The following is a 144,179-nucleotide window of genomic DNA, read 5'->3' on the forward strand; positions in this document are numbered from 1 at the left end:
ATATGAACCACATCTTTATCCATTCATCTGTTGAAGGACATCTCAGCTCCTTCCACAGTTTGGCTATTATGGACATTGCTGCTATGAACATTGGGGTACAGGTGCCCCTTCTTTTCATTACATCTGTGTATTTGGGGTAAATACCTAGTAGTGCAATTGCCAGGTCATAGGGTAGCTCTATTTTTAATATCGTGAGGAATCTCCATACTGTTTTCCAGAGTGGCTGTACCAACTTGAATTCCCACCAAGTGTAAGAGGGTTCCCCTTTTCTCCACATCCTCACCAACACTTGTTTCCTGACTTGTTAATTTTTGCCATTCTAACTGCTGTAAGGTGGTAGATCATTTTGGTTTGATTTATATTTCCCTGATGGCTAGTGACGTTGAACACTTTTTCATGTGTTTGTTAGCCATTTGTATGTCTTTGGAGAAGTGTCTATTCAATGTCTTCTGCCCATTTCTTGACTAGATTATTTGTTTTTGAGTTTGAGAAGTTCTTTATAGATTTTGGATACTAGCTCTTTATCTGTAAAGTCATTTGCAAATATTCTCCCATTAAGTGGGTTGTCTCTTAGTTTTGTTGACTATTTCCTTTGTTATGCAGAAGCTTTTTACCTTGATGAGGTCCCAGTAGTTCATTTTTGCTTTGGTTGCCCTTGCCTTTGAAGACATGTCTTGAAAGAAGGCTCTATGGCTGATGTCAGAGGTACTGCCTATATTCTCCTCTAGGATTCTGGTGGATTCCTATCTCAGATTGAGGTCTTTTATCTTTGTGTATGGTATAAGAATCATCCAGTTTCATTCTTCTGCATGTGGCTGTCCAATTTTCCCAGCACTATTTATTGAAGAGACTGTCTTTTTTCCAATGGATACTCTTTCCTGATTTGACAAAGATTAGTTGACCATAGAGCTCAGAGTCCATGTCTGAGTTCTCTATTCTGTTTCATTGATCTATGTGTCTGTTTATGTGCCAATACCATGCTGTCTTGATGATCACAGCTTTGTTATAGAGCTTGAAGTCAGTCATTGTGATGACCCTTGCTTTGGTTTTCATTTTCAACATTCTCCTGGTAATTTTGTGTCTTTTCTGGTTCCATACAGATTTTACAATCCTTGCACCCAAGGATGTATTCCACTTGAACATGGTATACGATCCCACTAAGGTGCTGCTAAATTCAATTTGCTAGTGTTTTATGGAGAATTTCTGCAACTATATTCAGGAGGTTTTCTTCTCCTTTTCCCTTTTTTTTTTTTTTTTTTTGTTTCTGGTAGTGTCCTTATCTACTTTTGCTCTCAGGATAATGCTGGTCATGTAAAAGGAGTTTAAGAATATTACTTTTTCTTGAATTTTCTGAAAGTGTGAGAAAGATTGGCACTAACACTTTTTAAAATTTTTCATAGAGTTAACCAGCAAAACTATCTGTTCCTGGGCTTTCCTGTGTTGGGAGGTTTATGATAATGGCTCAATCTTATTGGTAATTGTCCTATTCAGATTTTCATTTTCTTCCTGATTCAGTATTAGGGTGTATGTTTCTGAGAATTTATTCATTTTGTTCAGGTTGTTTAGTTAGTTACCAGATAGTTTTCATAGTAGCCTCCTGTGAGAATTCATATTTTCTGTGGCATCAGTGTCATTTTCACCTATGATTTTCTTGATTTGTCTCCTTTATCTTCTTGGTTAGAATAGCTAAAAGTTTGTCCATTTGGGCTATCTTTTTACAGGACCAACTCTTAGTTTTGGTAATATTTGCTACTGTTTTTGTGTTCTCTATTTCCTCTTTTTCTGCTCTGACCTTTATTATTTCCTTCCATTTCCTTAATTAGTTCTTCTCTACATCGATGAGGCAGAAATTTGGGTTTGTTTGAGATCTGTTATCTTGAGGTAGTCATTTATAGCTGTAAACATCTTTCTTATAACTGCATTTGCTGCATCCCATACATTTTGGTGTGTTGTGTTTTCATGTTCATTTGTGCCAACATACTTCACTAATTCAATTTAATCTCTTCTCTGATTCATTGGTTGGTCAGGAGAATGTTGTTTCCTAGTCTTCCTCCTGTTACTGATTTCCAGTTTCAAGCCATTGTGGTCAGAGATGGTATTTGGGATTTTAACCTTTATGCATTTGTGAAGACCTGTTTTGTATCTTAACCTAATATCTATCCTAGAAAGTGTTCTGTGTGTGCTTAAAGAATATGTATTCTGCTATTTTTGGATAGAATGTTCTGTATATATTTGCTAGGTCCATTAGATTCATGGTGTGGTTTAAATCTATTGCTTTTTATTCATTCTATGAATGATGTGTCCATTGTTGAGAGTGGGGTATTAAATTCCCCAACTGTTAGCATATTGCTACTTGTTGCTTCATATATTTAATTGCTCCAATGTTGAGTGCATAGATATTTGCAACTCCTATTTCTTTGTTATGGGTTGAACCTTTTATCATTATAGAATGACATTTTTAGTTTTAGTATATCATTATAGAATATTTTTAGTTTCAAATATCTTTTGTTTGATACAAATATAGCTACCCCTGCTCTTTTTGATTATCATTTGCTTGAAATATCTCTCTCCATCTCTTCACCTTCAGTTTGTGCCTCTAAAGCTGAGGTGAGTTTTGTATAGGTAGAATGTTTTTAATCCAATCAGCCACTTAAAGACTTTTGATTGGAAAATTTAATCCATTAACTTTTAAATTGTTAATAACAAAGAATGTACTATAGACATTTTACTGTTTTTCTGTTTTGTAAATCCATTGTTCCTTCTCATCCTGTCTTCTTTTGTAATGGGGATTACTGGTATCAGTATGGTTTGGCTTCTTTATCATGTTCCTTGTATAACTCCTACACACTTTTTCCTTTGTCATTACCTTAAGGTTTATATAAAATCTTAAAATTTTAACACTCTATTTTAAACTAATAACTTTAACAGCATTCCTAAGCTTTACACTTTTTTGTATGTCAAATATGTATCCTTTATTATGTTCAATTAGTCAACATATTAGTTTTTGATGTAGTATTCAACGATTCATTAGTTGTGTATAACACCTAGTGCTCATCACATTTGCCCTCCTTAATACCCATCATCGAGTTACTCCATCCCCTCATCCTCTCCCTTCTCCAACCCCTAGTTTGTTGCCCCCTTCCTTCTATTTTATATTATTGTTACAGTTATAAGTGAAATAATCGCCAATATTGTCATATTAGAGAATTTGATTTAGGCTATATATTTACCATTGTGAATTTTACTCTACCTTCAAGTTTTATGATGTTAATTAGTATTCTTCTTCCTTCAAATTTTTATTTACATTCCAGTTAACATGTGGTATAATGTTGGTTTCTGGTAGAATTTAGTGATTCGTGACATACAAAACCTACTGCTCATCACAAGTGCTTTCCTTAATACCCATCACCTATTTAACCTATCCCCCCAGCACTATCCAGTAAACATCAGTTATTTCAGTAACCATCAGCTTACTTTCTAGTGATAAGAGTCTATTCCTTGGTTTGCCTCTCTTTCTCCCCTCTATGTTCATTAGTTTTTTTCCTTAAATTCCACATATGAGGAATTCATATGATATTTCTCTTTCTCTGACTGACTTATGTTGTTTACCATTAATTATTGTCTTTTTATTTCTGCTTGAAGAACTTCTTTAGTACTTCTTGTAGAGATCTAGTGGTAATGAGCTTTCTCACTTTTTGTCAGATAAAGTCTTATCTCTTCTTCATTTCTGAAGGACAGCATTTCTGGGTGTAGTATTCTTGACTGACATTTTGTTCTTTCAATATTTTGAATATATCATCCCATTCTATTCTGCCCTGGTTCTTTGCTAAAGCAAGGCTATGATGGGCTATGTAGTTTCTTGATTGCTTTTTTCACCTTTCCTATTAAGAGTAGTGAGGCTATGAATTAGCTTCCATTGGCATTGGCAGGACAGCAGAATGGGCCATGTAGCCAGAATAGTTCATTGTTTGGGGACCTAAATCAAGCAGGATTGTGTGCTAAATTCCCTGGCCTGAAGAGGCAACTGGTTTTTCTGTGCTCTCTACTCAAGTGTCACTGTAAGTGGCACTATAAGATGAGCTGAACAGCTGCTTGTGTGCCCTAATTAGGTTCTCAGTCAAGGATGCTGAATGCTGCATTCAGCAGTGAGTGGGTCTATGCATTAGTTTCACAGATAGGGTCACCATACAAGTCCCAAGGCTGGCAAGCCTCTTATTTGTGGATCAAATTAGTCAGAGAGCTATGCACTAAGTTCCTTGAACTGATGGGCTACTGTCCTAGGTCTCCAATGGGTAGGGTCACTCACCAGGCTCCTGCTAAGTGCTACTATATCCCGAGTATGTAGATTCCTGTGATATCCAGTTAGGTTCTCTGGGAACACCAGCGGGAGGCTGTGTTTAACTTTGGGCAGGGTTATAAATTGGCCACTCTGATTAGTTGGGGCTATAGTATTTCTATTTTTAATTTTCTGAGGAACCTCCATACTATTTTCCACAGGGGCTACATCATTCCACATTACCTTCAACAGCACATACTGGTTCTTTTTCCCCACATCCTTAACAATGTAGTTATTTCTGGTCTTTTTGATTCTAGCTGTTTTGGCAGGTGTAAAGTGATATCTCACTGGGGTTTGGGTTTGCATTTCCCTGATTATTAGTGATGTTGAGCATTTTTCCATGTGTCTTTGGCCATTTGTATGTCTTCTTGGTAAAAAATGTCTATTCAGATCCTCTGCCTTTTGAAAAATTGAGTTTTCTTGGTGTTAAGTTGTATGAGTTTGTTATATATTCTAGATATTAATCATCCATGTATATATAGTTTGCAAATATCTTCTCTTATTCAGTATATTGCCTTTTCATTTTATTGATGATTCCTTTTGCTGTGCAAGAGTTTTTATTTTGGTATAATCCCAATAGCTTATTTTTCCGTTTGTTTCCTTTACCTGAGGAGATATATCCACAAATATGTTGCTAAAGCCAGTGTCAAAGAGATTTCTTATGGTTTCATGTCTCACATTTAGGCCTTTATCCATTTTATTTTTTTGTATGGTGCAAGGAAGGGGTCCAGTTTCATTCTTTTACATGTAGCTCTCTAATTTTCCCCATGCCAATTATTAAAGAGATTGTCTTTTACTTATTATATATTTTTGTCTCCTTTGTCATGGATTCAGTGACCCTGTGTATTGGGCTCTGTTTCCTTAATTTGTTTTTTGTGCCAATACCATAGAGTTTTGATTATTATATCTTTGTAGTATAGGTTGAAATCTGGAATTGTTCTTAAGACTGGTTCGGAAATCTGGCATTTTTTGTGTCCATATACATTTCAGTATCATTTGTTCTTGTTCTGTGAAAAATACTATTAGTATTTTGATAAGGATTACACTGAATCTGTGGATTTTTTTTGAGTAATACAGACATTTAACCCTATCAATTATTCTAATCCATAAGGATGCTATATTTACTACTTGTGTTGTCTTCAGTTTTTTTCATCAGTGCTGGATAGTTTTCAGACTATAGGTCTTTCTCCTCCTTGGTTAAGGTTATTCGTAGGTATTTTATTATTTTTGATGCAACTGTAAATAGGATTATTTTCTTGTTATTACTGTATAGAAATACAACTTATTTATATTTTTTTGTATCCTGCATTTTCACTGAATTCACTTAGTTATAATATTTTTTTGGCCAGGTTTTTTTAAGGTTTTCTATGTATAGTATCATGCCATCTCCAAATAGTGACAGTTTTGCCTTTTCCATACCAATTTGGATACAATTTATTTCTTTTTGTTGGCTGATTGCTGTGGTAGGACTTCTTGTACTATGTTGAATAAAAGGGGTGGAGTGGACATCCTTGTCTGGTTCCTGATCTTAGAAGAAAAAAACCATCCACTTTTCACCAAGTATGATGTTAGCTGTAGTTTGTCATATATGGCATTTATTGTATTGAGGTGTATGTTCCCTCTAACCCATTCTGTTGAGTTTTTATCATGAATGGATCTTGAATTTCACTATATGCTTTTTCTGAATCTGCTGGGGTGATGATATGGTTTTTGTTCTTCATTTTATTAATGTGGTGTTATGTTAATTGATCTGTGAATATTAAACCATCTTTGCTTACCTGAAATAAATCCTACTTATTGGTTGTGAATAATCCATTTTATGGATTACTGCATGTGATCTGCTAATATTTTGTGAAGGATACTTGGCATTTATGTTCATCAGGGATATTGATCTGTCCTATTTTTTTTAGAATCACTTTGTCTGGTTTTGCTATAAGGTTCATGCTAGCATAATAAGTGTATTTTCATGCTTTTCTCTTTTTTGGAATAATTTGAGTAGAATAGGCATAAACTCTAACAAATGGTTAGAAGGAGAGGAGAAGGGAGTTGAGGGAAATTGGAAGGGGAGGTGAACCATGATAGACTATGGCCTCTGAAAAACAACCTGAGGGTTTTGAAGGGGCGGGGAGGGGAGGTTGGGGGAGCCAGGTGGTGGGTATTAAGGAGGGCACCTATTGCATGGAGCACTGGGTGTGGTGCAAAAACAATGAATACTGTTACACTGAAAAGAAAAAAATATAAATATTTACAATAAACATTTATCCAGCAGGAAATTAAATTTCAAAAAAAAAAAAAAAAAGAAAAGTCATCTGTCACTGCACCTGCTTTTGGACATTTGTTTATTGGGGGTCTTTTTAAAAATTTTTTATAAACATATAATATATTTTTATCCCCAGGGGTACAGGTCTGTGAATCACCAGGTTTACAAACCTCACAGCACTCACCATAACACATACCCTCCCCAATGTCCATAACCCCACCCCCCTCTCCCAACCCCCTTCCCCCCAGCAACCCTCAGTTTGTTTTGTGAGATTAAGAGTCACTTATGGTTTGTCTCCCTCCCAATCCCATCTTGTTTCATTTACTCTTCTCCTACCCCCTTAACCCCCCATGTTGCATCTCCTCTCCCTCATATCAGGGAGATCATATGATAGTTGTCTTTCTCCGATTGACTTATTTCGCTAAGCATGATACCCTCTAGTTCCAGCCACATCGTCGCAAATGGCAAGATTTCATTTCTTTTGATGGCTGCATAGTATTCCATTGTGTATATACACCACATCTTCTTTATCCATTCGTCTGTTGATGGACATCTAGGTTCTTTCCATAGTTTGGCTATTGTAGACATTGCTGCTATAAACATTCAGGTGCACGTGCCCCTTCGGATCACTACGTTTGTATCTTTAGGGTAAATAACCAGCAGTGCAATTGCTGGGTCATAGGGTAGTTCTATTTTCAACATTTTGAGGAACCTCCATGCTGTTTTCCAGAGTGGGTTGCACCAGCTTGCATTCCCACCAACAGTGTAGGAGGGTTCCCCTTTCTCCGCATCCTCGCCAGCATCTGTCATTTCCTGACTTGTTAATTTTAGCCATTCTGACTGGTGTGAGGTGATATCTCATTGTGGTTTTGATTTGTATTTCCCTGATGCCGAGTGATACGGAGCACTTTTTCATGTGTCTGTTGGCCATCTGGATGTCTTCTTTGCAGAAATGTCTGTTCATGTCTTCTGCCCATTTCTTGATTAGATTATTTGTTCTTTGGGTGTTGAGTTTGCTAAGTTCTTTATAGATTTTTGGACACTAGCCCTTTATCCGATATGTCATTTGCAAATATCTTCTCCCATTCTGTCAGTTGTCTTTTGGTTTTGTTAACTGTTTCCTTTGCTGTGCAAAAGCTTTTGATCTTGATAAATCCCAATACTTCATTTTTGCCCTTGCTTCCCTTGCCTTTGGCGATGTTCCTAGGAAGACGTTGCTGCGGCTGAGGTCGAAGAGGTTGCTGCCTGTGTTCTCCTCAAGGATTTTGATGGATTCCTTTCTCACATTGAGGTCCTTCATCCATTTTGAGTGATTTTCGTGTGTGGTGTAAGGAAATGGTACAATTTCACTTTTCTGCATGTGGCTGTCCAATTTTCCCAACACCATTTATTGAAGAGGCTGTCTTTTTTCCATTGGACATTCTTTCCTGCTTTGTTGAAGATTAGTTGACCATAGAGTTGAGAGTCTATTTCTGGGCTCTCTATTCTGTTCCATTGATCTATTTGTCTGTTTTTGTGCCAGTACCATGCTGTCTTGATGATGACAGCTTTGTAATAGAGCTTGAAGTCTGGAATTGTGATGCCACCAACTTTGGCTTTCTTTTTCAATATTCCTTTGGCTATTCGAGGTCTTTTCTGGTTCCATATAAATTTTAGGATTATTTGTTCCATTTCTTTGAAAAAAATGGATGGTACTTTGATAGGAATTGCATTAAATGTGTAAATTGCTTTAGGTAGCATAGACATTTTCACAATATTTATTCTTCCAATCCAGGAGCATGGAACATTTTTCCATTTCTTTGTGTCTTCCTCAATTTCTTTCATGAGTACTTTATAGTTTTCTGAGTATAGATTCTTAGCCTCTTTGGTTAGGTTTATTCCTAGGTATCTTATAGTTTTGGGTGCAATTGTAAATGGGATGGACTCCTTAATTTCTCTTTCTTCCGTCTTGTTGTTGGTGTAGAGAAATGCAACTGATTTCTGTGCATTGATTTTATATCCTGACACTTTACTGAATTCCTGTACAAGTTCTAGCAGTTTTGGAATGAAGTCTTTTGGGTTTTCCACATAAAATATCATATCATCTGTGAAGAGTGATAGTTTGACTTCTTCTTTGCTGATTTGGATGCCTTTAATTTCCTTTTGTTGTCTGATTGCTGAGGCTAGGACTTCTAGTACTATGTTGTATATGTGCTGCCGAAGCGAGCACGGACTTCTAGTACTATGTTGAATAGCAGGGGTGATAACGGACATCCCTGCCGTGTTCCTGACCTTAGCGGAAAAGCTTTCAGTTTTTCTCCATTGAGAATGATATTTGCGGTGGGTTTTTCATAGATGGCTTTGATAATATTGAGGTATGTGCCCTCTATCTCTACACTTTGAAGAGTTTTGATCAGGAAGGGATGCTGTACTTTATCAAATGCTTTTTCAGCATCTATTGAGAGTATCATATGGTTCTTGTTCTTTCTTTTATTAAAGGGTTGTATCACATTGATTGATTTGCGGATGTTGAACCAACCTTGCAGCCCTGGAATAAATCCCACTTGGTCGTGGTGAATAATCCTTTTAATGTACTATTGAATCCTATTGGCTAGTATTTTGGTGAGAATTTTCGCATCTGTGTTCATCAAGGATATTGGTCTGTAGTTCTCTTTTTTGATGGGATTCTTGTCTGGTTGTGGGATCAAGGTGATGCTGGCCTCATAAAATGAGTTTGGAAGTTTTCCTTCCATTTCTATGTTTTGGAACAGTTTCAGGAGAATAGGAATTAGTTCTTCTTTAAATGTTTGGTAAAATTCCCCAGGGAAGCCGTCTGGCCTGGGCTGTTTTTTTTTTTTTTTTTTTTTTTGGAGATTTTTGATGACCATTTCAATCTCCTTACTGTTTATGGGTTTGTTCAGGTTTTCTATTTCTTCCTGTTTCAGTTCTGGTAGTTTATTTGTCTCTAGGAATGCATCCATTTCTTCCAGATTGTCAAATTTGTGGTGTAGAGTTGCTCATAGTATGTTCTTATAATTGTCTGTATTTCTTTGGTGTTAGTTGTGATCTCTCCTCTTTCATTCATGATTTATTTGGGTCCTTTCTCTTTTCTTTTTATAAGTCTGGCCAGGGGTTTATCACTCTTATTAATTCTTTCAAAGAACCAGCTCCTACCTTCGTTGATTTGTTCTGTTGTTTTTTTGGTTTCTATTTCATTGATTTCTGCTCTGGTTTTTATGATTTCTCCTCTCCTGCTGGGTTTAAGGTTTCTTTCTTGTTCTTTCTCCAGCTCCTTTAGGTGTAGGGTTAGGTTGTGTACCTGAGACCTTTCTTGTTTCTTGAGAAAGGCTTGTACTGCTATATAATTTCCTCTCACGACTGCCTTTGTTGTGTCCCACAGATTTTGAACCATTGTGTTTTCATTATCATTTGTTTCCATGAATTTTTTCAATTCTTCTTTAATTTCCTGGTTGACCCATTCATTCTTTAGAAGGATGCTGTTTAGTCTCCATGTATTTGGGTTCTTTCCAAATTTCCTCTTGTGATTGAGTTCTAGTTTCAGAGCATTGTGGCCTGAAAATATGCAGGGAATGATCCCAATCTTTTGGTATTGGTTGAGACCTGATTTAGGACCCAGGATGTGATGTATTCTGGAGAATGTTCCATGTGCACTAGAGAAGAATGTGTATTCTGTTGCTTTGGGATGAAATGTTCTGAATATATCTGTGATGTCCATCTGGTCCAGTGTGTCATTTAAGGCCTTTATTTCCTTGTTGATCTTTTGCTTGGATGATCTGTCCATTTCAGTGAGGGGAGGGTTCAAGTCCCCTACTATTATTGTATTGTTGATGTGTTTCTTTGATTTTGTTATTAATTGGTTTATATAGTTGGCTGCTCCCACGTTAGGGGCATAGATATTTAAAATTGTTAGATCTTCTTGTTGGACAGATCCTTTGAGTATGATATAGTGTCCTTCCTCATCTCTTAGTATAGTCTTTGGCTTAAAATCTAATTGATCTGATATAAGGATTGCCACTCCTGCTTTCTACTGATGTCCATTAGCATGGTAAATTCTTTTCCACCCCCTCACCTTAAATCTGGAGGTGTCTTCGGGTTTAAAATGAGTTTCTTGTAGGCAACATATAGATGGGTTTTGTTTTTTTATCCATTCTGATACCCTGTGTCTTTTGATTGGGGCATTTAGCCCATTAACATTCAGGGTAAGTATTGAGAGATATGAATTTAGTGCCATTGTATTGCCTGTAAGCTGACTGTTATTGTATATTGTCTCTGTTCCTTTCTGATCTACTATTTTTAGGGTCTCTCTTTGCTTAGAGGACCCCTTTCAATATTTCCTGTAGAGCTGGTTTGGTGTTTGCAAATTCTTTCAGTTTTTGTTTGTCCTGGAAGCTTTTAATGTCTCCTTCTATTTTCAATGATAGCCTGGCTGGATATAGTATTCTTGGCTGCATGTTTTTCTCATTTAGTGCTCTGAGTATATCATGCCAGCTCTTTCTGGCCTGCCAGGTCTCTGTGGATAAGTCTGCTGCCAATCTAATATTTTTACCATTGTATGTCACAGACTTCTTTTCCCGGGCTGCTTTCAGGATTTTCTCTTTGTCACTAATCTTGTAAATTTTACTATTAGGTGATGGGTGTGGACCTATTTTTATTGATTTTGAGGGGGGTTTTCTGAACCTCCTGGATTTTGATGCTTGTTCCCTTTGCCATATTGGGGAAATTCTCTCCAAGAATTCTCTCCAATATACCTTCTGCTCCCCTCTCTCTTTCTTCTTCTTCTGGAATCCCAATTATACTAATGTTGTTTTGTCTTATGGTGTCACTTATCTCTTGAATTCTGCCCTCGTGGTCCAGTAGCTGTTTGTCCCTCTTTTGCTCAGCTTCTTTATTCTCTGTCATTTGGTCTTCTATATCGCTAACTCTTTCTTCTGCCTCATTTATCCTAGCAGTGAGAGCCTCCATTTTTGATTGCACCTCATTAATAGCTTTTTTTATTTCAACTTGGTTAGATTTTAGTTTTTATTTCTCCAGAAAGGGCTTTTATATCTCCCAAGAGGGTTTTTCTAATATCTTCCATGCATTTTTCGAGCCTGGCTAGAACCTTGAGAATCATCATTATGAACTCTAGATCTGACATATTACCAATGACTGTATTGATTATGTCCCTAGCCTTTGGTACTGCCTCTTGTTCATTTTTTTGTGGTGAATTTTTCCACCTTGTCATTTTGTCCAGATAAGAGTATATGAAGGAGCAAGTAAAATACTAAAAGGGTGGCAAAGACCCTAGGAAAATATGCTTTAACCAAATCAGAAGAGATCCCAAATCGTGAGGGGGGAGGGAGGGGATTAAAAGAGGTTCAGAAAGAAAGAAAAAAAAAAAAGAAACAATTAAAAAAAGAAAACAAATAAAGAAAAATAAAAAAAGAATATATATATATATATGTATCTATCTATCTATATATATATATATTAGATAAACTAGTTAACGTTAAAGGGTAAAAGTTAAAAAAAATTAGAAGAAGAGAGAAAAAAATATTGAAAAAGAAAAAAAAATTAAATTAACTGCAAGACTAAAGAATCATGGGGAGAAAGCCATGAGTTCCGTGCTTTGCTTTCTCCTCCTTTGGAATTCCACTGCTCTCCTTGGTATTGAAACTGCACTCCTTGGTAGGTGAACTTGGTCCTGGCTTGATTTCTTGTTGATCTTCTGGGCGAGGGGCCTGTTGGAGTGATTCTCAAGTGTCTTTGCCCCAGGCGGAGTTGCACCGCCCTTACCAGGGGCCGGGCTGAGTAATCCGCTCGGGTTTGCTTTCGGGAGCTTTTGTTCCCTGAGCGGTTTCCGTAGAGTTCCGGAGGACGGGAATGAAAATGGTGGCCTCCGGTCTCCGGTCCAGAGGAGCCAAGAGCTCAGGGCCCCACTCCTCAGTGCGCCCTCAGAGAACAGCGCCCATTTACTCCTGTCTCCCTGGCCTCCAGCCGCGCTCCGAGCTGACCGAGCCTGCGACCGGTTCAAGGCAACCCCGAGCTGTGAGCTCACTCCTCAGTTCTGTCTCTGTAGCCGGCTTCCCTGTTCTAATACCTGGAAGCTCTGTGACACTCAGACACCCCTGATCCTTCTGTGACCCTGCGGGACCTGAGGCCACACTGACACCGCGTGGGCTTCACCCCGGTTAAGCCTCTGGAGCGATGTCCCTCAGTGGAACAGACTTTTAAAAGTCCTGATTTTGTGCTCCATTGCTCTGCCGCTTGCCAGGAGCCAGCCCCTCTTATTGTGGGTCTTTTGATTACCAATTCCACTTCATTACTAGTATCTGGTCAGTTCAGAACCTTTCTTCCTGATTCAGTTTGGGATAATTGTATGTTTCTAGGAATTTTTGCATTTATTCTAGGGTGTTCCATTTATAGGCATATCATTTTTCATAGTAGTCTGTTATATTCTTTTGCATTTCTGTGGTGTCTATTATTTCATTTCTGATTTTATTTATGTGGTTTTTTTGTTTTTTGTTTTTTTGTGTGATGAGTCTGGCTGAATTTTTATCAGAGATCCAGGTCTTTATTTCACTGGTTCCCTTTTCTCTAGTTCCTTTCAGAACTGGTTTTAATTATCACTAACAACTACCTTGCAATCTGTTATGACAGGTTCTTTGGAGTTCATCCTACACATGGAATCAGCTAATTCTGTATTAGCCTTGGATTCTTGTAAAGGGAAAAGAAAATGGATATTCACTGCTACTAAGTTAGAGGTAAGTTGAAGAATAATACACATATATATATTTAGATTATATCTATAATATCAGATATTTAGATTGTATCTGTAATAATAGAAAATATATGTATATTTCATAGGTGGAGGAGAGAAATAGAGAAACACAATATAAAAAGATATTTTAGGTAAAAGGAACAAACCATTATGAATTTATATTATCAATCCCAATATATAGCTAATTGTGAACTTTTCACTAACTTTTTTCTCTATGCCATTCATATTTATCTAATCTCTTCCACACAGGTATTTGGTTCTAAAAAATAAAGGATGTGGCAGTGTTAAAATATTTTGTTGACTCATTTTGCTTTATAGCATATTACATTTGAATGGGTTCAGAATAGCACAGGAATACTATCAATACCACTAGGATTACTGAAAATAGTTTATAATTTTAGCAAAATTTTTCCACAGAATTTACTCTGTGTCCAGACTAGCAGCTCATACAGCCATTACATACTACACATTCTTCAAGACTTCTTCCTAGTTCTACAATTAAGTAAGTGTATAATTATTACCAGTTCCTATAATATTATCTGTCTCACCTCTTTCCCTTAGGAGTATTAAGGCCAGATATCTTACTAATATAAGGAAATGAAAAATAGACTAAGGAACAAGACAATACATTTAAAAAAAAAAAGTGTGCAAGCCAGAAAATCATGCCCAGAAAAAAAGAATTTAATGTCCAACCTAAATGTTAAATTTATTCAAGGCATGACATACCATAAATAAAAATTCAGAAGTGAGCACATAAGACTGAAAAATTGGAAATAAAAACAATCCTAAGAATATTATAGGAGGAACATAATACCTTAATAGCAACTGACCACAAGCAGTGAGGAAATTTTATATCTTAAAAAGTTAAATGAATCTGAAGGCAATTAGCAGGGGTTTTTATTAAAGATTTTATTTATTGGGGTGCCTGGGTGGCTCAGTGGGTTGGGCCTCTGCCTTCGGCTCAGGTCATGATCTCAGGGTCTTGGGATCGAGCCCCGCATCAGGCTCTCTGCTCAGCGCAGAGCCTGCTTCCTCCTCTCTCTCTGCCTGCCTCTCTGCCTACTTGTGATCTCTGTCTGTCAAATGAATAAAATCTTTAAAAAAAAAAAAAGATTTTATTTATTTATTGGACAGAGATCACAAGTAGGCAGAGAGGCAGGCAGGGAGAGAGAGGAGGAAGCAGGCTTCCTGTTGAGCAGAGAGCCTGATGTGGGGCTCTCTGGGATCATGACCTGAGCCGAAGGCAGAGGCTTTTAACCCACTGAGCCACCCACGTGCCCCAATTAGCAGTTTTTGAAAGCATGTAAATAAATTCCAGTATGTGAATAATACCTGAAAACTATCTCACCAAGAAAGTAGACTACATAGAAGATATATTAAAACTATACTTCAAAAAACTCTTGAAATTTAAAAGGGTTTCAAATGTCTTTTTTTTAAAGGAGAAAAATTACCTAGTTTTAGGCATTTTCCGGTATTTTACATATTTATTTGTTACTAATAAAGGCCTCAATACCTTTGTGTTGCTCATATTACATGCATTGAACTTTCTGAACTTTCACAAGGAGGTATATGCTTTAAGGTAGCTTTTATAACTTTACAGATTTCCCTTTAGTGTAGTTTTTGTGCTTTGTTTTAAAATGTGGCAGTTAGCTTTCTGAGATTGCTTATGCTTCTCTACACTTTTGTCTAGAATTTACCTTTTTTTGGGTCCCTGTCCTACTCTTAATTACATTTCCAGAAGTTTCTCCTCAGTATGGAGCCCTTCTCTGGAGACACATCATTGTGAGTCAGTTTTGAGATTTTGTAGGGATGTGGCTTTTCCAGCTCAATTCAATAATGCTGTTCCATGGTATCCATTTACTAGGGCTGGGGCTCTCCGAATCCAATGCTTTATGCATATGCATCTAGAGGTCTAATTTCCTTTCTGCAGAAGAACAGAGGATAACCCAGGAATTCATAAGATGACTGATGCTGCTGCTTATTCTACATATTTTGATAATACTATTCTTATTACACCATTTAATGAGCTAAATGTTACCTATAACAAGATGGTGAACTTCCCTGAATAACTACAACAGCTTATGGAAGTTTTTTTTTTTCTTCTAACCAACCAATTCCTGAGAACCAAAGGGGGCTCCAAGTACCCATATTAAATCCTAAAGTAGCTTATGAATTGCTGTTTAATATTTGAACACCTACAAAGTGCTCATATCAGTTCATCTTCTCTGAAGTAGATCTATTTCTAAGAGGGTGCACAACAGCAGCTTAGCTACAAAAAGTGAAAATGAAATTGTCATGTTTAATCACTTATCTTCCTGAGAAGAAAGATTTAAGCATGTGAAAATGGAATCACTCAAGTCAGAATTAGGCCAACTGCTGTGACTAATATCTCCATGATGAAACAAGCTTGTTCATTTTGTATTCCAAGCAACTAGTTATAAGAAGCAAAGTGTAAAACATAAGAGACACCCAAAAATTCTTTCTTGAAAGAATGAATGAATTGATGATTTAAAGGTTTTGTTTTTTGTTTTTGTTTTTTTGTTTAATAGTGGGTCAATGACAGAAGATACATTTAGGTATTTTCACTAAGAGGTAGAACACCATAAAAATGTTCAATAGAAGAGAGGCAGACTTAAGATCTGAAAGTGTATAAATTTTTAATCAGATAAACTTGTGTTTGAATCACTTAATTATTTATTGTGTGACCTTGATATCAACTTAATTTATCTACCTTGCTAAATAGTAACCAAAAATGTTTGTTCACAGGATGTAACTACTGTTAGGTATTATATAGGAATTTGTTCCTTTAAGAATATGATAATGAAATATCTTAAAATCATGAAAGTGTTCATTTTTTGGTACTTTTCCCAATTTTAATGAGATGTAATAGACATATTGTACAAGTTTTAAGGTATACAGCATAATGATTTGATAATGTATATTCTGCAAAATGTTTACAAGACAATCAGTTAAAATTCATTTCACATAATGCCAATTTTTTCCTTCCACGTAATGAGAACTTTTAAGATTTTCTCTTAGCAATTTTCATATTCACAATACAGTATTGTTAACTATAGTCATTATGCTATATTTTACATCTCTAGAACTTATTTCTCATTTCCACCTCTTGCCGCCAGCAACCAAAACCTGAATTCTATTTCAATGAGTTTGATTTATAAGACAGGATTTGGCTTTCCCTGACATATCATTCACTTAGTCTAATGCCCCAAAAGTCCATCCATGTTATCATAAATGGCAGGACTTTCCTTTTTTTTTTTTAATAGCTAAACAGTATTTTTATGTACGTATACATACATACATACATATACACACATATTTGTATATGTACATACATACAGTGGGTATGTATATTGGTATGTATATTACAATATATTTAGATACATACCCAGAAGTGGGATGGCCAGATCAAATGGTAGTTTTATTTTTTGAGCAAGCACTACACTTCTTCATTCCCACTAACAGTACTCAAAGGTTCCCTTTTCTTCATGTCCTCTATAATGAAGGACATGTTTATCTATTGTCTTTTGGATGATACCCTTCTAACAGTCACGATTTTATATCTCATTGTGGTTTTGTTTCCCTTGCCCTAATAATTAGTGATGTTTACCACTGTACCTGTTAGCCATTTGAATATGTTCTTTGGAAAATGGTTATTCAGGTCCTGTGTGCATTTCTAAATTGGATTATTTGTTTATACTACTGAGTTAGAGGAGTTCCTTAAATATTTTCTCTCATTCTATAGGTTTTGTTTTCATTTTGTTTCTTTGATGTTGTCCTATTTCTTTATTTTTAATCTTGTTATTTCTACTTTAAATGTCCTATCAAAAAACCATTGCCAAGATTCATGTCAAGAGGCTTTTTCCCAGATTTTGGAGGGAAAAAACAAAACAAAACAAAACAACTGTGATACAGGAGATCCCAGTTTTCTTATCCCCTCACAAAAACCAATGATTAGATAGTTATGCATGAATTAAAAGACCTCTGGAAGAGCAACATACTGGAGTTATGCACAGAAGGGAATGTATAGTTCCAGGTTAATACACTGATAGCCCCCCAATCTGGCTTGGTTCAGGCATATAACCAGCCCAATCCCCATTACTGGTTCTCCCTACAGCATGCCCAGGAGAAGAGTGTGTGGCCACAGAATAGCACGCCACCATCCAAGTCCCCCATAGCTGCTTGGAGGTGTGGAATAGACCCTGCGTCCACTAGCAGCTAGTCCTTCCAGCTGAGGACTTGCATGGACCTTCGGTGTAGTACAAAGCCATAGGTGAGCACAATGATACCCAAGTCCTTAACTGATGCAAGAGAACCATAGTTGATCCTGCCACTTGTGCCCATATGACTGCATTGCCAGATGTGTCTGCCACTAGACATTCATCTGCAGCTCATCTCTGCAGCGTCTGTGTGCACCACTAGCTCTGGATATCAGCACAGCCTGCCCTGATCCCTATCTACAGGTCCAGAAGGTACTGCTTAGTACATCAGCAGCCTTTGCAAGAACTGTCATCCCCCAGTAATGCTTGCCAAAAAGCACACAGTTGTTGATGCTCTGGCCCACAGTGCCATGGATGAGAAAACATCACCCCCACCTCAGACCTGGTCCCACTGCTAAACCTGGAGTCCTAGCATAAGTCAATTGTGCTAGCTTCCACCAGTAAAAGCCTTCCCTTACAAAAACTCATCCATAAAAGCTGGAAGAGATGACTGCTTCAAATGCACAGATAGGATACAGGGGATCATGAAGAGCCAGAAAAGCAGCTCCACCAGAAGAATAAAGTAAATCTCTGGTAACTGGTCCCAAAGAAATGGAGATCCAGAATTGCCTAATAAAGAATTGAAAATACTTAATCTATAACAATGCTTAGAGAGCTATAAGAGAATAGAGATAAACAATATAAGAACAAAAGGAGAAGCTCAATAAAGAGACATAATTTAAAAGAACTGACAGAAATTTTGGAGCTTAAGAATACAATGACTGAAGAATTTAAGAGCAATCTTAAGTAAAAGACTTGAACAAGCAAAAAGAAGAATCTGTGATCTAGAAAACAGGTCAATTGAAATAATACAATGGAATGAAAAAGAATGAAGAAATCCTACAGGGGTTATGGGAGACCATTAAAAGAAATAATGTATGTATTTGGTAGTCTCAGAGGAAGAAATGAGTAGAAACCTTATGTAAAGAAATAATGGCTGAGAACTTCCTAGAGAGAGAAATTTGGTTATACAAGTTCATGATCCTCATGAGTCAGCTCAGAATTTCATTCCAAAGTTCTTCCCCAAGACATGTAACAATAAAATCATCTAAGGCCAAAGCTAAATTGAATTTTAAAAGCAGCAAGGAAAACATAGGTTTTCCTACCAGACTGTCAACAAATTTTTCAGCAGACCTCTTTTAGGCCAGGAGAGAACAGATGATACATTAAAACTGATAATAGAAAGAAAGTAGCAAACAACTTATATGTACAACCAATTTATAGGTACGACTTTACCTAGCAAAGTTTTACCTATAAATCGAAGGTTTAATAAAACACTAAAACCCCTCCTTAATAAACTAAAGCTGAAGGAATTCATCACCACTAAACCTGGATTACAAGAAATGTTTAAAATTCCTCATACTGAAAAAGGACACTGATTAACAATGAGTAAACTTGAAAATATACAACACCATGGTATAGGCAAGCAAATTGCCAGATTCAGAATACACTCATACTGTAATATGTTAATGTGGTAACTAGAGTAAAGGTTGAAGGACAAAAGTATTAAAAACAGTTACAGGTTCAGTGTTAGATAATAGATATACAATTAAAATACTGATGACAAGAAAATAAAAGGCAGGAGTAAAAGGAAAGAATTTTGAGTGCAATCTAAGTTAAATTTTTATAGAAATAAGATCTTATCCTGATGAGATGTTTTATGTAAACCTCATGGGAACCATCAGGCAAATATCTCTAGTAGATACACAAAAGCTAAAGCAATGCCAACAATGCATACCACTAAGAAAAATCACTTATTTACATAAAAAAGGTCCAGGAATGGAATTTTAAAAAGGAATGACCAACCAGAAAACAGCAAGTTGGAATTAGTAAATCGTTACCTATTAAATAAGGTTTTGAACCCAACTCTGATGTGGGTGTGAGGGTTTCTCCCCATACCACCAACCAACACTTGGGACATCAGCTGGGTGTCCTACAATTTAACTCAATTTTGACACTATCTACCCAGAGGCTACCCAGGTTATCATTTGTGCTTCTGACTCACTGGCTATGGATTGTAGGGTCTAATAATCCAGTCCTTAGATTAAGTTATTCTATAAAATATAGAGAGAATGAGTTATCACACCTATCAATAATTACTCTCAACATTAATGGATTGAATCCCAATCAAAAAGCAAAGACTGACTGAATGGATAAAACAGGACTCATCTTGGCTTTAAGGACACACATAATTCAAAGTTTAGGAATGGCAAAAGATGTTTTATCCAAGTGGAAACCAACACGAACAGAGGTAACTGTATTCGTATCAAAGGAAATGGACTTTAAGTCAGAAATGGTAACAAAAGGCAAAAATAGTCATTATATGATAAAAATTTCAATTCTTCAGGGAGCTTTCACAGATACACACACACACACACACTCATGATGAGAGCCCCTAAATGTATTAAACCAATATTAACAAATCAGAAGGGAGAAATAGGTTACAGCACAATAATAGTAGGAAACTTTAAGAGCATACTTTCAAAAATGGATAGTTCATCCAAACAAAATCAATAAGTAAATGTTGGACTTATGCTATGCATTAGACTAGATGGACTTAACAGACATATTTAGACATTCCACTCAACAGCCACAGAATACACATTCTTCTCAAATGCTCATGAAATACTCTCCAGGATCAGTCACTGACAGGTCACAAAACAAGTCTTCACTAATTTAAGAAGACTGAAATCATACCAAACATCTTTTCCAATGATAACAGTATAAACCTAGAAAAGAATAACAAAAGGAAAGTGGGAATATTCACAAATACATGGAGTATAAACAACACCACTGAATAACCAGTGGGTCAAAGAAGAAATCAAAAGGGAAATCAAGAAGCATTTTGAAACAAATTAAGAAAGCAGCACAATATATCAAAACCTATGGCATCCTGAAAAAGCCATTCTAAGAGAGAACTTTACCATGATAAATGCCTGAAAAAAAAAAAACAAGAAATTTCTTAAAAATCTAACCCTATAGTTAAAGGAACTCAGAAGAAAAAAATAAGCCAAAAGTTAGCAGAAGAAAGGTAGTAAGAAAGATTAGAGCAGCAATGGAGACCAGAAAGAATAATAAAGATTAATGAATTTAGGAGCTATTTGTTTTTGGGGTTTTTTTTTTTTGTTGTTTGTTTGTTTTTTGCTGGCAAGATAAAACAGACATTTAGCTAGAATAAAAACTAAGAAGAGACATTGTAATTGATACCACAGAAATACAAAGGATCATGAGAATGCTGTGAACAATTATATACTAACTAGATGCTTAAGAAAAATGGGTAAATTCCTAGAAACATAAAACCTACTAAGACTGAAAAAGGAAGAACTTGAAAAGAACAATATTAAGTAATGATACTGAATTAGTAATCAAAAAACCTCCCAAAACAGAAAAGGCAGGACCAGATGGTTTTACCACTAAATTCTGCCAAAATTAACAATTGGCAAAATTAATTAATACCAGTTGTTCTCAAATTCATCCAAAAAATGGAAGGAGGGAACACTCCCAGACTCTCTTTACAAAGCTGGCATTATCCTGATACCAACGATGGTTAAGGATGCTATAAAAAAAGAAAATTACAATGTTCTGAGTATCTGGAAAGGTCTTGTTTAAAAAAAAAAATTACAAACCAATAGCCCTCATGAATATGGATATAAACATTCTCAACAAAATAGCAAACTGATTTCAACAGCAAGTTAGAAGAATCATTCATCAGAATCAAGTGGGGTTTATCACTGGGATGCAAGGTTGGTTAAACAACTGCAAATAAATGTGATACACATTAATGAAATATAAAAAGTATCTCAGATACAAAAAAGCATGTGACAAAATACATCGTTTCATGTTAAAAACATCAACACATTGTGTATAAAAGGAATGTATTTCAACAACATCAAAGCCATATGTGACAAACCCATATTCACATACACAATGGTGAAAAGTTGAAAGCTGTTCCTCTACAATCAGAACAAGACAAAGTGCCCACTCACTCCACTCTGATTCAACATTGTACTGAAAATCCTGGTCAGAGCAATCAGCAGGAAAAAAAATGTAAAATGTTTGCATATGATATGATCTTATATATAAAAATTCTAAAGACTACAAAAAAACTGCTTGGAATAATAAATCCAATGAAGTTACAGGATATAAAATCAGTAACAGAAAACAGTTGTGCTTCTATGTAATAACAAAATACCTAACAAAGAAATTCAGAAAATTATCCCATTCACAACAGCATTTAAACCATAAAATACTTATAAAAAAATCTAACCAAGGAGGAAAAAGACCTCTACACTAAAAACTCTAAGACACTAATAAAAGAAATTGAAGACAAAAATAAATGGAAAGGTATCCCATGTTCTTGAATCAGAACGGTATTTTTAAAAATGTCCATACTACCTAAAAACATCTACAGACTCAGGGCAAACCCTATCAAAATTTCAGTGGCAATTTTTTTACAAAAATAGAAAAAATAACCCTAAAATTCAACAAGGCAATATGACCCTGAAAAGTTGAAGTTATCATGAAAAAAAAAAAAAAAGAACAGCAACAAATCAGGAGGCATTATAGTTCCTAATTTCAAAATAGAGTGCAAAGCTATAATAATCAAAACAGTATGGTACTGACATAAAATCAGGTGTATGTATCAATACAACATAGTGAAGAGCTCAGAAATAAACCCATGCATATATTGTCAACTAATATTATCTAAGAATACTCAGTGGGTAAAGAATAGTCTATTCAATAATGGGGTTGGGAAAACTGGATAACCGCATGCAAAAAAATTAAACTAGACCCCTATCTTACACTAATCACAAAAATCAACTTCAAATGGATTAAAGAGTTATATTTAAGACCTGTCATTGTAAAATTCCGGTTACAGTATATTGGAAAAACTCCTTGACCTTGGTGTCAGCAGTGATTTCCTTGACATAACAGCAAAAACACAAATGACAATAGCAACAATATAATAGTGGGATTAAATCAAATAAATTGGGTCCACACAAAAAAACAAGAAAGTAAAAATATAGAGTGGGAGAAAATATTTGCAATTTATATATGTGATAAGGAGTTAATTCCAAAATCTATCAGGAACACACACAACACAATAGCAAAAGAACAACTCAATTTAAAAAGCAGACCTAAAGGCTGAACAGACGTTTTTCAAAAAAGACATACGAATGGCCAACAGGTATGTGAAAAGGTGCTCAACATCACAAATCATTAGAAAAATGCAAATCAAAGTCACCTTAAGCTATCCCCTCAGGCCTGTTAGAATGGCTATCATCAAAAAGGCAAGTGGTAACAAAGGGTGGTAAGGAAGTGCACTTGTGATGGGGATGGAAATTTCAAGTCCGAATGCCATTATGGAAAAGAGTACCATGGTTCTTCAGGAAATTACACAACCCCATTTCTGGGTACTATATCTAAATAAATTAAAATCAAGATCTCACAGAGGTAACTGCTCTTATATGTTCACTGCCTTACAATACCTGAGATATAAAAACAACAGAAGTGTCCATAAACAAATAGAGACTATGTGAAATACACACATACGCACAATGGATTATTATATATCTATTATAAAAAAAGAAATCCATTTATCTGTAATAATTTGGATGTACCTTGAGGGCATTATGCTAAGTGAAATAAGGCAGAAAGAGGAATACCAGTACTGTATGTTAACACTCACATGTGGAATCTAAAGACAAACTCAGTGGTAAAAGAGAGTTAAGTGGTGGTTACCAGGAATTGATTAGTATGGGAAATAGGTAAACGTTGGTCAAAGTGAACAAATTTCAAGGTTTAAGAATAGGGATCTGATGTAGAACATAGTGATTATAGCTAATAATACTGCTTCATATTCTTAAAATTTGCTGAAGGGTTAGATTTTAAATATTTGCAACACAACAAAGAAATGATACCTATCTGTCAGGATGCAGGTGGTGGCTAATACAACTGTGGTAGTCATTTTGCAATTTATAAATGTATGAACTTAACATGATGTATACCTTAAACTTACACAATTTTATGTATGAATTATATCTCAGTAAAGCTGGATAACAGCTTTTTCCTTATGTTTACTTATAGGAATTTCATGATTTCAGGTTTTACATTTAAATCTTTAATCCATTTGGAGTTAATTTTTATGAATGATTTGAGACAGGGGTCTAGTTTCATTCTTTTGCATATGATTACCTAATTTTCTTAGCATCATTTATTGAAGAGACTGTCCTTTCCTGTTGAGTATTCTTGGATGCCTTGTCAAATATTAGTTGGTGCACATACATGCGTTTATTTATGGGCTTTCAATTTTCTTTCTTTGGTCTATGTGCCCGTTTTCATGCCAGTACCATCCTGTTTTGAATATAGCTCTACAATATAGTAAAATATCAGGATCTGCAATGCCACCAGTTTTGTTCTTTCTCAGGTCTGTGTTCACTATTTCAGGTCCTTCATGGCTTCAGACACATTTTAGAATTTTTTTTTCTATTTCTTTTAAAAAATGCCACTAGATTAAAAAAAAAAAATGCCATTGGAATCTTAATAGAGATTGCACTGAATCTATAACTGGTTTGGTATTTAATGGATATTTAAAAACTAATTTTTCTGATCAATGGATACGGGGTATTTTTGCATTTATTCTTCAGTTTCTTTCATCAGTATCTTGTTTTCATCATAAAGATTAAATTTATTTAAAATGTTAAACTCATGGGTTATACTTACCTAAGTGTTTTATTTTTGATGTTATAAATGGGGTTGTTTTATTTCTTTTTTAAAAAGATATTTATTTACTTGAGAGAGAGAGGGAGAAAGCACTAGTTGGGGGAGAGGGAGAAGCTGGGGAGCCTGATGCAGGACTCCATCCCTAGGTCCTGGGATCGTGACCTGAGCTGAATGCAGATGCTTAATGGACTGAGCCACCCGGGTGCCTGGGATTGTTTTATTTCTTTATCAAATAATCCATTGCTAGTAAATGGAAATGTTACATAAATCACTTTGAAGTTGCTGTGAAAGAAAGAAATCTAATTGGTGACTCTTGTATTTTTCAAATCCAATCATTATTCACAAATTTTAACGTACAAATGACTCTGAAATTTGAACGCTTATTTCTAGTGGGCATTTATAATTATTTTGTGTATAAATTAAGTACAAGAAGGCAAATTAATAACTTCCATGCAGAAGAACAAGACACTGTACTAGAAGTATTTCCTGAATTGATTGTGAGGAATTAACATCAAAAGTGAGTATTAGTAGTCAAAAGGTAAAGCCAAATAGATACTCTTTCTTTTCTTTCTTCTTTCCCCCCTTTTAATTTTTCCTCATCTTTTTGCCATATTCCATTTTAGAGAACATTTGAAGTAGCAGGCTTACTGATTAAGGTTTCAAATTTTGTGCTTAACTTCTTTTTAACAACAAACTCAAGGAAGATGGGGTCAGTCATGTCAATATTAGAAAGAACGTAATTCATGACTTTAAGTGAAAAACCAATATAATTGTGGTATTAGTCTCCAAAATAATTTTCTTCTGTGGAACCTCATAAAGATGAAACTAAGGAATATCACCAATAGCTTCCAATACTAATACGCTAATGAGTTTTGTGTGGAGGCACCTTAAAGTGCACTTGGATAAAGACCACATTTTATTTTTTTTTTAAGATTTTATTTATTTATTTGACAGAGAGATCACAAGTAGGCAGAGAGGCAGGCAGAGAGAAAGGAAGGGAAGCAGGCTCCCCACTGTGCAGAGAGCCCGATGCGGGACTCGATCCCAGGACCCTGGGATCATGACCTGAGCCGAAGGCAGCGGCTTAACCCACTGAGCCACCCAGGCGCCCCAAGACCACATTTTAAATATTAAACTGCAATTTAGGAAACATGGCCTTTCAACAGACCAAGTAAATGTTATTCTAGAGACTAGAAAACGTATAGCTCACATGAGTAGCTAATCCAAAAGGGATGAACCATATATTTCAATGTTTCCGATAAATAGACTGTGTCTAAGATAAATGTATGGTAAGAGCAGACAGGTGCATTCTACTACAGGGTCCAGAGTGCTTATACTTTTGTACAAATTAAGGTATAGTCATTATGGAGTCTACTTTAAGTGACACAATGGATTGCAATGGTGGCAATTACAGTTGACCAGGAGTCTTAAAAATGAGTCAAGGAAGGTGTATCCCTTTCGTCACTCTACCCTAGCTATTGTGCTTTTAGAATAATGGAAGGTCTACTGTTACCACACATTCCAGAGATTGAACAGGAGCTGCCTCCTGTGTCCATGTTGTGCATTTGTCCTTATTTCTCTGAACCATTAAAGTGTGAACAGCTCTAGATTCTCAATCAAAATAAGGGAACTAAATTTTTGTTTCTACAAGAGTTCAATAACCAGTCTCAATCTATGTATTTGTTTCAGTCTGGTAATCATTCTGTAACCCGTGCTTATGCACACACACTGTGGAAATAAACAAAGACCAACGAAATTTCAGGCCCAGGGAAAGGGCAGTACTCCAAGATCAGTTGTAAATAAGAGCTTAGTTAAGATCCCGGCATAAATTTCTGGATCTAACAGCATAAAACAAAGGCACAAGGCAGAATCTCAGCACTGAAAGAATACAGCATAAGAGACAGAAAAGGCAATCATCCAGCTGGTCTTATGAAGAGGTATCAGAACATGATGTATGATTGCAAAGCTAAAATCTGAACTGAGGGGAATTGGTAATAGAAAAGAACCAAGTGGTAAACATGCCCGAGGCATTTTACTGAGACTACAGGGGGATCTCTTCCTTGGCTCTTGACATTAAATAAGAGATGAGTGGTGAACACATCATACGTATTAATGAAGAGGTTGCACTCTAAATCTATCAGATAAAGGAAATCTTCCTATGAGCAAGCTACACGAGAATTTTTAGGGGATAAGGTGCATAGATCTTACAGATATATATAGTCAATGAGGTGATTAACTTCAGACTCTCACTGTTTATAACCCCTCTTATACAACTAAATAATCATAGCACTGTTTTATTTGATGTACATATTGATATTATTATTCAATAATTATTTTTGTTGTTTTATTCTTTGGTAAGTGTTTGTTTTTCTCCAAAAGCTACATACTTTCTGTGGAAGAAAAAACTCAATAATCTCTCTAGCACTCTAAAAGGCAAAGAGATATAAAGCTCCGAAGAAGAATCCAAGTATTTTTCCTAGCCTTACTGTCATCTGAGTTTGGAGAATATTATAGAACTTGGATCATTTGGCTAAGAGCAGAGTTAACAATGACATCTGGAAGCTGGGAGGAAAGATGTAAGGGAGTGGACAAAGAGAACTATGTCTGTGTGCATTTTAAGCACAACAAAGATGTAAATATGTCTCACATAATCTATGATTTTAACTGCAATCAATCCCATTAAGACAGTCAAATTTTTCTATGTTAAACAGAGCTATCAGGAAAAAAAAATAGGATTTCTTTATTGGTGATAATCTCAGTCTTTTATCTCTGGGCAACTTTTTCATAAAGTCTGAAGGATGCTTCTGTTCTATTAGAAGATGTCTGCCCTATAAACAGATAAAATCAATTAATGCTTTCAGTGATATGTAGTCACAAAAACATCTTTGTATCTACTGCTTCTTTTCCCTAACTTGAAAGATGAGGTCAAAAAGTCAGAACCTTAATGACACTCAAATGTGATTTAAAGTGCTACAGAAGAAAAAAATGTTCTCTCTCAGTAAGTCTCTCTCACTGTGAAAATCATTTCTCTTTGGTGAAATATAATCAACAAAATGGTCAGCATGACTAGTACCTTGCTTGTGTTTGTTCTGACACAGTGCAGTAAGTGCTATCAACACATGTAAGAGGAGGTACAGATGTCCTACCCAATGTCCTACTATAGGCGGTGGTTACACTAATAAAAATGATGGTTTTTTTAGTGTGAAGGACAGGAATTTGCAATCTGCAGGGCTAGGTTTAAATTCTGTTTGTGACACTAAGTAGCAATGTTAGTCAAATTGCTTAAAGCCCTCTCCTCACCTGGTTTAAAAAAAAAAAAATTGGCAAGGATAACATAAACACAAGTAGTAATTTTTTCCCCAGCTCTTAACTTTAAAATTACATGGGTTTTACTAAAATTAGACCTTAAAATCCAGAATACTCCTAAAGAGGGTGATGATGGAATTGAACATTCAAATGAGGCAATCAAAAGGTAAAATCCGCTTAAGCTCAAACATGTCACAGATTTTTTTCATCACACAATTCTTACAAGAGCAAAAGGGAATAAATAATAAAGACCTAATCTGCACCAAGAACTTGGTGAGAATTTCTATTTTCCTTTTTGTTAACTATATAAAATTCAAATGAGGGCATTATCAATACCCACTTACCACATTGAAGGAAACCAAGAAACAGCATTTAGAAAATTTTCTCAAAGTCCCATAAGCATTTAAGAAGAGCATGGGAGTGATACAACTTAGTCTCTTATGGATATTGCTATAGTAGGAACAACTGTTGAGTTTCCATGATATACTGGAAGGCACTGGCCTAGCCTTCGTGAATTCTACCTCCACATTTTAAGTTTTACACTTCTATATTTCTACAGTTGCTCATTTTTTCTTTCCATACATATATTGTTTGACTTGAATGAACGAAGGGACTAAAGTTATTCCCATCAAGATAACCATAACCAAGTTTAGGATGAAGCATTTAATTTGTTTCAGCAGAATAAAGCATGTTGCTCAACCTCTTGCATATGATGGGCATTTAATAAACATTTATTGCAGGGGCGCCTGGGTGGCTCAGTGGGTTAAAGTCTCTGCCTTCGGCTCAGGTCATGGTCCCAGGGTCCTGGGATTGAGCCCTGCATTGGGCTCTCTGCTCAGCGGGGAGCCTACTTCCCTTCCTCTCTCTCTGGCTGCCTCTCTGTCTACTTGTGATCTCTGTCTGTCAAATAAATAAATGAAATCTTTAAAAAAATATATATATCAAGGTCAAAATCAACAAAGAATAGGAAAAAATAGTACACAACTTAAATATACAGGGAACGTTAATTCAATAGATATGCATTTATATGTACTACAGCAACACATGAAAAAATTGAACCAACTGTAGGAGGAAGTCTAAAAAAAAAATTATTGCATAATTGGAGTAACATTAGGATGTTACTACAAACCTCACTAGTACACTTCATTATTCTTTCCCTACAGTGAAAGCAGAATCCAACCTTAGAATTCATCATTTAAGTCTCTGTCTATAATAATAAGAAACTCTAGAAGACAGAACAATTCTGTAGTTCATGTAGGTTATGCAAGTTATCAATTGAAAATAAAGCAGCAAACCCACATTCCTATAAAAGGAAGATTAAAAAGTAAAATATCTAGATAATTGTCTCAAAATTATTCTTTACTTTCTTTGTAAAAATTCATACTAAATGTAGGCCTGACTCACTACTCCTATTTTGGGTTATCCTGCATGATATTTCTAGACATTATTCTTCCTAAATAATTTTTACCTCCAAAGATTACCTATTAGTTACTACTAATTAAGAAACTCTGTTGTGTAATTATAGCATTGCATCAGACAGAAAATTGACCTGAGTTCACATATTCTTTATAGTGAAATAAAATATTACAAGTTTTCTTTTTAAAGTTTTTCATTATTGTCTAAAGTTTTCAATAGTTTGGTGGGGTTTTTTTTTTTGGTTTTTTTTTTTTACTAAATTCTGACCTCAGAGACCAAATATTAGATTACATTATAAATAAATGATTATCACAAAAAGGCTCTGTTAATATTTGGTTTGGGTCAAGGCTGAGCTACCCAAAGGATATTTTATGATGTTGCAGATTTAAATGTTAATTTATTTATACTAATCCAAATAATGTATTCATATTCAAATTTTACAGAATTAAGATTTGAGGCTATGCTAAAAGGAAACTCCTCTGCAAATTAAAATTTTTAAGTATTAATATTGGTTTATTCAAAAATCAGTTTTTGATGATCAGTAGCATACCATCTCCATCAAAATGGTGAAGAAGGAAGAACCTAGCTTCTGTCCTCCCCCTAACAAAGATCAATAATATTTTACCCAGCAAAGGTATCCTTCTTTAATGAAGGCAAGATAATAAACTTCCTCAGCTTTTGTTTGCAACGAAGATATCAGCACTCAACCTGCCTTACAAGAAATGCTGGGGGGGAATTCTTTAAGCCAAAATAAATGGATGCTAATTAGTAATATGAAAACATATGAAAATATACAACACAATAGTAGAGGTGAGCATAAGTCAGATTGAAAATACTCTAATATTATAGTGGTGTGTTAACTTTTTTAGTATAAATTTTAAAGGACAAAAGTACTAAACATTGCTACTGCTATAATAATTTGTTAAGGGATATATAATGTAAAAAGATATTGTGACATCAAAAACATAAAAGGTGAAAGTAAAGGTAACTTTATGCAAAATTGTCATCAGTATAAAGTATACTATTACATTGATGTTTTATAGAAGTGTCATAGTAATCACAAAGCAAAAATGCACAGTAGATTCATAAAAGATAAAGAGAAGGGAATCAAACATACCACTAAGAAAAGTATCCATTCACAAGGGCAGCCATCAAGAGGGAAAGAAAGTAACAAGGGAACTGCAAAACAGCCAGAAAATAATTAGTATGATGGCAACACTAAGTCCTTACCAATCAATAATTATTTTAAATGGATTGAATTCCCCAATCAAAAGACATACAGTGGGTAGGCAGATACAAAAAGAGAGAGAGAAAAACCAACTATATGCTGCCTGTAACAGAAACTCACTTTAGCTTTTAAAGACATATGTTAGCTCAAAATGAAGAATTGGAAAAAAAGATACACAATGAAAGTGGAAACCAAAAGAAAGCAGAGGTAGCTATACTTGTATGAGACAAACAGACTTTAGGCCAAAATTAATAGGAGACAAGCAATGTCATATAATGATAAGCAGGTCAGTTTATTAGGAAAATACTGAATTATAAAGTATATATGCACCCAACACAGAAGCACATAAGTATATTAAGCAAATACTAACAAATCTGAAGGGAGAAATAGACAACTATACAATAATACTAAGGGACTTTAATACCCTACTTTTGTCAATGAATATAGCACACAGACAGAAAATCAACACCATAATTTTGGACTCAAACCATACTCTAGATCAAATAGACTTAACCAGTTAAGTATAGAACATTTCATCCAACAGCAGCATAATACACATTCTTTAACATAACCACAGACCAATTTGTTGGACAGGTCATATGACAGAGTCATAAAACTGGTCTTCACAAATATATTTAAATTATACCACTTCTCTTTTCCATCCACAGTGACATTAAACTAGAAACCAGTAGTAGGAGGGAACCAAGGAAAATTCACAAAGATGGAGAAATTAACGTACTCCTGACAACAAGTGATTTAGATAAGAAATCAAAAGGAAATTTTAAAAATATCTTAAAACAAAAATGGAAGCACAACATATCAAAACTGGGGCGCCTGGGTGGCTCAGTGGGTTAGGGCCTCTGCCTTCAACTCAGGTCATGGTCTCGGGGTCCTGGGATCGAGCCCCACATCGGGCTCTCTGCACAGAGGGTAGCCTGCTTCCTCCTTTCTCTCTGCCTGCCTCTCTGCCTACTTGTGATCTCTGTCTGTCAAATAAATAAATAAAATCTTAAAAAAAATATCAAAACCTATGAGATGAAGCAAAAGCACTTTTTTTTTTTAAGATTATTTATATATTTATTTGTCAGAGAGAGAGAGCAAGAGAGCGAGCACAAGCAGAGTGGCAGGCAGAGGCGGAGAGAAGCAGGCTCCCTACTGAGGAAGGAGCTGGATCTGGGACTCAATCCCAGGACCCTGGGATCATAACCTGAGCTGAAGGCAGCAGCTTAACCAACTGAGCCATGCACACGTCCTGCAAAAGCACTTGTGAGGGCTAAGAGGAATTTTACGACAATAAATACCTACATAAAGAAAAAACAAAAGAGCTCAAATGAATAGCCTAACTTTATACCTCAAGGAACTAGAAAAAAGTTAAATCTATTGTTGGTATAAGGAAGGAAATAACAAAGATCAGAACAGAAATAAAGGAAATAGCAGAAAAACAATAGAAAAGATCAAGAGAAAGAGCTGGTGTTTTGAAAAGATAAACAGAATTGGCAAGCCTTTCACTAACCTAAAAAAAGAGAAAAAAGCAAGACTTAAAATCAGAAATAAAAGAGACATTACAATTGTTATCACAGAAATACAAAGGACTATAACAGGTTACTATAATTAAATAATAACAATACAACCTACTAAGACTGAACCCTGAAGAAATACAGAATCTTAATACACCAATAATGAATAAAGAGAATGAATCAATTATCACAAACTTTCCCAGACAGAAAAAACGCAGGACCAAGTGGGTTTCTCATTGGTGATTTCTGCCAAACCTTTAAAGAAGAATTAATACCCACCTTTCTCAAACTCTTCTAAAAATTTGGAGATGACAGAACACCTCCAAACTCATTTTACAAGGCCAAAATTATCCTGACACAAAAGCCAAATAGGGACACCACAAGAAAACTAAAAACCAATATCCCTAACGAATATAGATTTGAAAATCTCAAAAAAATTGGTACTAATTCAACAGCATATTAACAAAATAATGCACTGTGCTCAAGTGGGATATAATCCTGAGATGCAAGGATGTTTCAACATATGCAAGTCAATTAATGGGATGCACCACATTGCTAGAATGGAAAGTTATATGATCATATTAAAAGGTGACCAAAAAAGGCATTTGACAAAATACAACATCCTGTTATGAAGAAAACACTCGACACACTGGATATAGAGAGAACATACTCCAACACAACAAAGGCCATACAGAACAAATCCACAGCCAATATTATATTCAAGAGTGAAAGGTTAAAAGCTTTTCCTCTAAGGTCTGGAAAAAAACAAGGGTACCCACTCTCACCCTGTATATTTAACACAGTACTAGAAGTCTAAACTCAAACAGGCAAGAAAAAGAAATAAGAAGAATCCAAATAGAAAGGGAAGAGTAAATTGTCTTTATTTGCAGATAATACGATCTTATATATAGAATACCCTCAAGACTCCACAAAAAAAAAAAAAAGTCAAAAGAAGCTAAATTCAATAAAGTTGCAGGATACAAAATCAACAGAATTTAGTTGCATTCCTATACACTAACAACAAAATATCTGACAAAGAAAGCTATCATTTACAACAGCATCAAAAACAATAAAGTACTTAGAAACAAATTTAACCACGGAGATGAAAGTTCTCTGCAATGAAGACAACAAAACTCGTGGAACAAATTGAAGAAGGCACTGTATGGAAAGATATCCTGTGTTCATGGATGAAAATAATATTGTTAAAATGTCCATACTACCCTAAATGTCTATAGATTCAATGCAATCCTTTCAAAAATTCTAATGGCATTTTTCACAGAAATATGAAAAAAAATCTAAAATTTCTGTGGAAACACAAAATACCCCAAATACCCACAGCAATCCTAAAAGAGGAACAGAGCCAGAGGCATCATATTTACTGTTTTCTATCTATACGACAAGCCTATAGTAATCAACACAGTATGGTTCTGGCATGAAATTATACACATAGACCAATGGACCAGAATTGAGAGCCCAAAAATAAACTCAACATGTATCATCAATTAATATTTGACAAGGGAGCCAAGAATTCTCAATGGGGAAAGGACAATCTGCACAGTAATGGTTGGGGAAAGTGGATAGCCACATGCAGAAATATGAAATTGGACCCTTATACAGAAAAATAAATTCAAAATAGACTAAAGTCCTTAACATGCAAACTGAAAAACGTAAAATTCCTAGGAGAAAATAACCTTGGCATTGGTCTTGACCATAATTTTTTTGATATAACACCTAAAGCACAAACAACAAAAACAAACAATAAACAATTAGGGCTACATCAAAATAAAAGTTCTACACTGCAAAAAAGCCACCAACAAAATGAAAAGGCAATCTATATAATAGGAGAAAATATTTGCAAATCATATCTGATAAGGAGTTAATATCCAAAATATATAAACAACTCATGTAACTCAAGAGCAAAAAAAAAAAGAAAGAAAGGAAAACAAACGATCCAATTAAAAATAGGCCAAGGACCTAAATAGACATTTTTTTCAAAGACATACAAATGGCAACAAGTATATGAAAATGTGTTCAATATAAATAATCATCAGGGAAAAGAAAATCAAAACCACAATTAGATATCACTTCCCACCTGTCAGAATAACTCTAATAGAAAAGAGAAAACGGTACCTGTTGATGAGAACATGGAGAAAAAGGAACTTTTGTGCACTGCTGGTGAGAAAGTAAATCAGTTTAGCTATTAAGGAAAACAGTATCGAGGTTCCTTAAGAAATTAAAAATAGAACTACCATACATATGAGCTAGCAACCATACCTCTATGTACCAATAGTTAATGGAATCATTGTCTCAAAGATGTAACTATACTTATATGTTCATTGCAGTAGTATTATTCAATAGGGAAGCTTTGGATACAGCATCAGTGTCCCCTGATGGGTGAAAGGAATTTATCCATTTATTTGGTTATAACCACACCTTCCCTATTTATATGTCTGTCCATCCATCCATATACTCACCAACACACACAGACACAGACACAGACACACACACACAGAATGGATGATTATTCAGCCTTATAAAAGAAGGAAATCCTGTCATTTGCAACAACATGGGTTAATCTGGAGGGAATTATGCTAAGGAAAGTAATCCAGAGAGAGAAATACTGTGCAGTATCACATATATGTAAAATCTAAAGAAGCCTAACTCATAGAAACTAAGAGTAGAGTGGTGATTACCAGAAGCAGGATGAAGGGGGGGAGAGGGTGGGGTGAGGAGGACAAGGGAGATGTTGGTCAGGGGTGCAAACTTCTAGTTATAAAATGAGTAAGTTCTGGGATTTAATGTAAATCATCATGACAGTAGTTCATAATGCTTGAAAATTGCTGAGAGATCTTAAATGTTATCATACACACACATAAAGGAATTATGTAACATGATGAACATGTTATCTAATACTATGATAATCATTTTGCAATATATGTGTATCAAATCAATACATACATCTTAAACTTATACTATATTGTATGTCAGTTATATCTCAATTACATTTTTTTTTAAAAGAGAAATCTTTGAACAAGAAAATAAATACATGGGATGCCTGGGTGGCTTAGTTGGTTAAGCATATGCCTTCAGCTCAGGTCATGATCCCAACCTTCCAGATCAGGCTTCCTGCTCACTGGGGAGCCAGCTTCTCCCTCTGCCTATAACTCCCCCTGCTCCTGTCTCTCTCCCTCTTTCTCTGACAAATAAATAAATAAATCATATTTTTAAAAAAACAAAAATAAATACACATAGCATGCCCTCTGTGATATGCCCTTGAGTTTCTAAAGATGGAAGACTTATTTCCTTTGAGAATCCCCTATTATATGTGGGCCAACAGAATAGAAATTAGAACTTTCATTTTCTTTTTTAGTAAATAGAACTTTTTAATATTTTTAAATTTCTCTTCTTGGCTCCAAATAGCTAATGCAGAAGAATGGAAACAAGGATTTTCTCCTTTTGCAAAGACAGCTTAATGTTATAATTTTCTTCAGTGTCTAGATTAATGCAGCAATGATAATTATGGATTTAGTTAGTGGGTGGTCATTGCTGTGAAATGAACAAGTCACAGGGGATACATAAAAACAGATAGTTTAGAAATCTTTACCATGTGAGGTATATTTTATCTATATTTAAAATTAACTTAAAATAGATTGTGGGTCCTTTTGCTATGGTACCTCTGTATAGACAAGAACCTATTCAAATCTTTAAATTCTGCATGTCTTACCCATTTTATCAGACAGGCTAGGAACAAAAGAGAAATAAGTTTGGAAAGATTTTCTAGGTAGCTTACATTTGAAAGTCATGTGCCTTATGCAAGTTTGGGAAAATTTCATTTAGCTTGAATGATCCAGGAAATAAATATTCAGTTTAATATGATTATCTTGGAAATAACATATAGTAGTTATCTACGTTATAAAAAAAATCTTTAAAAATAATGGCATGAAATCTTTCTAAAATATAATAGTTACCAGTATTTGAAATGTATTTTCATATTCTCTGAATAACTCTGTACGTTGAATTTCTTCAAAACCATCAGTCACACTATTAAGTCCATTGTAAAAGAAAGACAGCTTCAGATGTTTAACAGGCAAGAGTGAATTAGCAGCACCTTCAGATTACTCTCTACAGAATGCCAAACGTACCTTATATTGCCTCTAGTTCTATGATTTTTGCACGATTGTCTTTCTCTCCTGAAAGTGAAGGAATATTTTAAATATAAATAAATGTTATAATCAAATTTCATATATCTATAAATGTCTATATTTTAATTATTCTATATTAAAGAAAACCTTAAGGGACGCCTGGGTGGCTCAGTTGGTTGGATGACTGCCTTCGGTTCAGGTCGTGATACCGGAATCTCGGGATCGAGTCCCGCATCTGGCTCCCGGCTCCGCGGGGAGTCTGCTTCTCTCTCTGACCTTCTCCTCGCTCATGATCTCTCTCACTGTCTCTCTCTCAAATAAATAAATAGAATCTTTAAAAAAAAAAAAAAGAAAAAAGAAAACCTTAATATATGTTCTTAAACTTTCCATAATTTCTTTGGTCAAAATCTTACTCTTTTTGGTCAATTTTATTTTAACATTAGATCTGGAGTTAATCCTATTATTTTCTAAAGAACTTTAATTTTTAGATATGGGCTAGAAATCAGGCAATATGTCACCTGAGTACAATGTCAATATACTTTCCTTGAAGCTCTGTTGCAGATACTACTTTATACAGAATAACCTACTAACAATATTTGAGGCAAGAAATAAACAGCATCTTAAGGTAAATTTCATTGTTTATGTATACAGCATAAAATTAGAAAATAAAGTATAAAGACACACATAGACAACCAGGCAGATACATACAGACACCCTGTTGTTCCATTTTTATGAAAATCTTGAAATCCTGATAATAATATGAATATTACTAAGAAAATTTGAGGCATATTTTCCTTTTTCTTTTGGGAGAACACTAATGGTATCCTACTGTACTATTTAGTGGATAAATTCCTAGAAATATCTTTCAAAACTGAATCAGGAAGAAATGGGAAATCTAAACAGGCTAATTATTAGTAATGAAATTGAATTGGTAATCAGAAAACTACCAAAAAATAAAGTCCAGGACCAGTTGGACTTACAGATGAATTTTACCAAACAGTTAAACAAGAGTTAATATTTATTTTCTTCAAACTATTCCAAAAAATAGAAGAGTGAAGAAAGCTTCCAAATACTTCTATGAGGCAAGCATTACCCTGGTAGCAAAATCTCCATGAAGATGCTACAAAAAAAAGGGGAAAATATAAGCCAATACCCTGATAAACCCAGATGCAAAAATCCCCAATGAATTATTAGCAAACCACGTACAACAATACATTAAAACAATCACTCACATTGATCAAGTGGGATTTATTCTGGGAATGCAAAGATGGTTTTGCATTCATTAATCAATATGATACACCACATTAACAAAATAAGGAATAAAAATACAGTTTAAAAAGATAAACAATATTTAACACTTTGCTTAGAATGTTAGTTTTTAAAAATACAACTCTTTGTTGTTTGCTGTCAAAGATTTCTAAAGAATTTGATAACTAATTTTCTAAGGAGTTTGATAACAAATATCACAGCCTTCTGTGATATATTTACATGTCCAAATGTATAGAAAAGAGATCAAACTATAATTTAATAAACATCCAGGAAAGGTCTTTTAAAATTTTTGAGACTGGGGCTTAAAATAGCAATACATTATAAGTGATTTAAATAAAACATCCTTTATCCATTTAGGGGCAGGTTAAGGGGCACAATTAAAACAAAAGCAAACTTAAAACACTAACCTAAATATTAATGAACTAACAAAGGTAGATTAGGCTCTAATAAATTTGACTGTAATCTTTTTATCTCCTAAAAGTGGGAATGGACATGCAGCAAAAATGTATCTTAGATTTGTGTGAGTTGTTTATATTTTTAATTTGATTTACACATTTTGTACAAGTACTATGGGAAAATATAAAACTGAATTTCTAGTATAAAAGATATAGAATCCAGTCATAATCGACTTTGATATTATTAATGTTTTTTATATGGAAGTTCATTTTTTTATAAAGACTTTGGACTTTAACATTTTTATTCAAAAATTCTGACTCATCCAGAAAGGAACTACAAAAAGTAAGACATAGGGAAAGAAACAGCATTACTTAAAAGATATGTAATTATCAATTTAAAAATTCTTAAAGGACTAATTAAAAAATAGTACAATGTGGGGCGCCTGGGTGGCTCAGTGGGTTAAGCCTCTGCCTTTGGCTCAGGTCATGATCTCGGGGTCCTGGGATCGAGCCCCGCATTGGGCTCTCTGCTTAGCAGGGAGCCTGCTTCCTCCTCTCTGCCTGCCTCTCTGCCTACTTGTGATCTCTCTCTCTCTCTCTCTCTCTCTCTGTCAAATAAATAAATAAATAATCTTTAAAAAAAATAGTACAATGAATAAAACAGTGAATTAGGTTATCTGAAAAAAATGCAGTATGCAAAATATAACTTTAAAAATTATATTCTCCAAAATCCAAATAACTAGAAACAAATATCAATGAATGTATTGGAACTACATGAAGGAAAGTATAAAATCACTAAAAAAATAAGAAAACAACAAACAGAGTCTTGAAAATGTTACAGTGAGCAACTGTTGCCAGCCCATTCCATTTAAATGATGCCCAAAAATAGCCAAAAGTAATTGATAGTGATAAAATCAGAAAGGAGTTGCTTCTTGGCGGGGTTGGGGGTCACTTAAAATTGACTGGAATTAAATTAGAGGAATATTTCTGGGTAAGGAGTATGTTTGATACTTTGATGAATGGTGGTTGCAAGGGTTCAACTGTCAGAACACATCAAGCTGAATATGGAAGTGTTGTCTATTTTATCATATATAAATTATTTCTCAAAAAATAAAATTAATAAGTAAAAAGTTCTCCAAAGATGTCATTCATGGCAACATTTGGAAAAGAAGAATACTATCTATTTGGCATATCAAATAAGGAGGAGCAGTGGAAGCCATGTGTCCCAGTAGGGAGGAATATTTTATCACTGATACTGTTTAGAATGGTTGTGTACAGTAATTAAAAAAAAAAAAAAGACAAACTGATTACAAGTTAATTCTATTGTTTTATCTATACAGTGCATCCTCTTATTTCTTCTACCCGGGTTAAAGCATAATAGATTGGAACTTGCCAACTTTTTTATGCATAAAGCCCAAGCTTGAGCAAAATGACTGGAAAACATGTTAAAAAAAAATCAGAGAATTTGAAGAAATGCTACATGAGAAAAACAGAAAAATAATGATAGGAGGAAGAGCAGGAGCTGAATGACTAAGTCAAAAAGTAAAAAATCAGAAAAGAAATTAAAAAAAAAACATAGATTCTATAAAACCCAATTCTTGTTTATGAGGAAAGCAATGCGTTGTACTAGTGATTAATTGGCAAAAGCACTGTCAATATGAAGAAGTAATTAAAACAAGAAAACAAGGAGATAGAAATGCTTGGAACACCAACTACCATAAATACCAGCTGTACTCCAGGAAGATAATTTATCAAACATTTCTACAAAGTTTCCTTCATATCAAAACCTATTTTAAAGCCAATAGAAATGGGTAAAATTTTTTCCTCCCTATCAAAATGTACCAACATTAATTATAGCTCTCAATATTGGTCTTAATTTCTGGCTGTTTAAATAAAGATACAAATAGCATTTATTGAAATACAGAGCTGGTCCAGCGACTTAGAGAACTTTCTGGGATTCGTTTCTTCTCATGTGTACTTAACAAGTCCCCTCCATCTGTGGTTTCCAAACTGTATTCTCCTTTCTTTGCAACTTGAAAACACCTAACACAAATCTAATTGCTAGATTTCATGTCGTAAGGAATTGACATAGTAGTGAAATGCAGCTGGACAAAGTTCAGGAATATCCTTTCCTTCCATCCCAGGTTTATATCCATTTCCCTAAATCAAAGAAAATGTAGACCAGTCTAGAGAACGTTTCTACAAACCTCTTCTCTCTGGGGGACTCTTGCACTCTTATGCATTTTTAACCAGAACATAAGTAATTTGTTGAGATGAGTTCTCTTTCAGTGATCTTTTGCTTATCCTTACCTCAAGCTTTGTAACCAATCAAAAGGGGGAAAAAATCATAAAAGATTATGGAAAACAGAGATAGGGGAACAAAGCAAACAGCCCAGATCCACTCCTCCTCAAGTGAAATAAGCAATTGGGTTTTCAAAAGGGGAAATAAAAGGCCCTAGGAATTCTGAACCTCAGTGTCTATCATCATTATCCTTTTTCTAAGAACAGTAGAATACAGAGGAAGGACATTGGGGAGGGTATGTGTTATGGTGAGTGCTGTGAATTGTGTAGAACTGATGAATCACAGACCTGTACCCCTGAAAAAAATAAATTATATGCTAATTTAAAAGGAATACAGACGATGTTCTAGTACAGGAAAAAATATATATAAAGACTTACTCCAAATGTGTATGTACTTTTTATTTTCCTAACAAAAAAATGACAGAATATCTCCACCACCTGATTCTAACAGATCTCATTTTCTCCTGCTGTTAAATACTGAGTAATTATGAATAATATTGTATTAGTTTCCTGCAGCTGTTGTAATAAATTGTCACAAACTTAAATTTATTCTCCCATGGTTATAGAAGCCAGAAGTCTAAAATCAGTTCCCGTTAAAATATTGGCCAAGCCATGCTTCCTCTGGAAGCTCTAGGGAAGAATCTGTTCCTTATCTCTTCCACCATTCCTTGGCGTACAGCCATATAACTACAATCTCAGCTTCCCTGGTCATATTGACTTCTCCTGTCTTAGTCAAATCTCCCCCTGCCTCCCTCTTATAAAGACACTTATGATTGTAATTCAGGTCTCCTTGAATAAACTAAGAGAGTCTCCCCATCTCAGATCCTTAACTTTATCCCATCTTTTACCATATAAAGTAATATTCACAGGTTCCAGGGATTAGGACATGAGTATCTTTTGGGGAGGACATTATTCAGCCTACCCACAACCATATTTTGGAAAGTTAACAGTGATTTAAAAAAGCAACTCTGTGGTCAAATAATCTTAGACAAAGCAGTAAAAAAATATACAGTGGAAAAAAGAGTCTATTCAATAAATGGTGCTGGGAAAATTGGACAGCTATATGTAGAAGAATGAAACTTGACCATTCTCTTACACCATACACAAAGATAAACTCGAAATGGATAAAAGATCTCAACATGAGGCAGGAATCTATCAAAATCCTAGAGGAGAACATAGGCAGTAACCTCTTTGACATCAGCCACAGCAACTTCTTTCAAGACATGTTTCCAAAGGCAAAGGAAACAAAAGTGAAAATGAACTTTTGGGACTTCTTCAAGATCCAAAGCTTCTGCACAGCAAAGGAAACAGTCAACAAAACAAAGAGGCAACCCATGGAATGGGGGAAGATATTCGCAAATGACACTACAGACAAAGGGCTGATATCCAAGATCTATAAAGAACTCCTCAAACTCAACACACACAAAATAGATAATCACATCAAAAAATGGGCAGAAGACATGAACAGACACTTCTCCAAAGAAAATATACAAATGGCTAACAGACACATGAAAAAATGTTCAGCATCATTAGCCAGTAGGGAGATTCAAATCAAAACCACATTGAGAAACCACCTTACACTGGTTAGAATGGCCAAAATCAACAAGACAGTAGACAACAAGTTTTGGAAAGGATATGGAGTAAAGGGGAACCCTCTTACACTGTTGGTGGGAATGCAAGTTGGTGCAGCCACTTCAGGAAACAGTGTGGAGATTCCTTAAGAAATTAAAAATAGAGCTACCCTATGATCCTGCAATTGCACTATTTGGTATTTGCCCCAAAGATACAGATGTAGTGAAAAGAAGGGCCACCTGTACCCCGGTGTTCATAGCAGCAATGGTCACAGTCACCAAACTGTGGAAACAGCCAAGACGCCCTTCAACAAAAGAAGATATGGTCCATATATACAATGGAGTATAATGCCTCCATGTTTTGTATCAACATGGACAGGACTGGAAGAGATTATGCTGAGTGAAATAAGTCAAGCAGATAGGGTCAATTATATGGTTTCACTTACTTGTGGAGCATAAGGAATAACAGGGAGGACACTGGGAGATGGAGAGAAGTGAGTTGGGGGAAATCGGAGGGGGAAGACAAACCATGAGAGACTGTGGACTCTAAGAGACAATCTGAGGGTTTTTTGGGGGGGGTGGGGGGGTGAGTCTAGTGTTGGGTATTGTGGAGGGCACATATTGCATGGAGCACTGGGTGTGGTGCATAAACAATGAATTCTGGAACACTGAAAAGAAATTAAATTTTTAAAAAGCAAATAGTAGCAAGAGGGACAAATATATTCAAGTACAGTGAATAATATTTTAGCCAACAATATTGAACTACTCAAATACTTAAATAGTATGTCTTGTTTATACTTTAATAAATTACTGTAAGGGAGAAAAGTGATTAAAAGCTTCCCTTCCTTTGATGAATGATAAATGTAGGATTTCTGGTTAGTTAATTAAGCATTATATATGTAATCTTAAATCTGAAAATAAGCTTCATTAATTTCAAATTGAGAATTAGAAGTACATTAGGGAAGTATATTAAATATAATTTTGTTTTAATGATTCTACCTATTTATAAATAAAATTTGATCAATTCAGTCATTAAAGATATAGCAACACATTTCTTGAGGACCATAAGATAAAAAATACTCAATGTGGATTAGACTGAAAAGATAATGAAATGTCAAATCTGATTTGGAACTTCATAACTAAATATTGGCATTAGAATGAATCCATATGAAAAAGATTTTTAAGTAGCCAGTGGGTTATAATTTATACCTCAGGAAATGCTTTGCTACTATTTTTTAATCTTAGATTTCTATAAATTACACTAGTCAGAAATGTTACAGAGTTTTAGGATATAATGTGGTTTTTTATAAAGAAACCTTAGTGATTTTTAAGATACATCACATTTCATACACTTGTTACAATCGTCATTTTGCATTTCTAGTGAAAGTTAAGAGAAGCTAATAGATGAGGGTTATAACCTCCTATGTAACCACCATATTTTAGAGTTAAATGACAAAGGAAATGCTGCAACAAATTAACTAATTTGGTTATCTCTTGTTCAAAACTAAAAACTCAATTTGTCAGTAAAATTGTTCTTCTTTATCATATATTGAGAATTGGGTAAACCCTAAGTTTAGCGGTACCTGAGAGGCTCAGCTGTTGAAGCATCAACTCTTGGTTTTGGCTCAGGCCATGATACCATGGGTTCTGAGATTGGGAGCCCTGTGTCTGTCCTCCACTCCTCCCCCTCAAGCCTGCTCATCAGGGAGTCTGCTTGAGATTCTCTCCCTCTGCCCCTCCCTCTGCTCACATGGGCTCTCTCTCATTCTCAAATAAATCTTTTTAAAAAATTCATAAGCTTAGACCCTTATGAGGTTGAGATCCAGAACTAGTCTTCTGTTTTTAGCTTTAAAAACCATGTAGTAAGCAGTTTTATTTTAAAATTAGGTATAAAGACTCTGTCTAGTAGCAACTTTTCACTGTTTAAGGTGCACCTAATGGCAATTAAATTATTTTGAATATAGGTTAAGAATTTTTAAAGATAAAAACATGTCAACTAACTGTTACTACAAGTTAGAATACAGTCAATATGTATTCGTAGTATCAAAGTTTAAATAATCCAATTTACTTTAAAGATAAAACAGAAGATGAACAACTATATCCAAAAACTAAACATTTTATCTTTTTTAAAATTTGACAAATATTTATTGATCACTGCTGGAGATATAAAGCTGCACATGACCACCTGCCTTCAAAAAGTTTATAGATTACAAAGAAAATGAAAACAAAACATCAAAAAAGGGATTAGAAATGAAAGAAAGAATGAGATGAAATGGGGTAAGGGCAAGGGTTATAATATTAATTCAAGTAGTTAAGGAAAACCTATCTGAAAAGCTGAGAATCAGGAAAAGCCTGAAGATGGTTAGAGAGGGCACCAAGCACCTATGTGAGGAAAAGTAGCTGCAGGCAGAAGACTGGACCAATGTCACAAGGGCAAGCATGGGCCTGGAATGTTAGAGTAACGTCAAGAGTTAGATGGACAGGCGTAAAGTAAAGAGGAGGAGGTCTATAGATAAGGCAGGGTATGTAGTTACTATATGTTACCATGTAGTTACTGCCTTATCTATAGTCTATAGACTATAGATACAGGCTATGTAGTTACTTCTAGGCTATGAAAAGATTCTGGCTTTACTGTTTATAAAATGAAGAACCATTCAATGTGTTTTGATCAGATTTGAGTGACATATGCTAATTAGATTTTAAAGTAGTCATTCTGATTGTGCATTCTCTCTCTCTCTATATATATATCCATTCTACATATGGACAGTAGACAGCTGAATTCGAAGTAAATAGGGGGCCGAGGCTGAAAACAAGAAGCCATCTAGAAGGCTATGGCAAACATTTAGAAGATGGTAAATTCAAACTGCTGACAGGAGTACAGGTTGTAAAAATTCAGATTATGAATATATTTTAAAAGAGGGGCGCCTGGGTGGCTCAGTGGGTTGGGCCTCTGCTTTCGGCTTGGGTCATGGTCTCAGGGTCCTGGGATCGGGCCCCGCATTGGGATCTCTGCTCAGTGGGGATCTCTGCCTCTCTGCCTGCTTCTGATCTCTATCCATCAAATCAATAAATAAAATCTTAAAAAAAAAAAAGTAAGGTAACCATAATTTACTAAAGGTGTGGATGAGGAGTATAAGAGAAAGAGAAAAATCAACCTGACAACTAGAAGAATAGGATAGTCTTTGAGGTAGAGAACACTGTGGATGGAGCATATTAGGATTGGGAGGGAAAAGGAAATAGTAGCTCAGATTAGGAAATGTTAAGTTTAAGATGACTAATAGAATTTCAAGTGGGTGTTCAATATATGACAGTCCATAAGACTGATTTATCTACCGAAGCATTTAGCCACTAGATTACACAATGCTGTTGTTTAGGGACCAGGACGTGTTTATGTTCCATTTTCCAAGGTACCTAGCAAAGAGTAGAATGTATTAGCATATCCAATGATTCTCATCCTAATTATTCACTGTATTTCTAGAGTATTCTAGCAAATGGCTGTGTAGTTTTAAACAAGGTAAAATCATTTTTTTAAGTGCCTATAAGATGCAATGTTAAAAAAATAAAGAGAAGGGGAGCCTGGGTGGCTCAGTGGGTTAAGCATCTGTCTGCCTTTGGTTTAGGTCATGATCCCAGGGTCTGGGATGGAGCCCTGCATTGGGCTCTGCTCAGTGGGGAGCCTGCTTCTCCCTCTCCCTATGCCTGTTCCTTCCCCTGCTTGTGCTCTCTCTCCCTGTCAAATAAATAAATAAAATCTTTAAAGAAAATAAATACAAAACAGTCTTACATCACAAAATATAGATCAGGAGATTTCTATTAGTGAACTCGTCCTATTTGGCTGTGTGGGCTTTGTTTTACTGAGTCAGAACAAATCTATATAATAGTACTAAAACACACATCTTTGGGAGGTTTCCATTTTGTAAAGTATCTTGTCCATCCTTTTTTGTGTTAAATATAGCTCTGTAACCATGTCACATATATTTTCTTTTGGAATACACAGAAATCTAAAGAAAATATATCACTGAAGCACATTTCATGTGAAGACTAAGGAAGTAGATAAAACATAATTCTATGTAAATTGCTTTTGCACTTTTGTTTCTTTTCATGGCTCACAGTAAGGACATTGCAATCCTGAATGGTAAAGGAGCATTCACACCATTTATGAACAAGGAATTAGGATTGTAGTGTGAGGTGGATATAAACATTTTAAAATATGAGTCTTAACATGTGTATCAAAATCCTTTTTCTTACTAGGATTTTTGTCTCATTAACATAGAAATTCATTCACAATATATTATACTCTTCCAATTACACTGTCTCTTGGCCATTTTAAATGTCCTGAGGCAGAAATAAAACTCTTCTTTTTAAAATCCATTTAATCCATTAGAGTGTTTATTAAAAATATTATTTTGTCACAATCAGTAATAAAACTATAATTTTCCTTAATAATGTAGTTTTTAAATCAAATCAATTGCCTATTATGCTGTATTATCAGATAATTGCATATCTGTATTTGTAGGCAGACTATGTATATCAAAGTGACTATTAGAGGCTTTTGGAAGATGCTGGTGCAAGAGGAGGACCCTAGGCTCACCTCATTCCATGAATATTTCTAAATAACTATCAAATCATCCTAAACGCCTCAGCAATTAACCTGAACACTGGCAGAACATATTCCACAACTAAATGGAGGGAAAAGGGAAAAAGAAGGTAGAAAGTGTGGACATATGGTTTGGAAGATAAACAAATCATGCCTGCTGTGGTGGGGAGGGAGCTGTGGTCATGGAGAAGGGCAAGAGACAGACTAGCACACAGGGGAGCCCACACAGGAATGATGAACCCCATAGGAACTGGCTTGGAAAGTGACGGGGGTCAAATTTCCTGAGTTCTTGCAACCAGCTGGGCTTAACCTGCAGTTTTAAAGGTCAGTGGGCTTGGCTCGTTTATAGGAACTAATACATAGTGATACAATAATAGTAGGGGACTTTAACATTTAACACATTTAACACAAGCCTCAATATAGTTAAGAAGATCAAAGGCACACCGTACACCTTTTCTGACCAAAGAGCTGTGAAACAGAAGTCAACCACAAAAAAGATCTGGGAAAAACACAAATACATAGAGGATAAGTGACATGGTACTAAACAATGAATGGGCCAACCAGGAAATAAAGGAAAAAATTTAAAAATTCATGGAAACAAATGAAAATGAAAACTAAGTGGTTCAAAAATTTAGGATGCAGCAAAAGTGGTTCTAAAAGGGAAGTTTATAGCAATATAGGCTTACCTCAAGAAGCAAGAAAAATTTCAAATAAACAACCTATCCTTATACCTAAAAGAGCTAGAAAAAAACAACTAACAAGACCCAAAACCAGAAGAAGGAAGGAAATACTGAAGAACAGAGCAGAAATAAATGATATAGAAACTAAAAAAATAACAACAACAATAAATAAAACAGATCAATGAAACCAGGAGCTGGTTATTTGAAAAAAAAAATCAATAAAATTGATAAACCTCTAGCCAGAATTAAAGAAAGAAAAAGAGAAAGGACTCAAAATTACAAATCAGAGGGAACAAATAACAACTAATAGCATAGAAATAGAAATGATTTTAAGAGACTATTATGAGGGGCCCCTGGGTGGCTGAGTGGGTTAAAGCCTCTGCCTTCGGCTTGGGTCATGATCCCAGGATCCTGGGATCGAGCCCCACATCGGGCTTTCTGCTCAGCGGGGAGTCTGCTTCCTCCTCTCTCTCTCTCCCTGCCTCTCTGACTACTTGTAGATCTCTGTCTGTCAAATAAATAAATAAAATCTTAAAAAAAAAAAAAAGAGACTATTATGAAACCTATATGCCAACAAATTGGACAACCTGGTGAAATGAATAAATTCCACAAAAATATAAACTACCAGAATTGAAACAGGAAGAAAAAGAAAGCTTGAAGGATGGATAACCAGCAAATAAATTGACTCAGTAATCAAAAAATTCCCAACAAACAGAAGTCCAGGACCAGATGGCTTCACAGGTGAATTCTACCAAACATTTAAATGAGAGTTAATACCTTTTCTACCCAAACTGCTCCAGGAGATAGAAGAGGAAGGAAAATTTCCAAATTCATTCTATGAGACCAGCATTACCCTGGTAGGAAAACCAGATAAAAACAATACAAAGTAAAGAGAACTACAGGCCAATCTCTCTCTCTCTTTTTAAAGATTATTTATTTATTTATTTAATTTGAGAATGAGAGACACATAGAGAGGTGGGGTGGAGGAAGAGAGAGAGAGAAACTCAAGCAGACTCCACACCGAATGTGCAGAGACCAATGCAGAGCTCCATCCCACCACCATGAGATCATGACCTCAGCCAAAACCAAGAGTTGGCCACTCAACTGACTGTACCACACAGGCACCCCTACAAGCCAATATCTCTGGTGAACATAAATGCAAAACCCTTTACAAAATACTAGTTAGTATAGTAATAGTTAACCAATTCTAACAATACATTAAAATATCATTAACCATGATCAAGTGGGATTTATTCCCTGGTTTCAAGGACGGTTCAATATTGTCAAATCAATGTGATACAAGTCACATCAGTAAGAGAAAGGTTAAGAACCATATGATCATGTCAGTAAATGCAGAAAAAGCATTTGACACAGTACAACATGTATTTATGGTAACAACCATCAACAAAGTCATTTTAGAGGGAACATACCTCAATATAATAAACACTATCTATGAACAGCTAGCATCATCTTTAATAAGAAAAAACTAAGTTTTCCCCTAAGGTCAGGAACAAGACAAGGATGTCCACTCTCACCACTTCATTTTTTAAAATTTTATTTATTTATTTGTCAGAGAGAGAGAGAGCACAAGCAGGGGGAGTGGTAGGTAGAGGGAGAAGCAGGATCCCCACTGAGTAAGGAGCCCAATGCGGAACTCGATCCCAGGACTCTGGGATCATGACCCAAGCTGAAGGCAAACACTTAACTGACTGAGCCATCCAAGCCTCCCATCCACTCTCACTGCTTTTTATTCAGTGTAGGCTTGGAAGTCTTAGCTACCAGTCAGACAACAGAAAGAAAAAAATAAAAAAGCACCCAAATCCATAAAGAAGTAAAACTTTCATTATTTGCAGATGACATGATTCTATATACCGAAAATCCAGAAGACTCAACCAAAAAACTGCCAGAACTGATTAACAGAGTCAGTAAAGTCAGTACACAAAAATCAATGCACAGAAATCTGTTGCATTTTTATACACCAATAATGAAGCAGCAGACAAAGAAATTAAGAAAATCTCACTTAAAATTGTACCAAAAATAGTAAGATATTAAGGAATAAAACAAAGAGGTAAAAGATGTGTACTCTGAAAACTATAAAACATTGATGAAAGAAATTGAAGACAATATAAGGAAATGAAAAAGACATTTCATGCTCACAGGTTTGAGGAATAAATATCATTAAAATGCCTATACTCCCAAAGCAATGTACACATTCAATGCTATCCATTTAAAAATAATAGCAGAAGTTTTCACAGAACTAGTACAAACAATCCTAAAATTTATATGACACCAAAAAAGGCCTTGAAAACCTAAACATTCTAGAAAGAGAAACAAAGCTGGAGACATACCTGTTCTGGATTTCAAGTTATATTACAAAGCTGTAGAAATCAAAACAGTATGGTACTGGCAGAAAAAAAATAGATTCATACATCAACAGAACAGAATAGAAAACCCAGAAATAAACCCATAACTACATTGTCCATTAATCTTCAACAAAGTAGGAAAGAATATCCGATTAGAGGAAGACAGTCTCTTCAACACATGGTATTGGGAACAGTGGACAGCTACATGCAAAAAAATGAAACCGGACCACTTTCTTGCAGCATACATGAAAATAAATTCTAAATGGACCAGAGATCTTAATGTGAGACCTAAAACCATATATCCCTAGAACAGAGCATCAGCAGTAACTTTTCTAACATCAGTCTTAGCAACATTTTTTCTGGATAGGTCCTCTGAGGCCAGGGAAATAAAAGCAAAAATAAACTATTTGGACTATGTCAAAATAAAAACCTTCTGTAAAATAAAGGAAACAATCAGGAAAACCAAAAGGCAAACTATGGAATGGAAGAAGATATCTGCAAAAGACATATCTGATAACAGGTTAATATACAAAATTTATAAACAACTTAAAAATTCAACACCCCAAAAGTAAATAATCAAATTAAAAAATGGGCTGAAGATATGAACAGTCACTTCTCCAGAGAAGGTATATAGACAGCCAATAGACACGTGAAAAGATATTTATCTTCACTTAGCATCACAGAAATGTAAATCAATCAATGAGATATCACGTCACACCTGTCAGAATGACTAAAATCAACAGCACAAGAAAAAGTAAGTGTTGGTGAGGAATTGGAGAAAGAGTAACCCTCTTGCCCTGTTTGTGGAATGCAAATTGGAACAACCACTGTGGAAAACAGTATGGAGGTTCCTTAGAAAGTTAAAAATAGAACCATCTTATTTATGATCCTGCAATCATAATTACTGGGTATTTACCTACATGCACCTATGTTTATAGCAGCATTATTTATAGTAGCCAAGATATGTAGGCAGCCCAAATGTCCCTTGAGTAATGAATGGATAAAGTTAATGTAGGAGATATATAGATATATAGATACCCCACTAAAAATAATTATTTTTCAGTCAAACAATAAAATGTTGCTGTTTGCAGAGATATGGATGGAGCTAGAGAATATAATGCTAAGTGAAATAAGGACGTCAAAGAAGGATGAATACTTCATTGATATGTGGAATTTAGGAAACAAATGAGTATGGAGTAAAGTTTATTATGATAAGTGAAATAAGTCAGAGAAAGACAAATATTATATGATTTTACTCATATGTGGAACTTAAGAAACAAAACAGATAAGCATATAGGAAGGGGGAAAAAGAGAGAGAGAGGGAGCAAACTATATAAGATTCTTAATCATAGAGAACAAAATGAGGGTTGACTGAAGGAGGTGGCGGGGGTGGGCTAGATGGGTGATGGATATTATGGAAGGCACTTGTGGTAAGCCCTGGGTGTTATATGTAATAGATGAATCACTAAATTCTATTCCTGAAACCAGCATTACAATATATGTTAACTAACTGGAAGTTAAATAAAAATTTGGAAGGAAAAAAACCCAAATGAACAAAGGGGAAAAAAGAGTGAGAGAGACAAACCAAGAAACAGAACTTTTTTTTTTTTAAGAATTTATTTATTTATTTGACAGAGAGAGAGATCACAAGTAGGCAGAGAGGCAGGCAGAGAAAGAGGGGGAAGCAGGCTCCCTGCTGAGCAGAGAGCCTGACATGGGGCTCGATCCCAGAACCCTGACATCATGACCTGAGCTGAAGGCAGAGGCCCCAACCCACTGAGCCACCCAAACACCCCAAGAAACAGACTCTTAACTATAGGGAACAAATCGATGTTTACCAGAAGGGAGGTGGGTGGGAGATGGGTTAAATAGATGATGGGGATTAAGGAGTACACTTGTGATAAGTACTTGGTGTTGTTCTGTAAGTGTTGAATCACTATATTGTGCACCTGAAATTATGGTTACACTGTATTTTAACTAATTGGAACTGAAAAAAACTTTTTAAAAAAGTGATACTGGAATTACACACTTAAACCCTTCTATTTAATAGCTCTGTTCTATAAATCTTATATCACAGGAACCAACTGAGTGGTATCCTCTGTGGTTGTACATTAGAAAAATAGTCCTGTGGAGCATCTGGGTGGCTCAGGTGGTTGAGCCTCTGACTCTGGATTTTGGCTCAGGTCGTGATCTCTGGCCCTAGGTTTGAGCCCTGTGTTGGGATCCATGTTCAGCTAGTAGTCAGCTTGTCTGCTTGTTTCTCTCTCTCTGCTCATGCTCTCTCTCTAAATTAAGCAAACAAAATCTTTAAAAATAAAAGTGGGGGGGCGCCTGGGTGGCTCAGTGGGTTAAAGCCTCTGCCTTCGGCTCAGGACATGATCCCAGGGTCCTGGGATCGAGCCCTGCATCGGGCTCTCTGCTTGGCAGGGAGCCTGCTTCCTCCTCTCTGCCTGCCTCTCTGCCTACTTGTGATCTCTGTCAAATAAAATAAATAAAATCTTAAAAAAAAAAAAAGTATGTCCTGTAATTGCCTATTAAATGAGACTTTGTCATTTGTTATTTATTATTTGTTATTTATTAAATTTAGAATGATACTTTGCCTAACTTATGGGATCACTTTAAATATAAACTATTTTAATATTTTATTAAATAAGTATTAATCAAATAAAAAAATTTTTGGAATTTCAAAATAAATGAAAAGAAAAGCAGGGCAAAAAATCTGAAGTGAAGATTTCTCACTAAAGAAGATATACAGATAGCAAATAAGCTATGAAAAGTTGTATGAAATCATAGGTCATTAAAGAATTGCAAATTAAAACAAGTTACCACTACACATCTTTTAAAATGGATAAAATTCAACCTACTGACAACAGCATCAAATCTAGATGAGATGTTGAGCAAAAGTAACCCTCATTCATATTGATGGGGAAATAAAATGATACAGCCACTTCAGAAACTACCATGGAAGTTTCTTAATAAAGGTGAACATAGTTGAATATAAAGTTTCTTACAAGGTTGAATCCAGCAATCAGGCTTCTACTCATATGCCCAAATGTCCAACATAGTTAAAAACTATGTCCCCACAAAATCTGGGACATGGGTATCTAAAGGAGTTTTATTCATAAATGCCAAAACCTGGAAGCAATGAAGATGTCCTTCAGTAAGTTAATGGATCAACAACCTGTTATATCCAGATAATGTAGTAACAGCAATAAAAAATGAGCTACCAAGCCATAAAAGATATGGAGAAAACTTAGATGTATATTGATAAAAGAAGCATGAAAAGACTACATACCACATGATTTCAACTATATAACATTTGGAAAAGGTAAACCTATAGAGATAGTAAAAAGATCAGTAGTAAAAAGATTAGAGGTTAGAACACTGGAGGATTTTAGGGTGGTAAAACCATTCTATATGATAATGTAATTGTGGATACAGGATATTAAACGTTCAACACATCCATAGAAATGTAAAATGCCAGAAATAAACTCTAACAGAAATTTTGGACTTTAGTTAATAATAATGTATTAATATTGGTTCATCAATTTTAACAAATGTACCATGCCAATGAAAGATGTCAATAATAGGGAGACACCTGGTAGACAGAAAATAAGGGTGGGCTGAAGTATTTCGCTGCACCTTATGCTCCATTGTTAAACTTAATACTTCCCTAAGAAATAAAGTCCTCAAAAACCCCAACCATTTTCTTTTTACTGAGGAAAAAAAGCATATTTTTGTATATAAGATAAGATCTACAAGAAATGTCAGCAAGTATTTTCTCTGGGTTTTAGGCTTTTGGGTGCTTTTAGTATGTGTGTATTTATATTAGTTTATTTTCTGATATTGCATGCTATAAATATTAATTTTATAATTAAAAAAGAATGAAGAAGTTAACATATACCTAAAATAATTTCAATTGTCTTCATGCATACCTAAATATCAAGTGTTCTAAGACAAGAGAATTCTTTGCTTAGTCCTAATAAAAAAAAAATCACTTCGTGTCACAATGTGTCACTGTGACACTATGAAAAAAATATGAACATTAGACCTCACAAAAACAAGTTCACAGTCTGCATAATGAATAAGACCTACTAACTCACTTTAACACATTGTCATAGAATACTCTTCGGGGCATGGGTCAAGGGTTGGCAAGGGCTGGTGAGATAGAATTATTTTATTCAGATAGTAAGAGAGAAGTCTCTTAACACGTGCTTTTGTGGGAGAGTGATTAAAAATATGGTAGATGCAGGACCTAAAAAGGCCACAGTGGAGAAACAGGAACTCTAAAGGAATGGTGAGCAATTTAATGCGATTATCTGTCAAACAACAGAATCACTTTTTCTTTTTTTAAAATGCAGATTCATGGGCACCATCCAAGAACAAATAAACCAAATATTTGTAGAAAGGTCTTGGGAATCTTCATTCTGATGAGATTTGCTGGAGTTCATTTAGTATACAACTAACATGGAACTATCAAAGTTTTAAGCAAAGAGCACTGTAATGCTGTCCATATCTATATGTTAAACAAGGTCATCAGACTGAGATCATTCTAATGCCCTGGTAGCCCTCTAAGCAAACCAAAACCTAAGCCAGAATCAACGAATTTGAATCCCAAAATGAACTTAAGAAATACCAATCACAGTCAACTAGGCTTTCTCAAATAAGACTGCCTAAACTATACCTAACCAAATAGTTTCCTTTCTTTGCTTCCCCATCTTCTCCATTATAACCTCTACCCCAGATCCTGTTGGTGGAGCACACATAATAAACTCTTGAAGAAATATGACTATGCCTCAGTTTATCTTTTAAGAGTGTGCGTGTGTGTGTATGTGTGTGTGTGTGTGTGTGTGTGTGTGTGTATGAAAGACTGGTGTTTAGAACCCCAGTGAAGTATGTATTTTCAAAATAGTACAGGTAAGCATTAATGAGAACCTATATAGGATTAGGAGACATTCACCACATCGCAATTTCTGAGAACTATGCTGAATTCTATTCTAATGAGATAACATTTGGGTACAATAAAATAGCAAATGTATAATGGTTAATAAAATCTCAGTATTTTTTCATGATTTTCTCAAATGTAAAACTAAGGACACACTGCTTACCCTAAGGGCAGCAAAAAAAGTAAGCTAAGAAAAAATGGAATGATGGAGAGAAGGGGGCGAGAAAAGAAAGTCAGAAAGATGGATGGAAGGAGAGTAAATTAATTAAAAGCAACGTGATAGAGAGAAAAATGTCATCATACGAAGTAACAGTGTTCCCTTAACAATGTAGAACATCAGATGTTGGTACGTGAATATCAAAGCAGTGTTTAAATATTCAGGCCAATTAAAACTGGGCAAGTGGTAGATGCTCTCTATCTTGTATCTTCCTCTCTCTTCCTCTCTCTCCAAAAGCACAACTTTGGTCCTAGTCATCTTGATGCAGGTGCTGATCCCTGACTCAAAAATCCTTCCCTTCTTCTCTCTCACCTCCTTCTTCACGCTCTCTCACACACAGTGGTGCTCAATCCAAACACGAACTAGGGAAAGAAAGATAGGTGTGAAAGCAATGAAGTAGTAGTAGAGGTAAAAGGAAGCCTTTAGTAAATCAGCATATCTGGATAGGGAATGGAGAAACACTGTTAATAAAATATATATTACCAGATGAAGTTTAGTATTGCATGTATAATGAACAGGAATATATTCTCAGCCTTTAAGTACTCTCTGAAGTGCTTTGAAGAGCTTGGGCAAACTTGAGTTTTATGCAAATCAAAGCTGTCTATTTAAAATGCATCATCATCTTAATTTTCACAAATAGTAAAGCAAAAGTCAGACTGAAGAAAGCACATTGTCTCTAGAGGAAAGGAGGGAGGAATATTAATAATATCTTCCTAGTTCAATTATTTTAGGTACAAATGACTTTATAGCGTTCTTGATATTCTGTGTTTTTGAAAAAGCAGTGGCCACAAGTATATAGCATATAAAAGTAAAAATCAATTTGAAGGAACTGAATAGCTTGCTTATTTATCTAAAGATAATTCAGCCACATTTGTTTAATAAGTAAACATGATTTTTTTTATGGGGGGGCAGGTAATTTTTTCTTTCTAAATTTGCAAGGTTTCCTAAGGGCCTTTAAGTGAGAATGCAGAAATCCCTTTTAAAAATCTTCTTAAAAAGTTTAAAAGGAGTATTTAACAAAACATATACCAAACAAAAGTATATGTGTATCTAGTGCTAAATATGCTAAAAGCAATAGATTATTTAAAATAAAATCTACATAGTTTCTCATTAGTTTAGTGCATCTAATTCACTAGTTTATGTATACATATATTAATTCATCCTTATTTCATTAACCATCCACTCAACATTTATTAAATGCCTATTTTTCTCAGATTCTACAGAAATGTATCTAAATTCCAGAGACCAAATTTATCACATTATTCCAGCAGATATAACATAGCACCTTCTGAAATGTACTGTTTTCCTCAATGACTGATATATACTTTATCAACAAAGTATATACCAAATTCATTCACTTCTTTTGATTGCTACTACCACTACCCTAGACAGAAGTACAAACAGTTCTCTTCCATAGTAGCATAATTTTTCTTTCTATTAATCTTTTCCAGGCTTCTCCCTCCATGTCTGTCCGGTCACTATATTCTTAACCAATTCACTGCAAAGCAGCAAAGAGTAGTAAACTTAAGATTTCATTCTGGTCAAGTCACTCCTTCACATATAACCATTCATTGTTTTCCTATTGTACAATGTTTTTTTTTTGCATTTGCAAAACCCGTAACACAGTCTTCTAGAGTTAAACCCTCATGATTGGAACCCTATAAACTTTACAAAGTTAGCAACTTTATCTGCTTAGTTATCTTCACATAATCAGAACCAAGTATTGTCTATGTTTTGATTGAATGGAATATGAAAGACCAATATTATCATCAAATCGAGGTGCTAAAAACATATGCCAACAGAAAGTTAGTGGCAAAGTGAGGATGAACAACCCAGGATTTATGGTTTGGTATTTGAAAGTTTAAGAAAGGAAGAAATAAACAGTAAAATGAGATGGTGGCACCATTCACAGGAGATGTGGAAGTCTAGGAGAAAAAAAAGTAGGTGGAAACAAAATTAAAAGCTCAGTTTTATGTATTTATAAGGTATTTAAGTGAAGCTATTAAGTAGGTCCTTGAATATGTAAATGAAGCTTGATTAAAGAGATCAAATATATGTATGTGATATATATATGTACTCGGTGTCATCAAAGTACAAGAAGGAGCTCACCTAGGAAAATAATTTAAAAAATGCAGTGGACTTAAACTCCAAATGAAATAACTATAATGTATAGAGGTCAGAGAGAAATGGAGGGTTATAATGAAGATTAAGCACAGGTTTTCAGAGAAGTAAGAGGAAAACCAAGTAGAATGAAGTGATAGGAAGAACACTTGGAGACATGAAAGTCAATTATGTCAGATATTGATGAATGTCATTCAGGTAAAACAAAAATGTCTCTTGTGGATCTGATAGAACGAAGATATCAATGGTTTTGACATGAACAGCTTCATCAGATTAAAGGAAGAGATACAGGGAGGGTTTTGTTCACATCTTTGCTGAGATGAAAGGTATTATACTTTGTTATTCGGAATGATGTGAGCAAAGAAGGAAGATTGTTGATGGTAGGAAGTTCAAGTAATCAAAGAAAGATCCCTTTAGGTTATGAAGATTAGATGTAAGTGCATTGGCTAGAATATACCAGATGGTCAATAAATGGTAGCTATTAATCTTATCAGAAAGAGTATTTTTGAAGTTTTGTTATGTTTTGTTTGTGGTAAAATGAAACATTCTTTTTGTTACGTTTTTGCCTAGCTCAATCTTAATAAAATATATATGACTATTGATTCTCAGGTCATACCAATTGAAACATAAGATTAGAGCCATAAAATAGCAGTTCACTGAGACTCTCCCATCCCTTCTAGCCCAAATCTAGTCTGCTACTTGTTTCTCCTAAATTGCTCTAGAAATCACAAAGGGATGATTCACGAGAAGTCCAAGGATTAGCTAATTGTCTTGGATACAGGTGGTTCTCCTCTGCTCCTGCAGAGATGCCTCTATCATCACTATATCCAAAAGAGGGAGCTGTGTGACCACAGCTGCTACTGACCAAGAACACCACTCACACCTCAAAGGCAGTGATCAAGAGTGCTAATCTCCGCCTGCAGTGTCTAACACTGAAGACAACGAGGCACCACAGCTGGTACAGTCACCATTGCCAACTACCACTGTAATTGCTGCATCTGTCATGGCTAATCCTGCCACCAGATTTGCCAATGCCTTTTCCAATAACCACAGTAATATTCCCAATGTGTCTTGCACTCACTGTCCCTGGAGTGTTGTAGAGTAGTATTCACTCAGCTCTTATTTGTCCTTTCATTATCACTTTCTCCCTCTAGTAATCAATCGTGAGTTCAGTGAGGCTGGAGCTGTGGATAATGTGCCACTCTCACCATTACTGACCTTTCCAAATGCTCACTTCCCTTGCTTAATTTTACTCCTTCCTTTACTTTTGGGTGTTGAGGGGATGGTGTTATGGATAGTGGTGGTAGTAGAGATTCTTAGCTTATTATATAAATGATCTTTCTTCCAGACTAAACCATTCATATCAGATTTTTCTAGCATGGGCACAAAATAGTTCCCTGATATCATTTTGCAAAACCAACCAAAAGACTTGATTCATAAAACAACCTTGTAAGAAGAGGAGGAATTCTCAATCTCACTTCAATGATGAGGCCTAGAGTAATTAAGAGATTTGCCCAATTACCCACAGCTAATAAAATAATTGAAAGTTAGGACTACTGCTCCAGCCTCTTTGCTTTTTCTTTAATTCTTTCCTAAAGTGGTTTCTCTTTATTATTGAAATATATGTTTTAAGATAAGCTGGTGGAGGCTTTACCATTGGGCTTTGGTGACCCATCAGAGCCATTTCTGACTTAAAGTTCTCCTCATTTGATTACCCAGATTCTTCTCAATATATACTTGTCTTTGAGGAACTAGTTGAATAAAATGAATCTGGATTTCTTTACCATGAGGTTTAAGTGTTTTGACAAGTACTATTCTTAACAAATCAATTCTTAAACTGTTGTTAAGTGTCAACAAGTTGTTTCAATAGGTGAATTTTTACTGTGCTAAAAAGAGAGGGGGTTTACAGATAGATCAATGCACGTGAGGCTATTAGTGGACAAATCTTTCATCTACAGAAATAGGTGGCTCTGTGATGGATAGCACAATGGACTTCTATTTTTTCATCCACAAAAAATGAAAGATTCCCTAACCCATGTAATATACTTGACAAATATGTTAGTGACAGATATACTTAAAAAAATTTTTTTTAACCACATCACAGGAAGAAACATTGTGGTTTACTTAAAACACAATCAGCAAAAGTGAAAATTTATTTGCTGCTTTAAGACCAAGTTTAGATATAGCAAAAAAATTCGAGGAGTATGCTATCCTTACTATTTAAAATCTATTCTAAAAAATAATAGCAGTTATAATATAACAAGACAGGGGCCTTGTTAAAATACAGACTCCCAGGTCTCAGAATTAAAACTCTTCAATTAGAATTTGTATTTTAACAAGATTTTCCAAGCAATTTCTATGCAGACTAACAATGTGAGAAATAATGATCTAGACTCAGAGAAACCTCACGGATCATCAGCAGGCAATCCATTCTGTTCAACACAAGGTTCTAAAATCAAGTATTCAATGAATTAATTTATTTATTCTTTCAACACATATATGTTTATTTATTTTGTGATTAAAAAAAACACTCATAGTAACTGCTCTTATGGTACTTTCAAATTAAGGGATAGAACTTGAAGAAGAAAAGTGATAAATGTTTCAAAAGACAAAATACAGATCATGAAAGTTATAAAACTACACAAGAGCAATGATTCTGAAATTTGAACATATCTACTCATTACCTAGAGCGCTTGTTAAAACACAGATTTTGGGGCCTCAGTCCCATACTCCAGACCCCTAAAGTATATGATTCAGCAGTTCTAGATTGCTGTCCAATCATTTGTATTTCTATCAATCTTACCAGTGAGGCAGGTGCTGCCAATCCAATGACTATGCTTTGCATATAAAGGACATGGAGTGTAACAGTAGTCATCTCTACAAAAATAAACACTGAGTTGACCCAAAGCTAAGAAAGTAACTAGTTCAATAGTGAGGTAATAAGTAGAGAGATTTAACATGTGTAAAAAACTGAGGTAAAAGAGGCAAGGGGGAAACAAGAAAATAAGGAAACTACTGAGAGAGGGAGAAAGTACAGAGGAAAGAGTAACACTGATTCAAGAAAGTAAAAGAAGTCCAGTGTACCTAGAATGTAGAGACCTAAGAGATTTAACAAGTGAGACAAGAACTCAACCATGAAGAGCCTTGTAATCTATTAGACTCTTTTTTGGTTTTTAACATAAGGACCTATGTAAAACTTTAAAGTGTTCTAAGCATAAAAATGAAATAATCAAATTCATAGTTTTTAGATTTTTCTGATAGAATATGCAGGGACTGGAGCCAAGTATTCATATGAGGTGAACTGTCGAGAGAATATGACTGTCTTCTAGGACGAGGTAAGTGTGGCTTAGTTTAAAATGATAGTGGCAGTGGATAGAAACCACTGAAAATTCAGTTGGATAGCTTTACCAAGTTTTAATTCACCTTTGTGGTGTGGTGGCACTCCTAAAGACAATGGCCTGAATTCCTTGTGTGGTTTCTTGGTTCTGAAGAAAGTAGAGCAAACTTTATGCCAAAGTAAATTGTGTTTGCCTATTTTGATCAACCTGGGGGCTCCCAGAAGGACTGACACAAAGAGCTTGCCTTTTTTTTGCCCAATTGGGAATACTTCATTTGTGAGAAAACAACTTTAGGGAAGAAATTCTTCAAAACAATTGAAGGAAATGAATTGAGCCTCTGCCACCTGGGGCAAAGGGTAAACTTTGTGGCAAACAAAAGACAAGCTGAAAGCCTTGGAGAAAAAATTGAGTCAGGTATTTTGTGGATTAAGTGCTCTGAAAAACTCCCGAATATATAAGGGCATTTGGAAAACCACGTATGAAAAGGGTAGAATGCATGCTCAGAAAAGACCTGGAGACTCATTAACCTTTCAACTCTGGCAGAAATGTAGTTTCAGCACACCCAGGAAATGAAAAGGCTGAAGTAGAGTTGTGAATGACCTGGTTAAAACTTTGAAGGAATGTCACTGGAACCAACTGTCAAAAAAAAAAAAAAAAAATTCATCTTCTACCTTTTTTCTTAGATGTAGAAATTTGAGAAAATCTATGAGACATATATAGAACATTCTAACAACAGAATAGACATTCTTCTTAGGTGCATATGGAATATTTTTGAGGATAGACAATAAGTCTTGTTAGGGTCCGTGATCAAAGGAAAGAGACTGATACAAAGTGAAGGTCAAGCAAAGCTTTATTTTGCGCCAGCACCGAGAATCAAACCAACCAGTCGGGGCGCCTCTTACAGAAAGAGCGACCACTCCCAGTCTCACAGACTAACTTTTATAGAGCAAAGGCCATGTGGTTGAGCCTGGTCACACACAGGTGGCCAGTGAGATTGTAACACACAGAGAAATTTGCATAGTCATGCTAGGTCACAGAGGTGGCCAATTGAATTATAATTCACCCTATAGTAGCTATTTGAACTAGCCTATCACCTTGGTCAGAATTGGCACCCAAAAGGCACCCAGAAGGCAGGGCCCACATTCTTTAGGGAGATAGTGATTGGATGTCTCCACCTGGCCTAACTCATCCTTGCATTCGGGCTCTGTTATCTGGGACTGGTCGACCACATTTTACTGGTTTCCCGGACTTGCTTCTACCTAAGTTCCTCCGGGTGGGGGGGGGGGCGCGGGGTCACTTTAAGTTTTACTGCATAAACAACAAAATCACTGTTTAACCGAGATGTAATTGCTCTGGCTAAATAGGCCCTTATAGTCTAAACAAATTCGACATTAAAATCATACCAAGTATACTATCTGATCACCAAAAAAATCACCTTTATAAATTTAAAATAGAAATCATACAATGTATGCTCTCAGACTATGTTGGAATTAAATTAGGAATTAGTAACAGAAAAAAAAAAAAAAAACCCAAAACTAGAAAACACCAAAATCATAAGTTATATTCACTGAAAACACATGGGGCAAAGAAGGAATCAAGACAAATGTAAAAAGATTTGGAACTAAAGTTAAATGAATGAAAACACAATTTATAAAAACTTGTGCAATAGTGAAAGCCTATTAGGTTTAATAGATTTAAATTTAACCTAGAGGTTAAATTTATAGCACTGAATTCATGTACCCAAAAATAAGAAAGACTAAACAAAAATCTTAAACTAACCACTAACTAATCAAAACTAGCCACACTAAATCAAAAATCTTAAGATAAGGGGCACCTGGGTGGCTCAGTGGGTTAAGCCACTGCCTTCGGCTCAGGTCATGATCCCAGGTCCTGGGTTCAAGCCCCACATCAGGCTTTCTGCTCAGCAGGGAGCCTGCTTCCTCCTCTCTCTCTGCCTGCCTCTCTGCCTACTTGTGATTTCTCTCTGTCAAATAAATAAATAAAATCTTAAAAAAAAAATCTTAAGATAAAAGAAGAGAAAGTTAAACTCAAAGTAAGCAGAAGAATAAAAATGAGAGCAAAAATAAATGAAACTGAAAACAGATCAATAGAGAAAAATCAGTGAAGCCAAATACTGGTTCTTTGGGAAGATCAACAAAATTGATATACCTTAAGTAAGGCTAAACAAGAAAAGAAGAGAACATTAATTACCAATATTAAAAGTGAAAGAGGAGACACCACTACAGGTGCCACAGAAATTTAAAAAATGATAAAGGAATACTATGAAACACTATGTCCACATATTTGATAACCTAGCTTAGATGGATCAATTCCTTAGAAGATGTAATTTTCAAAATTTTGATGTAATTTTCAAAACTCACAGAAGAAATCATCTGAATAGGATCATATCTGTAAAGAAAATGAACCAACAACTGATAACCTTCTAAAGCAAAGTATCAGAACCACATGAATTTAATGGCAAATTCTACCAAACATTTAAGGAAGATATTGTGCTGATTCTCTAGATCTTTCAGAGGATAGAAACAGAGGTAAAACTTCCTAACTCATTCTGTGAAACCAGCCATTACTCTAGTACCAGAACCAGGTAAAGACATTACAAAAAAAGAAAACTAAAGCCCATAAATGGAAAAATCTTCAACAAAATGTTAGCAAATTGAATTAAACAATTTGTAAAAACAGTTATATATTATAACCAAGTGGAGTCTAACCTTAGGAGGCAATTTTGCTCCAACATTTAAAAATCAATTAATATAATCCACAAACATCAATAGCTAAAAAGGAGAAAAAAAAACAATCACATGTTAATACATACACAAAAATCATTTGAGAAAATCCATGTCCCATTCATGTTAAAACTCTCAGAAATCTAGGAATAGAGGGAAAATTTCTCAATTTAATTTTTAAAAACCTACAAAAAAACTCCACAAATACCCCTACAGCTAACACACTTGGTGAGAAACTCAACATTTTCCATCTTAGCTCAGGTATAAGGATGTCCCTTCTCACCACTCTGAAAAGACTACATACTGCATGATTCCAACTATATGACACTTTGGAAAAAGCAAAACTATTGAGATATTAAAAGTATCAGTGGTTATGAGGGGATAGAGAGGAGGAAAGAGATAAATAGGCAGGGCACAGAGAAGTTTTAGGGCAGCAAAAATACTTTGTGTGACGCCATAATAATTGATACATGTCATTAATACATTTATCCAAATCGACAGAATATACAACAAGAGTGAACCATATGTGACTTTGTGTGATCATGATGTGTCAACGTAGGTTCATCAATTATAGCAAATGTACCACTCTGGTGGGGTATATTGATAATAGGGGAGGTTAGTAATGTGGAAGGTAGATATATGGGAAATATTTTTACCTTCCCAACTGTGTTGTGAACCTGAATCTACTCTAAAAATATGAAATCTTAATAAAATAAAATTTTAAAAAGAAAACTAGGAAACAATTCTATTTGCAATAAAATCAAAAATCAAAATAAGCAGGAATAAATTTAATTAAGGCAGTGTAAGACTTGTATACTGAAAACTACAAAATAATGCTCATAGACATTAAAGAAGGCTTAAGTAAACAGTAAGACATCATGTATTCATGAATTATATGACTTAAGACCTAAGATAGCAATGCTCCCCAAAGTGGTATAAAGATTCAATGCAACCCTTGTCAAAACTCCAATGACTTATTTTACTATTTACCTATTTTAAACCTTACTACAAATGTGAACAAAACTATATGGCACCATAGTAAGGATGAACATATAGATTAGGGGAATAGAATTGAGATTCTAGAAATAAGCTATCTATCTGTGGTTTACTGATTTTGACAGAGGTATCAAGGTTATTTAGTGGAGAAAAAGCAGCATCCTCAACAAATAATGTTCAAATGGATATGAGGGCTAAACATATAAAACTCCTAGAACACATATGTGCATTTCTCATTCTTGTATTTGACCACGGTTTATTAAATCTGACACTGAAATCATGAGCCACCAAGTAAAAAAGATGAATTTGACTTTATCAAAACTGAAATTTGATACATGAAAGGACATCACAAAAAGAATTAAAATACCACCCATGGAGTAGGAGAACATAGTTTCACATCACATATCTCACAAAAAGTCTAATATCAAACTATATATATATATAACTCTTAACAACTCAAAGAAAGGGAAAAAAACCTAATTAAAAATGAGCAACATATCTGAATTGACATTTCTTGAAAAGATGATGTATGCATAGCAGTAAGCTCATAAAAAGACAATGTCATTAGAGAAATGCAAATGAAAACCACAATGAGATACCATTTCACAGTCACTGGGATGGCCATAATCACAAACCAAGAAAGAGCAACTTCTGAAAAGGGTATGGATAAATTGGAACCCTGATACTTTGCTGGCTTAAATGGAAAATGGAGGGGCACCTGGGTAGCTCAGTAAGTTAAGTGTCTGCCTTCAGTTCGGGTCATGATCCCAGGGTCCTGAGATTGAACCCCACAGTGAGTTGGGTCCCTGCTCAGTGGGGAGCCTGCTTCTTCCTCTCCCTCTGCCTGCTGCATTCCCTGCTTGTTCTCTCTGTCAAATAAATAAAATCTTTTTAAAAAAATAAATAAATAGAAATGGAGTGGCTGCTATTAAAATAATTTGGTGGTTCCTCAAAAAGTTAAATACAGAATTATCACATGACCCAGTAATTTCACTACTAGGTATACATCCAGAAGTAGAGAGAATAGATGTTCAAAACTTGTACACAAATGATTATTGTAGGACTATTCATAATATTTAAAGTGTGAGAACACCACAAACTGAATAGAAAATAAACTGATAAACAGAAAGCATGTGGCATATCCATATATTGGATTATTCTTCCATAAAAAGTAATGAAGTATGGCTGCATGCTATTGTATCGATAAATCCTAAAAATGTTAAGCTAAGTAAAAGAAAACAGATACAAAAGGCCACATACTATATGATTCCATTTTTAAGAAACATCCAGAAAAAGGCAAATCCAAAAGATAGAAAACAGATTATAAGTGACCAGGAACTGAGAGGAGGGAATTCTGTATCTATTCTGCTAAATGGATACAATTTCCTCTTTGGGGTTATAAAAAAATTCTAGAAAGAGAAGTGATAGGTACATAATATTATACATACTCTTAATGCCACTGAATTGTATACATTTAATAGTTAAAGCAGTAAATTTTATTTACTCATTTAAATATTTTATTTGTGAGAGAACATGCAGAAGTGGGGGGGGGGCGCAGAGGGTGAGGGAGAGACAGAGACTCTCAAGCAGACTCCACCCTGAGCATGGAGCCCGATGTGGGGCTCAATCTCATGACCATGAGATCATGACCTGAGATAAAATTAAGAGTCTGACACTTTACCAGCCAAAATACCCAGGTATGCCTAAAGTGGCAAATTTTATATTATGTATCTTTTACCACAATATAAAAGAATGGACAGAGTTACTCTATATTCAGAAATCAAATTTGCAGGAAATAAAAGAAAGAGACATGAAGATGATGCCCAGATTTCATCTTGAGAAAATGAAGAACAACCCCATGAACGAATCAAGAACATTTTTGCAAGGAAAAGAGAAATTTAGCTTGAGTTTGGAATTTTAAGGTTGAAACTTTCATAAAATATATAAATAGATGTGATAAGAAATCAGTAGGACATACAGATTTGCAGCTGAGGTTGCAGATCCTGACTACAGATATATGGTTTAGAGAATTATAGTGGTAATTGAAGACATGAGAGTGAATGAAATAATCAAGAGAGCATAGAGTCCTAAGACCAACATAAATAGAGGAGAATAAATGGCAGAATGTTTTTGGCAGAGAGAGTCACAGTAATAGGAAAATCAACAGCTTAAGATTGATTGCAAGGAGATACAGTGATTTAGTGAAAGAGAGAGTAATCAAAAGTATGGACTGCTAATGAGACCTCAAATATGGCCTAACAACAGTGTCACGCCATTTAGGTTAATCAATATGGAATCATTGTTGACCTACTTTTGAAAGAAAGCAGGGATTGGAAATCTGATTGAAATGGTTCTGAGGAACATGTTGAGTTTAGGTAGTAATAGAGGTAGTGGTAATATACAACTCAACTGAGAACTTTGGCTATGAAAGATTGGTGAGATTAGAGCTGTACTTGGGGTAAATGCAGTGTTGGTGGAAGAATTTTCTTGTTTTTTGGGGGGGGGTTGAAATGGAGACAAGTATATTTTAAAAAATAGTCAAGTAGCAGATTTCCACTGAGGAAAACTGTCATAAAGTTAGTTTCTTAGATGCCTCTAAGTGAAGACCAATTATATGAAACAAAATAAAAGGGCTAAAGAAGAAAAGTACATAGTATCATGAATTTACTATTTCAGGGACAGACTGCTATTCTTCTGGGAATACATAATATAATATTTAATAAATATATAAAAGCATGGCTTTCATTATATTTTAGACTATAATCTCATTTCACTAATGGAAAAATTATAAATATGTTAAATAAACACTTTTGTTTCTCCTTAGAATGAATCACTGATATGAATAAATACATCAGCATCTACTTGCATATACTTTGTAGAATTCAGAAAGTATGTTTTCCAGAATTTTAATCAAATCACTTAATGCTCACAGCATCCAAGACACTTCCATTGAAACCCAAATTACAGCAATGCTTATAAAGCATATTACTGATGTATTTAATGAACATTTTTGCTTTTATGATGCTGAACTTGGAATTTTTATTCTAAACATGATCTTCTATGTATTCCAGGTATTATGAATGAGAAAGAAAAAATAAAATTTAACAAAAAGGAAGTAACTACTTTTCTTAAGATAATAATTTATGAAAAATAAAAACAGAACCATAGTTTAACCTGACATACAATGTGACACCATCTGTGAGAAATAAAGAAAAGGATGATAAGTATACATTATTTACTTCTGCAAGAATTGCATTTCCTAGTGTGATCTGATTTATTTGGCTTAGCAAAATGTTTAAAATACCTTTTATAAATACTTAAACATTAGATCCACTAAATTTAAAGAACTCTATATTAAATAAGGTCATTTTTAGTATCAGATTAAGTTAAAGAGTCTCTAGTTTTTAAACTACCAAAAATACAGAATCAGTATACGCATTTTTCAAAATAAAGTATTGTGAGCAAAGAAATAAACTCTTTACTCCACAATTACGGAAGCTTCTTGTGATACTAGTACAGAGCACAGGCTGTAAAATTTAATAGCCAATGCATCGATTTTTGTTTCAGACAGTCCTGCACAGAGTCATGACGGTTTATACACTTAAAGACTGATCCTGGAAAAATAATATATTTTGTTAAATCTCTTTCCTCATTTGTAAAATGGGTAATAATAGTACCTATTTTATACTTTTATTATTTTTATTATATATAAATTATAGGTGAAATATTTAGTGTAGCATATGGAAAATTTTTTAAGTGTTGTTTTTTATTATTTTTATTAGAATACTCAGTTTTTGCCAAAAGTTAGGTACTTATGTTATACTAAAGACAACAGCATGTAAACTTGTAGGAAAAAAAAAAGAAATTTGATTATGGTGGTTTTCTCCATAGACTAAGTCTTATAAGCAGAAAGAAAAAGTACAAGTAACCTACCTCAGTTATTCCTTCTGACTCATCCAACAGTATGGATGAGGATTAAATTGTCTTTCTTTAGATCTCTTTACCTTGGTTTACTGTCATCCTAGCTATGTTACTTAATCAGATACTGAGCCTGATGTGTACCCTGTATAAATCATAAACATTTTAAGAAGAAAGAAATTCTTATGTGGGGTTTCAATGGACTATGCCTTTTATTAGAGTAATTGGGTGCTAATGGGCTTCCATATTTTCTTCAATATTAACTAGTGTGGTCCTCTACCTCAAGTCAAGGAGTAGAAAATTATTTGCAACCATAACCAAAAAGCTCTGTGTATATTTAAATTTATTTCTGTGTGTGAAACCTAATGGTCTACTAAACTTAATATTGAATAACAAAATTAAGAGCTAGAAGGAATCTTCAAACTACCTTAGGTTAATTTCTTTATTTAAGAGAAAAAAATTAATCCTAATTTTTATAAAGGAATACTTCTAGGTCACACAAGTAACCAGTGGCATAGGCAAGGTTACAATGAAAATCACATTGTAAATCATATAGTTTTAATCTATGATATTGTGCTTGACTTTTTAAAATTAACATATAATGTATTATTTGTTTCAGGGGTACAAGTCTGTGATTCATCAGTCTTACACAATTCACAGCACTCACCATAGCAGATACCCTCCCCAGTGGCCATCACCCAGCCACCCCATCCCTTCCAACCCTCTCCCTTCCAACAACCCTCAGTTTGTTCCTTGAAATTAAGAGTCTCTTATGGTTTATCTCCCTCTCTGGATTTGTATTGTTTCATTTTCCCCTCCCTACCCCTATAATCCCGTCTTATTTCTCAAATTCAGTGAGATCATATGATCATATGATACTTGTCTTTCTCTGATTGACTTATTTTGCTTAGCATAATGCCCTCTAGTTCTAACCATGTCATTGCAAATAGAAAGATTTCGTTGTTGTTGTTGGGTTTTTTTTTTTTTTTGATGACTCATTTTTTAAAATGATCTACGAATATTTATTGAGATCCTACTATAATGTCACAACCCCCATCTGAAGTCCTTGGAGCTAAATAAATCTTGGACTCTGGGATTATTTTAGGTACATTTGCATATATCCTATAATCCTAAAATTCCCACAGGATCTGGTATAGTATTTTTCATTTTATTTTGTTTTAGATTTTATTTATTTACTTGAGAGAGAGCAAGAGAGCACAGGAGGGGGAGCAGCAGGCAGAGGGAGAAGCAGGCTTTTCACTGAGTGGGGAGCCTGACATGGGGCTTGATCCCACGACCCGTGGATCATGACCTGAGCCAAAGGCAGATGGTTAACTGACTCAGCCACCCAGGTGCCCCAGTATCTTTCATTTTAAAAAATGTATATTGCGGGGTGCCTGGGTGGCTCAGTGGGTTAAAGCCTCTGCCTTTGGCTCAGGTCATGATTTCAGGGTCCTGGGATCAAGCCCCGCATCGGGCTCTCTGCTCGGTGGGGAGCCTACTTCCCCCTCTCTCTCTGCCTGCCTCTCTGCCTACTTCTGATCTGTCAAATAAATAAAATCTTTAAAAAAAATGTATATTGCTAGAGTAAAATATATGATTTTTCACATTGAGTGGATAAGACTAGAAACAGCTACACATCAAGTTTAGGTCAAACTTGATCACCAAATGAATGATAAATATATATATATATTTTGTTTTACAACTATTTGGGTTTGATATTGCAGCTTAAGGTGGTGTGGACACTAAATAGTTTCTTATCACTTGTAAGATCAGAAACAAAGCAAGAATGACCACTAGTATCACTGCTTTTCAACCTAATCCAGAACATTCTAGCAACGGAATAACACAAGAAAATGAAATAGAATAACACAAGAAAATGAAATAAGACATTTTGTTTGCAAAGACAGAAATAAAAAAATTCATTCACAGAAAATGTGATTTTGTATATAAAAAATGTTACAGGACATCAGAAGAAAGCAGGAGTGGCAATTCTTATATCAGATCAATTAGATTTTAAGCCAAAGACTATACTAAGAGATGAGAAAGGACACTATATCATACTCAAAGGATCTGACCAACAAGAAGATCTAACAATTTTAAATATCTATGCCCCTAACGTGGGAGCAGCCAACTATATAAACCAATTAATAACAAAATCAAAGAAACACATCAACAATAATACAATAATAGTAGGGGACTTGAACACTCCCCTCACTGAAACATACAGATCATCCAAGCAAAAGATCAACAAGGAAATAAAGGCCTTAAATGACACACTGGACCAGATGGACATCACAGATATATTCAGAACATTTCATCCCAAAGCAACAGAATACACATTCTTCTCTAGTGCACATGGAACATTCTCCAGAATAGATCACATCCTCGGTCCTAAATCAGGTCTCAACCAATACCAAAAGATTGGAATCATTCCCTGCATATTTTCAGACCACAATGCTCTGAAGCTAGAACTCAATCACAAGAGGAAATTTGGAAAGAACCCAAATACATGGAGACTAAACAGCATCCTTCTAAAGAATGAATGGGTCAACCAGGAAATTAAAGAAGAATTGAAAAAATTCATGGAAACAAATGATAATGAAAACACAACGGTTCAAAATGTGTGGGACACAACAAAGGCAGTCCTGAGAGGAAAATATGTAGCAGTACAAGCCTTTCTCAAGAAACAAGAAAGGTCTCAGGTACACAACCTAACCCTACACCTAAAAGAGCTGGAGAAAGAACAAGAAAGAAACCCTAAACCCAGCAGGAGAAGAGAAATCATAAAGATCAGAGCAGAAATCAATGAAATAGAAACCAAAAAAAACAAAAGAAAAAATCAATGAAACTAGGAGCTGGTTCTTTGAAAGAATTAATAAGATCGATAAACCCCTGGCCAGACTTATCAAAAAGAAAAGAGAAAGGACCCAAATAAATAAAATCATGAATGAAAGAGGAGAGATCACAACGAACACCAAAGAAATACAGACAATTATAAGAACATACTATGAGCAACTCTACGCCAACAAATTTGACAATCTGGAAGAAATGGATGCATTCCTAGAGACATATAAACTACCACAACTGAACCAGGAAGAAATAGAAAGCCTGAACAGACCCATAACCAGTAAGGAGATTGAAACAGTCATCAAAAACCTCCAAACAAACAAAAGCCCAGGGCCAGACGGCTTCCAGGGGGAATTCTACCAAACATTTAAAGAAGAACTAATTCCTATTCTCCTGAAACTGTTCCAAAAAATAGAAATGGAAGGAAAACTTCCAAACTCATTTTATGAGGCCAGCATCACCTTGATCTCACAACCATACAAGGATCCCATCAAGAAAGAGAACTACAGACCAATATCCTTGATGAACACAGATGCAAAAATTCTCGCCAAAATACTAGCCAATAGGATTCAACAGTACATTAAAAGGATTATTCACCACGACCAAGTGGGATTTATTCCAGGGCTGCAAGGTTGGTTCAACATCCGCAAATCAATCAATGTGATACAACCCTTTAATAAAAGAAAGAACAAGAACCATATGATACTCTCTATAGATGCTGAAAAAGCGTTTGACAAAGTACAGCATCCCTTCCTGATCAAAACCCTTCAAAGTGTAGGGATAGAGGGCACATACCTCAATATTATCAAAGCCATCTATGAAAAACCCACCAAATATCATTCTCAATGGAGAAAAACTGAAAGCTTTTCCGCTAGGTCAGGAACACGGCAGGGATGTCTATTATCACCACTACTATTCAACATAGTACTAGAAGTCCTAGCCTCAGCAATCAGACAACAAAAGGAAATTAAAGGCACCCAAATCAGCAAAGAAGAAGTCAAACTATCACTCTTCACAGGTGATATGATACTATATGTGGAAAACCCAAAAGACTCCACTCCAAAACTGCTAGAACTTGTACAGGAATTCAGTAAAGTGTCAGGATATAAAATCAATGCACAGAAATCAGTTGCATTTCTCTACACCAACAACAGGACAGAAGAAAGAGAAATTAAGGAGTCAATCCCATTTACAATTGCACCCAAAACTATAAGATACCTAGGAATAAACCTAACCAAAGAGGCTAAGAATCTATACTCAGAAAACTATAAAGTACTCATGAAAGAAATTGAGGAAGACATAAAGAAGATGTGGTATATATGCACAATGGAATACTATGCAGCCATCAAAAGAAATGAAATCTTGCCATTTGCGACGATGTGGCTGGAACTAGAGGGTATCGTGCTTAGCGAAATAAGTCAATCGGAGAAAGACAACTATCATATGATCTCCCTGATATGAGGGAGAGAAGATGCAACATGGGGGGTTAAGGGGGTAGGAGAAGAGTAAATGAAACAAGATGGGATTGGGAGGGAGACAAACCATAAGTGACTCTTAATCTCACAAAACAAACTGAGGGTTAATGGGGGGAGGGGGGTTGGGAGAGGGGGGTGGGTTATGGACATTGGGGAGGGTATGTGCTATGGTGAGTGCTGTGAAGTGTGTAAACCTGGCGATTCACAGACCTGTACCCCTGGGGATAAAAATATATGTTTGTAAAAAATAAAATAAAAAAAAAAAAGAATTCTAAAAAAAAAAAAAATGTTACAGAATTAACAAGGCAATGTCTTGGAACACAATAACAATTATTAAATATATTTCTATATACTAGCAGTAAACAAATCACAATTAAAATTATTTCAACTACATTGAAAGGATGAAGTACGTAAGAATAAATTTAATAGAAGAAGAGCAAGAGTTAAACATTAAAATCTATAAATCATTGCTAAAATATTATCAAATACAAAATAAAAAGAGAAATATATACCTGAATTGGAAGATGCAACTGGGGTGGGATATCAACTCTCTATAAACTTATCTGTGACTTAATATAATCCTCATCAAAATTCCATATGATTAATCAAATGAAAAAAAAATCAAACAAGTGGATCTAAAATTCCTATGAAATTTCAAATTTTGATTAAATACACTACCAAATTTCAAGACTTACTACAATGTGGTAATCAAATGTGGCACTGGCATAAGTATAAACATGTATATCAATGGTACAGAATTGAAATACAGAAATAAATGCTTAAATGTATGGTTACTTTATTTGGTCAAACATACAAAGGCAATTCAATAGAGAAGGGCAATTTTTTCAATAAATGATTCTCTAACAGTTATATAACCATATGTAAAAAGACTAATTTAGAACCTTACCTCATGCCATACACAAAAATTAATTAAAACTGGACTACTGTGCAAAAAAGAGTTAACATCAGAGGCCTGAGACTGCTATCTTTAGAAAGGCATGCTTGCAAAACTGAAGCAGTAATCAAAAAACTCCCAACAAAGTCCAAGACCAGATGGATTCACAGGTGAATTATACTAAACATTTAAAGAAGAGTTAATTATCTCTTCTCGAACTCTACCTCCCCCCAAAAAGAGGAAGCAAAGTGTCCAAGGTCATTCTACAAGTCTAGTATTACCCTGATACCAAAACCAGACAAAGATACCACAAAAAAAGAAAATGACACTATCCCTGATAAACACAGATGCAAAAATCCTCAGCAAAACACTGGCAAATTTAGTTCCCAGAGGTGGGGTGGGGGGGTTAATTGGATAAAGGGGGTCTAAAGGTAAAAAGTTAGAAAATAAGCCCTTGGGATATAGAGAACAGCATAGTGACTGTGATTAATAGTGTATTGCATAACTGCAACTAGCTAAGAGAGTAGATATTAAAAGATCTTATCACAGGACAAAATTTTAAATTATGCATGGTAACAGATACTAGCTAAACTTATTGTGGTGATCACTGCACAATATATACAAATATTTAATCATTACATTTTAAACCTGAAACTAATATAATGTTATATGCATTACACCTTAATAAGCAACTATGAAAATCCAAATTTATCATGACCCAAGACTTTTCAGCTTTTGTAGATTTTGCACTATATGTATATGTGGGTATAACACTGAATTTCAACTAAAATCATCTGTATGTTTATTCATATTGTAAAAATGTGTAAAATCATAATACATTCTTATTTTGAAAAATTTCAATTTCAACATACATTTCTTATCTGTCTATTTAGGTAACAAATAAGTTTTCCTTTCCTTAAACTTCAAATTGAGCTCATTCATATGCACTGTGATATCTGTGAGAAAAGAAAACAGACTGCCATTTTTTTTCTTTTATTATTAAATATCTGGCAGACATTCCTTGGTTTCAAAAAAGTCGGCAATTGAAATTAACAGTACAGTAGATCTTTTTAAAAAAATTCTTCCATGTTGAACCAAAGTCAATTGGCAAAGAATACAAGATTATTGAATTCATTGTCTTCTATTTCTTCTGCAAGTTCCATAAACTGTTAATGATTCATAGCATCTGTCATATGGACTGAACAATTTTCACAACTGCATCCATGACAATTTTAAGAGATTGCTTCAAAAACTAAGCACAAATATTTTCGATATGCAAATGCAGTGGAACAGAGCAATAAGGAAAACATTAGTCCCTTCTTCTAATGTTCCAATAATTATTTATATTTTTGACCTGATATAGCTGGAGCACCATCTGCCAAGATAAAACTAATTCTCTCATATCTAGCTCAAATTCTTTAACAAAAATAAAATACTAAAAGATAACTCCACCACAAATTCATTTTTTCAGACTGAAAAATGACAATTCTTTTTGAGTTGGAAGTCTTTTGATGCATAATTTACTCATATTAAATACACAATGTATATTATAGCTCATCTAAAGCTAAAGAAACTATATTGTTTCAATTCTCAATCCAGTCATCTTTAGGTCTTTTTTTTTTTAATCACTTAAGATTTTTAATTATTTAGAGAGAAAACACATGCAGATTGTGGGGAGGGGCAAAATGAGAGGAAAAGAATCTCAAGCAGATTCCCCACTTAGTAGGAGCCTGAGGTGGGTTTGATCTCACAAACCTGAGGTTGTGACCTGAGTGGAAATCCAGAGTCAGCCACTTAACCAACTGAGCCACCCAGATGCCCTTTAGGTCTCTTTGCAATGGACTGGTATTTTACATATGGTTGTTTGGTGACAAAATTAAAGATCAAACACTTACTTGTAGGCTATCTTTCTAGTACTTCCTCAAAATTTTCTAACAAAATTTAAATAACTGATTTAGTCATTTATTTTACTATCTAAAAATGGTCTTTTTCTATGAGAATAGTACACATTTTATACCTGACTGAAAGAGGGCTCTCATGAGAAATCAAATCTGCAGGTATTAAGGCATTTCCCATTCATTTCACTTCCAGGAACACTATGATTGACTAGCCAACATTTTAGGTCTATGCAAATGAGACTGTTCTGATTGAGGCTCTGACTCTGCCACTTACTATACTATGGTAACTGTTTAGCACAACCACTTGGTCCTTGCCAGCGTGGGTCCCAATTACTCTCGCTGAACTTAAGTTTCCCAATTCAGTAATCACAGCTCCTACTGTAAGGTCTGGCCTACAGAGAAGATTGATCACAGTGTTCTTCAAGGATGCTAGGGTTCAACTCACAAACTCATTTCTCACAGTGGTGGTTAAAAGCTTGCCTTCCAGACATTTTACTTTGTGGCTAGTTTTCTATTTCAGTCTCCTAAGACTTTGAATTCTTTTGCCAACACTAAACCAGGGCAGGTCTGATCTTTCCAATTAGCTCACTGTGGGCCACTGTTTGGTCCATGTTTCAACCAAGCAACCAAATTGTTTGAGCCCTTTCTAATTTCCTGGACTGCAACATTAAATGAAGAATCTCTACCTGAGCTCATATAAATAATTCAATCTAATCCAACTGCATGTTCCTTCCACCATTATCTCAAGCCTTTAGTAACTATTTCCACCTAGTTTCCTTGGATTTCTGTCTGTAGAAGTTAGAAAATTGTAGTAGTACCTTTGAACTGTAACACACTCCATCATGGGTCACACTTTATACCTCACCTTTAGGACTCTGCTATAGAAAAGCATAGCAGAATAGCATGGCATTCTGCATAGCAGAATGACTTGAACTTAGTTACAGTCCTAAAAGCATGAAAGGGAGGTAATAGGAGGGATTTGAAAACAATGAGTATTGTCTTCCATGGAAACTGTGTCTGGGGAGCCATTACAGTGTTTGAGGCAATGAAGTAAATCCCTTCAGACTGGGATGCTACTACCAGTGAGGGTGGAGAAACCACTACCTCTGGGAATGGGGAGTGTGTATGTACTCCGGGAAGAGAGACCTCGTCTACTGACAAAGATGACTAATCAGAATTTAGGGCTTCAATGTCCCTAGCCCCACCAAGATTTCCCTCATGTTCCCATTCCAACATACAGGGCCTCATTCTTTCCCAAAGCTGCCCTTGCTTTTCTCTCAATTTTTTTTCTTCCAGTTTTTATGGTTTCTGATAAAATATTAGCTTTCATATAACTTACCCCTGTGAATAAAGTTATTCATTTTTTGAATAAAAAAACTTATTTTTGGGCGCCTGGGTGGCTCAGTGGGTTGGGCCGCTGCCTTCGGCTCGGGTCGTGGTCTCGGGGTCCTGGGATCGAGTCCCGCATTGGGTTCTCTGCTCGGCAGGGATCCTGCTTCCCGCTCTCTCTCTCTCTGCCTGCCTCTCCGTCTACTTGTGATCTCTCTCTGTCAAGTAAATGGATAGAATCTTTAAAAAAAAAAAAAAAAAAAAAACTTATTTTTCTCTGGAAGCCTTTAAGTTCTGCTATTTGCTATGATTTTTATCTATTTCATTATAACATACCTATATATAGTTTTTTAAATGAAACTTTTCTTGTGTTAACTGATCTGTTGATTGATGACTTTCATCTATTTTGGAAATCACTCTGCCATCATCTTCTCCTATATTTCATATGTTCTATTTTCTCTATTCTCCTGAGACTTGAATTATGAGCATCTTAGACCACTTTATATTCTCCAGAAGACTGCTGATGCTTTGTTCTTTTTTAAACTAATTTTTTCTCTTAGGGATTCAATTTGATCATTTTTTATTGGCCTGTATTTAGTTTTCTATTGCTCTCTTATATCAAGAATTCTCTTTAGGACATTTTTGTTAGTTTACATACTTCCTGGAATGCTCTCTCTTTTCATTCATATCATTCATTCATATCACTTACACATCCCACTAGATCCCTTCACACGTTATCAGAAGAATTTTAAGATCTATAACTGATCCTCTCAACTCCTGGAATATCTTTGAGATCATGACTTGAGCTGAAATCAAAAGTGAGACACCCAACTGACTGAGCCACACAGGCAACCTTCATATGACCATTTTAAACAAGGTGTTCTTTTGTTATGCTTTTTCTTTATGGTTGCTTAGAAAAGTCCCCTAACCACTTGGGCATTCATGAATTCAGTTCAATAAGTTTTATGACAGTTGAATCAGAACCTTCTTTTTATAACATCCTACAATAAAAGGTTAGACAGTATTATATTCATCTTTGACACTAGAGCATTTATCACTAAGTCTCATGACATAGAGAATGCATTCAAAAAGTGTTACTAGAATTCAAAAGTTAACATAAATATTAGGTCAAGCAGCATATCAATCCAAGGGAAAAGATCATGAATGACTAGATCTATTATAATCTCTTCTACATAACTGTCACTAAATAAGATTTTAATAGAGTTTCATTTTTAGGTATATTTTATTGATAAGATAATAAGGAAGCAGAAATGAAATACTCAACAAGTAGTTTGGAAAAGTAGGATGGAAGTTGGTAGAAAAATCATGATTGATAATAAAGATTCCTGGATCAATGAGTGCAAAATCAAGTATGTGAGAGGGGTTGTTTTATCCAAGGAAGTAGGTAGAGCAACAATTTTAGGTTCTTAGTAAGTGTTCACATATTGAGGCCAAAATACAAAAAAAGAAAAAACAAGTGCCAGGAAGGCCAGGGCAGCAGAATATCATAGAAGACAAAAAGAATCACTTATAGCTGCCATATTTATATTCTTGAAATGTCACTGACACTTACTTGAGTTGTTCTTCCATTTATAAGTTCAACCTTTCTGTTGAGTGAATTCATTGTTTTTAACAAAGTATTTTAATGAAATAATGTCAATGGCCCCATTTTAGCTTTTTCTTAAATTACAGCAAAGTATGCAGAATAATAAAATTTTAAAATCATGCATCAAGTTCATCCTCAATTTGGAATAGCTCAATTATAATGAATGGAAATGTAGACTGTTGATCAGCAATGGCATTCTTAAATTGATGAACTGAGTTTTTTTTTTAATATATTCCACATGTAAAAATATTTTAATGCTTTCAACAAAAGTCTAGCTTCTCTATATATACCAATGTGCAAACCCTCAGAACTGAAAAGGTTTGCATTATATGCACAAAAATAGCAAAAACAATGATCCCCTTTACAAAACTCTTTACAAAAGCTCTTCTTTAGCTCTTAGAGTGAAACTAGCTTTACTTCAGGAGGCTTAAAAGCATTCTTAAACAGTATTCAAACCTACTAATAGTATACATCCCACCTTGCCCATTAGGATTTTCTCAGAGAATAATCTTGAGATGAAAATATAGTGGAAATTTGTCTTTTTACTTTCTTTCTTATTTGTGCCTCACTTCTGAAATGCAATGGAAGTTTTAACTTTTTCCCTATCAGGCACCTGCCACAGGGATTAGAATTTGAAAAAGTGAGGAGGCAGCCCTAGTAGATAGGAATCAACAAAAGGTTTTTCTTTCTTTCTTTCTTTCTTTTTTTTTTTTTTTTTTGAACGGAATTCAACAAGAGCTGATTTTTCATTTGGGGTTTGTAGCTCTAGTATGCTGGTTCCCAAACTAATAGTGCAATTCAGTAGATAAGTCTTAATGCAGATATGTAAAGAGTGTGGTCATTTATAATAGGCGATTAGCTGCCCCAGCCATTTGGATATCAGAAGCAATAGTGCTCAGTGATTGAGATGGAAAATGGAGGTCTCATCGAAAAGAAAATCAAGCAGTTCATTAATTTATGCCCTTTTAAACCCATAAATGCTTTGTAATTCCTAGATTTTAGGGAAGTTTTAAAAGTCTGGTCTAAAATGCCACAGGCACATTAGCAGAAACATTTAAAGCTGTTAGAGGCTTCCAGCAGATTGTATTATTTATTATGTGCAGGCTCTAGAGGCTAAGAGCAGCTGAAAGGATTGCAGTGCCAACAGCTGAAAATGAAGATTCTCTAAATAAAGGGCCAGTTGCCATTTAGCCTGGTGTGCAAAGAACCAAATATACAGTGGGACTCCTATGAAAACAAAAATGAGTCCTACTACCATTGTGTAACTGAAAGTAGAAATGTTTGTATGTTATTTAATCAAAGGGTGTTATTAAAAATAGATGCTTCTTTCTCCTCATGAATGAAAGGACTATGATGCACAAATAAGGAACTGACAAAATAGGAGAGCACATTTTCGATTACAAAGCATTTTGCAAAATATATGTTTTAATTATCTTTATTAATATGACACATATAAAATAAATGCCATTCAGATTTATTTGGTACAGATGTGTCCTATAAATTCTTAGCAAGCTTCCAGACTGATTTCCTTTCAAAAATGGAAAACTGCTTTTAGTCTGCATAAGTCCTCACTTCACTGTTAGGTACGAAGCACTAGATTGAGTTGACACTGTGGCACAAAAGTGTATGCAAGAAATAAAGAAAATATGGTTCCCAACTTTCAATTAGCTCAACACTCTGTTTAGGCTCACATGGAAAATCTGAGTTGCTAATCTGTGCTGATATTTTTTTACTAATGAAACTGCATCTGGTAGAACAGAGAGGTAAAAAAAAAGAATAGAAATAATCGAAAGGTTTATGGTCCAACTCTTGATGTCTCTGGAAGAAGCCCCCAACAAACTTGTTCTTAGAGTTATACTGAAAAATATGAGTTCACTGACAACAATGTCTAGATTGAGGATTTGGTCATAAGTAAAATGCACATGCTTCCAACTCCCACATTTCCAGTTCAACAAAAAGTCCATTCTAGCTCCATTATATTTAGAAATACTTACAGTCTCAAAAATATGTGTGCCCTTGGGTGTGCCTTAGGGGAAGGGTATCTGGGGAGGAAGAAGTGGACCCACAACCTGGGCAGGAAGACAGGGAAGGAGACTGGGGTAGTTGGAAAGAGCAATTCTAGTTATCCCAGAATTTTATGAGAGTGGGCCTCAGATGGATGCCATTTGGGCCTGGGAAATGCCACAGCTGCTGCTGTTGGAGGGAGCCAATGTGGCAACTGCTTCAAACCAAGTCTGGAGGGACAACTTCCGCATTGTTTAAGCCAGTTCACAGTGGACTCTGAGGGAGAACTATCACACCACCTAGTATAACAAAGTCAAGGGTGTTCTATCACCATAAGGATCTGGGTTCTTTTCATGGTTATGGACTTTTAATTCTCTCTGCAGCTCCTGCAATGATGAAAATGGGATTTTTCACAAAGATACTGATGCTTAAGCTTCACAGTTTCTCACTAGCACGTTTCTGGGTTTTGTAATGCTTACAGTTATTTATTGTTTTAAAAAATTATAAGTGCTTTTCTTATTTTCATGAAGTATTTATTTTCATACACATTTGTATTGTTTTCCTTAAAAGGTATCACCAAATTGGAATAATGTTGTTTAGAAAGGAAGAGAACTGTTTAAGGCAAGAAAAACAAACTGTACTTTCACTGAAGACTATGTCTGAATTTGATTTATTGGGGCAAATTCCCTACTTCTGTGTATCTCCTATCTCAGATACCATGTAGACTCTGGTCTCAGCCATAATGTTCAAGGATAAATTAATGCTTTTTGTTTTTTGGTAATAAGAACTCCATGCCAAATTGACCAACTCTATGTTCAAATTTAGTCACACAACCACCAGGAGGATATTTGATCTAGTTTCACCTATCTTTGTAAACCCTTAATTAGTGAATTTTTTTTTTTTAGTTTTAAATCATTAGCTGTGTCCAGTGGTTTCCTTCAAAGATCTCGCCAGTGATTAAAATGTATTTTCATTCAAAGTACAGACTGAATATCTGGAGAAACCATACCTCTGCCCCAGTGAATTAGTTTCCTGGGGAAATTACAAAAAATGATTTATATGATTATATAAATCCAATTATATGAATGTATCAGCTCTCCAAGTATAGACCTGGGAGCAAATCTGGAAACTGTTACTTAACTAAACATCGAAAACACCGAGTTTCCTAAAGGAGCACTTCTTAAAGGAGTCTAAATTTCTCCAAGTAAGCCAGATCAGTAGAAAGACACAGGCCTGAACTATAAAGCATTGGTCCCTGGTGGAACTGTCTTTATGTAATTGGGCTGTGGTGCGCGGAGATAAGGATAATTGACAATAATAGGAATGTTCCCGGGGATGTTATTTCTTGATTAAAATGGGATCTTATTTCTGAAGATAACTGGGAAGTTTCTCTAGTCTTATTATGAGAAACAGTCATAATTCTTTCTGGTCTTATTATGAGTAATAGTCACATTCCTTAGAAATAAACTTTTAATTATCGTTTGGGTTAGTAAATGACAAAAAAGACCATTTTACTCTCTTTATGGTGACTTCCACTAATGGCAAACTCATGGCTCATCCTTGCAGGTTATACTTGTTATTTCATTGTACGTGTTTGTGTATCAGTCCCACTTCTATCCATTTGTTTTCCCTTTGCTTCCTCTTTAGTACCTTCTAAAAATGTTATCCTATTTTTTGAAAGCTACAAGAAAGGTCTTTTTAGAAAAAGAAATTAGCATATTCACTTACATTCATATATAAACAACGAAAAGTTTAACATGTAGAAAGTTGTACAAAATCTTGAGAAAGGTAAACAGAACAATGATCCATACAGGACACGGCCAAATATAGAGAAAAAATTTGTGTCTGGCTTTAAAGATTAACTGATTCAGCACCTGACAAGTAGTAATCCCTTGATCCTAATAATGATAAAAGATATATAATCTAGGTGGAGAAAGAAGACATCTGCATTAAAAATAAATTACCAAATATCATATCAAAGCCATTAGATTATAAATGGGCTAATATGGGAAAGGTAAATTGATATAAGGGATTTCTCAAAAAAATGAAAAGAGTGTCTCGTTTCCTCTGTATTTGAACAATTGTTTGTAGTATGTATTGTCATATCCAATATGCTAAGTATTTTTAAGGGCATACTGGGACAGTGATGAGCAAAATACACATAATTTGTATCCTCATGGAGTTTTGAGTGTGCTTACATACACAGAAACACACATCAAATAATGACACAAATTCATTATTATACAATAAACAGCATGGAGTAACTTTTAAGGGCCAACTACTAAGGAAAAGCTCTAGGGTACAGACAGTTTTCTATCCTCATGGGACTTTCATTTTAATGGGATAGATGAAAAATATTTAAATTTAATGGGGAATAAACAAGTACAATAATTAAATCAAAATTAGGCGATAGAGACTGGTAGGGCAGGATATTCTATTTTAGATATGGTAACAGAAAAGAATATATTTTTCTTCTACTAGTTTAGAAATTTCTTGGCTTTAGAGTATCCATTGACTTTTTAAGCACATTGAAGCATGAATGAGTCTTAATGTTGAATTGAGGTGGGAGGAGACTGAGAAATAGACCGAAATTGTTTTTTATTTTTAAAATATTAATTTTTTTAAAATAACATAATTTTATCTTCATAAAATGTCATTTATGGATATGTAGTATTTATAAATACTATAATGGTAATGGGGTAAGCTTTTACAAAACTTTGAATCTAACATAATTCTAAGTAGAGCCCTCAACAAAAGGTAGAACGTACTCAACAAAAAATTCCTAATGAATGAAGGTTAAGAATTAACATTTCCACAACATGGCTATTTTAAAATTATTTTAAATGGACTTAGGCTATGCAGAACTACATTATTCATAATCTTTACCTATGTCACACTGTCATCATTAATCCACATATAGTCCTCTTCTAGTGACTTTTATTTTATACTTTGCCTAGCAAGCTATAGTTTACAAAATCACATGCTCTTTTCAAAATAACTCTAAGAGAAACATGTATTATTTCTATTAAAAGATATAGTAATAGACTTCAATATACTAAGTGAGTAAAGCTGCCCAACTAGGAAATAACATATTGCAGACTGCTTCTAATGCTTGTGTTCCTTCCACTACATACAGTAGTCCACTCCTGGGTTTCAGTGAGATCCTGGTAGGTGGCTGAGGCTTATTTAATACTGAGATCAATGAGGTTTCCATCAGTGTTTACATAGGTTGCCAGAAGAAATTGTGAAACCAGAAAAGAAAAACGGTGACAGCTTGAGGAAGACAAAATAGAGATGGATCTAAAGACAAGGGGGGGGGGATGTAAGAGTTGGAAAGTGATACTAAGATTGCAGAGAACAGATAAGTGGAAGACAACAGGGTTATGGGTGTGGGATTCTCATCAGAAACAGCACTTGAAAGTCAAGAGCAAGCAGCTCTCCAGCCCCTTAAGCAGATGTGGTCTCCTAGGGGAAGTCAGAATTTAGTTAAAGTGAAGAGGTGGAGGGCAGAAGATAGTAAATGATGTGCGCAAACAAGGTTAACATCTGCAGATTTTCTTTAAGATTTGTGATTTTGCAAACATCTCAACTGCTCAGAAATTCCAAAGCACTTTAAAAGAAAGCTGGATTTAAGTGGATGCTACCAAGTTGAATGGTTTCTGTGCAAGATAAAATAAAATCAATCAATTAAAGGAAAAAGCTCTAGGAATAAAGACCATCTAAAGAATCTTGGACCCATGAACACAGGTACCAGTAGAGGAGCATGAAAATGGAAACTGAACTGTTTCTCGGGTGGAGAAAAATTAGAGTTGGTTAGGTATCTAAATGGAAGTAGGTATCAAATGAATCCAAAACTTCTTTCCTGACTATGCATACTGATTCCTTTTCATGAGAGTATTTTCTGAATCGAAATGGTCACATTGCAGTTTCTTCTCCACTTAGACTTCATATGGTATATGAATACTGGAGTCAGAGAATAAACTTTCTTCTTTTCATATCTGTTTATCTCTTTTGCATTTAATATCTTCAGGGAGAAAAATGGAAAATTTTCATTCATTGGACAGTCTCTAGCTGTCAAATGCTGTAGACATCATCTCATTTACCTGTTACTTAATCTGTTCAAAACCTAGTTTTCTCTACTATAAAATACAGAAAATAAACTATATTTAATTCCTATTATTGTGATGATCATGAGATAATGGTATAAACTGATTAAACCAATGTCTGGTCTTTATAACTTAACCGATATGATCTTTTTAATGAAAGGTCATTTACTATTATAGATTATAGCACAGATTCTGGAAACTTCTTGCTTAGGTTCAAATGCTTACTCTTTTACTTACTAGCTGGGTGATCTCGGGTACCTTACTAAGCCACTACAACTCAGCCCTCTCATCTCTAAAATGGAAATAAAATTAGAGTTGACTTCATAAGACTGTTCAGTCTATTAAATGAGTTATTATACATAAAGCACTTAAACCAATGCTTGGTACAAGTTAAGTGCCAAATAAGTATCAAATCTTATTTGTGAGGGCAGTAATGGTGATTGTAGGCAGAAGTAATGATTCTTAATTTTTTGGTATGCTATAGAATGCCCTCTCCTAACTTGATGACTTTTAGGAACCCTTCCCCAGGAAAGAATTATATTTATAACTGAATTCACACAAAATTTTTCATGTTATTTAAACATTTGTGAACTTTTGAACCCTATCTGTGGATCACAGGTTATGAACCCCAAGTTTGAGCAATATTTTGTATAAATTAATTTATAAAAATGTAAAAAGGACAAGGACATGTTTTCCTTATGCTGTGTATTATGAAATACTGTGGGAAATATTTCCCTTGTGTGTTAAGACATTTATTTTGGGGAAAAAAATAAATATAAGATAACATGAAAAGGTTTGCAGTTGATGTCATTTACAAAAAATGTCTGTCAAATTTCTCAGTTGCTAAATTTCTGAAATGTAGTTTTACTGAGGAAAAGAACAGCATGGCTTGGCATGACAAAAATAATACATGAACTCTATTCTTCAAAACATCCAACACCTGCCAAAGTAAACAACATGAATACTGGGATTTTGCCAGCATTAAGTTACTCAAAATGGGGTACAAATCACTGAGTCTCCCAGTATTTAGGTAGTGAAATTTTTACATCACTATTATATTTAAGAACAAATTCTTCATCTGCTTTCTCAGAGAAATAAGAATTTATTTTTAATATTGTTATGATGTGAACAAGCAACAGCCATTATTCCATTCCATTATTTCCATTCCATTATTTAAAACCTCAAGATACTAGGATTTGGTTATAGTTCAAAACACACATTACAATTTGCACCTTGAATTAAACTATGTTTTTTAAAACAGTGTGTTTTGCAGAAGACAGTAAAATGTTCAATTAGCTTTTAATTTGACATTTCCTTATATAGCTTACACAGTAAGTAGAAAATCTCGTCTTCCTTTGATAAATGAGAAACGAAAATATTTTCTCTAAGAGAAAAACTGCATAGCACCAAGAGCAAGAATGATCTGTGAAATCAAAGTGGATGGTGACCGTGGATTGGTCGAAGTCCACGTTTGGCACACGAGGGCTTTAATTTAAATTCCTAATTAAAATTAAACTGTTGAAATGGTTCTAGACTCATAAAGCATGTGTTATTCGTTGTCTCCTGTTATCCGTCTATCATTTCTGTTTCCCTTATCCTCTATTTGGAAGCCCTTCTCCATCAGAGATAACATTCAATTCCCCACTCAGGACCACTACTCCTGGTCATGCATTGGCCAGGTGCACCCCACAGCCTCAAATCATTCCTTACTTGGCAAAATGCTCATTTTTCTTCAATACTCAGTTCAACTAATTATCATTAAGTTACTAATAAATAATAGCATATTACCACCTCACTAGCTTACTAAAATGTAAATAATCGTGTTTATATAATAATGTATGTAATGCTAAACTATCTCCTGGGATATGGTTGTAAATGAGTTACTCTACTTACAACACTTAAAATAATGCCTGATATAGAGGAGAAGCTCAATACATGCTGCATATTATTATTATTATTGTATATAATAGATTGCTGTGGAACAAAATAATGGAAGTTATAGTTTAAAAGCTCACTCCAATTAGAATGTAATTTAAGGGGGCACCTGGGTGGCTCAGTGGGTTAAAGCCTCTGCCTTCGGCTCAGGTCATGATCCCAGGGTCCTGGGATCGAGCCCCGCATCGGACTCTCTGCTCAGCGGGGAGGCTGCTTACTCCTCTCTCTCTGCCTGCCTCTCTGCCTACTTCTGATTTCTGTCTGTCAAATAAATTAAAAAAAAAAAAAAAAAAAAAAGAATGTAATTTAAGTTACAGTTCAAAATGATGATTGCTCTCAATGATATTTATAGATTTTTATTTCATTCATACATATCACCTTAGATATGTATGGTCATAAGAAATGAAATAGAGCATGTGCTAGTAGTCTAACGTATACTCTTTTTATGAAAGAAATAATGAAGAGAAAAAAACTGATTTAAAAAGGAATTGACATTTTAGCAATTAGTGCTTTCTGAAAGTAAAATGCACTGCTTGTGATGCAAGAGGATCTTTTTAATGATAGATAAACAGAACCTAGAAAACAGACGCAAATGATATTTTATGGAGAAATGACATTAGATGACAACTAGAGTACTCTTCAGCTCTTCCCTGCTATGTTTCTAACAAAGTATTTATATCTAAAAACATATTACATCATCAATCAGATCAATACATATTTGTTGAGGGGCTCCTATGTGCCTGGTGCACTGAGCAAGACAATGTGGGTGAAATGATAAACCAAATGGATTGGTTCTCTGTTTCAATGTTGCATTACATCATGAATAAATAACTACATGTCTTATGTGGTTGTAAATTTCTTCAATTATTACAAGATTGTAACACACTAAACCAGCTTTTGAGGATGACATTTCAGAGAATGTCGTCTATACAGTCTACATAGTCTATACAGTCTATACATTTCAGAGAAGGTAGAGCTTGTGCCCTCTCTCTGTCAAAAGCATTAGCCTTTTGAAGAGAAATATGGAATTCAAGACCATCTTTAAACATTGGAAATTGCCTGGAGAAAGCTCTAGAGTAAAAAGGAAACAATAGGTTTACTAAGAACTGAGAGCAGGGCATTCTCTAGCAAAGCTGGAACTGCAAAGGTTGAGATTAATCTGCACTTGATCTTAGCTAAAAGGCCGAGAAGCGATGAGATTAGTCTGACATTAGTCTGACGAGGCAGGCAGTATGATCCGATTATGGAGAATTGTAGGCCACATTACCAATCTTCCAAAGAGATTCCAGCTTTTCTGACTGGAGAATGCACCCTAGCTTTAGAACAGGTCTCTTGGCTAATAAAATATTAAAATATCCTATCATGCTAACTCAGAAGCACAGGAACTGGAAAGAGTAGGATGGCAAATTAGGGAGCAACAAAGCATTTAAAGGCGCTAAAGGAGGTGAAGTCAAGGAGGAAAGATGCACTATTTTGATTGAAGTCATAGTACAAAAATAAAAATGGTGATGGACGTATCTCACGTTAAGTTTTTCTGATACATCAAAAGGAAATGCCTATTTTCCATAGCATCCTTATAATCTCTCTCTCTCTCTCTCTTTCTCGCACAGAAAAAAAACAAGCAGAAAAGCTTTGGTAAACTTATCCCAAGGAACTAAAATCAAAGCCTGAAAGCACCAAAATATCTTAAAATGATTTCTTGCACAATGACTGTGAAGAAAACTCTCACAGGATAATAGCAAAACAGATTTACAACAAATGCTGTACATAACTAAATCCCCAAAATCATGAAACATGACATTTTCATGTCAGAAATGAGTTCGAGTTATGAGCTACATTTTAAAACATATCCTTTCCTTGTGTCCCCTTTTTTGCAGCTTGTTAGATTCGCATTCAGTTATATGCAGATGAAAAGGTGACCAAGCTCGCAAATAGTAGTTTTTGGTCTCTATCGATCTATTGACTTTTGGTTTCTGTGTCAACACAATAAATTTGAAATAAAAATTTGAAATAAATTTGAAATAAAATTTGAAATAAATTTGAAAAATAAATTTGAAATAAAAATAATTTCATAAATCTTACAGTAATAGTAACTTTTTAATTCAAGCTTTCAAAGGACATTTAATACATTAATTAAGCTTCAAGTCAACCAGTATTTGTACTCTGCACATTTCACAGATGGTTAAGTCTTATTACTGAGATGTTAAGCGATTTTCAAAAGTAGTCTGTAATTGAAGAAGTTGAAAATAAAAATCTTGATGTGTGCTTGTACTAACCCCTGGACATCTCGTATTCTGAAAAATGGCCTATTAGCCAGAAAGAATTTGCTTTTCTTCCACTTCTTCAGGGAATAAAGTAAGACCTTTATTCTTATGCTGTAAGAAATTAGGGAATAAGTTCAATATCACATCTACTGACCATAAAGTATGTTCAGTAAAACAGATACTTTACAAATATTAAAATAATATCTGTTCAGTTGGTGAAATAGGTGATGGGGATTAAAGAGTACACTTACCATGATAAGCACTGAGTAATGTATGGAATTGTTGAATCACTACACTGTATACCTGAAACTAATGTAACACTGTATGTTAACCATATTGGAATTAAAAATAAAAGAAAGAGGAAAAGTTTAAAAAAAATAGTATCTACTCATTGACAACTAAAAACATTACAGAAAAATGTCAATAATTTATCTAATTTTTAGTTCTAGAAGAAAGAGAATTATGTTGGTTTCTCATAGTGCTTTCTGAATTGGCAAAATACAGCCTTTGGTTTGTTGAACACTGGCCAAAGGTAAGTGTAAGAAGGGCAATTTCATAGAATCCTGTACTTTGCAAAGGCATAATATGCTCCACATACGTAATATATTATTTCTATTAAAAATGTTATTGATTACTTTGAAATCTGAAAATAGATTACTGTCAACTGAGTTGGAAGCTGTTTAGAGAAAATGTTAAATATTCTAATGGAAAATGGGTAAATGATATAATGGACAAATCGCCAAAGAAAATACAAATAGCCAATAGGCATGTGAAAAAAGGTAGTTCAAATAGTGAGATAGTTGGGGCGCCTGGGTGGCTCAGTAGGTTAAAGCCTCTGCCTTTGGCTCAGGTCATGATCCCAGGGTCCTGGGATCCAGACCTGCATTGGGCTCTCTGCTCAGTGGGGAGCCTGCTTCCCCCGCCTCTCTCTCTGCCTGCCTCTCTGCCTACTTATGATCTCACTCTCTGTCAAATAAATAAATAAATTAAATATTTTTTAAAAAAATAGTGAGATCGCTTATTAAGTTAATGAAATAAATGCATTATGTATACAAAGTTTTATGTGAAGAACATATTTTATTAATAATACTGAGTGTTCTTCCAATATATGGATATGTAGGACAATTTATATACTCCTGGCAGAACTCCGAGTTGGTACCATAACTCTTGAGAGCAATTTTCACGATATTTTGAAAAAAGTCTTAGAAATATGCCCGGTTTGTGAGCTAACATTTCTCTAATTATGTATCCTAATAATATGGGTTTATATAAAGAAAAATCTGAAAGACTATTGCATGCCTGTTTCCACAGTAAAACTAGAAAACTAATTAAATATCCAACAATAATTTCTTTAGAAGTGATGGTGTTTCCACACATTTCCCTTTTATATTATAAAAAATAAAAATGATGCTATGCAAGAATATTTAATGATATGGTAAAATGCTCACAATAGAATATTTTAAAAAGCATATTACAAACAATATTTACTACAAGCATGAGAAGAAGGGAATGTGTACACCTTAATATTAATAGCGGTCATCCCTGTGTGAAAATTAATGACACTTTTTTTAATTTTTGAGTTTTTGCTTTCTGAATTTTCTTTTTTTCCCCATAATGGTCTTATATTATTTTTAAAGTTTTTAATAAGCCATTTTTTTCTTTTACATTATTTTTCAGACTTGATGCTCTCAAGAAACCCTTAATTTTATTTTTTCTTCATATTTTTTCAAGAAACCCTTAATTTTATTTTTTCTTCATATTTTTTCAACTTCTTCTTTTGCAATTATTATAGATTCATTGGAAGTTGCAAATAAATATACAGGGAGGCCCCCTGAGTCATTCTCTCAAGCTCTTCCAATGTTAATATCTTTCAAAATTCTAGTACAATATCAAAACCAGAAAACTGATATTAGCACAAGCCACAAGAGTTATTTAGATTTCATCAACTATGTTTGTATCATCTCTGCATATGTTTGTGTGTGTGTAGCTCTATGCAGTTTTATCACATGTAGCTTTGCATAACTATAACCACTATGAAGATAAAGTATAATATTATTCATTACACTTCTCCATGTTACCCTTTTATAACCATGCAATCCCCATCCCCTGTCATTTGCCATTTACTAATCAGTATCCATCTCCATTCTTTTATTTCACAAATGTCATATAAATAAAATCACACATTATATAACCTTTTGAGATTGGCATTTTTCACTCAATTACAATTTCCTTGATGTTCATACAAGTTGTTGCATACACCAATACTTTATTATTTTCCATTGCTGAGTAATATTCCATGGTATGGATTCATACTGGTTTGTTTAACCATTCACCACAGGACAGGTGAGCAGGTTCCAGTTTAAGGCTACTACAGATATACCTGCCTTGAACTTTTGTGTACAGGTTTCTACATGAAAATAAGTTTTCATTTCTCTGAGATAAATGTTGAAGGGCAAAACTGTGAGATCTTATGTCAAACTATTTGCCCATGTGATTCTATCATTCAGCATTTCCACCAATAATAAAATTTCTCCAACTCTGAAACAAAGAACAAAGACGGAAGACCTACAATATCTGATTTCAAAACTTACTGTAAAGACAGTGATCAAAACAATATAGTTGTAGCATAAGGATAGGTTTATACATAAATGGAAGAGAACTAACAATTCAGAAATTAACCCTTACTTTTTGATCAATTGGTTTTCAACAAAGATACCAAAACATTAAATTTATGAAGAGTCCTTTCATTAAATAGTTCTGAATAGCTAAACACACACACACACACACACATCTATTTCTCTTACCATACACAAAAATTAACTCAAAATAGATCATAAACATTGATCTAAGAATTAAAACTATACAACTTTTGAACAAAAACAATGGGTAAAAATCTTTATGACCTTGATTGACTCTAGGCAGAGTTCCTAGGTAGAAATTCTAAAACACTAGCCATTTAAAAAATGAAAGCTTGGACCTCCTTAGAATTATAAATCTTTTATTTCATTTCAAAACACACCATTTAAAATGAACAACAGGGGTACCCAGGTGGCTCAGCTGGTTTAGCAGATGCCTTAGGCTCAGGTCATGATCCCAGGGTTCTGGGATCAAACCCCCTGCTCAGTGGGGAGCCTGCTTCTCCCTCTGCCTGCCTCTCCTCCTGCTTGGGCTGTCAAATAAATAAAATCCTTAAAAAAAATAAAATGAAAACAATCCACAGGGGGGATATATTTGCAAACCATGTATTTCTTCCACCCAAAATATTTAAAGGACATTTACTACACTATAAGATAAAAAACCGGAATAAGAAAATGGACAAAAGACTTGAATAAACTTTTCACTAAGCAAGACCTATAATTAGCTGATAAGCACATGAAAAGTTGCTCTGCATCATTAATTGCAAATTAAACAACAATGAGATAATACTTAATAGAATGTTTATAATCAAAAGACACTTAATCCCAAATCTGACAAGAATGTGAAGAAACTGGAGCCTTCATACACTGCAGGGGAAAGTCAAATTGTAGAGTTACTTTGAAGAACATTTTGTTAGTTAGCTTCTTAAAAGGTTAATCACAGAGCTACTACACAGCCCAGCAATTCCACTCATAGGATGCAATCCAAAATAAGTGAAAACATCTGTCCACCCAAACACTTGTATGTAAATATTCTTGGCGGCATCATTCATGACAGACCAAATGTGGAAACAATCCAACATCTATCAGCTGTTGAATTCATAAAAAAAGTGTTGTAAAATATATAACTGGATACTCTTACACAATTAAAATAATTAAGCACTTAGTCATATGTTACAATATGAATATCAAACATGCTAGATATAGATATAAAATACTACATATTCTTATGTATTATGTACATATTATGTATTATATGAAGTGTCTGGAAAAGGCAGATTCTTCATATTATTTATAAAGACTGGAAAGCAGTTCAGGGTTGTCTGAGGCTTGGGTAGGGTTAAGAAATAATTATAAATATGCTCTTAAGAATTGTGTAGAGCAGTAGAAATGTTTTTAAAAACTGTATTGTAGTGATAAAAGCCCCACTTTGCTAAAATTAGAAAATTGGACAGTTACATTGGCTGAATTTTACGGTATGCAAGTTACATCTCATAAAGGTATCTTTTGTTTAAAAATGTGTTATGAACTATTTCATATGAGGAAATATTATTGGGAGGAAATGAGAACCAAAGTGGTTGGATATGAGTTCGGAGAAGAAGACAAGAGACAGATTTGTAATGTCATGGTAATTTTCTTCCTAAAATACTGAAAGTTATAGGAGATAGGTAATAATTAAAGGGCAGTGAATAACACAATCAGGTTTGTGTTGTAGAAAGCTCTCTTGGTAATATGGAGGCAGACTAGGCTTGGTCTATGAAACCCAATGAGAAAATTATTGCAAATTCAAAGATGTCACAATTAAGGGGAAAGTGTAGATACCTTCAGGAGAAAGCAGTAGCAACAGTCCTGGATGAGAAATTCAATACCGAAGGATGGAGAGTATTATCTAGGAAAATTATCATTTGCTTGGGAAACTAAATGCGGGTGGTCATAAAAATTAGGTAACATTGAGGATAGAGTTATTACTTGGACAGTGATATTTAAAAAAAAAAAATGGAACTAAATGCACCACCGTTAAATGGAAAAGTTCCCCATCCAATTTGTTGGATATATAAATGAGACTGGTGCTCCCCATACAGTTGGGGACAAGAGATTAAGGTACAATCAATTTATATGTGGGAATTAAGTTATTCTAAGGAGACCCAGGGAAAAAAGAAAGGAATAAAAAGAACTAGGGGACAAGGACAGAGTCCTCAGCCACAGAGCTGTTTGAAGAGAAATGTCTAGGGAGGAAGAAAGTGATGTCTGGAAACCACCAGCCTTGAATGCCATAGAGATTCTGAGTAATAGATTAAAGAGGGATCATCAGGATAGGGGAATATGTAAAGTAGTCATTTCTGAAGCAGTTTGCTTTGAAATAATTTTTGAGATATAGAAAAGTCTTTATCATGTATCTAGCATTTTCTCTATAAAATGAAATGAAATCTGAGGTCTGGAGATCTTACAGGGACCCAGAAGTATAGTTTTGAAGATACTTGGCTGAGATCTCTGTCTGCTTCAATTTTTTTTTCTCACAAAATCAACTGTGTTTCCTGTTTTAAATTAAAACATCATTTATTTTTACTTAAACAAGTAATATGAATATACTCTATGGGAAAAAATTGCAGATGAAACAAAAGATTTCTTGACACAGTCTTATTTCTCTCCCCTGGGATAAACACTATTGGAATGCTATTATGTAGTTTGTAGACTTTTAAGTATGTATGACAGAAATATGTAGTTTATGTGTGAGTGTTTTTCTGTATAGATGATATAAATTACGTATCACTCCACAACTAGCTTTTTTTGACTGAAGAGTATGCATTGAAATTTTTCCATGTTCATACATTTAGAACTTCTGTTTTTTTTTCCACAGCTAAATACACAAAATTCAGCTTATTTTTTAAACTGTGATTAACTTAAAAATTGCGTGCATTGTCTAACTCTGTTAGCCTCATAGTTTTGTAATATTTGTGCTTCATCTGTTTTAAGAAGGAAAACATACCACTGAGACTTTGTAATTCTTCTTTGTCCCATTCTCCTTCATATATTCCCACTCACCAGATTTGTTATTTAAATGGCAATACATGCTTTTGTTCTACTATTATACAGAAGATATTTAAGTATCTATACATGTATATACACAATTTATATATTATTCTATATACATTAACTTTTTCCTATTTATGTACTTGGTATATGTGTTCTCATGCAATAGTTTCATTCAGAAACCATTTTTTGTTATTCTTTTGTGTGTGGAATTTATTTATGTTGATGTCAAAGTTTTTGTTCCTGTATTTTAATGATGACATTTCAATGTATAGATAGGGCACAATTTGTTTTTCTATTGGTATTTATCTAGGTTGATTTCAATTTTCCAAGATAACAATGCTGTTATGAGGGTCTGGCAAGATGGCAGAGGAGTATGGGACCCTATTTCAAATTGGTCCCCTGAATTGAGCTAGATATCTGCCAGACCACTCTGAGCACCCACAAAATCAGCCCAAGATGTAGTAAGATATTTCAGGATGTACATCAACAGAATATCTCCGGTGGCCAGTTTCAAGGTATGAAGTGGGGATCCAGGATTGTGTGGGCAGATATCAGAAAATAAATGGAAGGGGGAGGGAGCTGCCATAAGTGCTGGGGCTGGGAAGGTGAAATAACACAGGAACACAAAAGTGTTCTGTGCTGGGGCCCAGGCACAGACTCAGAGACCAGTAGCCATGGGAGAAGGACTTTAGGGGAGCCCCCTAGACTGAAACCTGGAGTTGTAGGGGCACACATGTGAACTGGGGTTGGCTGGTGGTTTTAAAAGCACAAAGGGCAGAGACATGCCTGGACCTGAAAGTGAGGGCTAGCAGTGCTGCTGTGGGGCACACAATCCAGGTTGCTGCAGTTTTTTAGCAGCACAGACAAAAACGGAGTCAGTGTGACCTTTAGGGCTTTCTGGAGAATAGTCTGTGGTCTCTCTGTTCTGAGACAGAAGTTTGGACATAATCACTTCTGTTCTGACTCTTGGAAGGGACACAGAAAACTATCAGGGAAAGCCACCAGAGAACAAAAGCCCCCCAAACCAGTTTTCACTGAGCCCATCCCCCACTACAGGGGACAGAGCAATTCTGCCCAAACAAAGTTGCCTGAGTAACAGTGCAGCAGGCCCCTCCCCCCAGAAGACAGATTAAAAGAACAAGAGGCCAAGAACCCTAAAACTCCTATAAAACAGGTGCATCTTGCTTGGATTGTGGTCAATAGTTTGGACTCTGTATATTCCCTCAATCATTTCTCACCAGAATGACTAGGAGGAGGAACCCCCAACATAGGAAAAATTCAGAGACTCTGACCTCTGCCACAGAACTAATAGATATGGACATAAGCAAGATGTCAGAAATAGAATTCAGTGTAACAGTTATACAGACAATAGCTAGGTTGGAGAAAACCATTAATGGCAACATAGATTTTGAAGGGCAGAAGTAAGAGCTGATCTGGCAGAACTTAAAAACACTATCAAGGAGATCCAATCTAATCTAGATACTCTAACAGCTAGGGTAAATGAAGCAGAAGACTGAATTACTGATCTAGAAGACAAACTGATAGAAAAGAACAATCAGGAGAAGGCCTGGAACAAACAGATTAGAATCCATGAAAATAGAATTAAAGAAATAAATGATGTCATGAAACATTCCAATATCACAATTATTTGGATCCCTAGGGGGTGGAGAGAGAGAGGGGACTAGAAGATAAAGGTGAGCAAATCCTAGCTGAGAATTTCCCTAATCTGGGGAATTAAGCAATTATTTATGTCCTAGTGGCAGAGAAGACACCCCACAAGATCAACAAGGGAAGAGTAACACTCATGTCATAGTGAAACTTGTGAATCTTAAAATCAGAGAAAATATCTTAAGGGCAGGTAGGGTGAAGAGATTCCTTACATACAGTGGGAAGAACATCAGAATAATGTCAAACCTGTCCACAAAAACCTGGTGAGCCAGGAAGGGCTGGCAAGACATATTCAGGGCACTAAATGAGAAGAATATGCAGCCAAGAATCCTTTATCTGGCAAGGCTGTCATTTAGAATGTACAGAGAGATAAAGAGCTTCCAAGACAGGCAAAAAATGAAAGAATATGTGACCACCAAGCTAGCCCTGAAAGAAATATTAAGGAGGGTTCTATAAAAGAAGAAAGAACCCAAGAGTGATATAGAATAGAAATTTACAGAGACAACCTATAGAAACAAGGACCTCACAGGCAGCATGATGACAATCAAAACTTATCTTTCAATAATCACTTTCAATGTGAATGGCCTAAATGTTCCCATAAAATGGCACAGGGTTGCAGATTAGATTAAAAAGACAGGACCCAATCATATGCTGTCTCCAAGAGATGCATTTTGAACTGAAGGATACATCCAGACTGAAAGTGAAGGGATGGAGAACCATCTTTCATGCCAACGGACCTCAAAAGAAAGTTGGGTAGCAATTTTCATATCAGACAAATTATATTTTAAACTAAAGACAGTAGTCAGACATACGGAAGAACACTACGTCATTCTTCTTTTTTTTTTTTTTAAGATTTTATTTATTTGACAGACTGAGATCACAAGTAGGCAGAAAGTCAGGCAGAGAGAGAGGAGGAAGCAGGCTCACTCCTGAGCAGAGAACCCGATGTGGGGCTCAATCTCAGGACCCTGAGATCATGACCTAAGCTGAAGGCAGAGGTTTTAACCCACTGAGGCACCCAGGCACCCCCACTATGTCATTCTTAAAGGGTCTATCTAACAAGAAGATCTAAAAATTGTAAATATCTATGACCACAACATGGGAGCAGCCAACTACATAAGCCAACTGTTAATAAAAAAAAAAAAAGAGAGAGAGAGATATTAATTAGAATATGTTAACTGTAGGGGATCTTAATATTCCATTCGCAGCAAAAGATCATCTAAGCAGAAAATCAGCGAAGAAACAAGAGCTTTGAATGACACATTGGACCAGATGGATCTCATAGATATACACAGAACAGTCCACTCTAAAACAACAGAATACTCATTCTTCTAAAGCGCACATGGAACTTTCTCCAGAATAGACCACATACTGGGTCACAAATCAGATCTCAACTGATACCAAAAGACTGAGATTATTCCCTGCATATTCTCAGACCACAGTGCTTTGAAACTGGAACTCAATCACAAGAAAAAGTTTGGAAGAAATTAAAACACTTGGGAGCTAAAGACCATCCTGCTCAAGAATGTTTGGGTCAACCAGGAAATTAAAGAACTTAAACAATTCATGTAAATCACTGAGAATGAAGACACATTGATCCAAAACCTATGGGATAAGGCAAAGGCGATCCTAAAGGGGAAACACATAGCCATCCAAGCCTCCCTCAAAATAATTGAAAAATCCCAAATACACAAACTCCCTTTACACCTTAGAGAACTGGAGAATCAACAACAAATTAAGTCTACCCTACACAAAAGAAGGAAAATAATTAAGATTAGAACAGAGAATGAATGAATTAAAAACCAGAGAAATGAATTAGAAACCAGAGATACAGATAAAGTAGAACACATCAATGAAACTAGAAGCTAGTTCTTTGAAAGAATTAATAAGATTGATAAACCACTGGCCAGACTAATCCAAAGGAAAAGAGAAAGGACCCAAATTAATAAAATTATGAATGAAAGGGGGGAGATCACGACTAATAACAAGAAAATAGAAATAATCATCAGAAATTATTATCAATAGCTATATGCCAGTAAGTTAAGCAACTTAGAAGATATGGATGCATAAACCTATAAACTTCCAACACTAAAACAGGAAGAAACTGACAATCTAAATAGACCAATAACTAGAAATGAGATGAAGCAGTGATCAAAGATCTCCCAAAAAAACAGAGTATAGGACATGATGGATTCCCTGGGGAATTCTACCAAATATTCAAAAAAGAAATAATACCTATTCTCCTAAATCTGATTAAAAAAATAGAAAAAGAAGGAAAACTTCCAGATTCTTTCTATGAGGCCAGCATCACCTTGATCCCCAAACCAGGCAAAGACCCCATCAAAAAAGAGAATTTCAAATCAATATCCCTGATGAATATGGATGCCAAGATTCTCAACAAGATCCTAGCTAATAGGATCCAACAGTACATTAAAAATATTATCCACCACGACCAGGTGGGATTTATCTCTGGGATACAAGGGTGGTTCAACATTTGCAAATCAATGTGATAGAACAAATTAATAAGAGAAGAGAGGAGAATCACATGGTCCTCTCAATTCATATAGAAAAACCTTTTGACAAAATACAGCATCCTTTCCAGATTAAAACTCTTCAGAGTATAGGTATAGGGGGAGCATTCCTCAACTTCATAAAATCTATCTATAAAAAACCCATAGCAAATATCATTTAACAGGGAAAAGCTGAGAGCCTTTCCCTTAAGATCAGGAACACTACAGGGATGCCCACTCTTGCCATTCTTGTTCAACATCGTACTAGAAGTCCTAGCAACAGCAGACAACAAAAAGAAATAAAAGGTATTCAAATTGGCAAAAGAAGAAGTCAAACTCTCTTCACAGATGACATACTACTTTATGTGAAAAACCCGAAAGACTCCACCCCCAAACTACTGGAACTCATACAGCAATTCAGTAATCTGGCAGGATACAAAATAAATGCACAGAAATCAGTTGCTTTCCTATACACTAACAATGAAATTGTAGAAAGGTAGATTAGAGAATCAATTCCATTTACAGTAACACCAAAAACCATGAGATACCTTGGAATAAACCTAACCAAAGAGGTAAAGGATCTATACTCAAGGAACTACACAACACTCATGAATGAAATTGAAGAAGACACAAAAAGATGGAAAATATTTCATGCTCATGAAATGTTTATTCTCAGAAGAATAAACATTGTTAAAATGTCTATGGTGCCCAGAGCAATCTATACTTCCAACACCATCCCAATCAAAATACCATCAGCATTTTTCAAAGCACTGGAACAAACAATCCTAAAATTTGTATGGAATCTGAATCACCAAGGAAATGTTGAAAAAGAAAACCAAAACTGGGGGCATCACGTTGCCTGATTTCAAGGTCTACTATAAGCTGTGATCACCAAGACAACATGATACTGGTACAGAAACAGAAACATAGACCAATGGAACAGAGTAGATAGCCCAGATATGGACCCTCAACTCTGTGGTCAACTAATCTTTGACAAAGCAGGAAAAAATATCCAATGGAAAAAAGACAGTCTCCTCAATAAATGGTGCTGGGAAATTGGACAGTCATATAAAAAAGAATGAAACTCAACCATTCTCTTATGCCATGCACAAAGATAAATTCAAACTGGATGAAAGACCTCAATGTGAGACAGGAATCCATCAAAATTCTAGAGGAGAACATAGGCAGTAACCTCTTTGACACTGGCCACAGCAACATCTTTCAAGACATGTCCCCAAAGGCAAAGGAAACAAAAGCAAAAATGAACTTCTGGGACTTCATCAAGATCAAAAGCTTCTGCACAGCAAAGGAAACAGTCAACAAAACAAAGAGGCAACCCATGGAATGGGAGGATATTTGCAAATGACACTACAGACAAAGGGCTGCTATCTAAGATCTATAAAGAACTTCTCAAACTCAACACCCAAAAAACAAATAAGTCAAAAAAATGGGCAGAAGACATGAACAGACACTTCTCTAAAGAAGACATACAAACGGCTAACAGACACATGAGGAAGTGTTCATCATCATTAGCCATCAGGGAAATTCAAATCAAAACAACACTGAGATACCACTTTACACCAATTAGAATGGCAAAATTTAACAAGGCAAGAAACAACACATGTTGGAGAGGATGTGGAGAAGGGGGAACCCTCTTACACTGTTGGCAGAATGCAAGTTGGTAAAGCCACTTTGGAAAATAGTGTGGAGGTTCCTCAAAACATTTAAAGAAAAAAATAGAGCTGCCTTATGACCCGGCAATTGCACTACTTTGTATTTACCCCAAAGATACAGATGTAGTGATACGAAGGGCCATATGCATCCAATGTTGATAGCAGCAATGTCCACAATAGCCAAACTGTGGAAAGAGCCAAAATGCCCTTCAACAGATGAATGGACAAAGAATATGTGGAAGATTACTCAGCCATCAGAAATGATGAATACCCAAATTTTGCAACAACCTGAATGGGACTGGAGGAGATTATGCTGAGTGAAATAAGTCAAGCAGAGAAAATCAATTTTCATACGGTTTCACTTAGTTGTGGAACACAAGGATAGCATGGAGGACATCAGAAGGAAGGAAAAATGAAGAGGTGGGAAACCGGAGGGGAAGATGAGCCATGGGAGACTGAACTCTGAGAAACAAACGGAGAGTTTTAGAGGGCAAGGGGGTGGGGGATGGGTTGGCCTGATGATGGGTATTAAGGAGGGTACATATGCACAGAGCACTGGGTGTTCTACATTAACAATGAATCTTGGAAAACTACATCAAAAACTAATGATAAACTGTATGGTGACTAACATAATAAAAAAAATTTTTAATGCTGTTATGGATCTTCTTTATAACACTCTCCTTAAGCACAACTGATTTCTATAGGAGTATAAAAGTGTAACTGCCGAATCAAAGAAGGCATCATTTGCCATTTGCTATGTAAAAACTACAATAATTGGGTTTTTTGTTTTCTTATTGTTGAGTTTTAAGAATTCATTGGTATTTGGGAGGTAAGTCTTCTATTAGTTATATGTTCTAAAAATATTTTCTTCTAGTCAATGGCTTGTTTTTTTATTCTTTTACCAGTGTTATTTGCAGAGCAGATATTTTTAATTTTAATGAAATTCCACCTATCATTATTTTAATGGATTGTGCTTTTGATGTTATATCTAAAGAGGTATTACCACACCCCAAGTCACTAAGATTTTCTCCTAGGCTAATTTCTAGAAATTTAATTTTTTGACATTTTACACGGAGATCAATGATCCATTTTAATTTTTTGAAAGGTATTAAGTTTTGTGTCTCAATTTACTTATACACATGTGGAAGTCCAATTCTGCACCATTTCATGGAAAAAAAACTATCCTTTTCTCCTATATTAAAAATCAGTTGAATATATTTGTATTGGTCCGGTTCTGGGCTTATTTTATTCTATTGGTCTGTGTATTCTTTTGCCAATACCACACTGTCTTGATTAGTGTAGTTTTATATTTGTCTTAAAGTCAGGCAGTATTCAGTCCTGCAACTTTTTCTTCATTACCGTGTTAGCAATTGTAGCTCTTTAGCCTCTCAACATAAATTTTAGAATTAGTTTCTTGACATCCACAAACATTTTGAATTAGACTGCACTGAATCTGTAGATCAAGTTGAGAAGAACTGGCATCTGAACAATATTGAATCTTCCTAACCATGAACATGGGACATTTCCCCAATTTATTTAGATCATTTGTTCCCCACCACCACCACAGTTTATAGTATTCCTCATACAGAATGTTATACAATTTTGTTAGATTTATACTGAAGTACTTTTTTCCCCTCTTGGGTGATAATGTAAATAGTGTAGTTTTAATTTAAAATTTCAATCGTTCTTTGCTGTTAGAGAAGAAAGCATTGACTTTTTATAACAATCTTCTATCCTACAGCCTTACTATAATCACTGATTAGTTCCAGAAATGTTTTTGTTGCTGATTCTTTGGGACTTTCTATATGGAAAACCATGTCACTGTTAACAAACATCATGTATATCTCTACTTAGCATCCTTGTGTTATTACATTAACTAGGACTTCCAGTATTTGTTGAAAAGTAGTGATGAGAAGAGACATATTTACCTTGTTTCTAATCTTAGGAGGAAAGCATTTAGTTTTTTACTATTAAGTGTGATTTATGCAGGTGTTTCACAGATATGCTTATCAAGTCGATAACGTTTTCCTCTATTCTTAATATTCTAAGTTGAGAAAGTTTCCTCTATTCTTAGTTTTCATATGAATTAGTATTGAATTCTGTCAAATGCTCTTTACGCATCTATTGGTATCATTTGTCTTTTCCAATCTACTAATGTCACCAGTTACAAAAATTGATTTTTTAACACTGAACCAGCCTTGGTGGTTGTGTACAAATTGTTTTTATATATTGTTAGATTTAATATTTTGTTGAGGATTTTTGTGTCTATTATGATCGATATTGGCCCATAGTTTCTCGTAATGTCTTTGTGTGGTTGCGGTATTAGCAGAATACTTATAGAATGAATTGGAAAGCATTTTCTCTGCTCCTATTTTCTGGAAAAGATAATAGAGAACTGGTCTATCATCCTTAAATGATTGGTAGAATTCATTAGTGAAACCATCTTGGTCTCATGCTTTCTGCTTTGGCAGGTTATTAATTATTGATTAAACTCCTGTAATAGATGGAGGCCAATGTGTATGCTTTCTCCATGTGTGAGATTAGGCAGATTGTGACTTTCAAGAAACTGGTCTATTTTACATATGTTATCAATTTATGGGCACAGCATTTTAATAATATTCATTATTGTTTAATGTTCATAGAGCCAGTAGTGATGTACCCTCTCTCATTATTGATTTTAATAATTTATTTCTTTTTTGATTTTTTAATCCAATCTATTTAACATTATGTATTTATTTCTAATTCCTACTTGTCTCTATGTGCAGATTTTCAACACACTGGCATGGAATAGTAACTCTGAATTTGTTTTTTTCACTTTTTAGGCTGTGAGGTGAAACACATTACAGAAAAGTGTACAAAATATAAGTATGGTGCTAAAATAATTATAATGATAAGATTATGCCACAAATCTATATTTTATAAAAATATAAATAATTTATATTTATAAAAAAATTTATAATTTATCTTATCGCTAGTTGAAGGCCTTTGGTGTTGTTTCAAGTTTGAGCTATTAAAAGTAATAGTTTTTTTTTATCTCAGGGTTGTGAAATCAAGCCCCACATTGGCCTTGCTATTGGGAATGGATACTGCTTAAGACTCTCTCTCCTTCTTCCTGTCCCCTTGCTCCCCTTTCCATCTCAAGAAAAAGCAAGAGAGAAAGAGGGAAATAAAGAGAGAGAGAAAGGAAGAAAGAAAGAAAGAGAAAAAGAAAGCTGTCCTAAGCATTCTCATTCATGTCTCTTGACGAACATGTAGACATATTTCTGTTTTGGGTACAAGTAGGAGTCAGATTTTTATAGATCTGTGTAGTGTTATCTACAATTCAAATTTCTAATATTAATATATGGATATCTAAAAGACCTAGTATTCAATTGAAGATATTGTTCTATTTTTTTTTTGAAGTATCACTTTAGTCATAAAATAAGTGGCTGTATATATATGACACATTTTCTGGACAGTCTGCCTTTTCTTTGTTCTATTTGTCTCTCATTATACCATTACCATATTTTCTTTCATCATTGTGTATTTTCAGATATAGTAATTTTGATATTATAAATCTTTCCATCTTGCTTTTTAATTCTGTCTTGGATACTCTTGTCCCTCCAGATTTCTATGTAAGGTGGAGAATTCGTTTTCCAAATTCCACCAAAAACAAAACTGTGTTTCTATTTAAATTACTTCAAATCTCTTAATAAATTTGAGGTAAACTGACTTCATTATAATTCTGCATTTTTAATCCATGAACATGGTTTATCCTTTCATTTATTTAAATCACCTTAAACTTACTACAATGATGTTTTATTTACATAGCATATTATTTTTTAAGGTTTACTGCAGTGTTTTAAACATTTTTAAGTCTATTTTAAACTATATTTTTTAAAAGAGGTTTTAACTATTTGTTGGTCTATAAAAACATAGCCAATTTTGTCTATTCCTTTAATGCTTAATTTATTGGTACTTTTTACAATATCACTTATTATTTTTTAGTGACTCTAGATTGTGCAATGATAGCAGTTTTTCTTTTATTTTAAAAATTTGCACAGAGATATCTTATTAGTCTTTTCAAAGTATTGATAATTTTCCATGTTTTATATTTTCTCTATTTTATGAATTTCTACATGTAGGTCTTTATAAGAGCACATTTCATCATCTTTTTTGTGCCTTATTAGTTGCATTATTTAAATAACTTTTTGGACAAGATGTATTAGTAATTTTCAGGTTACTTTTTACTCATATATATGTATCTTTTCCTCTGAGAATAAATTTAGCTTTATTCCACAAGCTTTGATATGTGACATTTTAGTTCTAAATTCAGTCCAAACTATTTTTTTTTAATTTTACAATGTGAATTCTTATTGACCTATTAGTTATTTAAACTTATGCTTTCTAACTTTTAAACATATGGAGATTTTCTGTTTACCTTCTTAAAATAGTTTTCAGCTTTATTGTACTGTGGACAGAGAACACATTAATATCATTCTATCCTCTGAAACTTCTTCAGACCTTCTCTATGTCCCAGCATATGGCTCACTTCTGGAAACGTTCTAGGTACACTTGAAAGTGTGAAAATGCACCTGTAGAATTAGGTGCAGTGTTCTCTGCCAAGAAGCTTAATTTAAGTAATCACAATGTGTCTTGTTTTAAAAATATTTTATGGAAAAAATAAAGCAAAACAAAATGTAATACTGTGACTTTCCAGTTATATTTAACTTCTAGCTATTTCCTCTGCCTAGAATGCCTTCTACTCATACTCCCCTAAATTCTCCTAGTCTTTCAGGCTTGCCTTATATGCCATCTTCTTCTAGAGGGCTTTTATGTTTTCCTATGTGGAAGGACTCTTTCATTTTCTAAAACCTGTAGTGCTTAATTCCTATCTCAACCTGATATTGCAGACATTTATGTATATATTTTATTCACCTGTTAGATTATAGTTTCCTAATGGTCTGGAATAGGAGGAATTCATGTTAATTCCCAAAAATCCTTGCCTTGAGTTTGCCTCAAAAAGCTTTTTATGGTTGAGTAAATGAATAAAGTAACAAAGATTCAATATTTAAAATGAAGATCAATTAATTCTACTGACAAGGTTTAGTCCATTTTTATAATCTAATCTTCCTTTGTCCTTCTTATCTTGAAGAATTACTATCTTTCTCATTTAGCAACTGGACTTATTCTTTCTCTCTTGCCTTAATAAAATTGTAATTATATAACTCAAACCCTGAAGCTACTGGATTCTTTCAAATCCACTGTGTTTTAGTTGTATGACAAAGAATTGCCAGAAAAAAAATGAACTGGAGAATACGGAAAAGGTCACACAGCTTTAGCACATAAACATGTGTATAAGCTCTCAATGCTTCAGTATTTTGTTAGTGAAGTGAAAGACCTAATAAGAAAAGAAAATGAAAATAAATGAATGTATTACTGTGATGAAGTTTGTGAGTGCAGTGGGGACCAATAGAGCAGAGGAATCAAACCTTAATATATAATTATAGGAGTTCTCACCTGAGTTTTTGATCTAGGAAATATTTTAAATTAAAAAGCCTCACTCTAATTAGACAAAGTTTATGCTGAAAGATAGGATACATTAGTAAAAATGCTAACATTAAATTCTGCCCTTTTCAAACATTTTTGAATCATTGGGAAATACTAAATGATAATTGTTCTGCATGCAAGTAAAATGCACACCAACTCAATAATTCATTTCATAATTAACTTAATGAAGTAGTTAGGAATATTTAAGTCCTTATTTTATTCCATTATTCTTTCCCATCTCCTAAAATTTGAATATTTAGAATGAATTTTGAATCCCATACAACTTTTTGGCTAGAAGTGGTGTTTTGAATCCCAATTAGGCTGTGCAACTTTTACAGTACTACACACTGCATATTCCATCATTTATTCTGTGGCATAGAAGTACAACCTAATGTGCTTTTTATCTGTGAAACAAAAGTGTACAAAAGCAGATAAAGCTATTTAACCTTGCCTTACCAAAGATCAGTTCTACTGACATTCAATAAAGGAAAATTTCAGTCAAGATTAAGATATTAAAATTTCAGTGTCCCAAGTGTGATAATCCAAATGAGAAAATCTGCTTAGTGAAGTTGATCGAACAGAAAACTAACAACAAGAAACAACTAGCTTAAGAAAGAAAAGCAGTATGTGTGGACAGACTACAACTCTGGGAAACACTTAACAAATGCACAAAATAGCAGTATTGTTCCAAAAAGAACTGAATTCACAGGTAGAGAAAAGGAACATATGATAAATTTAATCAACTGCACCAATTGCTGAAAAGAGTAAAAATAAAGTTCTGTGTGTGTGTAACCATGTGTATAATATCGTATTCTAGTATGTGCAAATTAAAATTGACTTGTTTTCCTACCTAGCTTATAATTTTTATTTCATGCTCACAAAGTATAAAATAAGAACATTACTGTGTGTACTGAGCAATGGTGAATAAAATGTCTCATTCATTTATTCAACCAGAAAATGCTAAAATTTGTTTAGCACTTACTATGGATCTGATACTACCCTTGTTTCTGTAACTAGATACAAAGAAGTTTAAAATACAGTCCTTCAGTAACAAAAAAGCCATTTTAATTGAAAACTGAAACATTCTGTGTGTACATTATATTCTTTATTTTTAAACAAAAAACGAAACAAAACAAAACAAATGGTCCTGAATCTACATGCTTATCCATGTGTAATTCTTTTGTTAAATTATACACTGAGGTTGTGTTTTGCATTAAGAATAAAATCTATGAGAAAGACATACTAAAATAATCATTGAACTTTCTTTCAAAATATTTGCTTCACAACTATTATGGAAATGTTCTTATCACTATCTCTGTAAACAACACTACAGTTTATTTTATAATCAAGTGTAACAAAAAACATTTTCCTAATGATTGCATTCCCCTCTTTTCTTTTCTTTTTTTTAATCTAAGAGGAGACTGAGCTCAGAGACTTAACAATCAAAATTACCATCATGCTGGACTTTTCTCCTTATCAGTGTTTTTTTTTCCCCTCTATGTTAGTAATTTTCAATTTTTCTTCTCTTTGAATCTGTTAAAATTCACCTCAATTATTTTGTGACACAGATAGGCAATTATTTAGAAAATAAGTAAATCACTGAAATATCATATAAATGCTATAATGGAGGTGTGAAGGGGGTCCTGTGAGAGCCTAGGGGAAATACTGATGCCTTTTTCCCCTCCCAGATCGAATGTATCTGGGAAGGCCATAATGTATTTAGGTAAGTGAGTAATTGGAGAAAAATTTTGAGATGGGTAGAAATGGGAAATGTTCTCAGAATGAATGCTATGAATACTAAGAAAATCATGTAAAAGCAATGATCTGTCTTCTGAGAAGAGGTGAAAATGACTTGGTAACAAATATTACATATGAAAGGACATTTCAAATGCTAATGCAGAAAAGATTTACCCTATAATGTCAGGCTAGATCTAAAAAAATGAAATAATAAATTATGAAAAATACCAAATATGCCTCATTTCCTTGAATAAATTGAGATTATATTTAATTTATAAAAACATATGTGATATAATATTATTAGTAATTATGAAGTTTTAACAATATTTCATCCCAGACAAAATAAACTATCCATCTATATTTGTGCTCTGTATTATTCCATTATGGAAACCCTATTTATCTATGGTAACCAAAGTTCATGGTAGTTTTTAGCTAATTAAAACTTTGACACAATGAAACATGAGTTGACTTTACTAATCAATAAAGTAATAACTGAATGTTTAAATGATGCGTAAATGATTTCAGTCTTGTATCAAAACCCAGCTAAATTCTGTTTGCTCCAAATTTGAATTGGATGTAGCATTTATTATCTTTCTATAAGTGAATTTGTAATACCTAATAATGGGAGTGAAGGCTCTATTATTCAAAATGCATGCAGTCAGAAAATTCAAACCATTTTAAGTTTTGGCAATACAGTGGACCTAATAAGAGATCCATAAGACATGTTAAGGCCATATTACTAAAGATAACTTCTTGGAAAGTTTACACCTTATTCTGAAGATAGACATATCCTAACTGACATGCAAACTGATGACCCATGTTCACATTAATAAACTTGATCTCAAAGATCCTTCTGAATCATTACAGCAACTTAAAGTTATTTTATAGAATGCATATGAACCTTTAATTCACTGTTTGAGCTGAGGTTCTACAACTGGCTATATATCCTCAACTGTTTATACTCCTAAATCTCACTTTTCCACTTATGAAATCAGATTAACATATTAGAGACAATTAATGTTAAATACTTGGCACAGAACATTCTATTATTAATTTTTACTTTTATTTAATATTTTATTGTATTGTATGCTTATTTTAATGGATACACTAAGTACAGTGAAAACCTATTAAAAATATGCTAAAATACATCCAGATATATTCAAAACATATTACCTAATATACAGTAGCTAATAGAACAAATAAATCTCCCAATCTCAAGGCTTAATGGAATAAAATTTATCTGAGCAAGAAATAAGCTATTTGTTCACAATCAGGAGGTAACTGTCTTCTAAGGAAATAGCCATGGATTCAGCAACCCTACATCTTAAGGCTTTGCTACCCTCTAAGGTTGTTGGGATGAAAAAAGAGCAAGGCGACCAAACACAGATGCCTGGAATCAGCACTTCAGTTCAACTTCCTTTGAGTAGAATGAAGTTATTTGACCCTACCTAACTATAATGAAGTCTGAAAAACTGAAAAACTAAATTAATTTAGCCCAAGAAAAAGTAGAAAATGATTTAGGGAAAATCTAGCAGATTATGCTAAATTACTAAATACCTAATAAATATATCTTAAGCATTTGCTAACAAAGAAGACATCAAGATGGATAAAATTGTTTTATCCTAAAGTTGATTGGAAGATAATGATATATAGACAATTCTCATGCAATGAGAGAAGTACTCATCGGTGTGTAAATTTAGTCATATAAAGGAAAGAGACATAAAGAAAAGTGGGGTCTATACTGCAAGTAAAGAGAGACACCAGGATATGACAAAGCCATAGGAAGAGCCTCACAGATTGATGGATTCTCATGCAATAAAGGGAAAAAAATATCTTAAAAGCGTGTAAAATAATTACAAATGCTATGTCAAAATGGGTCTCCTGGGTGGCTCAGTCAGTTGAAAATGTTTGACTCTTGATTTTGGCTATGGTCATGATCTTGGGGTCATGGGACTAAGCCCCATGTTGAGCTCCATTTTCCGCAGGGAGTCTGCTTGAGGACTCTCTCTCTTTCCCTCCCTCTGCCCCTCCATCTACTGGCACACATTCTCTCTTGCTCGCTCTTCCTTAAAATAAATAAATAAATCTAAAAAACAAAACAAAACAAATGCTATGTCAGTAAACAGATGCTATCAGATTTGACATTTGGACCCTTAGATTGTCGCTAAATACTTTGGTGAAAATAGTTCCCAGAAACAAATAATAGCAATTCAAACAGAAAAATGTAAAAAAAATTAAATAAATCCTGATAAAGCAGGATTTATGTCAGGAACAAAAGTTAGCTTAACAGCCAAATTTCAATAAATGTAATAAACTATAACAATAGAATAAAAAAGAAAAAAATACATAATTATTTTAACAGATGAAAGTAAGGCATGTGGGATACTTCAACACCTCTTTATGACTCAAAAAAAGCAAAACAAAATGCCAACAAAATAGTAACAGAAGAGAACTTCCTCAACCTTATATAGAGCATTTAGGAAAACCCACACCTAACATAATACTTAGTGGTAAAAGACTGAATACATTTTCCTTAAAATTAAGGGCACACACAACACGCATTCCCTAAAGTACCAGGTCCTGGCAATAGGAGATGCTACACTGCAGGGCACTCCAGGACCTCTTCTTCCTAAGGCCATTACTTTCAAGAAGTGGAGATATAGCTAACTTTCATTAAACAGAGAAACAGATACAGAGAGGTAGGCAAAAGGAGGAGACACAGGAACATGTCCCAAATAAAAAAATAAGATAAAACCACAGCAAGAGACCTACGCAAAATGGATATAAATAATATGCCTGATAGAGCATTTAAAATAATGATTATAAAGATACTCACTGAACTTCAGAGTGGAAGACATCGGTGAGAATTTTAACAGATAGAAAAAGAACCAATCAGAAATGAAGAACACAATAAATTAAATTTAAAATAGACTTGAAGGAACAGATAAGTTAGAGGTAGCAGTGGAATGAATTAATGACCGGGAAGACAGAGTAATGGAAAGTAATCAAGCTGAACAAATTATTAAAAAAAAAAAAAACAATAAGCAAAATGAGAATAGACTTAGGGAACTTAATGACTCTATCAAGAGAAATAACATTCACATTATAGGGATCTCAAAAGAAGACAAAGAAAAGGACCATAAAATTTATCTGAAGAAATAACAGCTGAAAATTTCCCTACTCTGAGCAAGGAAACAGTTATCCAGATCTAGGAGGTACAGAAATCCCACAACAAAATCAACCCAAGGAGGTTCCTATCAATATACATAAAAATTAAAATAGCAAAGGTAGTTTTAAAGAAAAAATTTTAAAGCACCAAGGATAAAGAAGGCAGTAATATACAAGGGAAACCCATAAGGCTATCAGCTGATATTTTTCAGCAGGAGCTTTCCAGGCCTGAAGGGAAGAGTATAATATATGCAAAGTGCTGAAGGGGAAAAAATTTGTAGCCAAGAATACTCTATCAAGCAAGGCTATTATTAAGAATTTAAAAAAGAAAAAGAGATAAAGAGTTTCTCAGGCAAGCAAAAACTAAAGGAATTCATGACCACTAAACCAGATCTCCAAGAAATTTTAAAGGAGACTCTGAGTGGAAAGGAAAGACCGTAAGAATATGAAAAGCAGGAAGCACAGAGCAGTAAAAATCAGTATATCTGCAAAAATCAGTCAAGGGATTCATAAAATAAGAGGATGTAAATATGACACCATGTAACTAAAGTATGTGGGGTATAGGGAGGAATAAAGAATGGGTTTAAACTTAAGTAACCATCAACTTCTTATAGATTGCTATAAACACAAGATGTTATGTGTAACTCTAATGGTAATCACAAATTAAACCAGTTAATACATATACAAAGAACAAAGAAAAAGGAATTCAAATATCACTTAAAAAATGCAACACACTAAGCAAGACAGCAAGAAAAGAAATGATTAGAGAAGAACTGCAAAACAACCACAAAACAAGTACCAAAATGGCAGTAAGTACACATCTATCAATAATTACTTGGGCGGTAAATTAACTAAATGCTCCAATCAAAAGACAAAGGTGACAAAGTACATAAAAAAGAAGACCCATTGATATAGCTCTCTGCAAAAGACTCATTTCACACCTAAAGACACCTGCAGACTGAAAGTAAGGGGATGGTTGGGGCACTTGGGTGGCTCAGTGGGTTAAGCCTCTGCCTTTGGCTCAGATCATGATCTCAGGGTCCTGGGATCGAGACCTGCATCAAGCACTCTGCTCAGCAGGGAGCCTGCTTCCCCCTATCTTTCTGCCTGCTGCTCTGCCTACTTGTGATCTCTCTCTGTCAAATAAATAATTTTTTTAAATCTTAAAAAAAAAAAAAAAGAAAGTGAGGAGATAGAGAAACATTTATCCTGTAAACAGTGGTCAAAAGAAAGCTGGGGTAGGAAAACTTATATTGGAAAAAATTAAACAGTCTTAAAACAAAGACTGTAACAAGAGACAAAGTAGGGCACTATATAATAATAATAAAGGGACACTCCAACAAGAAGATCTAACAATTGTAAAAATGTATGCACCTAATATGGGAGCACCCAAATACATAAACCAGTTAATAGCAAACCTAAAGGAAATAATCAATAGTAATACAATAATAGTAGGGGACTTTAAGACCCCACTTACATCAATGGACAGATTCTGCAAACAAAAAATCAAAAAGGAAATAGTGATTTTGGATGACACACTGGACATGATAGATTTAACAGATATATTCAGAATACTCTACACTAACAGAGCAGAAAAAACATTTTTTTTCAAGTGCACATGGACATTCTCTAGATTAGATCACACATGAGGCCATGAAACAAGTCTGAACAAATTCAAAAATATTGAAGTCTTACCATGTATTTTTTTTATCACAATGCTATGAAACTAGAAATTAACCACAAGAAAAAATCTAGAAAGAGAACAAGTTTATGAAGGTTAAATAACAAGCTACCAAACCATGAGTGGGTCAACCAAGAAATCAGTAAGAAATAAAAAATTACATGGAAACAATTGAAAATGAAAACACAATGGTCCAAAATCTTTGGGACACACCAAAAGCAGTTCTGAGAGGGAAGTTTACAGCAATACAGGCTTACCTCAAGAAATAGGAAAACTCAAATAGCATAACCCTATGCCTCAAAGAGCTAGAAAAAGAACAAACAGAACTCAAAACTGGAAGAAAGAAGGAAATAATAAAGATGGAAGCAGGAATAAATGATACAGAAAGTAAAAAAAAAAAAGAACAGATCAATGAAACCAAAAGCTAGTTCTTTGAAAAGATCAACAAAATTGATAAATCTCTAGCCAGACACATCAAAAACAGAGAGGACCCAAACAAAATCAAAAATTAAAGAGGAGAAATAATACCACAGAAATATAAACAACTGTTAAACAATTGTAGGAGAATACTCTGAAAAATTATATGTGAACAAATTGGACAAACTATCATAAAAGCAGCCCAAGTGTTTGTCAATAGATGAATGGATAAAGAAGAGGTATGTATACACACACAGAGTATTATTCATCCATAGAATATTATTCATCCATAAAAAAGGATGAAGTCTTGCCATGTGCCATGACATTGATAGAGCTAGAGGGTATTGCGCTAAGTGAAATAAGTCAGTCAGAGAAAGACAAGTACCATACAATATCATTCATCTGGAATTTAAGAAACAAAGTAAAATAAGGGGGATAAAAAAGAGAGACTGATACAAAGCAAGAAACAGACTCTTAACTAAAGAGAACAGATAGTTACCAGAGGTGGAGGTGGGTGGGAGAATGGGGAAATAGGAGATGGGAATTAAAGAGCACATTTATCATGATGAGCACTGAGTAATGTGTAGTATTATGGAGGGCACATATTTCATGGAGCACTGGGTGTGGTGCATAAACTCTGAACTTTGGAACATTGAAAAAAAATAAAAGAAAATTTAAAAGAAAAAAAAAGAATCGCTATATTATATACCTGAAACTATTATTACACTGTATGTTAATTATACTGGAATTAAAATTAAAAATTTACAAATTTTTTTAAATAAGAAGTTTTCAGAACCAAGAAAAAAAAATTGGGCAAAGGTAAGATAGTGCACTGAAGAGCATACATTGTATGCCAGAAAAGGCACATGAAAAGAGATCCTTTGTCATTATCCGTCAGAGCAATGCAAATCAAAACCAACTGAGAAAGCACTTCAAGCCTACTTGAATGGTTAGAGTCAAAAAAGTTGCGGTAGTTATAAATAATGATGAATCATTGAACATTACATCAAGAAATAATGATGTACTATACAGTGGCTAACTGAACATAATAAAAAAAAAAAAAAGATGGGATAGTAGCAAGTTCGGCGGAAGATGTGGAGAAACTCGAACCTTTAGTCACTGCTGGTGGGAGCATAAAATGATACAGCTGCTTTGGAAAATAATCTGGCAGTTCCTTAAAATGTTAAATAGAAGTTACCATATGATCCAACATTTCCATTCTACATATATACTCAGTATAAATGAAAACATACAGCTGTATAGACACATGAACACAAATTTTCATAACAGCATTATTCTTAATAGCCCAAATTAGAAACAACTCAATTATTCATTAAATAATGAACAGATGAACAAAATGTAGTAAATCTGTACAGCGGAGTGTTATTTGGCCAGCCATACATAAAATTGTTAAGAAGTACTGATATATGCAACAACATGGATGAACTTTGAAAGTATTATGTTGAATGGAAGAAGCCAGGCAGAAAAAAACTGGATATCATGTGATTCCTTTTATATGAAATATTCAGAAGAAGAGAATCTATAAGGTTGGAAAGTAGATTGGTGTTGCTTAAGCCTGGGGCACTTTGATTTGGTTGTGTGGAAATGGCAAATGCCACCCTCTATTAAGTATGGCGTTACTTTTAGGGGTGTTGAAAAGGTTTTGAAACTAGAGTAGTGATAGCTGAAAAACTGTGAATGTATTGTGAACTATTGAATTGTCCACTAGAAATGGTTGGATTGTATGATATGTGAATTATATTGCAATATAAAGTTGTTAAATAATATTCCAGTACATTAAAATAGGCTGTGAAATATACAATAAGACATGGAGAAAGAATTGACTGAAGGCATCAAGTTCTGTCATATTTCACTGAAAATTACCTGCCCATTTTTCTCTTCTCCAAATTCCACACACCCATACCAAGTGATAACAGCAGTGGTTATGAGTAATTTGCTAGGGCAAAGGGTCCACACCGTGTTCTCCATGGATTTGTTATGCTGGCTACTCTGAAATTCTGCCAATTTCTAGCACAAAAGTAGTTGCCAACTTTAATTTTAAAATGTCTTTAGAGATGACTCACCTTTTCCCAAGTTTAATGTATTTGGGTCTTGGTAAAATTATATACCCACAGTGCAGCTATTTTACATTTGAAAAACTCTCTAGCAGGTGTGTCTTTCTGATTTTCAATTGTATACTTAACTGTCTGCTCAGAATGCAGTAAGTAGCACATTCAGTATACATAGGTTTTATTTTGCTGAGTAATTCACTTGTTTTATCTCCATTTGAGATATTCTTGGTTATGTATTAAACAAATGTCTATGAACCAAATTGTCTTTTTCAACTTATTTCCATGGTATCTTTGGTTCCCACAAGAAATCTTTTGTAGCAGGTAACTATCAACTTCTACCTCACACTAAAACCAATATTCTCCAGAATGATAACATGCCTGTTGCCCATGGTCAAGATATTCTACTGAGGGGGCCAGATTGCTGAAATTCTCAGTATGCCAAAATGCACTAAGAATCTTCAATAGGGGGAAGTATGTTTCACAATCTTAAGGCACACAGGATTTATAGTCTGAGAGATCTGTTCAAAGTTTAGTTCCAATGAAAAACAAAACTACCATATGACCCAACAATGCCACTTCTAGGTACATATTTGAAGGAAATCAAAGTATTATATCAAAGAGACATCTGCATCTCCATGCTCACTGCAGAATTACTTATAATAACCAAAACAAAGAAACAATTTAAGTGGCCAGTGATGAATGAGTTGTGTGGTGTACACACAGACACACACACATGCCCAAAATGCAACACTATTCAGATGTAAAAAATAAGGAAATGTGAGTTGGGGGAAATTGGAGGGGGAGACGAACCATGAGACTGTGGATGCTCAGGAACAAACTGAGGGTTTTGGAGGGGGTGGTGGGAAGTAGGGTGAGCCTGGTGGTGGGTATTATGGAGGGCACGTATGGCATGGAGCACTGGGTGTGGATCATAAACAATGAATTCTGGAACACTGAGAAGAAAAAAAAATAAGGAGATCTTTCCATTTACAATAAAATGGATGGACATTAAGGGCATTATGTTAAGTGAAATAAATCAGACGAAGAAAGACAAATATTGTATGATTTCATTTATATGTAGAATCTAAAAGCAATCAAAATCACTAAGAAGAATTAAAAGATTAGATATGTGGTTACCAGAAGTAGGGATGGGATGTAAGGGAACTGAATAAAGGCGATCAAGAATTACAAACTTTCAGTGATAAGATGAGTAAGTACTCGGGTGTAAGGTACAGCATGAGAGCCATAGTTAACACTAATATATGATAGATTTGAAATGTGCCAAGAAAGTATATCCTGGAAGTTTTCATCACAAGGAAAAAATAATGTTTACCAACATATAAATAACTGAATTAATAACTGTACTTTCCTTTACAAGAAGCTCTTTCTCTTTCCTCATCAAGAGGGTCCAGTACAAATTGCCTTGGTAGCAGTACACACTAAGTAAGAACAAGGATCTGGAGTCAGCAGACCTGGGTTCCAGTCTTAGCTTTTCCTTTGATTATTTAGGTAAGAAGATCATCCTGAACTTCCACATTCTTCATCTGCAAGAACTGAGGTAATGACTGTTCCCTCCTTTGTAAGGTTATTGAAAAGACTCAATGAGGTAAATTATGTAAAGTCTGAGAAAGATGGCTGACAAATAACATTCAATGATCATAGCTATTTTTATTATAGATGGCTATGACAAATTCATACATTGAGTTTTTTGTAGACCCACACCTAGGTTTATGAGGATGGAACTACATGTGTTCTATATTGGAGAATACTGAGAGTTTGGTTCAGGTAGAAGGTCATTTATCTAAACTCAAAATCTCAATTTTTTCTAAAAAATGAAAGACACAGAATACATCCTTGCTTTTTGTTAGCTGATGTCTACCCTTTCTGGACCTGTCTCAAATTGTTTCTAGAATGGAGATAAAGTGATGCACTCTTTGCTCAGTATTTAAAGTAGTATAAACTCTTTACAACCTGTATCTGATACAGAAGTCTCCATTCTCCAGGATGCCAGGGCTACCATTCCACTCATATCAAAAAGGTATTTCCACTCTTTCTCAGTAGAAAACAGTGATGCAAAGTAATGATAGCTTATATATGATAGCCATTTTTGTCTCAGTCAATCTCTCTTCTTGCCCTTCAGATAGCATATAATCTGCTAGAATACATGCGGTTTTTTGTATTTTTTCTACCCAACACTTAAAGCTTTAATATCTTTTCTACCAAAAATAAGCCAGTCAAGATGTCTGACAAATGAATCCACTTCATATGGATCTGTCCACCCGCTAAATATGTTAACAGAATGTATCGGATCTGGCATACCGTCAAAGATTTTAAATTCTTTGCCTGATCCAGCTATACTCCAGATGTTCCAGGCTCAGTGCTGCCCAGATGTGAGGTGGATGATATTCTGCAGCTCTGTTAACAAGGTGATCATGGTAATTTTCCAATTTATAACAGCACATCATAAGTTTCCAAAACATAATTTTAAATATACAAAGCCTGGGCATTATACTCTCTAACTAATTACTGTATTGATCTTCAAGAGGAGGCTAGAGCCAGCCCTTCAGTCGGTATCAAGAGTTCCTAGATTTGCTAATATGCCCTGGTTTCAATACCCTCCTGTCCCATCTGTCTACCAATAAGGATTGAACTTGTAGCCCTTACTGTAAATCATTTGTCTCCTCTTTATCATTAGAAACATTTATAGATTTAAGATGCATGTTTTAGGGTAAGACTGATTTCTACTTGGTTGTCTTATGGACTTATTTATATCATTGTGACCAAATCTCCTTTCCCTCCCCCCAGAAAACATCACTAGTGGTTTAATAGTATAATACAATTCCTTTAAGTACTTAACAAAGTTTGTCAATATTAGATGGAGGCTTTGTCCTTTTACTACTTTTCTTCTTGGTATGCTGGAATTATTCTGAATGCTGTTAAACATCTGAAAAAATAGTTCTGCAAAACCTTACAACCATGGGAATTATTAATATTCAGAGATGATGTTTCTTTTTCTTTGGTTTCTGGGGTATTTTAAAGAGTGTTAATTCTTCATAATGGGACTATTATTTTTGTTCATATTGTCAAACTGCTAAGATTCTCAGCATCTTATAAAGACACTGCAATCAGGGAACAAACAGACATTTAAAAAGAAGATGCTCATTACAGTGCCATGGTGCTCATTAAATATTAGTTGATGTTCAAAAAGTTCAATGGAATGTAATTACTTTTTTGCATAAGGAGACTGAAAAGTAGGACTTTGGCCATGCCTGAATCTAACGGAGGTGACTTTAAAAATAAAGAAAAAGGGCCTTCCTCATTATATTTAAATTGATATCCTGGCTACCATAAAATTTCCTAGAGAATAGTTATGATTGCGACATAGTAACAATCAAAACATTTTATATGAAAACTGGGTGGAAAATAGATGACTTGTTCAAAACTAGAAAAAACTTTTTAATACTCTGATAACTTTAATTTTGCATTAGTTATTTGGGAAAAGAGTAAAATTACGAGTCATTATTGATCTATAAAGATTCTATAAAATTCTACATTAGCAAATTTGTATTTCAACTGAACCTTAGCTCCAGACAAAGTGACTTGCTTCTATATAATAACTCATTTATCCTAGATTGGTCATTGAAATGCACTTACCATTGAGCCAGTGTTCAAACCCTCCTTTTTCCTCAGAAACATGGTAACTACAACAATATACACTGATCACATATAAAGCACAATTATATCTATCTATATACTACTGATATTTAAATAACTGTCAGTCTAATATAATGTATCCACATGGAGTACAAGGAACTTTTTCACATCCCTCATCCTCAGTTTGTTATCAGTATGAAAGGAAGGCCTGGAACTGACTTTAAGTATTATTCCTAATCTGTCTCCTCAGGAGAGTCAAGTTGCAGCTATGAAAATGTTGTCCGTCTTTGCAATGAATGGGTATTTTCTGTTAGGTTCCATGTGCTAGATGTGCTACTCACATCATACGTGTTAGATGTGTTGTTCAAATCTCTTATCTTTCCTAATTTTAGTGTGTGTGTTCATACAAAACAGTGCTATTGGTGGTATTCTGGGCATTTATTTCTCACCTTTGATCTACTACTGGGTTATGCCCATTTTAAGCTTTCCTGTCCAGGTATCCATTAAATTTTCTCTGTTGTTTCCAACTGTGATGTTTTCTATTGATTTCAAAGGAGAACCTGTCTGATTCAGACCCTGGAACAAAGAATACATTGTAGATGAGAGACTTGGAGTAAAAAGGAAGAAATGTTAGCTTTATTATCTGCTTTTACTGCTAAACGCAATGAAAATCCCATTATCATTTATGGATAGACAGCTGGTTGCCTGTGACTTTCTGTTAATAAGAGCAGATTAAATTACTCTCTATGATAACCTTGATTAAAAAGCTGATTGAAAGCAAGTTTGAGGCATCCTTGCTGTTCTCACGATACAATTGCATGGTGGCCAAAAAATAACTCTAGAAACACTGGATAGAATGGCTATTTCTAAGGGAATTAACTAATTTAAAGGAAAAGAATGACAAGTTCAAATTCCTAAAATTTGTTTTTACGTAGGCTAAAACAAGGGACACTGCCTAACTTTAAAAATCTGTTCTCTCTAGCAGCACCAGCAATACAATGGCTAATAATTAACTCAAATCATTATTTTATAGATTGCCAAATTGCAATGACAATTGAATTCACTGACTCTTCTGTGAAAATCAGTGCATGGATTTTAGAAATTTGGGCTCTATGCAGAGAAATATAGGCATACAGGAAATTCAAAACTTAGGGTTCCCCCCAAGCCTCAGCCCTCCCTGAACCTCCTCTGTCAGCTCAAGCAGCCTCTTCTTTACTGTTTGATAAATTTTCTTCTGTCTTCTTAATGATTGATAGAACCCCCAAATGAGACACTAACTTTTTAAGATAAAGCCAATTCTTACTCCTTAGTAATGGAATTATAATTAGAGGAATATTCCTCCTTGTACCACAGATAAAATAGAAAGTAAAACCTGGAAAGAAAGGCTTTCAAAAAGGTACAACTTTGAAAATCCTATCAACATAAGAAGCATAAATATGTAGAACATGTTAAGAAAATAGGTAATAGGGGCGCCTGGGTGGCTCAGAGGGTTAAGCCTCTGCCTTCGGCTCAGGTTATGATCTCAGGGTCCTGGGATCGAGCCCCGCATCGGGCTCCCTGCTCAGTGGGGGGCCTGCTTCTCCCTCTCTCTCTGCCTACTTGTGATCTCTCTCTCTCTCTCTCTCTCTCTCTCTCTCTCTCTCTCTGTCAAATAAATAAATAAATAAAATCTTTAAAAAAAAAAAAAAAAAGAAAATAGGTAATAAAAGTGATTTTCCGAAGAAGGAAAACAGAAGTCAGGCTGAATATGTCAATAGTCTGTGTGTTAATGCAGATCCACATATTTTGGATACAATGTGCCACTTCGAACAGCGAGGGTCATCTCTAATGCTTTACTTGTATATTTGTTTAAAAAAAAAAAACAACACTAGACTTGCTGGTGGGTTTTCTCTTTGAAATTAAAATGTCAAAATCTCCTATAAATACTTTATTTTGAAAGATGGAAATTCAAACATGGCTGTGACTAAGGACAACAAGATACCTGAGAATATTTTCCTTTCCACATAACTTTAAGATGTACATACAGGAGAGGAGCCTTAGCATCTGTGTAAAGTGCTTCTGAGGCTGTTCACTTTAGGGTAATCATCTTGATGAGAGATACTACAGAAGAAATCAGGACAAGTGTATATTAGGTGACCCCCCCCACACCAAGTAATATATTTAGGTCACAGAAATAAGAACAAGGCAGGCTTACTTAACGCAACAAGGTGCAGGGCAGTACAACAACCAAAACTATTTGATCTATGAGAAATAACTTCTTTATTAGCTACTACTTGATCATGGGATATCCAAGACTAACATCCCATTGATGTTCTTATGCACATTTCCCAGAATTGTATCAATTCTTAGTTCTATAGGCCGTTGAACAAAATAAAAGTTGGGTATGCTAAATGAAAACCACTATAGCATCCATATAGTTTGTGAATTTTTATCCTAATCTTTACCAACAATAACTGCAACCATTTCTCAAGTTACTTACAGATTTAGATTATTGGATGCTTGCCAAATTTAACACTATAGTCTGGAGACTATAATTTACTCTATTATTTGCCAGTGTGTATGGGAGTTTATGGAGATTAGGGGTAATCAATTCATGTTAGAGCCCTAACATGAATCCATCTCACCATACGTCTTGTGGAACATCCAAATTATCCACTATTTATTGAGTTTTTTCTATCTACTGTAACAGCAACAGTTAGCACCTGGGCACATCATTGTACAGGTTCTCTGATACAAAAGGGTCATGTGGAAATCATTAGTACTTCTGTTTCCTAACTCTTCCCTGGTGCATCAAAAACTAAGATATGACTGGAAGAAAATTTTAGAAATTAATGTCACTATCAAAGACTTGAATGTCCATAGGAAAGTAATGTTATCTGTCATTTCCTGTTTTGCTCACCACCTCAGCTGATGCCCAAAACATATGGTGTGTAACTATTGACCTGGGGAATGTTTTTCCCCCATCTTAATAAATGGAAAACACCAGAAGCTGTCTTGTTTATCTTAGCAGGAATTACAATGTATTTACCATCTTGCTTCTAGGGAATCTTAGCTCTGTATCTTTGTGCCATATTGTAGACGGCAGGAACCTTAACTGTCTTACTACCATCCAGAGAACACCATGCCAGTCTTCTATACTGCCAACTTAATGCTAAAAGAACTTAAAAGCTAAATACTGTACAGGCCTTCATAAGACATTTGTAAGCTGAAGATAGGGAGATAAAGCCTTCAAACATCAATGAGACATTTAAGCAACAAAAGAAATAAGAAAATATTATGGTCATAGAACAGAAGTAAGAACCCATGAATCCAAATGGATATAAATAAATGGTGAAGAACAAACACTTCTTCCTTAGAGTAGATTGCAAACTAATAAACATAGAAGAAATGATGGAACTAGAAAATTACCATTTGGAGCTCATCATTAGTTATTTCATGCAAGAATCACCATAACTTAGAAGTAGTGAGGTTAAAAAATGAAAACAAATATTTATAAACTCTCTCTGTAAGATACTTATTAATCTCCATGAAAAATATAGTAGCTAAGGCTGGCCAATAATATTTGAAGCAAGTGATCAAATTAATATCACAGTTAATAGGAAAAGCTCACATCAAGTGCCTCCTTTGATAATTTCTACCAAAAATGTATACCTAAATTCCAATCAAGATGAAAATCAAACATAAATTAAGGAATAGTCTAGAAAATAAATAGCCAGAACTTTTCCAAAATATGTTAAAGTCATGGGAAAAAAACAAGAGATTGCAGAATTAAATATATTTAATTCTGGATTGGATTCTGAGAAGTTTTTTTCCTAAAAGAGATGATTAATGGGACAATTGTGGAAATTTGTACAAAGTCTTCAGTTTGGTAATAGTCAACATGAATTCCCTGATTTTGGTAATCTTCCTTTGACTATATAAGAAAAGATCAGGATTTTAGGCATATACTCCTTAAGTATTTAGAGGCATATCTGCAAATTTCTTCCCAAATTTTGAAAGAAAAAACTATGTATATATAATGTGTACTCATGTGGTTTCACAATGTATATATGTGTGTGTGTGTGTGTGTGTATCTATATGCATTTGAGAGAAAAAAGAGGGAGGAAAAATTAAAAAAATATGTGAAAATTGTTAACATTTGGGCAATTGGATAAAAATTTAAGGAACTTTATTGTCCTACATTTGTAATTTTTTATAATTTTCAAATCATTTCAAAATCTAAAGGATAGGAAAATCCAGTTGATCACAATCTTGTGAAAAGCTGAGGAATCCAATAGTTCATTTTAAAAAGTTTGCTCTTAGGAGAAAGACAATTTGCTGAACATTATCACTAACAAAGAAGCACATTGTTTCTGATTGCTTGAAATTAAGAACAGCAACTGATACAGCAATCTAGAGAGAACAGCTAATGACCAGATGAGACTACAAAGAGAAAAGCAATGAAGAAAAACTACCAACAATATCAAAACAGCAAAACAGTAGTCATTTGTATTGTATATACCCTCCTTTTGCAGTTTAGACAATGACCAATAATGGCTATCAATTATATATGTCAGTATAATAATCTCAAATTGTTTATTATACTTCACATAACTCTGAAATCCTTTATTCATTTGTTTTTTATTATACACCTAATACGTACTAATCATTGCATTTGATCTTCAAATATCCATGAAAAAAAAGTCACACTTTACATTCTAACTATATGGTCTCATGGGGAACAATAACAATAAACAATTATAGAAATAATTATTTAATATCATCACCATAAATACTCTGAAGATGAGAAGACAGGAGAGTGAGAGTTTAGTAAAGGAACTTGCTAGAGTTTCAGAAGAAATGGATTTCTGTGAGAAAGTAACTTTAGCTGGAGATTTGATAGATAAAATAAAACCTACTTTATTTATGGATCCTTTATTCTGACATGTTCTATTTGATTATCTTTTCACCAATATCACACTCACTCAGTTACTGAGATTTATGGCCAAAATCAGCAAGACAGGAAACAACATGTGTTGGAGGGGATGTGGAGAAAGGGGAACCCTCTTACACTGTTGGTGGGAATGCAAGTTGGTGCAGCCTCTTTGGAGAACAGTGTGGAGATTCCTCAAGAAATTAAAAATAGAGCTTCCCTATGACCCTGCAATCGTATGACTGGGTATTTACCCCAAAGATACAGATGTAGTGAAAAGAAGGGCCATCTGTACCCCGATGTTTATAGCAGCAATGGCCACGGTTGCCAAACTGTGGAAAGAACCAAGATGCCCTTCAACAGACGAATGGATAAGGAAGATGTGGTCCATATACGCTATGGAGTATTATGCCTCCATCAGAAAGGATGAATACCCAACTTTTGTATCAACATGGATGGGACTGGAAGAGATTATGCTGAGTGAAATAAGTCGAGCAGAGAGAGTCAATTATCATATGGTTTCACTTATTTGTGGAGCATAACAAATAACATGGAGGACAAGGGGAGATGGAGAGGAGAAGGGAGTTGAGGGAAATTGGAAGGGGAGGTGAACCATGAGAGACTATGGACTCTGAAAAACAATCTGAAGGGTTTGAAGAGGTGGGGGGGGTGGGAGGTTGAGGGAACCAGGTGGTGGGTATTAGAGAGGGCACGGACTGCATGGAGCACTGGGTGTGGTACAAAAACAATGAATACCGTTATGCTGAAAATAAATTAAAAAAAATGATTAAAAAAATAAATTTTAAAAATAAATAAATAAATAAATAAAATAAAAGAAAAAAAATAAAGTAAATCTTGAGATCAAAAAATAAAAAGTCTTCAACTTTGCTCTTTCAGCATGACTTAATGATTTTGGGGTTTTACATTTCTATATAAACTAAGATTTTCAATTCTTACCATGAACAATGTCTTTTGGAATTTGAATTGGGGTTGCATTTATTACTATGGGAGTGAAATTTTACAAATACCAAGCTTTCCAAAAATACAGTTGGTAATTTGCTTATGTATTATTTAATTTCCTTCCACAATGTTTTATTGTTTTGAGTGTAAAGCTCTTTAACATTTTGTTAAATCTATCTCTCCATAAATCATGTTTTGAAACTACTATTAATAGTGGTGTGTTTTGGGGTGCCTGGGTGGCTCAGTGGGTTAAGCCTCTGCCTTCGGCTCAGGTCATGATCCCAGGGTCCTGGAACCGAGCCCCGCATTGGGCTCTCTGTTTGGCGGGGAGCCTTCTTCCCTCCCTCTCTCTGCCTGCATCTCTGCCTAGTTGAGATTTCCGTCAAATAAATAAACTCTTAAAAATATAGTGTTTTTTTTTTTAATTTTTACTTTCCAATGGTTAGCTACTATTTAGAAACACAATTAGATTTCCATTTCTGCTTAAAATTTAGAGAATTTCAAAAACACATTGATTCTACCATAAAAATGAGGACAAACCACGTAGTCTACAAATTTTTCACTTTTTGTAAAACAGTAGAAAAAAGAGGTCATCACCATAACATTAAGAATAAAGTAGCTGAAATCTAAATGAATTCTTAAAAGGCAAATATGTGCTACCCTAATAGTTTAGAATCCCAGAGAGCCCTAGATACAATGTGAATCTCTACCACACTGATTATTGATATGAACCTCCACTGATTATTGATATGACAGATTTGAGGACTGAAACACACCTGAGAGAATCCCTCTGAAGACTTACCTAAATTTAAGGGTGGTACACCATCTTCACTCTATAGACTACTTAGAATACAAGGTATAGGTTGGCTCCTCCTTTCTGGAAGATGGGCACAAAAACTGGCTGCGTCCTGGGCATTTGTCAGGTACAAGGAAGAAGAGGCCCATTGATGGGCATGAAACAGAAAACCACTCTGCCCCAAACCATGCACTAACATGAAGCAGAAGTTATCGACTGCTGGGGGAGGGATAGGAAATCCACCCATCCTGGATCCTGCACAGATATGTAGCAAGGTTCTACTGTCAGTGCAAAGGAGCAGGAAACTCACTCATGCCAGGGATCCAGCATAAGGTGGAGCTCTCCTGCTACTGCCCCTAGGGAAGAAACAGGAAACCTACTTGTGCTCCAGATCCTGTATTGCAGAGAGCGTAGTAGAACTGTTTGACAGAAGAATGGGGATGCTAAGGGAGCCCTACTCCTGAAGGAGCAGGTATAGAAAGTCTGCCTAATGCTGAGGCAGAAGAAGTAAGGAATCCCCCCATATGAGCTTTGTGAATATAAAGTGATAACAATAGCAGTCGACCACTGGGGTAGGGGACCGGAGCACAGAAGGAAACCTTTCTGTGGTGCAGAAATGTGGGGCATGCCAAAATCCAGTGAAGGAGTTGGAATATTGATAAATATTGAAAATAGACAGGTGATGAACATCACTTAGAAAACTAGAATTGAAACTTGTGAAGCAACAATGCTAAATAAAGCAACAACAAATTCACATAAAATCATACGGACTCAAAACCCTCTCTGAAAGAAGAGGCTTTCACACTTCTGGGCATAAATAATATCTTCATTCGTTTCTAGGGCTTTGTTACCAAAAAAAAAATGGCATTCAATACAAATTATAAAGCTCAGAAAACATCAAGCAATGTTATACATTCCCAACAAATAAAATAGCTGTCAGGGAAAAATTCAGATGTGGCACAAATAGCAGAATTATCAGATGGGAACTTTAAAATGATCAAGTCCAGACATGACATGGCTACTATATTAAACTAAGTATGGGCAACATAAACATGGAGAATTTCAAAAGATAGATAAAACTATAAAAAAGAGCCCAAAAGAAATGATAGAAATAATGTGATATAGAAGTTAATTCCATTAAAAGACTTAGCATAACAAGACTCAACACAGGTAAGGATCAGCTAAATAGAATGAAGTCCAATAGAAATTCACCAAACTGAAATACAGAAAGCAAAAATAGTGAAAAATTTTGGTAAAACATCTGAAATCTATGGGACAATATGAAACAACATAATATGCATGCAAATTGAATTTCTGATAAGGAGTGGATACAAATGTATATTAATTTATGAAGGCCAGAATTTACATGTATATGCATTTATGTAGTCTACAAATTATACACATACATACACACACACCAAGAAAAATCCACATATCTCAGAAGCCCAGAGAACCCCAAAGAGTGAATAATGAGAACAGCCAAGAAAAGGCAAGACACAAGTGGTTCCTTCCCTGGGGCAAGATACCAGATTCCATACAAACTGCTAATAAAAATTCAGGTAAATATTTAATGAATTCCTGAAGGTTGACTGTGAGCTAGTGAGAAAATACATAACCCTTAGGAGCCACAGACACAAGGGACAATCTCAACCACTTGCAGGATCTTCTTCACAGACATTACCCAAGGAAAGATCAAGGATAGCATGACAGATCTGAGAAAGCCTCCCTGTGGTACACGGTGGAAGAGGAGAACAATAACTACTGCTGATAAAACACAAAACTTCCCCTGAATGTGTGTGTCTATCTCTCCAGAGAATAAAAGGCTAAGGCTCCTGAGGGAAGAGTTTTTAAAAAAAATCTATTTCCCGTAGGGTACAAATGAAGATCACAAATCCTGGAAACTGCACTCTGTCCCTGAACTGAGTAATGGGTAAACTGTGGTAAAAGAGATTAGTGACATACTTCCCCGCAATAAAAAGGTATCGGTATAGTGACAATGTGAATATATCCAAAATGCATTATGCTAAGTGAAAAAAGCCAAACTTAAGAAGCCACATACTGCATGGCCCAATTTATATGACATCCTCAAAAAGGAAAAGCTATAGAATAGAAAGAAATCAGTGATTGCCAAGAACAGTGGGTGGCAGGACAAGTGACTGCAATTGGGCACAGGGTAATTGGGGGTTGATGGAATTGTTCTGGATCTTGAATGTCGTGGTGGTTAGAGAACTGTAAGCATTTGTCAAAATTCTTAGAACTGTACAATAGGGTGAGTTGCACTGTATATAAATAATGCCATATTGTAAAAGCTGAAAAAAGAAAATATTAAGTTATGAAAGTGAAATATTTTAGACAGGCAAAAGTTTAAGAAAAAGTTTCTCATTAATCTGCATTAAAAGAAGTGATAAAATAAATTCTATAGGTTAAAAGGGATATGTAACTAGTGTTTTGTTGTTAATATGGACCAGGAATCATTACAGCCTAGCTAAATCCACTTGTTAATTCTAAAATTTTATTTTTGTAGATTCCTTAGGATTTCCTATATAAACAATCATGTGTTAGCATCCACTAGGCTTTAGAAAAAAGAATCTCTTTGAAGAATTAAGAGAAATAAAATCACTATTCCCAAGTGAATACTTGTCACTCTTCTCAAGTTGCAATACTTTGTAATTCAAGTTACCGTGATAGTTTTTTCTGGTAGAAAAACACTTTTAAATGCCAATCAACGATCAAGAAATGGATACTTCTGGGGTGCCTGGGTGGCTCAGTGGGTTAAAGCCTCTGCTTTCGGCTCAGGTCATGATCCCAGGGTCCTGGGATTGAGCCCCGCATCGGGCTCTCTGCTCAGCAGGGAGCCTGCTTCTTCCTCTCTCTCTGCCTGCCTCTCTGCCTACTTGTGATCTCTGTCTTTCAAATAAATAAATAAAATCTTTAAAAAAAAAAAAAAGAAATGGATACTTCTTTTCTATATCCTCTTCCAACTTTTGCTCTATTATTTAAAATGTCTGTCCCAAAACATGTTTTCAGCTTATTTGGCTGCACTAGGAAATTATCCATACAATTAAATAATGTATCTCTTTCTTTGACATTTTCAGTATTCCCCAATCTCACCTAACCTGGAAATGCTTCAACAGCAATGGTATATTGGGATTTATAAGTTTTCTTCTGAGACATCAAAATATCCATACATAAATCCCATTTTCAAATATGCAATGAAAAATAATTTTAAAAACTCTACTTTAAAGGTTAAAGTTTCTAATTTGGATTACAAACACAGAAAAACTAGACATTACTGCTAATTAAAAATCAAGATCTCAAGCTTAGAAGGTTGTGTTAAATCTAATTCTCAGCTGAAGGCTTGCATCATTTATATAAAATATAATCACAGACCCATCCAGTGACAATTCATTCATTACTAAATCATCCCATTTTTGAGAATTTTAGACATTCCAGCTCTAATTTTTAAGAAAAAAACTCTACAATACTAAGCCAATTGAGTTTGTAAAAGGCTTTCTTCCATTAGACCTAGCTTTATCCCTAAGAGGTCTTCAGAACATGACTTTTTCTCAGCCCTACCATGAAACAGGACAATTATAAATAGTAGCTTTTACCTAAGTACTAATGAGAAAAGTACATATATTTGAAATTTGAAATACATAGAAAAGAGAGAAAGGTGAACATTAAAATAACCTGTCATTCTGCCAATCAGTGATATCCACTCAATATTTTAGTGCATTTAAAAATATTTATTTTCTGTCCATTTCATCTACTGATGGACACTAGGGTTTCCTTCCACATCTTGGCTATTGAATAATGCTGCAATAAACATAGGGGTGCATATACCTTTTCAAATTAGGTGTTTTCATTTGCTCTGGGTAAATATCCAATAGTGGATATTTAGATGTATGGATAAAGAAGTTTGTTATGTATGCCCGATGGAATATCACTCAGCTATAAAAAAGGAACGAGAAATTGCCATTTGTGACAACATGGATGGACTTAGAGGTTAAGTGAAGTAGGTCAGGCGAAGAAAGACAAACACCATACGATTTCATTCAAATGTGAAATCTAAAAAACAAAACTAACAAACAAAAAAACCAGAAACAGACTGATAAATACAGAGGTTGCCAGAAGGGAGGGGATTGAAGGTATGGGTGAAATAGGTGAAGGAATTATGGGAAGCTGTTTTGAGGAAATGATTCTTGAGGTAAGAGTTAGAGTAAGGGATTCAGCTATGAAAAGAGCCAGGGGAAAAGTGCGTTAGTCCAAAGTCACTGAGGCAGCCAAGAGTTTTGCATCAGCTGAACAGAGAAATGAGGTTCCTGGATTAGAGTTTAGTAAATTGTGGTGGAGTAAGGGGTGATGGTACTAGACACAGTGGGAAAAAGGGACAGGACAAGTCAAGATATTTCATATCTTGTACTGAGAAGTTTGGGTTTTATTCCAACCAAACTGGGAAGTCTGAATGTTTTATGCAAAGGTGTGATGGTTAATTTTATGTGTCAAGCTGATTGGACTAAGGGATGCCCAGATAGCTGGTAACATATTATTATGGGTGTGTCTGTGTACATGTTTCTGGAAGAGATTAACATTTGAATTGGTGAACTGAGTAAAACAGATGGTCTTCACCAATGCGGGTAGGCATTAATCTAATACACTAAAGGCCTAAATAGAACCAAAAAGAGGAAGAGGTATGGATTTGCTCTGTCTTTCTCTGCTTAAGCTGAGGCATTTCTCTTGCCCTCAGACATCATCACTCCCTGGTTTTGGGGTTTTGAACTCAAATAAGGACTTGCACCCTCAATCCCCCCACTACGCAAACCCCCTGATTCTTAGGCCTTCATACTTGGGTATGCAACTGATTATCACACCACTAAATTTCCTGGTTCTTTGGTTTACAGATGGCAGATCCTGGGACTTCTTGGTCATCATCACTGTATGAGCCAATTTATACACACACACACACACACATATAGACACATACATGCATACATACACATGCATGCATGTGTATACACATATGTGTATATGTACATATATTTTAGTGTATGTGTTATATATGTATGTGTAAATACATGTGTATGTCTGTGTGTGTGTGTGTGTGTCCTGTTCGTTTTATTTCTCTGGATAACTCTAATACAAGGGGATACTACAGATGAAGATTTCATTTTAATTGGTCATTGGCTGCTGTGGAAAATAGCTTTTAGGTTCATCCCTAAACTTTTTTTTTTAAGATTTTATTTATTTGATGGACAGAGATCACAAGTAGGCAGAGAGGCAGGGAGAGAGAGAGAGAGGGAAGCAGGCTCCCCACTGAGCAGAGAGCCCAATGTGGGGCTCAATCCCAGGACCCTGGGATCATGACCTGAGTTGAAGGCAGAGGCTTTAACCCACTGAACCACCGAGGTGCCCCAAAAGGCTTCTTCTCTTAACTGGAATTTCTTTTGGCATGTGGTAGTCCCCCCATCTACAGTTTTGCTTTCCATGGCTTCAGCTGCCTCTAATCAACTGTGATCCACAAGGAGATAATCTTTCATCTGAAGGTCAAATAGGAACCTAGAGCTATGTCACAATATCTCTGGTATTTCCCTCACTTTTTCTCAACTAGGCATTTTATCATCTCACATCTTCACAAAAAAGAGTAGTACAGTACCAGAACATCTTTTGAGATAGACCATATTCACGTAACTTGTATTACAAGGAAATTGTCATTGTTCTATTTCATTATCAGTTATTTTTAGTCTCTTACTATGCCTAGTTTAATTCTAAATTATCACAGGTATGCATGTATAGGGAAAAGCAGTGTATAGAGGACTTGGTTCTGTTGGTGGTTTCAGGCATCACCTGGGGGTCCTGGAACTTATCCTCCCATGGATACAGGCAACTACTATGCATCATCTATTGTCTTTTTCACTGTAAGGTCAGTTCTACTGGCCTACAACAGCCCACAGCCATAACTTTCCAATATCAGAGTGAGTTTCAAAAACTTTTTATGATCCCACTCTGCTTCTCTGATATATTTTTCCTATCAGTAATGCTGCTGTGACAGAGAACAGTAAACTAAGCATAGATTCCCTGTCACTTTAGGAATGCCATTCTAGTCACACTTCCATCATCCACATACTCAAGTAATATTTATTGAATGTGTAACATGTGCTAAACCTTTTACTAGGTGGGCAGTGGAGAATAAAAAGACATGGATCCTATTCTATGAATTTGACAGTCTGCCTAGGGAGAGAAACCATCTAAAACACTACACACATATACACACACATACCAGAATCTTTTTTTTTTTTTTTTATGATCAGTACCTGTGAATTTTTTTTTATTTTCAGCATAACAGTATTCCTTGTTTTTGCACCACACCCAGTGCTCCATGCAATCCGTGCCCTAATACCCACCACCTGGTTCCCCCAACCTCCCACCCCCCCGCCACTTCAAACCCCTCAGATTGTTTTTCAGAGTCCATAGTCTCTCATGGTTTACCTCCCCTTCCAATTTCCCCCAACTCCCTTCTCCTCTCTAACTCCCCTTGTCCTCTATGCTATTTGTTATGCTCCACAAATAAGTGAAACCATATGATAATTGACTCTCTCTGCTCGACTTATTTGACTCAGCATAATCTCTTCCAGTCCCATCCATGTTGATACAAAAGTTGGGTATTCATCCTTTCTGATGGAGGCATAATACTCCATAGTGTATATGGACCACATCTTCCTTATCCATTCGTCTGTTGAAGGGCATCTTGGTTCTTTCCACAGTTTGGCGACCATGGCCATTGCTGCTATAAACATCGGGGTACAGATGACCCTTCTTTTCACTACATCTGTATCTTTGGGGTAAATACCCAGTCGTACGATTGCAGGGTCATAGGGAAGCTCTATTTTTAATTTCTTGAGGAATCTTCACACTGTTTTCCAAAGTGGCTGCACCAACTTGCTTTCCCACCAACAGCGTAAGAGGGTTCCCCTTTCTCCACATTCCCTCCAACACAAGTTGTTTCCTGTCTTGCTAATTTTGGCCATTCTAACTGGTGTAAGGTGATATCTCAATGTGGTTTTTTCTTTCTTTCTTTTTAATTTTATTTTTTACAAACATATATTTTTATCCCCCCGGGTACAGGTCTGTGAATGGCCCGGTTTACACACTTCATAGCACTCACCATAGCACATACCCTCCCCAATGTCCATAACCCCACCCCCCTCTCCCAACCCCCCTCGCCCCATCAACCCTCAGTTTGTTTTGTGAGATTAAGAGTCACTTATGGTTTGTCTCCCTCCCAATCCCATCTTGTTTCATTTACTCTTCTCCTACCCCCTTAACCCCCCATGTTGCATCTCCTCTCCCTCATATCAGGGAGATCATATGATAGTTGTCTTTCTCCAATTGACTTATTTCGCTAAGCATGATACCCTCTAGTTCCAGCCACATCGTCGCAAATGGCAAGATTTCATTTCTTTTGATGGCTGCATAGTATTCCATTGTGTATATACACCACATCTTCTTTATCCATTCGTCTGTTGATGGACATCTAGGTTCTTCCCATAGTTTGGCTATTGTAGACATTGCTGCTATAAACATTCAGGTGCACGTGCCCCTTCGGATCACTACATTTGTATCTTTAGGGTAAATAACCAGCAGTGCAATTGCTGGGTCATAGGGTAGTTCTATTTTCAACATTTTGAGGAACCTCCATGCTGTTTTCCAGAGTGGGTTGCACCAGCTTGCATTCCCACCAACAGTGTAGGAGGGTTCCCCTTTCTCCGCATCCTCGCCAGCATCTGTCATTTCCTGACTTGTTAATTTTAGCCATTCTGACTGGTGTGAGTTGATATCTCATTGTGGTTTTGATTTGTATTTCCCTGATGCCGAGTGATATGGAGCACTTTTTCAACACATACCAGAATCTTAAATTTGAGAAAAAGAACAGGTTTTGCCATAAGAGAATAGCAGGAGGAAAAAAATTTCATGGGGATGGTAGTAAGAAATTGTATCCTTGAGAAATTATAATTTAAGTTGAAAATTAAGCAGATGCAGAGCTTGGATAAGGAACAGAGAACAGTATGTAAGAGATCTGAAGCATTCGAGGAACTCAAAGAAGGCTCGTGATTTTAGCACATAATAAGCAACAACAGCATAATAGGCCTTTGGGAAAGAAGGTAGAATCGAGACCATCCTCAACCGTATAAGATAATTTGAAGATCTGTAAATTTACTTTTTAAAAAATTGGATTCTAAATGCAATGATACTTTAACAGCAATAGTAAGACACAAAGGGATTTTAAGAAGGGTGATGGCATTCCCCAACTTTAACTCAAGGCACCCTCACCTCTGATCTGCTTTTCTGGAAGCCACATGCAAATTTATTTTAAATGTGCAATCAGTATAGTGACAATTTCAAATTTACACCCAAATGAACAGAGAAAAAAAGACATATCCCTGGGTGGAAAAAGAAAAAGTAAGAAGTAAATAAAAGCAAAAGAAAGCTTATTTTCATTTCTGTTTTCCCCAGAGTCTCTGATAGTATCTTCTTTAATCGTAATAAAATTAAAAGCTAATACAAATAGCAACTGTTTCATAAGTCTCCACTGTGGCCTCCTTTACCTGTTCTGCAGCTATATAAGAAATATAATATTAGCCCAATTTCTAAGTGAGGACACTCAGGTTTATAGGCAGCAAAGATAAGTGATGGAGCCAGGTAGTGAGAGCTTCCTAATAGATTTAAAGCACTTGGGCCAATTTATGAACAAATATATTTTTTTATTTTGCTCTTTCCAACTCTAAGAAAACTTAGAACTTCCACCCAGTTCAGTTAAAATACTAAAAGCCTAGCCTTCCTCAAGTCTACAAGGTTTCTTCTAATTCCTCTTTCCTCAGAGTTTGAGGATGTTCACCTCAACATTTCTATTACAGTGAGGATTCCAGGTATTAGTTTTCTCAACGACCAAAGTTTTCAGGTTCAAGCTACCATGGGAACATCAACTACATATTAGACTCAATAACTCTTTGGAAGCCTCTGAGAGTAATCCTAAAGGGCAGTGGAAACAGTGTCTATTGAGGAAAAAAGACTCATCTGAGGTCTCCCAAGCCACTAAAGCTTATGACTCTATTCACTTAAACTCACCTTCTCTCACACCTATTTCCTATGCCATTCCCCCCGGCAAATGCCATGGTCTCCAGTTTTCTGGTTCACCTTGAACATGCACCTGTCACTAAATACATTAACAGAAACACTAACTGAACAAAGAAAGGATGTCACCCACAAGGATTAGTGACTATTCACTTATTTATTAACAAAGCCATAGGTATTTCCCACTGGGACTTAGATTTGTGGAGATGGGGAATTCTGGAAATCAATTCCTGCTTTTCTCCAACCCTTTATCCTTCATAAAGTCCCTGGTTGTTATTCATATCTTTACTTAGTAAGTCTTGGAATCAAGGACAGATTCACATTTTTTTCCATTCTCAATAACTTGATTCTAAAGCCAATCATTCACATTAAATGTGTCACCTCAGCTTTACATCTGTCTCACACAATTAAAAAATATTAGATTCCATAAGTAACAGGGCCAAATTATCTGAATGGAAAAATTAAAATCAGGTCTGGGATGGGAAACATGGGAACCTCCCACCAATTCACACAAATTTCTATCACCAATGCCATCAAAAATCTCAAACATGGCCCCAAACACCTTCATCCTGCTCTCACCTCATGGACTGGTTTTCTTGACTGAGGACTGACAAAGATCTCAATTACCATAGATTACCTTGAATATGATACTTTGTGAATGAACTCCCCACACTAACATCAGTATAAACAATCAACACGAAAAGATCTAAGGGGTGAGATGGAGAGATGGCAAAGCAGAATTAATTCTCTAGAGTCATGAGGATGGATCCCCAGTAGTATGACTCAGAGATGCTGGTTCCTAAATGTTCTGTCTTCTGGCACTGAGCCTTCAGAGAGGCACTTGTAAGAGGACATTTAAGCGCTGTTGCCAATATTTGTGCTTTAAATTCCCTCTAAGATTTTTAGCTGGCTGACAATTTTGAAATCATTTCAATGTCTCCATAGTGTCTTACTACTACTTGATTACTTTCATTCTCTCCCAGAGGATATGAAAAAAAAATCCCACAGGGTGAGGTTTTTAATATTTCATAGCCCACATGAGACTTTGGACTCCACTTTCCTTAGTGGCATTCACTATATTGGGACATCCGTTCTCAGATAAGAAGTCGATATTGAGGAAACTCTATAAACTTTTACCAGGACCTCTTTTCTTTTTACTGAAGCATAATTAAAATGATAAAAGCCATAACTATCTTTTTTTTCAATGGTCTCACATCTCCTCAGATTATACCACAAGCAAGAGGCTGAGCTGCTCTTTCAGCCCTCTTCTCATGTGCAGGAATGGCCCAGGAACTCCCAGACCCCAGATGAACCAGTATCTCCATAAGGAGCCAAATGTGTTATGTTAGCAATCTTATAAACTTTTCACCTTTTTCTCTTCAGCCCAAAATAGAAGATCTAGGAATAGGATCTAGACAGTAGTTCCTTCCAGATCTCCTCTGTAGCACTGGCTTTCCTATAAAGCAGGAATGGCAAGTTAGGTCTACAGGCCAAATCCAGCCATAACCCTGCTTTCCAAATACAATTTGATTAGAACACAGCCATACTGTATTTTGTACATATTGTTGGTGGCTTTCTCAATATAAGAATGAAGCTGAATAGTCATGGCAAAGACCAAATGGTCTGTAAACCTCAAATATTTATTACATGGCCCTTGAAGAAAATGTCTGCTTTGGAGACTTTCTGAAGAGTTTTAAAACTTTTTCCTCATTGCATTGGCTCCCTGACAATCTAGTACTCCTCACTGGCCAAGCTAACAAAACTTCCTCCACTCATGAGATTCCTCTAGAGCTCCAGTCAACTTGTAATTTTTGACCTCTGGAATCCAAACAGTCACCGCAAACAGGGACTTCTCATGTTCTAATAAAACAACCTTATTAAAGGAATCTCAAATAATTACCTCTATTGGTCTACAACATATTCCTCAGAGCCCTCAAATCTGGTTTCTTCATATTCCCCAAGTATCTGTTTAGAAATAATAGGAATTGAGGTCTTCATTCAGATTTCTCTGGCATACTTTGACTATTATGCTTTTCAAAATAGGCTGCTGAGGTATAATTCACATGTCAAAAGATTCACCCATTTAAAGCTGGCAATTCTATGGTGTTTAACATATTCCCAGATCTGTGCAACTACCATGGCAATCTAATTTTACAACATTTTCATCATCCCAGAAAGAAGTCCTGCACCCATTAGTAGTTGCTCCCAAACACCTTACAGCACCTTAAGCCTTAAACAAACACTAATCTATTTTCTGCTGTACAGATTGCATTTATATGGAAGGTCCACAATAGGTAATCACACAATTAGTCTTTTGTGACTAGTTTTGTTCACTTAGCATAGTATTTTCAAAGTTCATCCACATTGTTGCATGTACCTGTACCTCATTCCTTTTAATGTATGGTTAAGTAATGTTTCGTTGTAAGGATATGCCACATTTTTTAATCCATTCATCAGGTGCTGGACATTTGAATTGTTTCCCCTGTGAATAATGGAGGCTAGGAGTATTCAGGCACAAGTTTTTGTATGGACATATATTATTATTTCTCTTGAGTATATACCCAGAAGGAGAATTGCTAGGTCATGTAGTAACCCTGTATTTCATATCTTGAGGAACTGCTAAACTATTTTCCAAAGTCACTGCAATCTTTTAGATCCCTATCACAAATTGCAGAAAGGTTCCAACTTCTTCACATCCTCACCAACACTTACTGTCTTTTCCATTATAGTCATTTTAGTAAGTGTAAAGTGGCATCTCATTGTGGTTTTGATTTGCATGTTCTTAATGACTAACAACATTGTGCATTTTTCCTGTATTTACTTCTCTAAAGAAGAAATAAAAATAGTTAATATCTATTAAATGATGTGTTCATTTTCTTAGTTGGATGATTTCCTTTTATTATGGAATTATAGGAATTCTTTTTATGTTAAGGATGTAAGTCCATTACCAGATACATAATTTGCAAATATTTTTTTCTCATTCAGTGAGTTGTCTTTCTACTTTCTAGATGGTGTCAAGTACAAAAGATTTCAATTTCTTAAAAAGTTTTTTTATTATGTTCGGTTAGCCACTATATAGTACATCATTAGTTTTTGATGTAGTGTTCAATGATTCATTAATCACATATAACAACCAGTGCATTTCACAGCACATGCCCCTCTCAGTACCCATCACCCTATTACCACCGCCCTACTTCCCTCTGAAACCCTCAGATTGTTCCTGGGTTCCATAGTCTCTCATGGTCTGTCTCCCTTTCTGATTTCTCCCCTTTCAGTTTTCCCTCCCATCTGCTATGATCCTCTATGCTATTACTTATGTTCCACATATGAGTGAAACCATATGATAATTGTCTTTCTCTGCTTGACTTACATCACTTAATATAATCCCCTTCAGTTCCATCCAGGTCGATAAAAATGGTGGATATTCATTGTTTCTGATGGCTAAGTAATAGTCCATTGTGTATATGTACCATATCTTCTTTATCCATTCATCTGTTGAAGGGCATCTCAGCTCCTTCCACAGTTTGGCTATTGTGGATATTGCTATGAACATTGGGGTTCATGTGCCCCTTCTTTTCACCACATCTGTATCTTTGGGGTAAATACCTAGTAGTGCAATTGCTGGGTCATAGGGAAGCTCTATTCTTAACATCTTGAGGAACCTCCATACTGTTTTCCAGGGTCGCTGCACCATCTTGCATTCCCACCAATAGTGTAGGAGGGTTCCCCTTTCTCTACATCCTCGCCAATATTGCTTTGTTAATTTTTGCCATTCTAACTGATGTAAGGTGGTATCTCATTGTGGTTTTAATTTGTACAGTGATGTTGACCATTTTTTCGTGTGTCTGTTATCTATTTGTAGGTTTTCTTTGGAGAAGTGACTGCTCATGTCTTCTGCCCATTTTTTGATTGGGTTATTTGTTTTTTGAGTGTTGAGTTTGAGAAGTTCCTTATAGATCTTGGATATCAGCCCTTTATCTCATATGTCATTTACAAATATGTTCTCCCCTTTCGTGGGCTGCCTCTTAGTTTTGTTGATTGTTTCTTTGCTGTGCAGAAGCTTTTGATCTTGATGAAGTCCCAAAAGTTCATTTTTGCTTTTGTTTCCTTTGCCTTTGGAGACGTGTCTTGAAAGAAGTTACTGTGGCTGATATTGAAGAGGTTACTGCCTGTGTTCTCCTCTAGGATTTTGACAGATTCCTGTTTCACACTGAGGTCTTTCATCCATTTTGAGTTTTCAATTTTGATAAGGTCAATTGATCTCTTTTTCTTTGGCTGCTTGTGCTTTAGTATCATATCAAAGGAATCGCCACCTAACCTAAGGGGGTAAAGTTTGACTTCTATGTTTCTTCTAAGAGTTTAATAGTTTTAACTCTTGTATTTAGGGCTTTGATTTATTTGGGAGTGATTTTTGTGTATTGTAGAAGTTAAATAAAGGTCAATTCATTCTTTTGTGTGTGGGTATTAATTTGTATTAATGCCATTTGTTAAGACTGTTCTTTCCCAACTGAATTATCTTGGCATCTTTGTACAAATAAGTTGACAGGAAATTTGAAAGTTTATTTCTGGACATTCAATTCTATTCCATTGATTCATTGTTGCATTTTCTTATTTTCCCTTAATATTGTTTTGGTTATTGTGCATTTTCACATGAATTTTTGGATCAACTTGTCAATTTAGGCAAAAGAGCCAGCTTGGATTTGATATGTATTGACAGACACTGTTTTACATGTTCTCTGTGAAACTAAGATAACCTGCTAACATCATAAATATGCTTGAGTGGATAACGAATTGGGGTCCACTATACTAGGTACAAAAGGTACAATGTCTAGGAAGGGAAATGACAAAACCCCTGAGCACCACAGAAAGCTTATTGCCACCTAGACTACTAGGGGATCTAACTCTGGCATCACTCCATTATTCTAGGAAAAACTCATTTCAACCTAATCAATTTCTCATGAGGAGTTCCTCTTCCCTCTTCCCTAGCATCTCTCATTGTTACTTCACTACATTAAAGTATAAATAATAGCATTAGATACCATATGCATACCACTCATTGTTCAAAAGACAGTGTTTATGTAACATATTTAATGCTTACAATCAACGTAACAAGTAAATAATGTTAGTTTTATTATACAGACCAATGTGTGAAGGGCCAGTAGAGAACAGCTTTGTATGTTTAGGAAGAAAGTTTAAGAAATGAGATTTGGAATGCAAACAGATGTGACTCTTAAATTTAAGTTCTTATTCAGTATTTAAACTTCCCTCCCATGAAGTATCCAATTAACAAATGTCTTTGGAATCAATTAATTCATCAAAATTAAAACAAGTGTCATCAGTGGTAACAATTTGTACTGTCTTTCTAAGCTCTCTGGATGACCATGAAACAAAAATTCTAAGTCCACAGCTTTTATATAGCCAGAGACTTAAAGAAGCCTACCTATTATTTTGTAAGAGCACTAGAAGGCTTAACCACAGTAAAATTGTATCATGTCTCGGATGTGCTTCCACGTAGTCCATGGAGATGAAAAGCAGGAAGGAATTTGATCAAACAAGTTGTTGAAAATTGCTGAAGACAGGGATTGATATATTGAGTCTATTAAACTATTTCACCTGCTTTTGAAAATCCTCATGTCCATAGTAAACATTTTTTTTAAGCAGCATTTTGTTTTGTTTTGTTTTTTAAAGATTTTGTGGGGTTTTTTGTTTATTTATTTGACAGAGGTCACAGGTAGACAGAGAAGCAGGCAGAGAGAGGGGGAAGCAGGCTTCCTGCTGAGCAGAGAGCCCGATGTAGGGCTCGATCCCAGGAACCTGGGATCATGACCTGAGCCAAAGGCAGAGACTTTAACCCACTGAGCCACCCAGGTGCCCCTAAGCAGCAGTTTTTAAAGTTTTTATCTCAAAAGCATTTGGTTAAATAATGTCTCTTTTATAGAATTAGTAACCCGGGGGCGGGGGAAGAGAAGATAAAATAAGACACAAAGTAAATACATAAATAAAAAACAGCATTAGCGACTAAATTATCTGAAGAATATTTAAACTGGTGATCCTAACATTCCATGTTATTTTAAAAGTTCCAGTTCTAACTCTTCTCCCTGTCCAGGCCATGGCTGCTACTGGGCTATTTGATCACTGCAAATCTGCCTCAGTCATGTCCTAGACTCTGAATAATAGGTCTCTCCTGTTCTTACAAGCTGTTCATCAATCTGTCTGATGTAATCACTTTATCGATCAGTCTGAACTTGCAGTGCTCAAGCTTCAATTTTTTCCCAACACTTCCTTTACCCATGCTCTATAAACTCCCCTTTACTTTAACTATTGAGGAGGCCATAAGAGTATTTCTTTTTTTTTTTTTTTTTAAAGATTTTATTTATTTATTTGACAGAGAGATCACAAGCAGGCAGAGAGGCAGGCAGAGAGAGAGGAGGAAGCAGGCTCCCCTAGAGAGCAGAGAGCCCGATGCGGGGCTCGATCCCAGGACTCTGAGATCATGACCTGAGCCGAAGGCAGCGGCTTAACCCACTGAGCCACCCAGGCGCCCCAACCATAAGAGTATTTCTTATAGACCATTAGCTACAGGGAATGTAACAGACTAAGTGCTGTGCTCGGAAATCCATTATCTTTATTCTAAGGCCAAACTTTGCACAGGCTGCTACCATCAAGTAAGTACGTACAGCAAGGACACTAACACAAGTCCATTTCGGGGAGACACAGAATTCCTCTGATTAGCAAATTTGCCTGACAACTTCCCCAACACCTTGCTGGAGCTTCCCTAGACTGCTGAGCTGATCATGAGATTTCTACCCAAACTTCCTGCCCTCTTTTCTTCACCTGGAGTCATCCTGCACTGTCGTCTGATGATTAACTCTCCCAGATCTAGGCTTCCTCCCTGCCTTCTCTCACAGATGCTTTCTATAATAAAAACTCTTCCTTATTTGACCACCTGGACACCAGCTTCCTGGAGATATGTTAATAGCATGATTACATATTGGACAAATTCCCTAACTTCCAGCCACTTTTAAGTTCTTTATACTTGTTTTAATGTTTAGTCTCGTATGGCATTTAATTTTCTCTCTCTTCCCCTCCTCCCCAGACTTCTGCCAAGAAGCCTGGGGAGTGAAGTGTTATAGCTCTTGATTCTAAGCCTGCTTTTAGAGCCTCCTTTGGCTGCTCTTCTTTCTTTCATTAAATAGTGACTGTATGTAGCTCGATATTCAGCTCGTTGCTAATGTGGATTATGTACAAGCAAGTTTCTTGAAGGACTTTGCAGAGACACCTTCCACCCTGCTGCACAATCTTCTAAGAAGGGAGATCTAATTCCAGCTTCATTTCATTCTACTCTCTACCACAACTTCAGCCTCTGTTGGGAGAGTCATCCACACAGTAAACAACCTTCTTGGGTGAGGTATTTGCAAGACAGCTCAAACTCCTCACCTTCTTCCGAGGGCCCCTTAAACAGGGTGGAGGCTGACTGCTACCTGGCTGCCTTCTCTTACCTCCCCAACCCCTTCATCCACCTTGTCCCCCCCACCAATTACCTTATAGCTCTATTCAAAAAGGCACAGATTTCAGATCAGCAAATCACTCTATAAGAAAACATCCAAAAGGTAAATGAAATGCCAGTATTCTCTCCCCTTTCAGACTTCCCTCATCTCTACAAATTAATTCTCTCAAAACCACATTCACTTAGCTTGTGGGTGGCAGACACACGCCTTCTCTTCAACAGAAAAGGGTAGCACAAGCCACATCACTCATTTCTAGGCTCTTACATAGGATTTCAAAGGAGTGCTTTCAAGTATTTAACCTCCCTGTGGTGCTTTTATATAAGCAGAATAGAGGAAAAAGGAAGGACAGCTTGAGTAGCAGTGCTTATTTGACCATGACTAAGTCCTAGGAAGATGTCAGACCTCAATTATTTGGGGATTTCTTTGGAATATGGTGAGTATTTGAAATTCTTTGTCATCAGTGTAAAATTCCATAAATCATATAAGTTTCATGAAATATTCTGTGATATTAATTTGCTCCCCAGATTCAAATCTCTTGGATATTGTGTTCTCTTTTCAGACTGCTAACACTTAACACCATCTATGGCTTTTAATTGTGCCTAGATGCAGTTTACCTGTGCCCTCTTAAATAATATGTTTTTTGGATCTGCCCCTCCTCTGGTTTAACCCAGGAAATGGATGGAGAAAACAGACACTTGCTGGCATAAACACATTCCTTTCATTGGTTTTTTGAATGAGATTTGAGTGATTATTATACTTTATCTTCTATTCATCTTATTTGCCTTACATTTTATTAAAAATTGACAGCAGAATGATTTCCAAATTCAGATATTTTAGCCTTATGACACCCATAAGATAGTTGAAAGCATCAGTTCCAGTACTATAACTCACGGTTTTTCTGTTCTGAGTTATTCTGGGTGCCCTGGCTACTGATTTGAATTATTTTGTGAAAAGGAACTCTATTGAGGAACATAGTTTCAAGCTTAAAGAGGGCATCACTTTTACTTTCTTAAGCATGATTTCTCTATCATCAGCATGTCCTGAAAGATTGCTCTGTCTGCTATATCTGGAATATTTGTTGCAAGGGCCCAACTCTCACACCAATGAGCCATTAGGCTTAGCTGCACCTCACTGCTTGTCAAGACCCACCACCTAAGTTTCCAAGGATTACTGATTTCCTTTACACTCTTTCTGGTCTCCAATACATTCTCTCTATTTCTGGTCTTCCTCTAATCCGTAACCATTTCCCTTTTGTAGGAGTATTTATAAATACTAGAACTCAAGAACTTACAAATTCACTTCTATCTTGTCAGACATAGGTTCTTAACCTGTATATAAAATATTATAGGAAAGTTACAAGTCTTCGAAAGGAAAAGAAGAGATTCCTTTGCTCTACTGTTAGGGAACACCATTCTTGCTACTTATCAGTCACTGTATTTCTGTCATCCTTCACATTTCATGGCATTTTGTCCCAATTGAACCTTTAAGTAAGCACTCCCACATAAGCTCAACTTAGATATGAAGCTAATGGAGTGAAATGTTCACAAGTAGAAAAGACAGCAATATTCACAACTTGAAAGAAGAGATTTTACAGCTGAAGATTCAACAGTGATGCTTCTTGCTTTACGAACATTTTAAGATAGAAATGTTTGTCCCATAGTCCAAAAGAAATCTTAGGATAATTATCTCAAAAGAAATCTTAGGATAATTTTCAGTTATCAGATTTACTCCTTACCCAATCATTCTCTCTTTCTAATTCAATCTTGACAGGTAGTATTTGGAATCTTATTCATGGTAGATTCTAAAATTTCCACCAAGACACAACCTACTAATAGAAATTTCCAGCTGAGCAAATATTTTTTACCATAGGTTGTGTTCTTTTTCCTCATTCTCTGACAGGTCTTATGAGGCCCCGCTGGCTGCCCTACCTCTTTGCCCCTATGACACAGCTCACCCCAGATCTGACATGTTCCTTTCAGGCACATTCTAAGTAAAGGACCAGGAGTCAACTTTAGAGCTGTAATATTCCTTAGTCACCAACATGTCCTGTCCATTTCTCTCCAAAAGCATTATGGAGAGGGACTTTACTCAATTTTCTGTAATTTGTACACCCCCAAAGCTCAATTTTCACCATTTAAAAAAGCACTGGAGTGGGCTAAACAACAAAAAAACAAAAAACAAAAAAAAAACCTTAAAATTTCTTTAAAAACAAACGAAAAAGATTTAGCAAAGGAAGAGAGTGGAAGGAGGGAGAGGAGAGCTAAGAGAAAGATTAAGGACACAGAAACACTACCAGTTACACTGATGAAGAGAACTGCCAGCCAGACAAGCAAATGACCACTCCCCCATTTGAGCAGAAAAACCCTCCCCTTCCATGCTCCAGAGACAGTGGGTAATACATCATAGCCCTTCTAGCCCAGGAGTCTCCTGTTGGTGACCGTACCTCTGCAATTAACTTCTTGCCTTTCATCACTCTCTCTTCCTGTCAACAACTATGTCTGTGTGCTGGGTGTGAAGGGAGAGAATATCAGCTCAATATTCCCAGAATAAGCTATATGCCAGTTAGTATGAGGAAGTTCACCATTTCCCATAGGTTTCAAATATATTCGCTATAATTTCTATTTGCTTAATTGGCTCAACTTCAAAATAGTATTTTTTGTATTTTCTCTAACATACTTTAGGAATCATGTGTACTCAATAGGTTGCAGTATAATTTCTTAATATTTTGTTTCTGACAAGAGAACTTAATTTTCAATGGAGAGCATCTTACCCTTGGAAATAGTTCATGAGTTTGGTAGTTCAATTACTCACAAGGGACTCCTCTTTAATCGCCTCCAGGGTCTCTGTTCTTTTTATGAAGGATAATGAAAAATGACTATAGATACATCTACTGAATCCATACTGACTGCCAGGCACTGAAATTAGATGACAAGCATCATCTCATTTACTCTGCTAAGTGACTTTATGAAGGAGGCAATATTCACTCCATTTTAGAGGTAACAAAACTAATGCCCAAAGGTTATCAAAAAATTGTAATAAAGGTGTAAATTTTTAAATTTTAGAACATTTTCCCATTTTGCCCCCCCCATTATACCTGGGTTTTGTTGTTATTGTTGTTTTGTTTTGTTTTAGTAAATAAACTTACTCTTGAGAAGTGTTTCCCTGAACTTGTTTTTCCTTTTTTTAAAAGACCTTAAAAAGTTAAGGTAACCTTAAACGTGTTTCTCAATTGTCTAATCTACTTCACATCTATTAGTCTACTTTAGTTTACATGTTAGCTAAGAAATTTTAAAGTCTAGTGAAATCCATATGTA

Source organism: Enhydra lutris, unplaced genomic scaffold (assembly GCF_002288905.1).
Source record: "Enhydra lutris kenyoni isolate GAN:26980312 unplaced genomic scaffold, ASM228890v2 scaffoldscaffold70, whole genome shotgun sequence".
Lineage (NCBI taxonomy): Eukaryota > Metazoa > Chordata > Mammalia > Carnivora > Mustelidae > Enhydra > Enhydra lutris.